General features: G+C 33.1%; 4 protein-coding genes, 1 long non-coding RNA gene and 32 other non-coding genes across 44 annotated transcripts; 8 read left to right on the top strand and 29 right to left on the bottom strand.

The window, feature by feature from the left end:
- The first annotated feature begins 45,054 nt into the window (after positions 1-45,054).
- Positions 45,055-45,127, top strand: TRNAK-CUU (transfer RNA lysine (anticodon CUU)). Its single transcript has one exon. It is a non-coding gene; the product is annotated as a tRNA-Lys (tRNA).
- Positions 45,128-48,475: 3,348 nt separating this feature from the next.
- On the top strand, positions 48,476-48,549 carry TRNAI-AAU (transfer RNA isoleucine (anticodon AAU)). Its single transcript has one exon. It is a non-coding gene; the product is annotated as a tRNA-Ile (tRNA).
- A 178-nt stretch (positions 48,550-48,727) lies between these two features.
- TRNAI-AAU (transfer RNA isoleucine (anticodon AAU)) lies at positions 48,728-48,801 on the bottom strand. The gene has a single exon. It is a non-coding gene; the product is annotated as a tRNA-Ile (tRNA).
- Positions 48,802-49,015: 214 nt separating this feature from the next.
- On the bottom strand, positions 49,016-49,089 carry TRNAI-AAU (transfer RNA isoleucine (anticodon AAU)). The gene has a single exon. It is a non-coding gene; the product is annotated as a tRNA-Ile (tRNA).
- Positions 49,090-52,208: 3,119 nt separating this feature from the next.
- On the bottom strand, positions 52,209-52,281 carry TRNAK-CUU (transfer RNA lysine (anticodon CUU)). Its single transcript has one exon. It is a non-coding gene; the product is annotated as a tRNA-Lys (tRNA).
- Positions 52,282-52,791: 510 nt separating this feature from the next.
- Positions 52,792-52,864, bottom strand: TRNAK-CUU (transfer RNA lysine (anticodon CUU)). Its single transcript has one exon. It is a non-coding gene; the product is annotated as a tRNA-Lys (tRNA).
- A 1,320-nt stretch (positions 52,865-54,184) lies between these two features.
- Positions 54,185-54,257, bottom strand: TRNAK-CUU (transfer RNA lysine (anticodon CUU)). Its single transcript has one exon. It is a non-coding gene; the product is annotated as a tRNA-Lys (tRNA).
- Positions 54,258-54,892: 635 nt separating this feature from the next.
- Positions 54,893-54,966, bottom strand: TRNAI-AAU (transfer RNA isoleucine (anticodon AAU)). The gene has a single exon. It is a non-coding gene; the product is annotated as a tRNA-Ile (tRNA).
- A 72-nt stretch (positions 54,967-55,038) lies between these two features.
- Positions 55,039-55,111, bottom strand: TRNAK-CUU (transfer RNA lysine (anticodon CUU)). Its single transcript has one exon. It is a non-coding gene; the product is annotated as a tRNA-Lys (tRNA).
- Positions 55,112-56,133: 1,022 nt separating this feature from the next.
- On the bottom strand, positions 56,134-56,207 carry TRNAI-AAU (transfer RNA isoleucine (anticodon AAU)). The gene has a single exon. It is a non-coding gene; the product is annotated as a tRNA-Ile (tRNA).
- A 239-nt stretch (positions 56,208-56,446) lies between these two features.
- TRNAK-CUU (transfer RNA lysine (anticodon CUU)) lies at positions 56,447-56,519 on the bottom strand. The gene has a single exon. It is a non-coding gene; the product is annotated as a tRNA-Lys (tRNA).
- A 344-nt stretch (positions 56,520-56,863) lies between these two features.
- Positions 56,864-56,937, bottom strand: TRNAI-AAU (transfer RNA isoleucine (anticodon AAU)). Its single transcript has one exon. It is a non-coding gene; the product is annotated as a tRNA-Ile (tRNA).
- A 77-nt stretch (positions 56,938-57,014) lies between these two features.
- TRNAK-CUU (transfer RNA lysine (anticodon CUU)) lies at positions 57,015-57,087 on the bottom strand. Its single transcript has one exon. It is a non-coding gene; the product is annotated as a tRNA-Lys (tRNA).
- Positions 57,088-57,821: 734 nt separating this feature from the next.
- TRNAI-AAU (transfer RNA isoleucine (anticodon AAU)) lies at positions 57,822-57,895 on the bottom strand. The gene has a single exon. It is a non-coding gene; the product is annotated as a tRNA-Ile (tRNA).
- Positions 57,896-57,976: 81 nt separating this feature from the next.
- TRNAK-CUU (transfer RNA lysine (anticodon CUU)) lies at positions 57,977-58,049 on the bottom strand. Its single transcript has one exon. It is a non-coding gene; the product is annotated as a tRNA-Lys (tRNA).
- Positions 58,050-58,330: 281 nt separating this feature from the next.
- On the bottom strand, positions 58,331-58,404 carry TRNAI-AAU (transfer RNA isoleucine (anticodon AAU)). The gene has a single exon. It is a non-coding gene; the product is annotated as a tRNA-Ile (tRNA).
- A 3,024-nt stretch (positions 58,405-61,428) lies between these two features.
- TRNAK-CUU (transfer RNA lysine (anticodon CUU)) lies at positions 61,429-61,501 on the bottom strand. Its single transcript has one exon. It is a non-coding gene; the product is annotated as a tRNA-Lys (tRNA).
- A 1,029-nt stretch (positions 61,502-62,530) lies between these two features.
- TRNAI-AAU (transfer RNA isoleucine (anticodon AAU)) lies at positions 62,531-62,604 on the bottom strand. Its single transcript has one exon. It is a non-coding gene; the product is annotated as a tRNA-Ile (tRNA).
- Positions 62,605-62,930: 326 nt separating this feature from the next.
- Positions 62,931-63,004, bottom strand: TRNAI-AAU (transfer RNA isoleucine (anticodon AAU)). The gene has a single exon. It is a non-coding gene; the product is annotated as a tRNA-Ile (tRNA).
- A 321-nt stretch (positions 63,005-63,325) lies between these two features.
- Positions 63,326-63,399, bottom strand: TRNAI-AAU (transfer RNA isoleucine (anticodon AAU)). The gene has a single exon. It is a non-coding gene; the product is annotated as a tRNA-Ile (tRNA).
- Positions 63,400-63,474: 75 nt separating this feature from the next.
- TRNAK-CUU (transfer RNA lysine (anticodon CUU)) lies at positions 63,475-63,547 on the bottom strand. The gene has a single exon. It is a non-coding gene; the product is annotated as a tRNA-Lys (tRNA).
- Positions 63,548-63,925: 378 nt separating this feature from the next.
- Positions 63,926-63,999, bottom strand: TRNAI-AAU (transfer RNA isoleucine (anticodon AAU)). Its single transcript has one exon. It is a non-coding gene; the product is annotated as a tRNA-Ile (tRNA).
- A 1,167-nt stretch (positions 64,000-65,166) lies between these two features.
- TRNAK-CUU (transfer RNA lysine (anticodon CUU)) lies at positions 65,167-65,239 on the bottom strand. The gene has a single exon. It is a non-coding gene; the product is annotated as a tRNA-Lys (tRNA).
- Positions 65,240-66,165: 926 nt separating this feature from the next.
- On the bottom strand, positions 66,166-66,238 carry TRNAK-CUU (transfer RNA lysine (anticodon CUU)). Its single transcript has one exon. It is a non-coding gene; the product is annotated as a tRNA-Lys (tRNA).
- A 3,103-nt stretch (positions 66,239-69,341) lies between these two features.
- On the bottom strand, positions 69,342-69,415 carry TRNAI-AAU (transfer RNA isoleucine (anticodon AAU)). Its single transcript has one exon. It is a non-coding gene; the product is annotated as a tRNA-Ile (tRNA).
- A 4,340-nt stretch (positions 69,416-73,755) lies between these two features.
- On the bottom strand, positions 73,756-79,013 carry LOC142230392 (uncharacterized). 2 transcript variants are annotated; one of them, XM_075301040.1, is made up of 4 exons: positions 78,400-79,012; positions 78,182-78,338; positions 73,869-74,665; positions 73,756-73,812 (listed from the first exon to the last, which is right to left on the bottom strand). In XM_075301040.1, exons 1-3 carry the CDS (start codon positions 78,626-78,628, stop codon positions 73,873-73,875), a joined length of 1,179 nt encoding a protein of 392 aa, XP_075157155.1. In that variant the 5' UTR covers positions 78,629-79,012; the 3' UTR covers positions 73,756-73,812; positions 73,869-73,872. The 2 variants fall into 2 exon arrangements, with proteins under 2 accessions (XP_075157155.1, XP_075157154.1); XM_075301039.1 differs by having other exon boundaries at positions 73,756-74,665; positions 78,400-79,013.
- An 825-nt stretch (positions 79,014-79,838) lies between these two features.
- Positions 79,839-89,829, top strand: LOC142228267 (uncharacterized). Of its 4 annotated transcripts, none has more exons than XM_075298654.1 (4): positions 79,839-79,976; positions 81,159-81,266; positions 87,897-88,056; positions 88,114-89,829. In XM_075298654.1, the coding sequence occupies exons 1-4, from the start codon at positions 79,950-79,952 to the stop codon at positions 88,224-88,226; spliced, it is 408 nt and encodes a 135-aa protein (XP_075154769.1). In that variant the 5' UTR covers positions 79,839-79,949; the 3' UTR covers positions 88,227-89,829. The 4 variants fall into 4 exon arrangements, with proteins under 4 accessions (XP_075154769.1, XP_075154770.1, XP_075154768.1 ...); XM_075298655.1 differs by having other exon boundaries at positions 79,960-79,980; XM_075298653.1 differs by having other exon boundaries at positions 79,960-80,043.
- LOC142228266 (uncharacterized) lies at positions 81,888-84,556 on the bottom strand. Of its 4 annotated transcripts, none has more exons than XM_075298650.1 (4): positions 84,082-84,556; positions 82,984-84,020; positions 82,743-82,916; positions 81,888-82,689 (listed from the first exon to the last, which is right to left on the bottom strand). In XM_075298650.1, exons 1-2 carry the CDS (start codon positions 84,197-84,199, stop codon positions 83,152-83,154), a joined length of 987 nt encoding a protein of 328 aa, XP_075154765.1. In that variant the 5' UTR covers positions 84,200-84,556; the 3' UTR covers positions 81,888-82,689; positions 82,743-82,916; positions 82,984-83,151. The 4 variants fall into 4 exon arrangements, with proteins under 4 accessions (XP_075154765.1, XP_075154767.1, XP_075154766.1 ...); XM_075298652.1 differs by having other exon boundaries at positions 81,888-82,916; positions 84,082-84,164; positions 84,237-84,556; XM_075298651.1 differs by having other exon boundaries at positions 81,888-82,916; positions 84,082-84,164; positions 84,263-84,281.
- A 2,677-nt stretch (positions 89,830-92,506) lies between the features above and the next one.
- Positions 92,507-92,580, top strand: TRNAI-AAU (transfer RNA isoleucine (anticodon AAU)). Its single transcript has one exon. It is a non-coding gene; the product is annotated as a tRNA-Ile (tRNA).
- A 91-nt stretch (positions 92,581-92,671) lies between these two features.
- Positions 92,672-92,743, top strand: TRNAM-CAU (transfer RNA methionine (anticodon CAU)). Its single transcript has one exon. It is a non-coding gene; the product is annotated as a tRNA-Met (tRNA).
- A 338-nt stretch (positions 92,744-93,081) lies between these two features.
- Positions 93,082-93,155, top strand: TRNAI-AAU (transfer RNA isoleucine (anticodon AAU)). The gene has a single exon. It is a non-coding gene; the product is annotated as a tRNA-Ile (tRNA).
- Positions 93,156-93,603: 448 nt separating this feature from the next.
- LOC142230525 (uncharacterized) lies at positions 93,604-94,155 on the top strand. The gene is made up of 3 exons (XR_012720724.1): positions 93,604-93,877; positions 93,942-94,046; positions 94,112-94,155. It is a non-coding gene; the product is annotated as an uncharacterized LOC142230525 (long non-coding RNA).
- A 1,057-nt stretch (positions 94,156-95,212) lies between these two features.
- Positions 95,213-95,284, top strand: TRNAM-CAU (transfer RNA methionine (anticodon CAU)). Its single transcript has one exon. It is a non-coding gene; the product is annotated as a tRNA-Met (tRNA).
- Positions 95,285-95,454: 170 nt separating this feature from the next.
- TRNAM-CAU (transfer RNA methionine (anticodon CAU)) lies at positions 95,455-95,526 on the bottom strand. The gene has a single exon. It is a non-coding gene; the product is annotated as a tRNA-Met (tRNA).
- Positions 95,527-95,706: 180 nt separating this feature from the next.
- TRNAI-AAU (transfer RNA isoleucine (anticodon AAU)) lies at positions 95,707-95,780 on the bottom strand. Its single transcript has one exon. It is a non-coding gene; the product is annotated as a tRNA-Ile (tRNA).
- Positions 95,781-96,282: 502 nt separating this feature from the next.
- TRNAM-CAU (transfer RNA methionine (anticodon CAU)) lies at positions 96,283-96,354 on the bottom strand. The gene has a single exon. It is a non-coding gene; the product is annotated as a tRNA-Met (tRNA).
- An 18,785-nt stretch (positions 96,355-115,139) lies between these two features.
- On the bottom strand, positions 115,140-125,365 carry LOC142229841 (LIRP-like). Its single transcript, XM_075300423.1, has 3 exons — positions 125,119-125,365; positions 115,846-116,077; positions 115,140-115,768 (listed from the first exon to the last, which is right to left on the bottom strand). The coding sequence occupies exons 2-3, from the start codon at positions 116,075-116,077 to the stop codon at positions 115,614-115,616; spliced, it is 387 nt and encodes a 128-aa protein (XP_075156538.1). The 5' UTR covers positions 125,119-125,365; the 3' UTR covers positions 115,140-115,613.
- Positions 125,366-144,179: the final 18,814 nt, after the last annotated feature.

The following is a 144,179-nucleotide window of genomic DNA, read 5'->3' as shown; positions in this document are numbered from 1 at the left end:
TATAGAAAATTTTGTTAAAATTCTATTTCTATAGAAAATTTTGTCAAAATTTTATTTATATAGAAATTTTTTGTCAAAATTTTATTTCTATAGAAAATTTTTTCAAAATTTTATTTCCATAAAAAATTTTGTCAAAATTTTATTTCTATAGAAAATTGTGTCAATATTTTATTTCTATAGCAAATTTTGTCACAATTTTATGTCTATAGAAAATTTTGTCAAAATTTTATTTCTATAGCAAATTTTGTCACAATTTTATTTCTATAGAAAATATTGTTAAAATTTTATTTCTATAGAAAATTGGGTCAAAATTTTATTTCTATAGAAAATTGGGGCAAAATTTTATTTCTATAGAAAATTTTTTGTCAAAATTTTATTTCTATAGAAAATTTTGTCAAATTTTATTTCTATAAAAAATTTTGTCAAAATGTTATTTCTATAGAAATTTTTGTCAAAATTCTATTTCTATAGAAAATTTTGTCACAATTTTATTTCTATAGAAAATTTAGTAAAAATTTTAGTTCTATAGAAAATTTTGTCAAAACTTTATTTCTATAGCAAATTTTGTCAACAGTTTATTTCTATAGAAAATTTTGTCGAAATTTTATTTCTATAGAAATTTTTTGTCAAAATTTTATTTCTATACAAAATTTTGTCAAAATTTTAGTTCTATAGAAAAGTTTGTCAAAATTTTATTTCTATATAAATGGTGTCAACATTTTCTTTCTATAGAAAATTTTGTCAAAATTTTATTTTTATAGAAAATTTTGTCAAAATTTTATTTCTATAGAAAATTTTGTCAAAATTTTATTTCTACAGAAAATTTTGTAAAAATTTTATTTCTATATAAATGGTGTCAACATTTTCTTTCTATAGAAAATGTTGTCAAAATTTTATTTTTATAGAAAATTTTGTCAAAATTTTATTTCTATAGAAAATTTGGCAACAGTTTATTTCTCTAGAAAATTTTCTCAAAATGATATTTCTATAGAAATTTTTTTGTCAAAATTTTATTTCTATAGAAAATTTTGTCAAAATTTTATTTCCATAGAAATTTTCGTCAAAATTTTATTTCTATAGAAAATTTTGTAAATATGATATATCTATAGAAAATTTTATCAAAAATTTTATTCTTTAAAAAATTTTGTTCAAAATTTATTTCTATAAAAAATTTTGTCAAAATGTTATTTTATAGATATTTTTTGTCAAAATTTTATTGTTTTGTCAAAATTGTATTTCTATATTTTTTAAAAAAAATTTTTCAAAATTTTATTTGTATAGAAAATTTTGTCAAAATTCTATTTCTATAGAAAATTTTGGCACCATTTTATTTCTATAGAAAATTTTGTCAAAACTTTATTTCTATAGCAAATTTTGTCAAAATTTTATTTCTATTTTGTCAAAATTTTATTTCTTTTTTTTCTCAATTTTTTTTTTTCTATAGAAAATTTTGTCAATCTAATCTACCATTTTTGGGGGAATTCTACGAACTATGACAACCGTGATTGGGAATGGGTTCCTGTTTACACAACCATCAAAACCAACCATGTGTGAAAACTACCTATGTTCTTTGGTGGGAGTACATTTGAGCATTTTTATATAAACGTGGTGATAATGCCATTGTCGATAGAGAATCGGTTTATCAGACTCGATAAACTCATTGTGGATTCTTGCATGTGTGTGTATGTTTGGCTGCGTAGGTGGGATATTGTCTCGTCGTTTTATTCTGAGGTCGATATGCTCATCTCTCTCACACACACACACTCGTACATGCAGCGCATTTCAGTGTTGCCAGGTAATTTTTGATTCTTCCCCCCAAATCTTAAGAAAAAAAACCCCCTAAATTGGTCTAGACTTTTTTCAAAAACCCCCAAAAAATTAAAGAATTTTAATAAGTCAAAAAGGTGTCCCAAATTTCGTTAAAAAATCCTGCAGTGATACACTTTACAAATTAAATTTAACACAAATATATATACTGAAGGATTTTTTTCTGAAGAACAAAATTTCTTTTGAAGTAAATAAAAATCAGTAGATAACATCATTATACCACTTTTCACAAATTCGGTTTTTTTTTGTCTAAAATTTCGTTCCTGAGGAAAGTAATTTTTCTATGGGTATAATAATAAAATATATATCAATATAAAGAACAGACAAAACAATATAATTCAATGTATAAATCTTTCAAATCAAATTAATGAAAACAACGGCTTATAAAATATAAATAATAGAAATAAAAAATAAACAAAAATTAAAGTTCAGTAAATATATACATTATTCGCCACAATTGTAGGCGTGAAATTATGAGACCAATAATTTAATGTTACAATACCATTTCTTAATTTGTTTTTAATTGCATCAACTATTAAAAATGCCCTTTCAACAGATGCGTTTAAAACAGAATGTCATTGATTAACATACTTGCTTGTATTTAAGAACATGGGTTGACTTCCCTCATTTTTTTCAAAATTCATGCCAGAATTGTTCTAAATTTTGTTGAGAATTGCTCCACTTTATAGGGTCTAAAATAATTTTTTACCCCCAAAAATCCCCCCAAATAAATGTTACTCCTAAAAATCCCCCTAAACGTGTAAAAAACCCCTAAATTTGGGGGAAAACCCCCCAACCTGGCAACACTGGCGCATTTAGACAATTTTGGGCATTGGTGATGACACACAAGCAACGAGGACAAATTCTAACCATTGACCTTAAACCGGGGCCAGACAGCAGAGTTCATTGTCGACTAGTGTGTTATGTTCATGCTCCAAATGTCCTAACCAATAAAAAGACCAATGTCATAGCGGAACATTGTAGAGATTTCAGATTTTGTTCGTATAAAGAATGTAGATATATATGTGTGTGAGAGAGGGTAAATTGCAAAGAGTAGGTTTTGCGTGTGTGGCCTAGAGGTATTATGTTTTGGTCATGAAAGAATGATTCTATTTTACTTCGCAAATTTGTTACAGATTTTTGTTGTAGTTCGTCTGCATTTGATTGTGCAATTTTCTTGTTTTTGCTACAAAGAGTAGGTGTCCATGGTCAATTTTGTACCTTGAACTTGTTAGATGGGAGGCCATCCAACATGAATGGTATCGACTGAAGTTCAACGATCTATAGCAAATTCTTATTTTCTTTCAAGGATATTTATGATACCCTAAAGGCGTGGTATTGCTAGCATACAACATTTGTGTATCATACTGTATTAATTACAGGTGCTGATAGATGGAAGCAGGTAAGGAAAATTTTTTATATTTTTCAAATATATGGTGGAGATGTTTTTAAAGGGTTTCAATACAAATTTAAAATGTCCATAAATTTGTTTAGTTTTGAATATCTTCACAGACCAAGGATACATTGCTTTTTATAACCTCAACCATAGGGAGGGACTCAGACCCCACATTGAAAAAATATTGTTTTGAGGCCAAATATTTCATGTTCTTAATAGACGAATGCGAATGTGCTTAGCATAGTAGACGCATTTCTCTGATATAAAGTTTCTTTCCTTATCCAAAAGTCGATAAACTTGAATGAAGTCGTTTTGTACTTATAGTTAATGATTAGACTTAAAACTAGGTATAGTTACATGAACGATAATGTTGTTTGACTAAGATCGAAAATTTCTTCAAAATTAATGAACTCGTTTTTAAATTTGTTGACTTTTTGTATCTTGACTACAAAGCAAAAAAGCGTTCAAAAATAGGAAACTTTTTTCAATAATTTATTCTAAAGACGTTTTTTACTTGAAACTTGCTATAATTTCTACTTGAAATCGCGCCTGAATTTGGGAATTTAAGTTGCCACTAAGACGTCTTTAAAGGGCTTTCATAGCACATGAAGAAAAAAGCTGGAGGAACGAATAAATTAAAATTTGTTTCGTAGACTCAAGTGCACAAAACTCAAATTTAAAAGATAATTCTGTCCTTACTTCAATTCTCCGCTTCTTTGGCTCGGAATCAATACCAAAATCATTTGTGTAAGGACAAAATCTTTGGAACAGGGCATATTTTTTTTCAGTGCATAATGTATATACATTCTTGGCCGTGGTCAAATTCTGAGTCGATCTATCTATGTCCATCCTTCCGTCTTGCAACTTTGAATACGTAGTTGATGATTGATGTAGGTGGGATGCAAATGGGTCATATCGGACCACATTTAGGTAGAACCCCCATCTCATCCGATCCTTTTAAAATTTGGTACGTAATGTTAGTATATGAAAAGATTGGTCCATATCGGTCTATAATTATAGATATATTTGACCTTAGGTATAGCAAATCAAATGGCGCCCGAGCAGGGACAAAGTTCCGAATCGCACTGCGGAAAATCTACAACAACCGCCACCGAGGGAGAACCGAGTCCAATTTTTGACATCTCTCTGAATTACGAATTATTCTTCCAGATCTTTGTCGAAATTGTGGAATGACGATCGATGGCCATACTGCCGAGTACCTAAGAAAGCAGCTTGCTGTAGTTAAAACAAGTATATACGGCCGTAAGTTCGGCCAGGCCGAATCTTATGTACCCTCCACCATGGATTGCGTAGGAACTTCTACTAAAGGCTGTCATCCACAATCGAATTACTTGGGTTGCGATAACACTTGCCGATGGCAAGGTATCGTAAAACTTTTTAACACTGTCTTCTAAATTGTAAGTTAGCCCATACGGGGTATATATTAAACAAAAAAAGGCCGATTAAATACGTATATAATCTAGTTTGACAAAATTTTCTATAGAAATAAAATTTTGACAAAATTTTCTATAGAAATGAAACCTTGACAAAATTTTCTATAGAAATAAAATTTTGACAAAATTTTTTATAGAAATAAAAATTTGACAAAATTTTCTATAGAAATAAAAACTTGACAAAATTTTCTATAGAAATAAAATGTTGACAAAATTTTCTATGGAAGTAAAATGTTGACAAAATTTTCTATAGCAATACAATTTTGACAAAAATTTCTATAGAAATAAAATGTTGACAAAATTTTGTATAGAAATGAAATTTTGACAAAATTTTGTATAGAAATAAAATGTTGACAAAATTAAAATAATAAATAAATAAATTTTTTACAAAATTTTCTATAGAAATAAAATTTTGACAAACATTTCTATAGAAATAAACTTTTGATAAAATTTTCTATAGAAATGAAATTTTAACAAAACTTTCTATAGTAATAAAATTTGACAAAATTTTCTATGGAAATAAAGTTTTGGTAGATTACAAAATTTTCTATAGAAATAAAATTTTGACAAAATTTTCTATGGAAATAAAATTTTGACAAACATTTGTATAGAAATAAACTTTTGACAAAACTTTCTATAGAAATGAAATTTTGACAAAACTTTCTATAGTAATAAAATTTGACAAAATTTCCTATGGAAATAAAGTTTTGGTAGATTGTTTTTGGCGATATGGACCAATTTTTATGTAATAAGTCATCGGCTATATATAACTAAAGACCGATATGGACCAATATTTACATGGCTGTTAGAGGCCATATATTGACAAAATGTACCAAATTTCAACCGTATCGGATGACTTTTGCTCCTCCAAGAGGTTCCGGACGTCAAATCTGGGGACGGTTTATATGGGAACTATATATAATTATGGACCGATATGGACCAATTTTTGCATGGTTGTTAGAGACCATATACTAGCACCATGTACCAAATTTCAACTGGATCGGATGAATTTTGCTCTTCCAAGAGGCTCCGGAGGTCAAATCTGGGGATCGGTTTATATGGGGGCTATATATAATTATGGACCGATATGGACCAATTTTTGCATGGTTATTAGAGGCCGTAAACTAACATCAGGTACCAAATTTCAACCGGATCGGATGAATTTTGCCCCTCCAAGAGGCTCCGGAGGTCAAATCTGGGGATCGGTTTATATGGGGGCTATATATAATTATGAACCGATATGGACCAATTTTTGCATGGTTGTTAAAAACCGTATACTAAGACCACGTACTAAATTTAAACCGGATCGGATGAATTTTGCTCCTCCAAGAGGCTCCGGTGGTCAAATCTGGGGATCGGTTTATATGGGAGCTATATATAATTATGGACCGATATGGACCAATTTTTGCATGGTTGTTAGAGGCCGTATACTAACATCAGGTACCAAATTTCAACCGGATCGGATGAATTTTGCCCCTCCAAAAGTCTCCGGAGGTCAAATCTGGGGATCGGTTTATATGGGGGCTATATATATTTATGGACCGATATGGACCAATTTTTGCATGGTTGTTAGAGACCGTATACTAAGACCACGTACCAAATTTCAACCGGATCGGATGAATTTTGCTGCTCCGGGAGGCTCCCCAAGCCAAATTTGGGGATCGGTTTATATGGGGGGCTATACGTAAACGTGGTCCGATATGGCCCATTTTCAATACCATCCGACCTACATCAATAACAACTACTTGTGCCAAGTTTCAAGTCGATAGCTTGTTTCGTTCGGAAGTTAGCGTGATTTCCACAGACGGACGGACAGCCGGACAGACGGACGGACGGACAGACGGACAGACGGACGGACGGACATGCTTAGATCGACTCAGAATTTCACCACGACCCAGAATATATATACTTTATGGGGTCTTAGAGCAATATTTCGATGTGTTACAAACGGAATGACAAAGTTAATATACCCCCATCCTATGGTGGAGGGTATAAAAAGGACAACAAAGTCGTCGGAAAATTTTCTTCGCGATCTTGAGAATGAATTAAGAATTATTATTCGTCCAGATCTATGTCGAAATTGTGGAATGACCATCGATGGCTGTACTGCCGAGTACCTAAGAAAGCAACTACCTGTAGTTAAAAAAAGGGCAACAAAGTCGTCGGAAAATTTTCTTCGTGATCTTGAGAATGAATTAAGAGCTGAGGGAAAGACCGTCGTCACCACTGCATCATTGAAATCTTTCGGCAGACCAAGGCCATGCGATAATCCGCACTGTGAAATTATATCCACAGTCCAAAAATGGACCTCAAGTTTTACGGCCACAGAGACTTTTACGAATTGAAAATTTGAAGTTGAAATTTGATACGTGATGTTAGTTTATGGACGTAGCGGTTGATGCGTTCAGAATGCATGATTCGGAGATACATCATTCAGAGTGGCAAAAGTGATTCGATTTCCATTGATTGAAACACATGCAAGTATCTAGATCTTAATGGTGAATAATTTCAAAAACACTAAAGCATTTTTTATACCCTCCACCAAAGGATGGGGGTATATTAACTTTGTCAATCCGTTTGTAACACATCGAAATATTGCTCTAAGACCCCATAAAGTATATACATTCTGGGTCGTGGTGAAATTCTGAGTCGATCAAAGCATGTCCGTCCGTCTGTTGAAATCACGCTAACTTCCGAACGAAACAAGCTATCGACTTGAAACTTGGCACAAGTAGTTGTTATTGAGATAGGTTGGATGGTATTGCAATATTGCCATATCGGTACACTTTTACGTATAGCCCCCATATAAACGGACTCCCAAATTTGGCTTGCGGAGATTCTAAGAGAAGCCAATTTCATCCGATCCGTTTGAAATTTGGTACATGGTGTCAGCATATGATCTCTAACAACCATGCAAAAAGTGGTCCACATCGGTCCATAATTATATATAGCCCCCATATAAACCGATCCCCTGATTTGGCTTGCGGAGTCTCTAAAAGAAGCAAATTTTATCCGATCGGGCTGAAATTTGGTACATGGTGTAAGTATATGGTCTCTAACAGCTATGCAAAAATTGGTCCACATCGGTCAATAATTATATACAGCCCCCATATAAACCGATCACCAGATTTGACCTCCGGAGCCCCTAGGAAGAGCAAAATTCAACCGATTCGGTTGAAATTTGGTACGTGATGTTAGTATATGGTATCCAACAACCATGCAGCAATTGGTTCATGTCAGATTTTAGCGTGTGTACATAACAGAGATGGAAGTTTCCAAAACACTTAACTTTTTTCTGTTTATACCGCGCTTTTTGTGCCAGGCTAAGAAGTTTCCGAACTGCCCTCGTATATATGGGAGTTATATCTAAATTTGATCCGATTTCTTCCAAATTCAATAGCTTTCGTCCTTGTGCCCAAAAAAACATTCCCCCATGTTCTGGTTTACGAATCCGCAAAACGCAATATTTTGAATTGTCAATAACTCCTCAGCCGATACATCTTTAGACATGAAATTAATTACAAATTAAATTTCTTATCGATAGGAAGAGTTTGTGAAAATTTCGTATAATATATTGTAGTGGTTCGGAAAATAAAGATTGAGAAAAATGTTGCGTTTTGCGAATTGGTAAACCAGAACAGAGGGGATTGTACCCAATTTCATGAAAATCGGTTAATAATTGCGACCGGAATCCTGTGAACAACAAATACATGGACGGACGGACGGACGGACACCCAAGCACTAGATTGACTCACGAGATGATTCTGAGTTGATCGGTATATATTTTATGGGGTCTCAAATCAATATTTCTCGTAGGCACATTTTATGCAGATCAAAGTTATTATATCCTGACCACTATGTGGTTTACGGTATGAAAATTGAGATACTATCTGACTTAAATTCAATTTTTATTTGAAGTTCTTTAGGGTATAAATATGAAACAAGTATATACGGCCGTAAGTTCGATTGCATAGAAACTTGTACTAAAGACTGTCATCCATAATCGAATTACTTGGGTTTTGACAAAATTTTCTCTAGCAATAAAATTTTACATAATTTTATATAGAAATAAAATTTTGACAAAATTTTCCATAGCAATAAAATTTGATATAATTTCATATAGAAATAAAATTTTGACAAAATTTTCTATACAAATAAAATCTTGACAAAATCTTGTATAATAATAAAATTTAGACAAAATTTTTTATAGTAATAACATTTTGACAAAATTTTCTATAGAAATAAAATTTTTACAAAATTTTCTATAGTAATAAAATTTTGACAAAATTTTCTATAGTAATAACATTTTGACAAAATTTTCTGTAGAAATAAAATTTTGGTAGATTATTTTTGGGGATCGACTATATATAACTATATGGACCGATATGGACCAATTTTGGCATGGTTGTTAGCGGTCATATACAAGCGCAATGTACCAAATTTCACCACGTACAAAATTTCAACCGGGTCGGATGAACTTTGCTCCTCCAAGAGGCTCCGCAAGCCAAATCTGGGGATGGGTTTATATGGTAGCTATATATGATTATGGACCGATGTGGACCAATTTTGGCATGGTTGCGAGAGACCATATACTAGCACCATGTACCAAATTTCAACCGGATCGGATGAATTTTGCTCCTCCAAGAGGCTCCGCAAGCCAAATCTGAGCGTCGGTTTATATGGGGGCTATACGTAAAAATGGTCCGATATGGCCTATTTGCAATACCATCCGACCGACATCAATAACAAGTTGATAGCTTATTTCGTTCGGAAGTTAGCGTGATTTCAACAGACGGACGGACGGAAATGCTTATATAGACTGAGAATTTCACCACGACCCAGAATATATATACTTTTTAGAGCCATATTTGGATGTGTTACAAAGTTACATACAATACAGTTAATATACCCCCCATTGTATTGTGGAGGGTATAAAAAACTCGACATAAAAATAGTTGAATTAAAGGAACTTCCTGTATAGTTAAAATAAAGAACATCTTTGGGAGGACATTTTTAGAAGTTCTTTTACTGTTGTTAGCAGGGTAGTCTACTCTACCATAGCAATCTATTCGAATTGATTTATTAAGTGGCGACTTTGCATTGTAAAGGGTCAGTTAACTTTAATAGTTTGGAAGGAACATTTTCATCCGCCGCCGAAGCAGTAATCAATAATGCCATACACCCAAGATTCATGAACTTGAATGAAATTTTACTTCATTTATTCTGGTTGATGGAAATATTCACCAAAGAGATTAATAGCGACGCGTCGTGGTTCGTGCTCATTGAACCTTATCGTCTTTTGCCTATAAACCTTCAAAGCACAAAGTTGTTGTACAACCATCAAATCAACTCCCTGCTAAAACAATTTATGGAAAAGCTCTTCAATGTTTATTTGGGAAAAAGGCAAATGTCCTATGACGTTGTATTAGACGAAATTTGAAGTCGTTGACATGTCATTCTTCTTTTTTTGTTTTTGTAAAATGTTGCCATAATCAGCCGGTATTCGCCAAGGTCGTTTGCCTTGAACTTAGTTTTGGCGATGGCATTGAACTGCATTAAAGATGGTAACCTCAAATAGGGCCCTTGTAGAAGACAGAGCAAAGGAGAGAAAGAGAGCTTATTCACAGTAAAGTATTTGTGTGTCATATTGTTCTCTCCTGGATTCTTAACTAAAAAATACACCCACAGCACAACTCTTCGTTTCAATATACACGCACCCTCACTCACACACACACACTCATTCTAACTTTGTCATATTCACCTCCTTTTATTTACTTATAAAAGACTTTTGAGAGCTTCTTTTTCTACTGTTTACACAATATCGGTATGGGAAAATCTTTCTGGAAGGATTACAGCATGAAAATTTCAATGGTAAAGGCATTGAACTTTTTGTTTCGTATCCAAGTAAATAAAAGACGTTCCTAAGGAAGATATTGGAGGTCAGGGAGTCTGTATTTTTCGTTTGTTTATGGCATGTTCACATGAAATTCTAACCAAATCAAAGGCAAACAAAAAAGAATAGTCATAGGAATGCTGATCGAAAATAAAATTTTGTTGTTTGCGTGAATGAGAACCGGAACTTTTGGCTATACAGAGTGGCATGTCAGACGAATTATGGCTTTCAAAAGGCCGACCAAGCTATCATACGTTACCTGAAAGTGAATCTGCGGTATTTTGGTCCATTCACAGTGACGACAATGATCGAATCTTTGGTATTTTTAGTTGCAACCTTACTCTCTAAAATGCCCCAAATGCAAAAGTCCAATGGATTGAGATCCGTAGATTTTGGCGGTCGTGGTGCGGTATAACATCACCATAAGACTGTGATGTGGGTATAATAAGTAACAATGTCCGTCTGTCTGTCTGCTGTACTTGATGACATGGAAGCCACAATTCTGATGCAATTTTCATGAAATTGGAAATCTGGATGTATTTTAGTTCCATAAAAAGCGGTGCTAAATTTTGTATATATGGTTCCATGTTTTGATATATCCCTCATATAGACCGATCTCAAGATTAAAATTTAAATTTTAGAAGTACTTTAGACTCGTATGGAAAAGTTTGGTATATATCGTTGCATGGTTTGATATAGCCCCCATATATATACCGCTCCCCCGATTTGACACCTTGAGGGCATAATCTTCCTCCGATGTGCTTGAAATTTGAAATCTAGAGGTAATTTAGGTTCATAAAGAGCTGTGCCAAATTAATCACACGTATGCAACTACATCGAAAGAATTCGAATTCGAATTACGAAACATTCTTCATTCGTGAATTCTTAATTAAAACTACGAAATTTTCATTCGTTTTCGTAAATTTTACGAAGAACATTATACGAAATACGAAATATCTACGAAATATTCTACATTAACTTTTCTTCGTAAAAAGTACGAAACATTTTCTTTGAAATAACGAAGTAGTTTCAATGAAGATGTGAAATTTTCGTTCGCGACATAAAATTGTCTTTGATAATGTGCATAAGCTTAGGAAGGCCTCTGGGGAGGGGGCTTAGACCCCCCAGAAAAATGTTAGCCCCCCCCCCGCGGAATTTGAAAACCTATTTACGATTTTACATTTTTATAAAAATTAAACAAGTATATACAACCGCACAAAGTTCCGCTAAAGACTTTCATGCAGAATCGAATTACTTTGGTTGTGATGAATGTAATATAAAATTGTCAAAGAACGAATGTCCACCGTTTCAACAGCCGTTGCAATGAATTTGCATCACTTCTTAAGGTGTGATCCGAATTCAGCACAGAAAAAAATTTCACGAAAATTTTTCCAATTAAAATTCTAATTGAGTTTTAAAAAATATTCAATTAAAAATTTAATTGATTCAAAAAATTTTTTAATTGAAACAAAAATCAACCACAAAAATAATAGTATCAATTAATTTTTTAATTGGATCAATTAACTTTTTAATTGACCTTCAATTAATTTTTTAATTGATACTATCATTTCGGCGATTGAAGACATTTCAATTAAAAATTAATTGGATCAATTAATTTCGTGACTGAATTAGAAAAAAACATTTTTTGTGTGAGTGTTTTGAATGTGAATTAAAAAATTTTGTTATATTTTCCCAAATAAATAATTATTATATTTTTTATGATTTTTAATGCATTCTAACGCTTGTTTGAAACGTTTTCCCTCGAATATTTTCAAAAATTTTCCAATTGAAAATTGTTGATAAAAACGAGCTCGAGGTCTTTATGATTTATTTTTATTTATTCAATATTTCGTCTTTTCATTGAAAGACTTTACTAATGCAACAGACACCGTCGTTAACTATTTACTCTACAGTTGGTGTATTATTTTTGTTCTTTTCAAAAATTTTCCCGATGAAGTCTTTCAATATTGAATAAATAAAAATTAATCATACAGACCTCGAGTTCGTTTTCATCAACAATTTTCAATTGGAAAATCTATACACAGGTCGAATATAATACAAACGTCCACAATATATTTTCAAAAATTCTATAAAAATTTCTATAATTTGAATAATTTGTGTAATTTTTCTTACTTTATTTTAAACTATTTGAAAAAAGAAAACAAAACAAGTACATACGGCCGTAAGTTCGGCCAGGCCGAATCTTATGTACCCTCCACCATGGATTGCGTAGAAACTTCTACGAAAGACTGTCATCCACAATCGAATTACTTGGGTTGTGGTATCTTAAAACTTCTTAACATCGTTTTCTAAATTGTGAGTTAGTCCATACGTGGTAGAGAGCCAGAATTGAAATATTGGGGTTGCTTATATGGGGGCTGTATACAATTATGAACTTGATATGGACCAATTTTTGTGTGATTGGGTATCGATTTATCTGAAGGCCATATATCACTATAGATCGACATGGACCTAGTTAGGCATGGTTGTTAACGACCATATACTAGCACAATGTACCAAATTTCAACCCACTCGGATGAAATTTGCTCCTCCATGCATGATTGTTGGATACCATATACTAACATCACGCACCAAATTTCAACCGAATGGGAAGAATTTTGCTCTTCCAAGGGGCTCTGGAGGTCAAATCTGGGGATCGGTTTATATGGGGGCTATATACAATTATATACCGATTTCGATCAATTTTTGCATGGGAGTTTGAGGCCATATATTAACACCACGTACCAAATTTCAACTGAATCAGATGAATTTTGGTCTTCCAAGAGGCTCCGGAGGTCAAATCTGGTGATCGGTTTACATGGGAGCTATATATAATTATGGACCGATGTGTACCAATTTTTGCATGGTTGTTAGAGACCATTTACTATCACCATGTACCAAATTTCAGCCGGATCGGATGAAATTTGCTTCTCTTAGCGGCCTCGCAAGCCACATCGGGGGATCGGTTTATATGGGGACTATATATAATTATGGACTGATGTGGACCAATTTTAGCATGGTTGTTAGAGACCAAATACTTACACCATGTACCAAATTTAACCGGATCGTATGAAATTTGCTTCTCTTAGAGGCCTCGCAAGCCAAATCGGGGGATCGGTTTATATGGGGGCTATATATAATTATTGACCGATGTGGACCAATTTTTGCATGGTTGTTAGAGACCATATACTAACACCATGTACCAAATTTCAGCTGGATAGGATGAAATGTGCTTCTCTTAGAGGCCTCGCAAGCCAAATCGGGGGATCGGTTTATGTGGGGGCTATATATAATAATGGACCGATATGGACCAATTTTTGCACGGTTGTTAGAGACCAGATACTTACACCATTTACCAAATTTCAGCCTGATCGGATGAAATTTGTTTCTTGTAGAGCAATCGCAAGCCAAATTTGGGGGTCCGTTTATATGGGGGCTATACGTAAAAGTGGACCGATATGAACCAATTTTTGCATGGTTGTTAGAGACCATATACTAACACCATGTACCAAATTTCAGCCGGATCGGATGAAATTTGCTTCTCTTAGAGCAATCGCAAGCCAAATTTGTGGGTCCGTTTATATGGGGGCTATACGTAAAAGTGGATCGATATGGCCCAATTGCAATACCATCCGACCTACATCAATAACAGCTACTTGAGACAAGTTTCAAGTCGATAGCTTGTTTCGTTCCGAAGTTAGCGTGATTTCAACAGACGGACGGACATGCTCAGATCGACTCAGAATTTCACCACGACCCAGAATATATATACTTTATGGGGTCTTAGAGCAATATTTCGATGTGTTACAAACGGAATGACAAAGTTAATATACCCTTGTAAATATAAAAAGAAAACAAAAAGTTACGCATTAAAGTATGAAAAAAAATGAAGTAAAAAACTTCTTTGTGAGGACATTTTTGGAAGTGCTTTTAAAGTTGTGTCTTTAGAACAACTACTTTTAGTTGCTTTATTATAAATTAATTGTCGAATTATTTTGGTGTATATTTTGTTATTCATTTTTATGAAATAAAACATTAATTGAACCTATAAGTTCAGTCTATAAATTTATAGCTAGGGGGGCTACAGCCCCCCCTAGGAAAATTGTCTAGCTACGCTAATGATAATGTGCTGGAGTGGATTTTTTTAAATCAATTTTGTAATGCAAGTCTATGCTACTTCTCATTTGGGTGACAGAATGCTATGAATAAAAGTGAAGACACCAAACTAAAAATTATTCAAAAACTTAAGATTTAAAGTAGTGATGACATTTTTCAAACTTGTTACTACAACCAAATACACTTTGGACTATAATTTTTTCCTAAAAGTTCATTTTTCCCCCACTGCCTATGTAAATTTCAAGAAAACTTAAGAATTTTTGTTTGTTTTTTTTTGCAGTTTTAGAGGAGGACCTCCTCCCCGACCAAATATCCAATTTGATGTAGCGTATCTTTTGTAAAAATGTCAAGCAAATTATAAGCCTAAAGGGGCGGACTCTCTTCCGTCCAAATATCACAAAATCAGGTATCAATTATTAATATCGTAACCTCTCCCCAGTCCTCTGTAAATTTCAAGTAACTCGGTAAAGTTTAATTGTTTCTCTGTATGTACTTAAGAGAAGCGGATGTCTCCCTATGTCTTTCTAAATATTTTTATTAAAAAATCAGGATCCTGATATAAATTTCATAACCTCACCCATTTTTTCCGTAAAATTTCAGTCGGGGGAGTTTAGTTTTGTTTTCACTGTACTTTAAAAAAAAAGTCGGACAAAGGGGTGGTCCCCCTCCCCGACCAAATATCGAAAAATAATGTAGCGGATTTTTGTCTAGATGCCAATCCCAACATTCAATGAAAATTTCAAGCAAATAGCATAATTTTGTTCCAAGTTTCAAAAAGTAGAGCAAGGGGGAGGTCCCCTCCCCGTCCACATATGAAATCATACCCCATATTTTTTCCATAACCTCACCGCATGTTCTCTGTAAATCTCAGATAATTTAGAGAATTTTAGTTTTTTCACTGCACTTTAAAAAAAGTTGAACAAAGGGGAGGTCCCCCTCCGCCACCAAATATCGAAATATAAAGTAGCGGATCTTTGTCTAGATGCCAACCCCAACATTTAATGACAATTTCAAGCAAATCGGTCAATTTTGGTCCAATTTTCAAAAAGTCCGACAAATGGGAGGTCCCCCTCCGTGACCAGGTTTCACCACATGAACGCCCCCTAAGATCTCTGAAAGTTTCAAGTAAATCGGTTCAGCCGCTTCGGAGCCAACTCGGAACATACAAACAAACAAACATAGATAGAATTTTATATATATAGAATTTTCCACAACAAAACCATTTAAAAAAGACTTAACAAATATAAGCGAGCCTTTTATCGCTATGAGACTTTTTTTGTGAGATTTTTTTTCTGCAAATGCGACTTTTTTTGTGACTTTTTCAAAATTTCCAACGGTAAAACTGGGTCATCCGCCGTATAGACGAATGACTTCTTTTTATTCCCGTATGTAAAAAAAAATGCGAGAACAACGTTTTACGACATCTGAAAAAGCATTGATGCGTTCAGAATGTATGTTTTGGAGATGCCTGAATCAGAGTGGCAAAAGTGCTTTGACAAATGGTTCAAACGCATTCAAAAGTGTATAGATCTTAATGAGGAATATTTTTGCAATAATTAATATTTGTTTTTGTTCTATAATTCCGAAAGTGGCAACCCTAGTATGTATGTCATAATTTCATAGCATTAATTTTCAGTATGTGTCATTTGTCCGGCAGTTTTTTGTTTGGTCTCAATATGCCAAGTTTTTTTGCCCAGAATACAGCTGCTCCAAAGGTAACCAAGAAAAGGGTAGTTGTTAACGATGGACTTCTTCGGTTGATCAGCATATTTCAATCTTTTTCAGAATAAATTCTTAAAGCCTTAAAACTCCCGATAATACAGCTTCCCCAAAAATAAAATGGAATTAAACTTTAAGGAAGACATTAAAATCACAGCGCATGAAGGAATAAAATTTAAAACCAAAATGATAATGGCAAATCGAAAATGAAGGGGAATTCAAGATTATGTATTCATTTAAAATCAGCAAATCGTTCTATTGAAGCAGGGCACTCTCACAAGTTAGCAAGTAGATTTTGCTGTAATGAAATACAATAAACTCTATGCCAGAATACACCAACTACTCTACAGAACTTTTAAATCCTTGCCATAGTTTGTTGATATCCTTTCCATTTTCTTTTGGCTACCTTCTCCCCATCCGCTATAGCACACCCGGTATCCATTGACTACAACCACACGATTATCCTTGGTAATAGAAGAGAATGGTAACCATAAACCACTACAACTACAGATGCTGTTCCTATTGCCCATGGTGATGGTGCTGCTGCTTCTCTTTGGATGTTGAATTAAACTTAAATTCACTTCGACTATAAAACCCCAAATATTCGATGTTGAATATTCCATAGAAAATGCCTGATTTTCTACAACTCAGCACATTTGGAATAAACAATACTGCGATTGTTTACTGGGGACCGGGAAAGGGGTTAGCTTTCCTTCCCCATGGCAATAGTTTTGGAGATGTTAATTTGAAAGGGGAGAAAATGTTTTACAAATTTGTTAGCTTTAGAATTTTTCTTGGTAGACCACAACAATAGCTTCGAATGTGAAAGCGAAAATGCTAAACGAGGAGCAATTTAGAAATGTTGGAATATTTTCATTAATTCGAGAGAATCTTCACAAATTGTATGGCTGTTTTAAAACTGGGAAATCATTTGTTAAATGAAAATATCACATTTACTTCCAAGTAAATTTGTAAGGAATATTTTACGTTAACAAACTCCACTATATCCTTCACAAAATATTTCGAAGTAATCGGCCAGCACTTAACTTTAAGAGAGAGTTCCCCCATGGAAGAGTTTTATGTATTGTGTATTTAAATATATATGACTATTATTTGATAAACAATTTAATAAAATATGAATTCGGAAATTCAGAGTAAAATTGTACCGTCACTGGGTAACGCATTGTTGTATTTTAAATCAGAGAACCTTACAAACAAAAAATTGAGCACAAAAAATTTCAATGTCGGGCACAAGGAAGATACTTCTCACGCAAATAAAACGGTAATTACTTTTTTAAAATTTGGAAAGAAAGAGCTTTCCCTCCCGGGCAAATGATTTCTACACATAATTTTCTCAAAATTTTAAATTCTACACTGAAAAAAAAGTTAACCCACCAGGAAGAAAACTTTCGGTTAATTTTAGAAAATTTTGAATATTTGTAGAAATTTTTAACTAAACAGTATTACAAACGTTGGCATCACGCCGATGTCATAAAAATAAGTAAATATTTTTCGACAAATTCAAGAAAATTTATTAGACAAAACTAAGTTTTTTCACTTGTTAAAGAAAATTTTGTAGTTTGAAGGAAAAACTTGGAGTTCAAAATTGCAAGAATGTCTTTAGTGACATACGAAGTTCATGATGGACGCCTTTTTGGTAAAATTTACAAATTTAAAGAAAATTTACAAATTTAAAGAAAACACGAATTTAGTTAATCTTTATGCTTCATTTGAGTATATTTTTTTCCTCGGTTTTAGTGAATTTAACTAACGTAAACAAAAAATTATTAGAGTAAACGAAACTTTCTCCACACATAATAATTCCATGAACCAAAATAAAGTTAAATTGGCTTTAGTGAAATAGAGAGTTCATTTTTTTTTTTGAGTGTATAGAAAATTTTGTCAAAATTATATTCCTATAGAAAATTTTGCCAAAATTTTATTTCTTCAGAAAATTTTGTCATAATTTTAATTCTATAGAGAATTTTGTCATAATTTTATTTTAATATAAAATTTTGTCAAAATTTTATTTCTATAGAAAATTTTGTCAAAATTGTATTTCTATAGAAAATTTTGCCAAAATTTTATATAATTTTAATTTACTTTAATTTTTAATTTTATTTCTACAGAAAATTTTGCCAAATTTTTTTCAATAGAAAATTTTGTAAATTTTTTTCTGTGGAAAATTTTGTCAAATTTTTTTGCACTATAAAAATTTTTCTCAAAAAAAATTATTTCTATAGAAAATTTTGTCAAAATTTTAGTTTATGGAAAATTCTGACAGAATTTTATTCTTATTTATTTATTTTACAAAATTTTATTGCTATAGAAATTTTGTCAATATTTTATTTTTAAAGAAAATGTTGTTAACATTTTATTTCTATAGAAATTTTTGTCAAAATTTTATTTCTATAAACAATTTTGTCAAAATTGTATTTCTATAGAAATTTTTGTCAAAATCTTATTTCTATAGAAAATTTATTTATTTCTATAGAAAAATTTGCCAAATTTTTCTCAATAGAATATTTTGTCAATTTTTTTCTATGGAAAATTTTGCCAAATTTTTTTACTATAAAAATTTTCCTCAAAAAAAAGTTATTTCTATAGAAAATTTTGTCAAAATTTTATTTCTGTAGAAAATTTTGTCAAAATGTTTTTCTATAGAAAATGTTTTTTCTATAAAATGTTTTTAGTTCTATAGAAAATTCTGACAGTATTTTATACTTATTTATTTATTTCACAAAATTTTATTGCTATAGAAAATTTTGCCAATATTTTATTTCTAAAGAAAATTTTGTGAACATTTTATTTCTATAGAAAATTTTGACAAAATTTTATTTCTATATAAATTTTTGTCAAAATCTTATTTCGATAGAAAATTTTGTCAAAATTTATTTGTTTCTATAGAAAATTTTGTCAAAATTTATTTATTTCTATAGAAAATTTTGCCAAACTTTTTTCAATAGAAAATTTTGTAATTTTTTTTATGCAAAATTTTGTCAAATTTTTTTACTATAAAATAAATTTGACAAACATTATTTTCCTCTGTTGGTTAAGCTACACTTGTAGTTTAGCCAATGCATGGTTTTAAGCAGCAATAAAAACAAAAACAATGCTTAAAGAACAAAACCAACAATAACAAAACAAAAAGAATAAAAAATTTTCTCAAAAAAATTTATTTCTATAGAAAATTTTGTCAAAATTTTATTTCCGTAGAAAATTTTGTCAAAACCTTATTTCTATAGAACATATTTGTCAAAATTTCATTCTATAGAAAATTTTGTCGAAATTTTATTTCTATGGAAAATTTTGTAACAATTTTATTACAATAGAATATTTTATCAAAATTATATTTCTATAGAAAATATTGTCAAAATTTTATTTCTATAGAAAATTTTCTCAAAATTTTGAATTCTATAGAAAATTTGGTCAAAATTTCATTCTATAGAAAATTTTGTCGAAATTTTATTTTTATGGAAAATTTTGTCGAAATTTTATTTCTATGGAAAATTTTGTAAAAATATTGTCAAAATTTTATTTCTATAGAAAATTTTCTCAAAATTTTGAATTCTATAGAAAATTTTGTCAAACTTTTACATCTATACAAGGTTTATCAAAATTATATTCGTATAGAAAATTTTGTCAAAATTTTATTTTTATAGAAAAATTTGGTCAAAATTTTAGTCCTATAGAAAATTTTGTAAAAAAATTATTTCTATGGAAAATTTTCTCAAAATTTTAGTTCTATAGAAAATTTTGTCAAGATTTTGAATTCTATAGAAAATGTCAAAATTTTTAATTCTATAGAAAATTTTGTCAAAATTATATTTCTATAGAAAATTTTGTCAATTTTTTTTCTATAGAAAATTTTATTTCTATACAAAATTTTGTCAAAATTTTATATCTATGGAAAATTTTGTCAAAATTTTATTTATATAGAAAATTTTGTCAAGATTTTGAGATTTTTAATTCTATAGAAAATTTTGTGAAAATTATATTTATATAGAAAAATTTTGTAATTTTTTTTTTCTATGGAAAATTTTTTCAAATTTTTTTCTTATAAAAAAAAATTTATTTCTAAAGAAAATTTTGTCCAAATTTTATTCCTATAGAAAATTTTTTCAAAATTTTATATCTATAGAAATTTTGCCAACATTTTATTTCTATAGAAACTTTTGTCAAAATTTTATATAATTTTAATTTACTTAAATTTTTATTTTAATTTTGTCAAAATTTTATTTCTATAGAAAATTTTGTCAAAATTTTATATCTATAAAAGAGTTTATCAAAATTATATTCCTATAGAAAATTTTATCAACATTTTAGTCCTATAGAAAATTTTGACAAAATTTTATTTCTATAGAAAATTTTGTAAAAAATTTATTTCTATGGAAAATTTTGTCAATCTTTTTTCTATAGAAAATTTTATGTCTATACAAAATTTTGTCAAAATTTCATTTCTATAGAAAATTTTGTCTACATTTTATTTCTATAGAATATTTTGTCAAGATTTTGAATTCTATAAAAAATTTTGTTAAAATTTTTAATTCTGTTGTTTTTGATTTCAGCTTAAAACCATGCATTGACTAAACTATTAGTGTAGCTTAACCAACAGAGGAAAAGAATGTTTGTCAAACTTAGTTGGGCAAAGCCCTATAGACTGCAAGATGGTTGGATGTACAGCTGAAATCAAAAACAACAACAATGATTAAAGAAAGAAACCAACAATAACAACAATAACAAAATAAAACGAATGAGAATTTTTAATTCTGTAGAAAATTTTGTTTAAATTATATTTCTATAGAAAATTTTGTCAATTTTTTGTTCTATGCAAAATTTTGTCAATTTTTTTTTTCTTTCTCGAAAAAAATTATTTCTATAGAAAATTTTGTCCAAATTTTATTCGTATAGAAAATTTTTTCCAAATTTTATATCTATAACAATTTTGGCAACATTTTATTTGTATAGAAACTGTAAAAATTTTATATAATTTTAATTTACTTAAATTTTTATTTTAATTTAATTTTATTTCTATAGAAAATTTTGTCAAAATTTTATTTCTATAGACAATTTTGTCAAATTTGTTTTTCTGTAGAAAATTTTGTCAAAATTTTATTTCTATAGAAAATTTTGTCAAAATTTTATTCTATAGAAAATTTTGTCAAAATTTTATTTCAATAGAAATTTTTGTCATAATTTTATTTCAGTAGAACATTTTGTCAACATTTTATTTCTATAGAAAATTTTATCAAAATTTTATTTCAATAGAAAATTTTATTCCTATGGAAAATTTTGTAAAAATTTTATTTCTATAGAAAATTTTGTCCAAATTTTATTTCTATAGAAAATTTTGTCAACATTTTATTTCCATAGAAAATTTGTCAAAATTTTATTTCAATAGAAAATTTTGTCAAAATTTTATTTCAATAGAAAATTTTGTCAAAATTTTATTTCTTTGGAAATTTTGTCAACATTTTGATTTCTTTGGAAATTTTTGTCTTCTAAATATTAAATTTCAAAGATTTTCAAATAAATGTAGATAAAATTTATGTTACGCTAGTTAAAAGCTAAACTAACAAAAGTTTTTTTCACAACACTATATAATACACTGATATGAATGCGTTTAATTGTTGAATTTTATTTATTAGAAAGTGTGTCATGTTTTGTGACACTTTCTTAAAATGATTGTGACACGTTTTATGGCTCGTGACAATTTTTGGGGCACTTTCGAGAAATTCTCAACGGTAACGCTGGTTGGAAGATAGGTTAGGTTATGTGACAGCCCGATGTATCAGGCTCACTTAGACTATTCAGTCCATTGTGATACCACAGTGGTGAACTTCTCTCTTATCACTGAGTGCTGCCCGATTCCATGTTAAGCTCAATGACAAGGGACCTCCTTTTTATAGCCGAGTTCGAACGGAGTTCCACATTCCAGTGAAACCACTTAGAGAAGCTTTGAAACCCTCAGAAATGTCACCAGGATTATTGAGGTGGGATAATCCACCGCTGAAAAACTTTTTGGTGTTCGGTCGTAGCAGGAATCGAACCCACGACCTTGTGTATGCAAGGCGGGCATGCTAACCATTGCACCACGGTGGCTCCCTGATTGGAAGATAACATTGAAGAATTTATTCGTGAGATACAGGACGACGTGTTGCAAAATTTGACTAAGGAAATGGAATATTTGAGGTGCAACCTCAAATATTTTATTAGGTGTATTTTTGTTTTAATTTGTATATTTTCCTCTTTGTTATGATATTAAATTTTATATTTTAATCTTTCATAAACGTTTTTCTACCAAAATTTTAATTCCAATCTCTGCTTTAACCACATTATCAAATTATTTACGATATAGTCTTCCCCTGTGGGCAAATTTGTATTGTATCTGATACGTACTACAAACTTTCCCTACTTTTCTAGTAATCCAACAACTCTTCATTATATTATTCTTTTATTTTTTTGTGAAATAAGACTCCCTTCATATTCGATTAATTAGACAGCATATACAACCACAATGTATTGTAGTTAAGTTTTACACCACCATCACCTTTAAATGCATCCAACTAAGCAATCAACATTAAGAAAATTGCTTTTATCATAGCATTTTCAATGAGTTAGGATAAAAAATATCCTTCCCGTTGACTCTCTGTTTATCATGAAAATATAGGTTGATACAAAAAAAATGGAAAGTACCAAAGAGTTGCTTCGCTGAAACTGGACAATGTAACTGGACTTCTGGTATCAGCGCATATAGTCCCCCTATGCTTTTGTCTTCCATGTTGGCTGAGAATATCGAAGACATGTGGTTCGTAAAGAACGCCAAGAACATTCCTGTACCAATAGCTATCTATTCAACTATTCTGACAACTTTATGAATCTCATTCATTAGAAAATCTAAGATAATTTGCAAAACATTACAAAAACCAATCCTTTTCTACCATTGAAAACTTTTACCTAAACTCTTGACCATTTACAAAGGATATTCCCAGTACAAGACACACACAAGTATCCTTTTATTTAAGTTTTGTTTTTCCATCAAAGGATGTATGCAGTGGCTTCCTTTTTTTTTCTATAGTCCTGTTCAATTAAAAGTTTATTAATTTACTTAACGATTTGTTGTGTTATTAAGTCCTTCATTTCATTTTCTGGAAATATAGATGTTCAGTCAGTCCCACGAATCAGATGTCCTTACTATTGTTTGTGTGTTGACTCAGATACACTTGAATGCTGGTAATAAAAGTGAAGAAGTTAAAGTTGAAAAGGTAAAGAGGAAATTCTTGAAAAATTCAATTCTATTCACTGCAGAAATTTTCTTTTTGATTTCCTTGTCCCGTCCTTATGAAACATTACAGACACACTGATATTATTAGTATTTCTCTATGATCAAGAACCTATAATGTGAGCAGAATATTTCCATGTGTTCCAACCACTACCAAGAAATCTACCAAAATTTTAAGAAAATATTACCACAAATCTACCAAATTTTAAAAAATATATTTTGAAGTTATTGACCAAATTTTTGTGGTTAGTATAAAAACATTTTTTTCTTCGAAAGAAATATTCTACTAATTTGCTTTAGAAATTTACTTCAATATTTGCAATATCACATTTTTTTTATCTCTCCTATTAGCAAACAATTTTTGAAGGTATAAAAAATTTTGTGAAAATTGTATTTCTATCGATTTTTTTTTTCAAAATTGTAGTTCTATCCATTTTTTTTTTCAAAATTTTATTTTTATTTCTATAGAAAATTTTGTGAAAATTTTATTTCTATCGAAATTTTTTGTCAAAATTTTAGTTCTATCGAATTTTTTTTTCACAATTTTATTTGTATAGAAAGTTTTGTCAAAGTTTTATTTCTATCAAAAATTTTGCCAAATTTTATTTTTATAGAAAATTTTGCCAACTTTTATTTGTATAGCAAATTTGGTGACAATTATATTTCTATAGAAAATTTATTAAAATATTAAATATTATTATTATTAAATTTTTTCTCACAATTTTATTTCTATTGAAAATTTTGCCACAATTTTATTTCGATAGAAAATGTTGCCTAAATTTTATTTCCATAGAAAATTTTGCCAAAATTTTATTTCTCTAGGGTATTCTCTTTGAGGGTATAAAAAATTTTGTGAAAGTTTTATTTCTATCGATTTTTGTTGTTTTTTTTTTCAAAATTGTAGTTCTATCCGTTTTTTTTCAAAATTTTATTTGTATCGAAAATTTTGTAAAATTTTTATTTCTATCATAAATTTTCTCAAAATTTTATTTATAACGAAAATTTAGTGAAAATTTTATTTCTGTAGAATTTTTTTTTTCAAAATTTTAGTTCCCTATTTTTTTTTTTTTTTTTAATTTCATTTGTATAGAAAATTTTGTCCAAGATTTATTTCTATAGAAAATTTTGTCAAAATTTTATTTCCATAGCAAATTTTGTCAAAATAGGAAAAGAGATATGTTTGTTTCGAATTTATTTCGGCGTAAGCCGGCTATCATACAAAACCTTTTTTCGGAAGGTTCAAGTGTGGTTCATTGTTGGGTGTAATGAACTGCCTGAATTTATTCTGATAATTGGTTGATAGTTTTGCTGCAAGTAGAGGATGCTGATGAGAATGTGGTAATACCGAAACGTGCGTCCATCCAACCATCTTGCAGTTTATAGGGCTTTGCCCAAATAACTTTGACAAACATTCTTTTCCTCTGTTGGTTAAGCTACACTTGTAGTTTAGTCAATGTATGGTTTTAAGCTGAAATAAAAAAAAAAACAAGTAAGGAAAGTCTAAAGTCGGGCGGGGCCGACTATATTATACCCTGCACCACTCGGTAGATCTAAATTTTCGATACCATATCACATCCGTCAAATGTGTTGGGGGCTATATATATACATATACATATACATTTAAATGTCACGCGATCTGGACAGAATTTGATAGACTTCTACAAAATCTATAGACTCAAAATTTAAGTCGGCTAATGCACTAGGGTGGAACACAATGTTAGTAAAAAAATATGGGTAACATTTAAATCTGAAGCAATTTTAAAGAAACTTCGCCAAAATGTATTTATGATTTATCGCTCAATATATATGTAATAGAAGTTTATGAAAATTTGAGTCATTTTTAAAGCTTTTCGATTAAGCAGTGGCGATTTTACAAGGGAAATGTTGGTATTTTGACCATTTTTGTCGAAATCTGAAAAACATATATATGGGAGCTATATCTAAATCTGAATCGATTTCAACCAAATTTGGCACGCATAGCTACAATGCTAATTCTACTCCCTGTGCAAAATTTCGACTAAATCGGAGTTAAAAATTGGCCTCTGTGGTCATATGAGTTTAAATCGGGCGAAAGCTATATATGGAAGATATATCAAAATCTGAACCGATTTCAACCAAATTTGGCACGCATAGCTACAATGCTAATTCTACTCCCTGTGCAAAATTTCAACTAAATCGGAGCAAAAAATTTGCCTCTGTGGTCATATGAGTGTAAATCGGGCGAAAGCTATATATGGGAGCTATATCTAAATCTGAACCGATTTCAACCAAATTTGGCACGCATAGCTACAATGCTAATTCTACTCCCTGTGCAAAATTTCAACTAAATCGGAGTTAAAAATTGGCCTCTGTGGTCATATGAGTGTAAATCGGGCGAACGATATATATGGGACCTATATCTAAATCTGAACCGATTTCAATAAAATTTGGCACACTAGATTACACTACTAATTGAACTCCTAGTGCAAAATTTCAACCAAATTGGGGTAATACTCAGGCTTCTAGGGCCGTATAAGTGCATATCGGACTTATAATACCCTGTTCCACAGTGTGGCGCAGGGTATAAAAACAACAACAACAATGCTTAAAGAACAAAAGCGACAATAACAAAACAAAACGAATGGAAAATTTTATTTCTATAGCAAGTTTTGTCAAAATTTTATTTCTATCGAAATTTTTTGTCAAAATTTTAGTTCTATCGAAATTTTTTTTCACAATTTTATTTGTATAGAAAATTTTGTCAATTTTTTTTTTTTTTTTTATAGAAAATTTTGTTAAAATTTTATTCCTATAAAAAATTTTGCTTAAATTTTATTTCTATAGAAAATTTTGCCAACTTTTATTTCTATAGCAAATTTGGTCACAATTTTATTTCTATAGAAAATTATATTAAAATTTTATTAAATTTTTTTCTCAAAATTTTATTTCTAAAGAAAATTTTGCCAAAATTTTATTTCTATCGAAAATTTTGTCAAAATTTTATTTCCATAGAAAATTGTGGCAAAATTTTATTTCTATAGAAAATTTTCTCACAAATATTTTTATATAGATTTTTTCACAATTTTCTTTCTATAGAAAATTTTCTCACAAATACTTTTATATAGATCTTTTAAAAATTTACTTTCTATCGAAAATTTTCGCAAAATTTGATTTCTATAGAATTTTTTCCAAAATTAGTTTTCTATAGAGTTTTTTTTTTTCAATATTTTGTATCTTTCCTATTAACGAACAATTTTTGAGGGTATAAAAATTTTGTGAAAATTTTATTTCTATAGATTTTTGTTTTTTTTTCAAAATTGTAGTTCTATCCATTTTTTTTTTTTTTTCAAAATTTTATTTGTATCGAACAATTTGTTAAAATTTTATTTCTATCACAAATTTTCTCAAAATTTTATTTATAACGAAAATTTAGTGAAAATTTTATTTCTGTAGAATTTTTTTTCAAAATTTTAGTTCCATATTTTTTTTTTTAAATTTCATTTGTATAGAAAATTTTGCCAAAATTTTATTTCTATCGAAAATTTTGTCAAAATGTTATTTCTATCGAAAATGTTTTCAAAATTTTATTTCTATAGAAAATTTTGTCAAAATTTTATTTCTATCGAAAGTTTTGTCAAAATTTTCTTTCAGTAGAAAAATTTGTCAAATTATAATTTCTATAGGAAATAATCTCCAAATTTTATTACTCAACATTTTATTTCTATAGAAAATTTTGTGAAAATTTTTTGTCAAAATTTTAATTCTATCGACATTTTTTTCACAATTTTATTTGTATAGAAAGTTTTGTCAAAATTTTATTTCTATAAAAAAATTTGCCAAATTTTATTTTTATAGAAAATTTTGCTCAAATTTTATTTCTATAGAAAATTATATTAAAATTTTATTAAATTTTTTTCTCAAAATTTTATTTCTATTGAAAATTTTGCCACAATTTTATTTCTAAAGAAAATTTTCCCTAAATTTTATTTCCATAGAAAATTTTGCCAAAATTTTATTTCTCTAGAAAATTGTGGCAAAATTTTATTTCTATAGAAAATTTTCTCACAAATATTTTTATATAGATTTTTTTCACAATTTTCTTTCTATAGAAAATTTTCTCACAAATATTTTTATATAGATATTTTCAAAATTTTCTTTCTATCGACAATTTTCGCAAAATTTGATTTCTATAGATTTTTTTCCAAAATTAGTTTCCGATAGAGTTTTTTTCAAACTCTTAGTAGCGAAAAATTTTTGAGGGTATAAAAAATTTTGTGAAAATTTTATTTGTATCGATTTTTGTTTTTTTTTTCAAAATTGTAGTTCTATCCATTTTTTTTTCAAAATTTTATTTGTATCGAAAATTTTGTTAAAATTTTATTTCTATTATAACTTTACTCAAAATTTTATTTATAATGAACATTTAAAGAACATTTTATTTCTGTAGAAATTTTTTTCAAAATTTTAGTTCCATATTTTTTTTTTTTAAATTTCATTTGTATAGAAAATGTTGTCAAAATTTCATTTCTATCGACAATTTTGTCAAAATTATATTTCCATAGAAAATTTTGCCAAAATTTTATTTCTATAGAAAATTTTGTCAAAATTTTATTTCTATACAAAGTTTAGTCAACATTTTATTTCAGTAGCAAAATTTGTCAAATTATAATTTCTATAGGAAATGTTCTCAAAATTTTATTATTAGTTCTATCGAAATTTTTTTCCACAATTTTATTTGTATGGAAGTTTTGTCAAAATTTTATTTCTATCAAAAATTTTGCTTTAATTTTATTTCTATAGAAAATGTTGCCAACTTTTATTTCTACAGAAAATTTGGTCACAATTTTGTTTCTATAGAAAATTTTATTAAATTGTTTTCTCAAAATTTTATTTCACAATTTTATTTCTATAGAAAATTTTGCCTAAATTTTATTTCCAAAGAAAATTTTGCCAAAATTTTTTTCTCTAGAAAATTGTGGCAAAATTTTATTTCTATAGAAAATTTTCTCACAAATATTTTTATATAGATTTTTTCACAATTTTCTTTATATAGAAAATTTTCTCACAAATATTTTTATATAGATCTTTTCAAAATTTTCTATCTATCGAAAATTTTCTCAAAATTTGATTTCTATAGAATTTTTTCCAAAATTAGTTTTCCATAGAGTATTTTTCAATATTTTATTTCTACCGAAAATTTTCTCAACATTTTATTTCTATAGAAAATTACAGTATCTCTTCGTTGGAGAGGAATATTTTGCAAAATCTCCCAAAACTTCAAGAATTCTACTAAAAATATTGACACAATTTTATTTCTATAGAAAATTTCCTCACTTTTGTATCGAAAATTTTGTTAGAATTTTATATCTATAGTAAATTTAGTCAAAATTTTATTTATAACGAACATTTTGTGAACATTTTATTTCTATCGAAATTTTTTGTCAAAATTTTATTCTATCGAAAAATTTTTTTCACAATTTCATTTGTGTAGAAAGTTTTGTCAAAATTTTATTTCTATAAAAAATTTTGCCAAATTTTAATTATATAGAAAAATTTGCTAAATTTTTTTTTAGAAAATTTTCTCAAAATTTTATTGCTATAGAAAATTTCCTCAATTTTTAATTTCTATAGAACATTTGTCAAACTTTTATTCCTACAGAAAATTTTGTCAAAATTTTATTTCTATAGAAAATTTTGTCAAAATTTTCTTTCTGTAGAACATTTTCTCAAAATGTTATTTCTATAGAAAATTTTCTCAAAATGTTATTTCTATAGAAAATTAAAGTACCTCTTCGTTGGAGAGGAAAATCTTCCAAAACTTCAAGAATTCTACCAATCTACCAAACAGTAAAAAATCTACTGTGGGAACCGTGATTACTACCCCAACATTTGATGGTTGGTAAAGAAAATCCCAAAATATCATGTGGTCCATGTTCCGAAACTTGACAAAAATTTGGAAAAGCATGAAAATCGCAAGATACGACATTACCAACATCATCCTGCGTATATCCTTTTCCAAACAAACATGTAGGGTCTTTGGGGCGACTTATTCAGTAATGAAATTCTTAATCGTCTTAATAAATCATGACTTGACACATGTATGATGGCAAACATTTAAACTTTGTACAAGAGTCGTCTTTGGTAGATGGTAATAAAATACACGCGTAAAACGCACACATACACAAAGACCCGAACTTAAAAGATAAATCCAGCGGAGAAATTGGGTTGGGTATGGCTGGATTACAACATTGATAAAGAAAGGAATTGGAACCGTGCAAAATTGATATTCTATTGGAGAATGTTTGACGTTAATACTGAGAATGTAGTATAAAAGACTATCTACACAGAATATCACAATGGACTGAATAGTCTAAGTGAACCTGAAATTTAATCGGGCTGCCACTTTAACCTAACCTTTAATCATCTACACAGAAAAAAAATTTCGGCAGTTAAACTAACGCTAAATTTAACTTAACTTTATTGGAAAAGAATTTATTTGCTTTTAGTTAAATTTTATTATTTTTATCGAAATTTTCCACAGCTTAATGAAATCTTACTTTTTTTAAGTATGTCTCAAAAATTTTATGAACTAAACGTGAGTATAAAGTTCAATGACCGTACACATAAGTTCAATATGAACTAAAGCAAAAGAAGATTTTCGTACGATTCCCCAAAATAGTAAGAATGAACTACTACTGTATGGTTAAAATGGTCATGATTTGGGGCCAATGATTTTCTTCTTAACTTTTAGTTAATATTTTCTTCTATGGGATGATGTAATTAAAATTTCCTGGCTTTAACAACGCTTTGTGCAAATATCAAAATGTGCAGTAAAATTTAGTTCAATTTTCGTGCGAGGTAGTTCATTCTTCCTATAAACAGTTCACTTTTTTTTTCGGTGTAACTTCACTTTTAGTACACAAATTTTGGACCAAAGATTTTGAAGAATTTTTTGATTTAATGAAATCTAAAATAGATGATTTTTGCTTTGACAACTGACAGCTAATAATATAAAATTTTGACAAAATTTTCTATATAAATAAAATTTTGACAAAATTTTCTATAGAAATAAAATGTTGACAAAATTTTCTATAGAAATAAAATGTTGACAAAATTTTCTATAGAAGTAAAATTTTTACAAAAATTTTCTATAAAAATAAAATATTGAAAAATTTTCTATAAAAATAAAATTTTGAAAAATTTTCTTTAGAAATTAAATTGTGAAAAATTTTCTTTAGAAATAAAATTTGAAAAATTTTCCTTAGAAACAAAATTTAAAAAATTTTCTTTAGAAATAAAATTTGGACAAAATTTTCTATAGAAATAACATTTTCGACAAAATTTTCTATAGAAATAAAATTTTGACAAAATTTTCTATAGAAATAAAATTTTGACAAAATTTTCTATAGAAATAAAATTTTGACAAAATTTTCTATAGAATTAAAATTTTGAAAAACTTTCTATAGAAATAAAATTTTGACAAATTTTTCTATAGAAATAACATTTTGACAAAATATTCTATAGAAATAAAATTTTGACGAAATTTTCTATAGCCAAAAAAAATTAACAAAATATTCTATAGAAAAAAAATATTGACAAAATTTTCTGTAGAAATAAAATTTGGACAAAATTTTCTATAGAAATAAAATTTTGACAAAATTTTCTATAGAAATAAAATTTTGACAAATTTTTCTATAGAAATAAAATTTTGACAAAATTTTCTGTAGATATAAAATTTTGTAAAAATTTTCAGTAGAAATACAATTTCGACAGAATTTTCTATAGAAATAAAAATTTTTACAATATGTTCTATAGAAATAAAATATTGACAAAATTTTCTATAGAAATAAAATTTTGACAAATTTTTCTATAGAAATAAAATTTTGACAAAATATTCTATAGAAATAAAATTTTGACAAAATTTTTTATAGAAAAAAAATATAGACAAAATTTTCTATAGACAAAAAATATTGACAAAATTTTCTATAGAAATAAAATTTTGACAAAATTTTCTGTAGATATAAAATTTTGTAAAAATTTTGTGTAGATATAAAATTTTGTAAAAATTTTCTGTAGAAATAAAATTTTGACAGAATTTGCTATAGAAATAAAATTTTGACAAAATGTTCTATAGAAATAAAATATTGACAAAATAAAATAAAAATAAAATGTTGACAAAATTATTTCTAAATTACTCTGAAGTCTCCTGTGACCGCAATCCGGCTTAAATTCAACAGGTAATGTATATATGGCTCTTAAAATTGACTTCTTGAACTTCCTAGGGCTAATTTAATATTATCACCACGGCACGTGTGCTTTTAAAATAAAATAGTATTTTCATTAAAATAAGGCAATTTTTTGATAAAACAAAGTCTACCATCTTTTTATACTCTCCCCCATAGGATGAGAGTATACTAACATTGTCTTTCCGTTTGTATCGCATCGAAATATTGGTCTCAGACCCCATGATGTATATATCGTGGCGAAATTTTGGGTCAATCAGCCGATGTCCGAAAGTTAAATCGGGGGATCGGTTTATAAGAGAGAATATATAATTATGTACTGATATAACATCGCGTGCCAAATTTCTACCGGACCTGATGAAATTTCTCCTATAGGAAATTTTGTCTAAATTTTATTTCTATAGAAAAGTTTGTCAAACTTTTATTCCATTAAAAAAATTTTGTCAGACTTTTATATCAATAAAAAAAAATTGTAAAAATTTTATTTCTATAGAAAATTTTTTCAAAATTTTATTTCTGTAGAAAATGTTGTCAAAAATTTATTTCTATAGAAAATGTTGTCAAAATTTTATTTCTACAGAAAACTTTGTCAAAATTTTATTTCTATAGAAAATTTTGTCAACATTTTATTTCTATAGAAAATTTTGTCAAAATTTTATTTCTATAGAAAATTTTGTCAAAATTTTATTTCTATAGAAAATTTTGTCAAAATTTTATTCTAAGAAAATTTTGTCAAAATTTAATTTCTATAGAAAAGTTTGTCAAAATTTTATTTCTATAGAAGATTTTGTAAATATTTTATTTCTACAGAAAATTTTTTTAAAAATTTTATTTCTAAGAAAATTTTGCCAAATTTAATTTCTATAGAAAATTTTGTCAAAATTTTATTTCTATAGAAATGTTGTCAAAATATTATTTCTATAGAAAATTTTGTCAAAATTTTATTTCTATAGAAAATTTTGTCAAAATTTTATTTCTAAGAAAATTTTGGGAAAATTTTATTTCTAAGAAAATTTTGCCATAATTAATTTCTATAGAAAATTTTGTCAAAATGTTATTTCTATAGAAATGTTGTCAAAATATTATTTCTATAGAAAATTTTGTCAAAATTTTATTTCTATAGAAAATTTTGTCATAATTTTATTTCTAAGAAAATTTTGTGAAAATTTTATTTCTATAGAAAATTTTGTCAAAATTTTATTTCTACAGAAAAATTTTTCAAAATTTTATTTCTATAGAAAATTTTGTCAAAATTTTATTTCTATAGAAAATTTTGTCAAAATTTTATTTCTATAGAAAATTTTGTCAAAATTTTATTTCTATAAAAAATCTTTTCAAAATTTTATTTCTATAGAAAATTTTGTCAAAATTTTATTTCTATAGAAAATGTTGTCAAAATTTTATTTCTACAGAAAACTTTGTCAAAATTTTATTTCTATAGAAAATTTTGTCAAAATTTTATTTCTATAGAAAATTTTGTCAAAATTTTATTTCTATAGAAAATTGTATCAAAATTTTATTTCTATATAAAATCTTTTCAAAATTTTATTTCTATAGAAAATTTTGTCAAAATTTTATTTCTTTAGAAAATTTTGTCAAAATTTTATTTCTATAGAAAATTTTGTCAAAATTTTATTTCTACAGAAAATTTTGTCAAAATTTTATTTCTATAGAAAATTTTGTCAAAATTGTAATTCTAAGAAAATTTTGTCAAAATTGTAATTCTATAGAAAATTTTGTCAAAATGTTATTTCTATAAAAAAATTTGTCAAAAAATTTTTTTCTGTAGACAAATTTCTCAAAATTTTATTTCTACAGAAAATTTTGTCAATTTTTTTTTCTATAGAATATTTCGTCAAAATTTTATTTCTATAGAAATCCAAAGATTTTGTCCTTCCCTTATTATTTAGCTTCTTTAAGAGAGATACAGGTTTTAGGGAGTTACTGTATTTGGGTCTAGACTCTATAAAATTAAAATTAGGATACAGACCTGATCTATCAAATTTTCGTTTTCATATTAACAAAGTTATTCAAGTACAAATGAATTTCAGTTTAAAGTCAAAAATATTTTCTTAATTTCAAAAAATCGGTAAACCAAAAATATAAAATCCCTAATATAAGACTTAGCCTATATTTGAAGCTTCTTTATCTTTAGTTCTAAGATTCAATATCTCAGTTAATTTAAAGGTTATTTTTATACCCTTCACCACTACTGTGGTACAGGGTATAATAAGTTTGTGCATTTGTTACATACAAGAAGGAAACGTCTGAGACCCATCGTTTAGTATACCGATCGTCTTAGAATCAAATTCTGAGTCGATTTAGCGATGTCCGTCTGTCTGTCTGTCTGTCCGTCTGTCTGTCCGTCTGTCTGTCTGTTGATGTATTTTTGTGTGCAAAGTACAGCTCGCAGTTTTAGTCCGATTGTCCTAAAATTTGGTATAGGGTCCTGTTTCGGCTCAAAGACGATCCCTATTGATTTTGGAAAAAATCGGTTCAGATTTAGATATAGCTGCCATATATATTTTTCACCGATCTGGTCATAATTGGCGTGTATATCAACCGATCTTCCTCAAATTCCGTACATCCGAATATTTTATGAGTCTCGAAAAACTTGCAAAATATCAGCCAAATCGGTTCAGATTTAGATATAGCTCCCATATATAGCTTTCGCCCGATTTACACTCATTTGCCCACAGAGGCCAATTTTTTGCTCCGATTTAGTTGAAATTTTGCACAGGGAGTAGAATTAGCATTATAGCTATGCTTGTCAAATTTGGTTGAAATCGGTTAAGATTTAGATATAGCTCCCATATATAGCTTTCGCCCGATTTACACTCAAATGACCACAAAGGCCAATTTTTTCTCCGATTTAGTTGAAATTTTGCACAGGGAGTATAATTAGCATTGTAGCTATACGTGCCAAATTTGGTTGAAATCGGTTCAGATTTAGATATAGCTCCCATATATAGCTTTCGCCCGATTTACACTCATATGACCACAGAGGCCAATTTTTTGCTCCGATTTAGTTGAAATTTTGCACAGGGAGTAGAATTAGCATTGTAGCTATGCGTGCCAAATTTGGTTGAAATCGGTTCAGATTTAGATATAGCTCCCATATATATGTTTTTCTGATTTCGACAAAAATGGTCAAAATACCAACATTTTCCTTGTAAAATCGCCACTGCTTAGTCGAAAAGTTGTATAAATTACTCTAATTTTCCTAAACTTCTAATGCATATATATCGAGCGATAAATCATAAATAAACTTTAGCGAAGTTTTCTTAAAATTGCTCCAGATTTAAATGTTTCCCATATTTATTATTTTTTACTAACATTGTGTTCCACCCTAGTGCATTAGCCGTCTTAAATTTTGAGTCTATAGATTTTGTAGAAGTCTATCAAATTCTGTCCAGATCGAGTGATGTATGTATTTGGGACAAACCTTTATATATAGCCCCAACACATTTGACGGATGTGATATGGTATCGAAAATTTAGATCTACAAAGTGGTGCAGGGTATAATATAGTCGGCCCCGCCCGACTTTAGACTTTCCTTACTTGTTTTAAATCAGTTTTTCTTTACTTTAGGGAAAATTTGCCTTACATCAAAGGCATGCGACTTTGACAGAGGAACCCGAATTTCAAATATTTATGTCATAAACTAAAGAAGCAAATTTTTAAATTAAATATTATAAATTTTCTTTTTAATAAAAATTTCTTTATTTTATAGAAATTTATCCTTAGTATTGTGTAAATTGCGTGACCTAAAATTATGGTTGCAAAATTCTTCATATTAGCTCAATATATTTTTCAGTGTACTTGGGCAAATCAGATATCTTGTTTCGTTCGGAGTTCGCGGAATCGGAAGCGAAGTAAACGTTTTTCGGATGATTCTATACTTTATAGAAATAAGTCTTATGAATCACCGCACTGAAAAAAATATTGTCGTGAGGTCAAAGATTTCGTGTCCTTAAAATACGAATGCAAATTTTGCTTAGTATAGAAGACGCATTTCTCTAATATAAAGTTTTTTCTTTGTCTAAAAGTCGATAAACTTTTCAATGAAGTCGTATTGTCCTTATCATAACATGAAAGAAAAAATTTTTGGGCTAAGGTCAACTTGACTTTAACAATTCAGAAATATTCTTTAAATTTAATGAAATTGTCTTTAAATTAGTTGTCTTTTTGTATCTTGACTACAAAGCAAAAAATCGTTCAAATATTGGACATGTTTTTCAAAACTTTATTTTAAAGAAGTTTTTACTTGAAACATAGCATAATTTCTACTGGAAGTCGAGTCTTAATTTGGAAAATAAAGTTGTCGTTAACTCGTTTTTAAAGGACTTTGATAGCATATGAAGAAAAAAAGATGAGAAAGCGAAAAATTTAAATTTGCTTCCTAGAAGCAAGTACACAAAACCCAAATTTAAAAGAGAATTGTGTCTTAAAAGTAACCTTACTTGTATTCTCCGCTTCTTTGGCTCGGAATCAATACCAAATTTTTTAAAGTAAAGACAAAATCTTTGGAACTGGACATGCCTTTTTTTTTCAATGCGCACTGGGAGTAGCCTAAATTTAACGAAACAAAAATGTTTATAAATACGAGTGATGAATGGGTGGATATGTGTATTTGTATGTCTACGTTTCGCAGATGATATATCACCATAAAACCAAAGTGAACACCAAGAATTTCAAATAAAAATGTTGAATTTCAGGTCTTCATACATGAACTTCAACCTTCTAAGTATAGCATTGACAAACGACTGATAAGCTGTGCCGCATCCTTCATCCTACCACACATTCCCCACAACAATTCATCATAGATTTTATAGTCTCTCTGCTATTGACATATGAACGATTTGATGTCGAAGATGAGTACGCAATTACCCAGTATCAAGACGCAAGCAAGGACGACGACAATGTGGTTGTTTTAGTTGTTGCGAATGATGATGGGATTTGCCATCACATCAGCTGCAAAGTTAAATGAAAAAGGACAAATTCATAAGTGGTTGTGTGGTGTACGCGAGTGTGAGTATCAAATCCATGGACAATTTTCCCACTTGACTGGTCTTGACACATTCTTGGGAAGAGTCTATATCCCTGTACACTGGAAGGATTGCGATATTGTGTATTAGTAGCTAAAATGAACCTTCGTTATTTTTAGGCAGGATATGGGAAATGTCATTATGCCATTTTTTGACATACCATTTCAATACAGACACTATGGGATGAAATTGTCACAAAGCCAAGGAGAAATTAATTTCCTTGTTAATGCCTTTGGACAGGCCTCAAACGGAGTCACATTTAGATCTAATTGGTTTAAAAAAAAATTAAGGCCACTAGACTACACTAAAAAAAAAATATTTACGTAATATTAAAGATTACGCGACCTAAATTTTAGGATGCGCAATTTACAAATTACTAAGGAAAAAATTTCTTTAAAATAATGAAATTTAAATTAATATAAAGTTTATAATCTTTGCTTCAAAAAAAATTAATTAAATTTAGGACACAGATTTTGGAAATTTGCGTCCCTCCGTTAAAGTCGTATATCTTTGAACTAAGGCCAATTTTTCTTAAAGTAAAGAAATACATTTTTTATTTAAAGAAATCGTCCTTAAATTAACTGAAATATTGAATCATTAAATTTAAGATAAAAGAGCTTCTTTGGTTTAAGCATGGGACACAGTTTTTGGAAATTTGCGTCCCTCCGTTAAAGTCGTATATCTTTGAACTAAGGCCATTTTTTCTTAAAGTAAAGAAATACATTTTTTATTTAAAGAAATCGTCCTTAAATTAACTGAAATATTGAATAATTAAATTTATGATAAAAGAGCTTCTTTGGAATTAAGAAAACATTTTTACTTTGAGATATCCGATATAATTTGGATTTCTTAAACTGGCATTTGTTTGTACGTGAATTGCTTTATTAATATACCGCGAAAAGAAAATGAAAATTCGATAAATGAGATCTGAGTCCTAATTTTAATTTTATTGGTCCTAGATTTAAAGCAACATAGGTCGCTAAAAAATGTCTTTAAAGAAGCCGCATCTTTGGCTCGGAATCAATACCAAAATCCTTAAGGGAAGGTCAAAATATTTGGATCCAAGTAAACTCAAACTTTGTTTGAGTGTAGGGATACAATATAGACGACTACCGATTTATTGACTTTTTGTAATCTTCAAATTTGACTGTGCGGCTTTTTATACCCTCCACCATAGGATGGGGGTATATTAACTTTGTCATTCCATTTGTAACACATCGAAATATTGCTCTAAGATATATTCTGGGTCGTGGTGAAATTCTGAGTCGATTCTTCCGAACGGAAGAAGCTATCGACTTGAAACTTGGCACAAGTAGTTGTTATTGATGTAGGTCGGATGGTATTGCAAATGGGCCATATCGGTCCACTCTTACGCATAGCCCCCATATAAACGGAGCCCCAAATTTGGCTTGCGAATCCTCTAAGAGAAGCAAATTTCATCCGATTCGGCTGAAATTTCGTACATGGTATTAGTATATGGTCTCCAACAACCATGCCAAAATTGGTCCACATCGGTCCATAATTATATATAGCCCCCATATAAACCGATCCCCAGATTTGGTTTGTGGAGCCTCTAAGAGAAGCAAATTTCATCCGATCTGACTGAAATTTGGTACATGGTGTTAGTATATGGTCTCTAATAACCATGCAAAAATTGGTCAACATCGGTCCATAGTTATATATAGCCTCCATATTTCGTACATGGTGTTAGTATATGGTCTCCAACAACCATGTCAAAATTGGTCCACATCGACCCATAATTATATATAGCCCCCATATAAACCGATCCCCAGATTTGGTTTGTGGAGCCTCTAAGAGAAGCAAATTTCATCCGATCCGACTGAAATTTGGTACATGGTGTTAGTATATGGTCTCTAATAACCATGCAAAAATTGGTCCCCATCGGTCCATAATTATATATAGCCCCCATATAAACCGATTCCCAGATTTGGTTTGTGGAGCCTTTAAGAGAAGCTAATTTCATCCGATCCGACTGAAATGTGGTACATGGTGTTAGTATATGGTCTCTAATAACCATGCAAAAATTGGTCAACATCGGTCCATAGTTATATATAGCCTCCATATAAACCGATCACCAGATTTGACCTCCGGAGCCTCTTGGAAGACCAAAATTCATCTGATTCAGTTCAAATTTGGTACATGGTGTTAATATATGGCCTCAAACACTCATGCAAAAATTGGTCGAAATCGGTCCATAATTATATATAGGCCCCATATAAACCGATCCCCAGATTTGATCTCCGGAGCCCCTTGGAAGAGCAAAATTCATCTGATTCAGTTGAAATTTGGTACGTGATGTTAGTATATTGTATCCAACAACCATGCAGGAATTGGTTCATATCAGTCCATAATTATATATAGGCCCCATATAAACCGATCCCTCGATTTGGCTTGCGGAGCCTCTAAGAGAAGCAAATTTCATCCGATCCGGCTGAAATTTGGTACATGGTGTAAGTATATGGTCTCTAATGACCATGCAAAAATTGGTCAACATCGGTCCATAATTATATATAAACCCCATATAAAGCGATCATCATATTTGACCTCCGGAGCCCCTTGGAAGAGCAAAATTCATCCGATTCGGTTGAAATTTGGTACGTGATGTTAGTATATTGTATCCAACAACCATGGTTCATATCAGTCCATAATTATATATAGCTCCCATATAAACCGATCCCCAGATTTGACCTCCGGTGCCTTATGAGGAAGCAAAATTCATCCGATCTGGTTGAAATTTGGTACGTGGTGGTAGTATATGATATGTAACAACCATGCCAAAAGTGGTCCATATCAGTCCATAATCATATATAGCCCCCATATAAACCGATCCCGAGATTTGGTTTTTGAGCCTCTTGGAGGAGCAAATTTCATCCGAGTCAATTGAAATTTGGTACATTGTGCTAGTATATGGCCGTTAACAACCATGCCTAATTAGGTCCATATCGGTCTATAGTAATATATAGCCCTCAGATAAATCGATCCCCAATCACACAAAAATTGGTCCATATCAAGTTCATAATTGTATATAGCCCCCATATAAGCGACCCCAAATTTCAATTTTGGCTCTCTACGTATCGTGTAAAAAGTCCATATTGATTCGTAATTATTTGTAGACTTACCTATACATAACTTTATTGTCTAATATAACAGGTTGGCTGATAAGTCCCCGGTCTGACACATAGATGGCGTCGCTAGTATTAAATGCATATTATTTTTATATAGTACCAACCTTCAAATGATTCGTGTCAAAATTTGACGTCTGTAAGTCAATTAGTTTGTGATATAGAGCGTCTTTTGTGAAGCAACTTTTGTTATTGTGAAAAAAAGGAATTTCGTGTTTTGATAAAATACTGTTTTCTGAAGGGAAAAAATACGGTGGAAGTAAAAACTTGGCTTGATAATGAGTTTCCGGACTCTGCCCCAGGGAAATCAACAATAATTGATTGGTATGCAAAATTCAAGCGTGGTGAAATGAGCACGGAGGACGGTGAACGCAGTGGACGCCCGTAAGAGGTGGTTACCGAAGAAAACATCAAAAAATCCACAAAATGATTTTGAATGACCGTAAAATGAAGTTGATCGAGATAGTAGAGGCCTTAACGATAGCAAAGGAACGTGTTGGTCATATCATTCATCAATATTTGGATATGCGGGAGCTCTGCGCAAAATGGGTGCCGCGCGAGCTCACATTTGACCAAAAACAACAACGTCTTGATGATTCTGAGCGGTGTTTGCAGCTGTTAACTCGTAATAAATACACCCGAGTTTTTCCGTCGATATGTGACAATGGATAAAACATGGCTCTATCACTACACTCCTGAGTCCAATCGACAGTCGGCTGAGTGGACAGCGACCGGTGAACCGTCTCCGAAGCGTGGAAAGACTCAAAAGTCCGCTGGCAAAGTAATGGCCTCTTTTTTTTGGGATGCGCATGGAATAATTTTTATCGATTATCTTGAGAAGGGAAAAACCATCAACAGTGACTATTAACAGGTTGGCTGATAAGTCCCCGATCTAACAAGGAAAAACACATTTTTTTTTTTTCAAAATTCGTTTTATTGTTCCACATAGTTCCCTTCAAAAGCGATACAACGATTATAACGACCTTTCAATTTTTTGATACCATTTTGGTAGTACTCCTTCGGTTTTGCCTCAAAATAGGCCTCAGTTTCGGCGATCACCTCTTCATTGCAGCAAAAATTTTTTCCCTGCGAGCATCCTTATGAGGTCTGAGAACAAGAAAAAGTCGCTGGGGGCCAGATCTGGAGAATACGGTGGGTGGGGAAGCAATTCGAAGCCCAATTCATGAATTTTTGCCATCGTTCTCAATGACTTGTGGCACGGTGCGTTGTCTTGGTGGAACAACACTTTTTTCTTCTTCGTATGGGGCCGTTTTGCCGCGATTTCGACCTTCAAACGCTTTAATAACGCCATATAATAGTCACTGTTGATGGTTTTTCCCTTCTCAAGATAATCGATAAAAATTATTCCATGCGCATCCCAAAAAAACAGAGGCCATTACTTTGCCAGCGGACTTTTGAGTCTTTCCACGCTTCGGAGACGGTTCACCGGTCGCTGTCCACTCAGTCGACTGTCGATTGGACTCAGGAGTGTAGTGATGGAGCCATGTTTCATCCATTGTCACATATCGACGGAAAAACTCGGGTGTATTACGAGTTAACAGCTGCAAATACCGCTCAGAATCATAAACACGTTGTTGTTTTTGGTCAAATGGGAGCTCGCGCGGCACCCATTTTGCACAGAGCTTCCGCATATCCAAATATTGATGAATGATATGACCAACACGTTCCTTTGATATCTTTAAGGCCTCTGCTATCTCCATCAACTTCATTTTACCGTCATTCAAAATCATTTTGTGGATTTTTTTGATGTTTTCCTCGGTAACCACCTCTTTCGGGCGTCCTCTGCATTCTCCGCCCTCCATGCTCATTTCACCACGCTTGAATTTTGCATACCAATCAATTATTGTTGATTTCCCTGGGACAGAGTCCGGAAACTCATTATCAAGTCAAGTTTTTGCTTCCACCGTATTTTTTCCCTTCAGAAAACAGTATTTGATCAAAACACGAAATTCCTTTTTTTCCCATTTTTTTTTTTCACAATAACAAAAGTTGCTTCACAAAAGACGCTCTATCTCACAAACTAATTGACTTACAGACGTCAAATTTTGACACGAATCATTTGAAGGTTGGTACTATATAAAAATAATATGCATTTAATACTAGCGACGCCATCTATGTGTCAGACCGGGAACTTATCAGCCAACTTGTTATATGGCGTTATTGGAGCGTTTGAAGGTCGAAATCGCGGCAAAACGGCCCCATATCAAGAAGAAAAGTGTTGTTCCACCAAGACAACGCATCGTGCCACAAGTCATTGAGAACCAGCGTTGCCAATTTAGCTTTTTTACCGCTAGATTTGGCTTTTTTTGAAGACGTTTAGCGGGAAAAAATGCATTTAGCTTTTAGCTTTTTTTCTGGCTTTTTTCATGACCCTTTTAGCTATTTTTGGCTTTTTTTATTTTCGACATGTTTCTATTGAAATATGGATAAATCGGCGTTTTTATCTAAGCCTTGCTGCAAGTACAAGGGTTTCCACATATTTCAAAGCTCAGTTGAAACATTAATAATGAGTCCAGCCATTATGCGGGCATTTTTGTAGCAAATACACCTTGTTGTAAAGATTTTCATTATATACATAAAGGTTATCGTAAACTTTAAATCTACTATTACCATACAAATTTGTTAGATAAACTTTCAGTAAATTATTGGGAATATTATCATTTGACTCGTTTATCCTTTTTATGTTATTATAATATTCTAAAGTTATTACGATATTACTAAATTAAAATAGTAGATGTGAATAGCTTTGTGCACTGAAAAAATATTGTCGTCTCCTTAAAATACGAACGCGAATTTTGGTTACAATAGCATTTGTGAATTTCTTTTATATAAACTGTTTTCCTTGTCCAAAAGACGATAAAGTCGTTTTGTCCTTATAATTAAGTGATTCAACTTAAAAATGGGTATGTTTTCATGAAAGAAGGAAGAATAAATGAAATAGTTTTTAAATGTGAGGGGTTTTTGCATCTTAACCACCAACCAAAATAGCGTTCAAAAATAGAAGATGTTTTTCAACACTTTATTTTAAAAACGTATATATACAATAATTTCTACTTGAAGTCGAGTCTGAATTTGGAAATTTAAGTTGGCGTTAGCACGTTTTTAAAGCACTTTGATAGCTCATGAAGAAAAGGAAAATGTTTTTACTGGGAAATGTAAACTATAGGTATTTTCTACAATTTAAATAAAAGTAATGTATTTCGAATTTTTCACAATTTCAAATCCAAACAAAAATTTTATTTAAAAAAATGACAAATCATTTTTTTACCAAATCCAAAGCATGCTTAGATCATTTAATATTTTAAAATAACAAGTAAATAAAATAGAGGTGTTGGGAAGGTAGCTCCCACAAAACGAAGGACTTCCAGGAAAAAATTTGTGATAGTAATCAAAATGTATCGAATACGCAAACAGAGCTAATATGCTTTAGATATTGTTACAGTCTCACAGAAGTGGAATTAAAATGAAAATAGTATGCATTGTAAGTGAAATAAAGCCTTTAAGTTTGTTAAATTTCAATCAAAAATGTGACTTTTGATACAAAAAAAGTTAGCTTTTTTTCTAGCTATTTTTTAGCATTTTTTAGCTATTTTTTTGGGCAAATCTAGCGGTTTTTGGTGAAACAATTCTGGCAACGCTGTTGAGAACTATGGCAAAAATTCATGAATTGGGATTCGAATTGCTTCCCCACCCACCGTATTCACCAGATCTGGCCTCCAGCGACTTTTTCTTGTTCTCAGACTTCAAAAGGATTCTCGCAGGGAAAAAATTTGGCTGCAATGAAGAGGTGATCGCCGAAACTGAGGCCTATTTTGAGGAAAAACCGAAGGAGTACGACCAAAATGGTATCAAAAAATTGGAAGGTGAGTTATAATCGTTGTATCGCTCTCGAAGGGAACTGTGTTGAATAATAAAAACCAATTTTGACAAAAAAATGTGTTTTTCCTTGTTAGACCGGGGACTTATCAGCCAACCTGTTAGGTAGAATCAGGTTGAACTGATTTGCTTGGGAGAAAATTTGTCATCAAACCCCCTAAAATTCTATGTATTATAAAGAAACCCGCTACGACGAAAAGTTTTCAAAGTAAACTATTATATTTGATTCATGGTGGTGGGTATTTAAGATTCTGCCCGGCCGAACTTACTGCTGTATATACTTGTTTTGCGTACGTTAGTTAAATGAACTAAAAACGGAAAACAATTTTACACAAATGCATCACAAAGATTTACTAATTTCGTACTTCTCACAAAATAGTTCAATAGTTTTTTTATAACGTACACGTACCGCGCTTGTAATACAGTTTAGTTAAAATTTTCTAAAAATCATCTAAATTTTCTAAAATTAAACAAAACTTTTCTACCTGGTGGGTTCACTGTTTTTTCAGTGCATTCGATTTCATTTCAACCCATAACTATAGGGCTATTTTAATTCTACATCCAATACGAAACGGTCTAATATATATTCAATTATAAATATGCTTATTCACAACGAATTTCATGTATTGAAATATGCTTCCCCTACCTGGTACAAAGAAAGAAAGCACATGTCTAAATGGGTATCGCTAAACAAAAATATCTGTTGATATGCTCACACTTTGCTACGTCTTACGTATTTAATCAACCCCTCCTCTAGCATACTTGAGAATTGTATTTTTAGAATAGAATTTTTGCTGTTGTTGTTTTTCCACATTCGTTAATCTTACTACTACTACTACTACTACTACTGTTGACCAAACAGAAATAAACAAATATGGGAGGGTATTGAAGAATGCTTGTTAGCACTTAATAGGCAGACAGACTGCTAGTTAGGCACAATATTGTTTACCATCAATAAGGCAATATCACATGTAGTACCCCGCAAATGAAATGTGTAACGACGCCACTGAGTGTTGCTTAGGTCACGAACACTTTGTTAGTTTGACGATCATCATATGCCCGGCTAGCTCAGTCGGTAGAGCATGAGACTCTTAATCTCAGGGTCGTGGGTTCGAGCCCCACGTTGGGCGCAAACAATTTTTTTATTTATTTATTTAAAAAATTTTTATAAGTATTAAATACAATTCAACTTTTAATTTTTTTATTAGTTATTTTCATATTTGATTAATTTAACTTTTAATGGAAATATTATTAGCATATATGAATTAAAATTACTCTAAATTAAATTAAAAGAAAAAGTTTTCAAAAAGGGTAAAATACATTCCTACATTGAACAAAAAGCATGCCCGGTTCCAAAGATTTTGTCTTTATTTTAACAATTTTGGTATTGATTCTGAGCCGAGGAATACAAGTAAGGATACTTGCAAAGGAAGCAAATTTTAATTTTTCGTTTTTTTCAGATTTTTTTCATCATATGCTATCAAATTCCTTTAAGAACGTATTAACGACAACTTTATTTTCCAATTTAAGGCTGCTATGTTTCAAGTAAAAAACGTCTTTAAAATAAAGTGTCGAAAGACATGTCCTACACACAAAGAAAATTTCATTACAAGTCTGCCAACGAAAAATGTTCATTGATATAACGAAACATTTTCATTAATACAATGAAAATATTCGTTAATAGTACGAAACGTTACGTTGATTGGCAGAAAATTCGTTATATTAACGAAAAAGTTCGTTGTATTAACGAATTTTTTTCAATGGCTAACTTTTAACGACACATTTCGTTAATATAACGAAACTTTTTCTATTAGTGTATGTTTGAACGATTTTTTGCTTTGTAGTCAAGATGCAAAAAGGCAACAAATTTAAAGACAATTTCATTAATTTTAAAGAATTTTTCTGAATTATTAAAGTCAAGAAGACCTTACCCCTAAAAATTTTTCTTTCATGTTATGATACCCATTTTTAAGACAAATCATTTAATTATTAGGACAATACGACTTCATTGAAAAATTTATCGACTTTTAGACAAGGAAAAAAACTTTATATTAGAGAAATGTGTCATCTATGCTAAGCAAAATTTGCATTCGTATTTTAAGGAGATGAAATCTTTGGCCTCACGACAATATTTTTTTTTTTCAGTGTAACTGTTATTTCTATGAAATTGATAAATAATGTTGAAAAATCGAAATTTCGACTTTTTTATACTTTTAAAAAACTAAAAACTCAAAAAATCATTTTTTTTCCAATATTTTTTAAAGCCCATAGAGTCGACTTATGGGCTTTAAAAAAAATTCAAATTCAAATTTAAAAAAAAATCGAAAACTGGAAAATGTTATTTTTCCCAATTAAAAAAAAAGACACAAAGGTTAAGGAGTCTACTTTTCCAATTTTTTTTAAAGCCCATAAGTCGACTTTTTCGAATTTAAAAAAAATCGAAAACTCGAAAATGTTATTTTTCCCAATTAAAAAAAAGACACAAAGGTTAAAAAGTCTACTTTTCCAATTTTTTCAACTTTTTTAAGAAATGGAAATCGACGTTTTTTTTTAATTGGAAAAGTCGATTTTTCCACTTTTTAAAAATTTTGAATAGTCGGACTCGTCCCAGTTTCGAAAAAGTCGAATTTTCCAAATTAAAAAAAAAAAATCGAAAACTTGAAGAAAAAATTTGTTCCTCAATTAAAAATAGACAAAGGTCAAAAAGTCGATTTTTCCACTTTTTTCGACTAAAAATTTCAAATCGACTTTTCGATTTTTTTAAAATTAGAAAAAGTCGACTTTTACACTTCTTAAAAATTTTGAATAGTCGACTCGTCCCAGTTTCGAAAAAGTCGAATTTTCCAAATTTTAAAAAAGTCGAAAATTCGAAAATGTTTTTTCCCCAATTAAAAAAAGACAATGATCAAAAAGTCGATTTTTCCACTTTTTTCGACTAAAAATTTCAAATCGACTTTTCGAACTTTTTAAAATTAGAAAAAGTCTACTTTTACCCTTTTTAAACATTTTGAATAGTCCACTCGTCCCAGTTTCGAAAAAGTCGAGTTTTCCACATTTAAAAAAAAGTCGAAAATTCGAAAAGGTTATTTTTCCCAATAAAAAAAAAGACAATGGTCAAAAAGTCGACTTTTTCTAATATTGCAAGTCGACTTTTCGGTCTTTTACTTTTCACTCCAAATTTCTAAAATTTGGAATAGTCGACTCTTCCCAGTTTTGACAAACTCGACTTTTCAAAATTTTCAAAAAAAAGTCGAAAGGTCGCATGATGACTCTTCCACATTTTTAAAAAGTCGTAAAGTTTTGACAAACTCGACTTTTCAAAATTTTCAAAAAAAAAAGTCGAAAGGTCGAATGATGACTCTTCCACATTTTAAAAAGTCGTAAAGTCCACTCTTCTAAAATTTGAAAAATTCGAAAACTCGAAATGTCGACATTTAAAAAAAAAAATGGAAAAGTTGACTTTTCGACTTTTTAAAATTGTGGAAAATTCGACTTTTCCCAGTTTTCAAAAAGTCAACCCAAAGAGTCGAAAAGTCGAATTTTCCAAATTTTCAAAAAGTGGAAAGGTCGAATGATGACTTTTCTACATTTTGACAAAGTTGTAATGTCGACTTTCCAAAATTTTGAAAAAGTCAAAAACTCGAAATGTCAGTCTTTGTACATTTTAAAAACGTCAACCTTTTTGAAACTTGGAAAAATCGTATTTTCCACCTTTTTTAAAATTTTAAAAAGTTGTTTTTTTCCCAGTTGTGAAAAAGTCGACTTTTCCAAAAGAGTCGAAAAGTCACCTTTCAACATTTTAAAAAAGTCTAAAGGTCGTATGACAACTTCTCCACATTTTGACAAAGTCATAAGGTCGACTTTCTTAAAAAAAATCGAAAAGTCAGATTTCCACATTTTAAAAACGTAAAAAAGTCGATATTTCCAAATTACGAAAAAGTCAAAGGGACGATAATTCCACTTTTTCATTGAAATTACAATCCCTATTTGAACACAAACAACTATTTATTTATTTGAACATTTTCATTATTTTTTTACAAATTTTTTGAAAAACTATTTAATTAAAAGAAATTTAAATTATTATTTTTTTATTACTTATTTTCATATTTGAAAATTGAATTTTTCATTGAAAATTTTTTCTTAAGATTAAAATAATTCTAAATTAAATTATTAAAATGGTAAAAAAAAATTCTAAAATTTTTATTCTATGAGATTGATAATTAATATTTATTAAAAAATTAAAATGATTAATTATAATCTTATTGTTATACATATTGGATTGTTATTGTTGTTGTAATATTGTGTTGATTTAATGACGCATCACTGCATTTAACACAGGCAACTTAGATTATTTATAATTAAGTTTATTATTACAGACAGTTGAATTATCAATTCCTTAAATTTAACGCTTCTATATAAAAAAAATTGGTTTAATAGTCTTCGAATTTTAAATGGATTATGGACTCCTCTTGACATGTGGCCCATTAGCTCAGTTGGTTAGAGCGTCGTGCTAATAACGCGAAGGTCGCGGGTTCGATCCCCTCATGGGCCATCCATAAAATTTTTAGTGGACTGTTCCAAAATAGTTTATAATTACTATTACAGAATTTCAAAATGTTAGAAAATAAAAAAATATATATTTATTTGGATATAAATTATTGATGTAGCTGAGACTAAATATTCTGCGGGGCAAAATTTTCTATCTACACCCCCTATAAAAAATACTAATGTGGCCCATGAGGGGATCGAACCCGCGACCTTCGCGTTATTAGCACGACGCTCTAACCAACTGAGCTAATGGGCCCATATTTAATACACCCAAAAACAATATTGCTTGGTAGTGGGTCCACTCCAGGTGCCCATAAAAGTGCCGGAAGAAAATTTTGGGCAACCGTGAGACCATTTCAGAATAGTACTTTACTTTATGCGCAACCCGACTTTCCGGGAGAATGTGTCGCAAAACGTCAATAAAAATGGGACCCTTTCCATATGACACATGTATTCATAAAATAGTTAGATGGCCCATGAGGGGATCGAACCCGCGACCTTCGCGTTATTAGCACGACGCTCTAACCAACTGAGCTAATGGGCCATGGCTCCCAATATTTTAGTTTCCTTTTTAGAAACAATATTAAATTAAGACAAGTACAGTCGAAGCTCTGTTTAACGAATATCCCATTTAACGAAAATCCAATTTAACGAACGTCAAAATTCTTAACATTGAGTATTCTAAATAACGAACAATTGAACAAAATTTACGTTCGATTTAACGAAAAGGCTTTTAATCTTAAGAAAATAAACAACAAAAAATCAGCAATATTTGGCGATTGTGAGAATGGCTTAAGTCCTTAGGAAATGTCCGCAAAGTACGGCATTCCCAAGATATTTAGATTCCATTAAAATGTTTGAAAACACATATTCAATGGCCGGGTAACTGGTAAAGTTAGGTTAGATAGAGTGGCGCAGCTTCGCTACGGGAAATGGATCTACAACAGAACCGGTACTGGACTTCTCCCTGGTGTGAATAGACCAGTCCCAGTTCTGGCCGAAACGTATGGAAGGGACCGGTCACTTCAACACGGGTTTGTCATTGACGGGGATAAATTTACACTGCAGGCCACGGATTGGACTCATTCCAAACTACATGACCTGGGAGAACTTAGTAGGACTAGACAGGTCTTCATGAAACAGTCTGGGACAAACCCTTAGGTACCGGTATTATTTTGATCATCCAAATTGCATCAGAAAGAAAAACTTTTAGACTATGTTGGCCCATAGTTAAATGTCTAGATCAAATAAAATTTTAAAATAAAAAGAGTATAGAAATCAATAAATTATATGAAAATTTAAAAACTACGACAGACTCGAGCACTGGTACTACTCCTGTAATAGGTCCGTTAGTGGCAATATTTCGTGGGATTGCCAGTTGGACAGGTGGTGAATTTGTCTCTTAATAATGAGTGCTACCCGATTCTATATTTAGCTCAATAACAAGGAACCTCCGTCTTATAGCTAAGATAAACTATGAAATACACAAGAATATCAACATCATTAGTGAGAGGGATAAACTACCGCTGAAAAACTTTTTTGGTGCCCGGTCGAAACGGCAATCTAGCGTTGAGAGTACATCTATGCCGGCAGGAGCAGCGGAGTTGTGGTGTATGTAAGACGTTTTAGGAAGATGTTACTATGAACACTACCTATGCCTGGCCATTCTTGAAACCGGGCACTGGAAACAAATTAGGCAATTCGTCTAAGAAGTTAGAGTACAAAATTATGACATGGGTGTATATAGGCCCCCATACGACAGCGAATCTTGGATCCTCTCTTCAATCTAACCTAACATAGATATATCACGTTCATCAGGATTATTTTAAGTATTATTTTTTAAGTGTCTCTGTGCTTTAATTTTTTCAAATGATTATGAATTTTTACTCATCTGGTAAAAAACTACGATTTTCAATAAAAGTTAACATTTAATATTCCCGTTCGATTTAACGAATTTTTCTAAATAACGAAAGGGCCTGACAATATATCGTTCGTTAAACCGAGCTTCGACTGTATATACAGACGTAAGTTCGGCCAGGCCGAATCTTATGTACCCCCCACCATAGATTGCGAAGAAACTTCTACGAAAGACTGTCATCCACAATCGAATTACTTGGGTCGTGGTAACACCAATGGCCAATGGCAAGGTATCTTGAGACTTCTTAACATTGTCTTCTAACTTGTAAGTTAGCCCACATGGGGTTAGTCCAGTTCAGTTTTTGACCGGTATAATTAGACGAGTCTATAATATAATTATGAACCGATATGGATCATTATTGGCGTAATTAGTACCAAATTTTAGTCCGATCAGATGAAATTTACTTACCCTGAGCCTCCTGGGTAGAAGTAAAATCTGGGGATCGGTTTATATGGGGGACTCTATATAATTATGGACCGATATGGGTCAATTTTTGCATGGTGGTTAGAATCTAGAGGTGTGCACGTGAGTAATAGTTTACTCATGCTCACGCACACTCATGACTGAAAAATCATACTCACGCACGATATTTTTTGGTAGAACTCACGCACACTCACGAAAAGAAAATTTGTACTCACGCACACAAACACACGAAAACGTCGTGAACCACGCAAAATACCGTGACTCACGAAAAATATCGAGACTCACGAATAATTTTATGATTAATTTACCTTAACGAAGTGTCTGAAAACATGAGCAATATTAAAATCGAGAGTGTTATTAAACTCTTAACATTCTCTTAAGCGTTTTATGTTGGTGATTCGTGCGTGAGTCGTGAGTCACGCTCACGACAACAGTGTGAGTGTGCGTGATTAAGAAACAAAAATGTCGTGCGTGAGCGTGAGTCACGAAAATAATATCTTCGTTAGTGTGCGTGAGTAACGAATTACACTCACGAAAATATTATGTTCGTGACTCACGCTCACGCACGACATTTTGGTTTGTTAATCACGCTCACGCACACTCACGCTGTTGTCATGAGCGTGACTCACGATTCACGCACGAATCACAAAAATTTTCGTGAGTCACGACAATTTCGTGTCACGTGCACACCTCTATTTGAAGCCATATATTTACAGCACATACCAAATTTCAACCGGATTGAATGAAATTTGTACCTCCAGGTACGAGGTATTATGGACCGATATAGAGGACATATACTAACACCACGTACCAAATTTCAACGGTATGGGATGAAATTTGAGCCTCCAAGAAGTTCCGCAAGCCAAATCTGGGGATCGCTTTACATTGGGGCTATATATAATTATGGTCCAATTTTGAGATGAGTATTGAAGGCAATATACCAAGACTTCGAACCAAATTTCAACCGGATCGGATGAAATTTAATGCTCTAAGAGGCTCCGCAAGCCAAATCTGGGGGTCGGTTTAAATGGTGGCTATACGTAAAAGTGCTCCGATATGGCCCATTTGCAATACCATCCGACCTACATTAATAACAACTACTTGTGACAAGTTTCCAGTCGATAGCTTGTTTCGTTCGGAAGTTAGCGCGATTTTAACAGACGGACGAATGGACGGACTCCGCTAGAACGGCTCTGAATTTCACCACAACCCAGAATATATACACTTTATCGGGTCTTAAACCAATATAGCGAAGTGTTACAAACGGAATGACAAAGCTAATATACACCCTATCCTATGGTGGAGGTTATAAAAAATACTTGCGCCCAACGTGGGGCTCGAACCCACGACCCTGAGATTAAGAGTCTCATGCTCTACCGACTGAGCTAGCCGGGCATCTGGCGAAGTAGAACAACAAATTCGTTGAAATCTTTTGAGTAGATACACTGAAAAAATATATTAATAGAAAAGATAAAATTGTTTAGAAAAAAATATAAAGAGCAGATTGCTCCGTATAAAGATATTTCATTTAGGAGAATGGCTAACATCTTTGTTTTCATTTTTTTCCAAATGTAAGATGTTTGTCTTTGCAGTTTGCTGTGTTTTATTAAAACCGTATTAAAGCACTTGATTTAAAGTCGGATAGCTTCCATAAAATATCTTTATTATTCGAAAAAAAAACTAAGCTTGTTTGTTTGGCGTGGAGCCGAACTTGACTTGTGATTGAGCTTATTATAGGGTCGAGCTACATTCGTTGATAAGAGAGAAGTTCACATCTTATATCCAACATCCAACACATATTTGAAATTTTCGCGATTGTGTTACTTACATATTCGTTCCTTGAAGCAAACTCATACACGTGCTTAAAACTAAATAATTACACGATTGGTCATTGAAAAAATCTAGCGCCCAACGTGGGGCTCGAACCCACGACCCTGAGATTAAGAGTCTCATGCTCTACCGACTGAGCTAGCCGGGCAATATATTTTGGCTAAATTTGTCCCAAAACGAAATTGTTGTAAATCTTTTAAAAGGTCTAACAAAGAAAAACACATTTTTTTGTCAAAATTCGTTTTTATTATTCAACATAGTTCCCTTCAAGAGCGATACAACGATTATAACGACCTTCCAATTTTTGATACCATTTTGGTAGTACTCCTTCGGTTTTTGCCTCAAAAGAGGCCTCAGTTTCGGCGATCACCTCTTCATTGCAGCCAAATTTTTTCCCTGCGAGCATCCTTTTGAGGTCTGAGAACAAGAAAACGTCGCTGGGGGCCAGATCTGGAGAATACGGTGGGTGGGGAAGCAATTCGAAGCCCAATTCATGAATTTTTGCCATCGTTCTCAATGACTTGTGGCACGGTGCGTTGTCTTGGTGGAACAACACGTTTTTCTTCTTCATATGGGACCGTTTTGCCGCGATTTCGACCTTCAAACGCTCCAATAACGCCATATAATAGTCACTGTTGATGGTTTTTCCCTTCTCAAGATAATCGATAAAAATTATTCCATGCGCATCCCAAAAACAGAGGCCATTACTTTGCCAACGGACTTTTGAGTCTTTCCACGCTTCGGAGACGATTCACCGGTCGCTGTCCACTCAGCCGACTATCGATTGGACTCAGGAGTGTAGTGATGGAGCCATGTTTCATCCATTGTCACATATCGACGGAAAAACTCGGGTGTATTACGAGTTAACAACTGCAAACACCGCTCAGAATCATCAACACGTTGTTGTTTTTGGTCAAATGTGAGCTCGCGCGGCACCCATTTTGCATAGAGCTTCCGCATATCGAAATATTGATGAATGATATGACCAACACGTTCCTTTGATATCTTTAAGGCCTCTATTATCTCGATCAACTTCATTTTACGGTCATACAAAATCATTTTGTGGATTTTTTTGATGTTTTCGTCGGTAACCACCTCTTTCGGGCGTCCACTGCGTTCACCGTCCTCCGTGCTCATTTCACCACGCTTGAATTTTGCATACCAATCAATTATTGTCGATTTCCCTGGGGCAGAGTCCGGAAGCCAAGTTTTTGCTTCCACCGTATTTTTTTCCTTCAGACTTACAGACGTCAAAATTTGACACGAATCATTTGAAGGTTGGTACTATATAAAAATAATATGTACTTAATACTAGCGACGCCATCTATGTGTCAGACCGAGGACTTATCAGCCAACCTGTTATTTGAAATTTTCGCAATTGTGTTACTTATATATTCGTTCCTTGAAGCAAACTCATACACGTGCTTAAAACTAAATAATTACACGATTGGTCATTGAAAAAATCTAGCGCCCAACGTGGGGCTCGAACCCACGACCCTGAGATTAAGAGTCTCATGCTCTACCGACTGAGCTAGCCGGGCAATATATTTTGGTTAAATTTGTCCCAAAACGAAATTGTTGTACATCTTGTAAGTGAACATCCCCTACGGGAAATTGGTGCAAATTGCCACTGACGAACCTATCACAGAACTGGTACCGGTGCTCCAATGTTTTAATAGTCGTAATTTATTGATTTCCGTACTCGTTTGATATTAAAATCTTTTTGGATCTATACATTTACTGAAATAATATTATCAAAATAACCTATTGTTCGACATACTTCAAAAGTTTTTTTATTTTGGGTGCGATTCGGATGCCCAAAATGAAACAGATTTCTAAGAGTTTGTCCGCAACTGGTTCCTGAGGACCTGTCTATGAGGTACTCCTGCTAAATTGTCCCAGGGCGTGTCTTTTGGAATGAGTCTAAGACGTGTCCTAAAGTGCAAATTTACTCGATTTGCAGGTCTTCAAATCCTATGAAATCCAGATGCAGTATTTCATACCATACATTCAGATTAAACTCTTTAGTTCAGAAGAGTCAATATGCAAATATTATCCGTTTTGGGGATCACAACCGTCATATCTTCAGCACCTATTAGGACCCCACATTTTAAAGATCGTAATACATTTCCGAATATTTCCCACTATTATTTCACTTGTTTATAAAAACTTTAGTTGGCCCATGAGGGGATCGAACCCGCGACCTTCGCGTTATTAGCACGACGCTCTAACCAACTGAGCTAATGGGCCGTTCTTAATGTCAGATTTTTAGAACATTTTAAAATAATTACAACAAAAGAAATATGTTAAAAAAAATTGTAGCGCCCAACGTGGGGCTCGAACCCACGACCCTGAGATTAAGAGTCTCATGCTCTACCGACTGAGCTAGCCGGGCTATAAATTTGTAAGTGAATGGAGTCAACCAAAAAAACAAACTGAGTTAAAAAACAAATTTGTAGTAAAATTTCTTTATTTTAACCGATAATGTTATTACAATTTATATAAGGTTGGTACTATAAAAACCATTGTTTTTAAGAAAATATTAGTTTAACGGTCATTTTCAATTAGTTTTATTAGGGCCTAGCAGTCAGTTAGCATAAAAAAATCCGTTTTAAATTAACCCTCTAATGCCCCATTTTTGTTTTTTTTTGCCAACTGATTAAATTTTCAATGTTAACGACACGAAAGCAAGAAAACTAAACAAGAAAAATGTATACGATAAAATGCAGTATATGCTGCAAAGTCTCTTGAACAGTTTCAACTAAGTTTTTTTTTTATTTTACCCATTTTTGTTGTCTTAAGGTGTGTTTTACTAAAAGCTTCCTTATTAAATGAAGACCGCCTAAAGGCGGGCTTGGGCATTAGAGGGTTAAGTGCAAAAAAAATTCAGCACCCGATTTCTTAACTGGCGTATGAATATATGGGCAGGATGAATAAAAAGGCCATAGTATGGTTTAAAAGTTCGTTAGCTAACGTAGCACTAACAGAGCTTTATGAGAAAATTGGGATAAGTGCATTAATCTTAAAATTTTAAATACTTGGAGTCTTAAAAAATAGTTTTCATTTTAGAATACTGAAATTCGTCACGTAATGTAACATCCAAGACGATAAAGATCTGTTGCAGGTCATGAAACCATGGGTCCATTTCATTTTATCCTCATGTATGTTAGAATGAACTGCATTTGAATTGAAAATATATGTTATACATATCAGCGGAATGTTGAATATACACCCTATACTTCATTGGCCATCCCATATATTGATTTCAATCCTCTTAACGTAAGGATAGAAAAGACGAAATAATTATTTTCCTCCATGTTAAGTAGACTACAAGTTTCGATACTCTTGATAAATAATCAGGTCAAATTTCCATTTAACTTTGCCATTTTATTACTATATGTTTATAAAAACTTTAATTGGCCCATGAGGGGATCGAACCCGCGACCTTCGCGTTATTAGCACGACGCTCTAACCAACTGAGCTAATGGGCCATATTTAATAATTGTTGTTGAATAGATTTCAAAAACAAATTATTAGAAAACAGAAATTTGTAAAACAATCTAGCGCCCAACGTATGCCTTGAACGACGACCCTGATATTATGAGTGTCACAAATAACTACAAAACAGCAATTGGTAAAATAATCTAGCGCCCAACGTGGGGCTCGAACCCATATTAAATTTCAAAAAGAAATAATTACAAAATAGAAATGGGACAAAAATATATTCTAGCGCCCAACGTGGGGCTCGAACCCACGACCCTGAGATTAAGAGTCTCATGCTCTACCGACTGAGCTAGCCGGGCAACGAATCAGTGGACGGTCGAAGTAATTATAAATAGTAACAGAATATGCAACGAAGAAAATACTTTTTAATTAAAAGAAAAAACATTTCTTTATATTGAGTACAAATGGTAGTCTATAGTTTAGAACACAAAATCATTATATTTCAGATACTATTATTTTGTATTTTATAATACATATAATTAGCAAACCATATATTTTTTGTCTTCCTTGTCTCAAGATCCCAATTTGATCCGATTATACTACAGAATATGAAACTATAAACTAACTGATCTTTATTTATAATTTTCTCTCGTCCGGTTTGAGCCTAATTTTCTCTTATTTCATTATTTATAAAAACTTTAACTGGCCCATGAGGGGATCGAACCCGCGACCTTCGCGTTATTAGCACGACGCTCTAACCAACTGAGCTAATGGGCCATATCTAATATTTGTTTGTGAATAGTTTACAAAAACATTTAATTAAAAAACAGAAATTGGTAAAACCAAAATTCTAGCGCCCAACGTGGGGCTCGAACCCACGACCCTGAGATTAAGAGTCTCATGCTCTACCGACTGAGCTAGCCGGGCATGTGGCAATCTTAGCAACATAGATATTACTGAAAATGGAATGTACTCTCACTGAATTATAAAATAGAACAATTTAATCCTAAGGAACTTTCGAATTCTATGAAGGCATGTCTTTCTATTTATTATATTATGTCCCCTCCTATTTGCGAATTTAATCGGTGAAGATTTTAGGGATAATTTTCCCTCTGAACACACCTAATATTTCTTCATACTTTTTATTATAATCGATTGGTAGACACCTGAACTCCGATTTATTTATGGATTAATAAAAACATTCGTATGGCCCATGAGGGGATCGAACCCGCGACCTTCACGTTATTTGCACGACGCTCTAACCTAATTGGCCATATTTTATAATAGCATTTGAATGGTTTTCAAAAACCAAAAATAACTACGAAACGGAAAAAATCTAGCGCCCAACGTGGGGCTCGACAAACTTTTTTCTTGCTTGTCTCATGACCCTAATTTTTTCCGATCATACAACAATCCAAAATATTGTAGAATATGAAACTGGGGTGTATACAAACAGCGAAATTACTAACTTACCAGTATCGTGGATCATAATGGACTGAATATTTAGTCTAAGTGAGGCTGAAACTTAATCGGGCTGCCACGTTAACCTATCGTGGATAAGAAATACCTTCTAATCGCCCAATATTCTCTCGCCTGGTTTATGTTTGGTTCTATTACATTTTTATATTTTGTTCTATTACATTATTTATAAAAACTTTCATTGGCCCATGAGGGGATCGAACCCGCGACCTTCGCGTTATTAGCACGACGCTCTAACCAACTGAGCTAATGGGCCATATTTAATATTTGTTTGTGAATAGTTTACAAAAACAACTAATTAAAAAAAAAACAGAAATTGGTAAAAACAAAATTCTAGCGCCCAACGTGGGGCTCGAACCCACGACCCTGAGATTAAGAGTCTCATGCTCTACCGACTGAGCTAGCCGGGCATGTGGCAATCTTAGTAATGTAGATACGACTGAAAATGGAATGTACTCTCACTGAATTATAAAACAGAAAAATTTAATCCTAAGGAACTTTCGAATTCTATGAAGGCATGTCTTTCTATTTATTATGGTATGCCTCCCCCATTTACGAATTTAATCGTTGAAGATTTTAGAGGTAATTTTATCTCTGAATACACCTAATATTTCCTCATTTTTATGTTATTATAATCGATTGATAGACACTTGACCTCCGATTTATTTATGGTTTAATAAAAACATCCGTATGGCCCATGAGGGGATCGAACCCGCGACCTTCGCGTTATTAGCACGACGCTCTAACCAACTGAGCTAATGGGCCTACATACAAATATATAATTTGGTATCGTTATCAGAAAAAATCATTACAATGATGATGATAATGATCTAACAGAATAGAAATCATCAAGTAAATGCAATTGCCATATTCAAGAATATGGACACATATTTACGGCTGGAAATTCGGCCGAGACGAAACTAAATGTCCACCGTCATGAATAATAATTGGAAAAACTTTATCGTAGCCTATTCAGATTGTGGATTTATAAGAATCATTTTTATTTGGGTTGCAGAGGGGGCTATATCAAAACCTTGACTAATAAAGGGTGATTCTTTTGAGGTTAGGATTTTCATGCATTAGTATTTGACAGATCACGTGGGATTTCAGACATGGTGTCAAAGAGAAAGATGCTCAGTATGCTTTGACATTTCATCATGAATAGCCGAACGATCTGCCACAACGTCGAATTTTCAGTGAATGGGCCCTAGAAAAGTTGGCAGAAAATCCGCTTTTTTATCGACAAATTTTGTTCAGCGATGAGGCTCATTTCTGGTTGAATGGCTACGTAAATAAGCAAAATTGCCGCATTTGGAGTGAAGAGCAACCAGAAACCGTTCAAGAACTGCCCATGCATCCCGAAAAATGCACTGTTTGGTGTGGTTTGTATGCTGGTGGAATCATTGGACCGTATTTTTTCAAAGATGCTGTTGGACGCAACGTTACGGTGAATGGCGATCGCTATCGTTCGATGCTAACAAACTTTTTGTTGCCAAAAATGGAAGAACTGAACTTGGTTGACATGTGGTTTCAACAAGATGGCGCTACATGCCACACAGCTCGCGATTCTATGGCCATTTTGAGGGAAAACTTCGGAGAACAATTCATCTCAAGAAATGGACCGGTAAGTTGGCCACCAAGATCATGCGATTTGACGCCTTTAGACTATTTTTTGTGGGGCTACGTCAAGTCTAAAGTCTACAGAAATAAGCCAGCAACTATTCCAGCTTTGGAAGACAACATTTCCGAAGAAATTCGGGCTATTCCGGCCGAAATGCTCGAAAAAGTTGCCCAAAATTGGACTTTCCGAATGGACCACCTAAGACGCAGCCGCGGTCAACATTTAAATGAAATTATCTTCAAAAAGTAAATGTCATGGACCAATCTAACGTTTCAAATAAAGAACCGATGAGATTTTGCAAATTTTATGCGTTTTTTTTTTTTTTAAAGTTATCAAGCTCTTAACAAATCACCCTTTATATGGATCGACCTGCTGGCAGATAAAAAAAGGCATTACACCCACGGTTGCCACAGTTGGTAAAATTCTACCACAAATGGTACATTTTTTACTGTAGATTTTTTTGTGTTGTAGTAGATTTTGCTAAACATTCCTCTCCAACTAAGAGGTACTTCAATTTTTTATATAAAAAATATTTATAAAAAAATATTGAGAAACATTTTTAGAAACTTTTCAAAAAAAATTGACAAAATTTATAGAGAAAAAAAATTGAGAAAATTTTCCTTAGAAATAAAATTTTGAGAATTTTTTTATAGAAATAATATTTTGAGAGAATTCTCTATAGCAATAAAATTTTGATAAAATTTTCGATGGAAATAAAATTTTGAATATAATTTTTACAAAATTTCCTATATAGAATTAAAAATTTTGACAAAAATTTCTACAGAAATAACATTTTGATAAAAAGTTCTATAGAAACAAATTTGAGAAAATTTCTGTAGCAAAAAAATTGAGAAAATTTCTGTAGCAAAAAATTTGAGAAAATTTCTACAAATTAAAATTTCGACAAAATTTTTTATAGAAAAATTTTTTTAGAAAATTTTCTTTAAAATTCAAAATTTTTACAATTTTTCTATAGAACTAAAATTTTGAGAAAATTTTCTGTAGTAATAATATTTTGACAAAATTTTCTATAGCAATAAAATTTTGACAAAATTTTCTACAGAAATAAAATTTTGACAACATTTTTTATAGAAATAAAATTTTGATAAAATTTTCTACAGAAATAAAATTTTGACAACATTTTTGATAGATATAAAATTTTGAGAAAATTTTCAATAGAAATAAAATTTTGACAACATTTTCTATAGAAATAAAATTTTGGCAAAATTTTCTACAGAAATTTTGAGAAAATTTTCTATAGAAATAAAATTTTGAGAAAATTTTCTATAGAAATAAAATTTTGAGAAAATTTTCTATAGTAATAATATTTTGAGAAAATTTTCTATAGTAATAAAATTTTGACAAAATTTTCTATAGAAATAAAATTTTGACAACATTTTTTATAGAAATAAAATTTTGATAAAATTTTCTACAGAAATAAAATTTTGACAACATTTTTGATAGATATAAAATTTTAAGAAAATTTTCAATAGAAATAAAAATTTGACAAAATTTTCTATAGAAGTAAAATTTTGAGAAAATTTTCTATAGAAGTAAAATTTTGAGAAAATTTTCTAAAAAAAAAAAAAATTTTGACAACACTTTCTATAGAAAAAAAATTTTGACAACATTTGCTATAGAAATAAAATTTTGACAAAATTTTCTATAGAAATAACATTTTGACAAAATTTTCTAAGAAATAAAATTTTGAGAAAATTTTCTATAGAAATAACATTTTGAGAAAATTTTCTATAGAAATAACATTTTTAGAAAATTTTCTATAGAAATAAAATTTTGAGAAAATTGTCTATAGAAATAACATTTTGAGAAAATTTTTTATAGAAATAAATTTTTCTATAGAAATAAAATTTTGAGAAAATTTTCTATAGAAATAAAATTTTGAGAAAATTTTCTATAGAAATAAAATTTTGAGAAAATGTTCTATAGAAATAAAATTTTGAGAAAATTGTCTATAGAAATAAAATTTTGACAAGAAAAATTTGATCAAACACTTCAAAATAAAATTTTTAAAATTTTAAAATTTTGTTTTTGGTAAATCTTCAAATTTTGGTAGATTTGGGGTATAATCACGAGGAACCGTGATTATACCCCATCCTACCATCCATCCAATAAGACTAACAAAGAATATCAAGAAAAAAAATTATCTGCGCCCAACGTGGGGCTCGAACCCACGACCCTGAGATTAAGAGTCTCATGCTCTACCGACTGAGCTAGCCGGGCATATGTACACTGGATCAGAAGATTGTTTTTCCTCAAGGGATGTTTTCCATGTATCTGCCTTTCAGTTCATAACATATCGAAATTTTATTTTGCTTGCGCATAAACTGGGATATCCACTCTTGATCAGGGGGAAATTACATAGCCAACAAAAAGGAAAACAAATATTTAGAAAATATGGTGACCTATCAGCATGGGCACAGCAATACTACAATATTTTAACTCTCACAGAAAACAAGTAAACTATTTCATATTGTTAAATTAACGACAATTTACTAACTTTTTGGTTTTTTACTATCATCTTCGAAATTATTAAATCTCATAAAAGCAAAATATGAAATCAAATTAAAGAAAAAAAATCATTGCCGACAAATCATTACTAGATCAATGTTGCCAAGCGATTTTAGAACTTTCCCCCGCCTAGTATTAAGAAAAACAACCCTAAATTGTTCTAGTTTTTCGAATAACCCGCCAAAAATTTTTAAGAATGTAAATAGATACAAACTGGTTTTCCAAATTTTGTGAAAAAATTGTGTTGTGATACAGTTCAAAAATTCAATTTAAGAAATAAAACTTTGACAAAATTTTCTATAAATTTAATATTTTTAAAAATGTCTATCAAAGTCCATTGTAAGTTCTCCCTTTTTGTAGAAGTAGTAACTGACAAAACTCAACTGAAATAATAAAACATTTCTTCATACTAAAATTAAAAACATTTGTTCATACTAACCACATAATTTTGATCAAAAGCTTCAAAATAGGATTTTGTTATTTGGTAGATTTTTGGTAAAATTTTCTTAAAAATATTGGTAGATTATTTTTGGCACAAGTTGCAACCGTGATTGTAACTCGTTAAACCAAACCGCGAATCGTCTCATATGGGGGCTATATACCAAAGCCAAACTATTTCGAATCCAAATTCGGAATGCCGGATATAAACATTAAATTATTGGCCTACATGTTTTCGTATTTTCCTAGAGTGTAGCAGCCCATTGCAACCATTGCTCCACTGTGGTCTGACAAAACATTGTGTGGCCCATGAGGGGATCGAACCCGCGACCTTCGCGTTATTAGCACGACGCTCTAACCAACTGAGCTAATGGGCCCCATACTTATTTGAAGTAAAAATAACGTTATTCGTTTTAAATTGTAGTGATAATAAAAACAAAAGAATGGCGCCCAACGTGGAGCTAACATCGAAGACCCTAAATTTAGGAGTCTGATGCGTTACTGACTGTCACCAATCTAGACTCATGAGCTAGTCTATGCCAAACTCCGCGAAAATTGCTATAGTGGGGGGATAACGTTATGAATGCACTATGGACCCACGGTATCGTTCGCAACTTCAAATCAATACTTATCCCTTAAATCAATACTTTTATTTTTATCGGAATAATTTCGATTGTCTGAAACATTTCCACAAAAGTATTTGTGGCCCATGAGGGGATCGAACCCGCGACCTTCGCGTTATTAGCACGACGCTCTAACCAACTGAGCTAATGGGCCCCATACTTATTCGAAGTAAAAATAACGTTATTGGTTTTAAATTGTAGTGATAATAAAAAAAGAATGGCGCCCAACGTGGGGCTAACATCGATGACCCTAAATTTAGGAGTCTCATGCGGTACTGATTGTCACCAATCTAGACCCAAGATCTGGACTATGCCAAACTCCGCGAAAATTGCTATAGTGGGGATAAAGTCATGTATATAATTTGGGCCCAGGGTATCGTTCGCAACTTCAAATCAATACTTATCCCGTAGATCAATACTTTTATTTTTATCGGAATAATTTCGATTGTCTGAAACATTTCCACAAAAGGATTTGTGGCCCATGAGGGGATCGAACCCGCGACCTTCGCGTTATTAGCACGACGCTCTAACCAACTGAGCTAATGGGCCCATAAGAATTAAAGTGCAAAAAACGTTGATCGTTTTAACTTGTGTCTCTGGGAGTGAAAACAAAAAATTGAATAGCGCCCAACGTGGGGCTCGAACCCACGACCCTGAGATTAAGAGTCTCATGCTCTACCGACTGAGCTAGCCGGGCTATATTGTTTTAAAAAAGAAAAGAAAATAGGCTATCAAAGCTAAAAAACAAATAAAATAAAAATGAAGTACTATATACGTGGGTTACCCAGTAAGTTCATGTAGTAAATATACGTTTTTTTGAAAATACGTTTTGCGTATACATATTTCCACCATAAGCGGAAATAGGATCTCCGTGTTTCATTTTATACCCTTACTATTTAACTTATCGGTGGAGGGAATCCGTGGATGTATATTTTCTTCGTAAACTAATCTGTTTTTGTTCCGAAGAAACGGGGCAATACAAGTTTCATTGAAATAATTCCGGTTATATCCTCATCAGGCTTATAGTCCACAAATGTACATTGTCTTGGTATATGCTACACTACAAAACAGTTTGTGGCCCATGAGGGGATCGAACCCGCGACCTTCGCGTTATTAGCACGACGCTCTAACCAACTGAGCTAATGGGCCCATATGAAATCGAGTTCAATAGTATTAGAAGCAGCTTTGCCATAACGAAAAACATTTTTGGACCAACTTTTTTCGAAAATTGGATTAAAATTTCCACCAATGGATCATTTTTCCACATTAACGGAAAAAAACTTGAACTTATCTATAGAAAATGTTTGCAAAATGTTATTTCTATAGAACATTTTTGAAATGTTTTATTTTTACAACATTTTATTTTTATAGAAAATTTTGGTAATAAATTATCCTTATAGAATTTTTTTGCAAAATTTTATTTCTATGGACAATTATTGCAAAATTTTATTCCTATAGAGAATTTTTGCAAGATTTTATTTCTACAGACAAATTTTGCAAAATTTTATTTGTATAGAAATTTATTGCAAAATTTTATTCCAATAGAAAATTTTTGCAAAATTTTTATTACTATAGAAATTTTCGAAAATATTTATTTTTGCAACATTTTATTGTTATAGAAAATTTTGGCTACATTTTATCCCATGGAAAATTTTTGCAAAATTTTATTTCTATAGAAAATTATTGCTAAATTTTTATTGCTATAGAAAATGTTTGCAAGATATTATTTCTCCTGAAAATTATTGCAAAATTTTATTCCTATAGAAAAATTTTGCTAAATTTTTATTGCTATAGAAAATGTTTGCAAGAATTCATTTTTAAAGAAAATTTTTGCAAAATTTTATTCCTATAGAAAATTTTTGCAAAATTTTTATTCCTATAGAAAATTATTGCAAAATTTATATTCCTATAGAAAATTTTGCAAAATTTTATTTCTATAGATAGTTTTGAAAAAATTACCAATGTGATGAAAATGGACCAAAATCGACCAAGCTCCATTTGGTCCAACCATCGGACCAAATTTAAAAATAAAAAATTATTTGGACCAATTTTGGTCAGATCGGACCAAGGTGGCAACCCTGATTAGAAATTAGGCGCAAAATTTTTAAAAAAATTAAAAAAAAATTTAATTTCAAACGCATGCAATTTGTTGTTATCAAGACAAACATCTATTGATATTATAATTAAAAAATCTATCGATATTTTAATTAAAAAATTAATTAATTGCAAATTAATTGAATAAATTATTTTCATGATTCAATCAACGTAATTTTTTGTTTATGGTTACAATAAAATAACATAAAAAAAACTATATTTCGCCCAACGTGGGGCTCGAACCCACGACCCTGAGATTAAGAGTCTCATGCTCTACCGACTGAGCTAGCCGGGCATATAATAAAACAGAAAAATTAAAGGATATATAAAATCGAATAGGTAGTAATCGATCCATGATCTATTAATCAATCGTCTATATCCCTTTAAAAGAATTCTGCTGCCAATGACAAACACCGACCGTTCAGCAGACGATTTTTTACTGTAACAGTAATATATTTACAAATTAGGAAAAACATACTTACAGCTAAAAATCATGTTGTTCCTTGAAATGGGTTGCTGTTTCAAAAGTTTTTTTTTAAGCTCTAAGACAGCGCAGTTTTTATCCGATTTGAAATTGAAAATCTAGAGGTGAATTAGATCCATCAACATGTGTGTCGGATACGGTGTGTATCGGTCCATGTTTTTGTATAGCCCCCATATTGACAGATCTCCCGATTTGACTTCTTAAGCTGCTAGACACAGCAATTTTTTATTCGATTTGCCTGAACTAAATTTGGCTTATATGGGGTTTCTAGTTTGCTATAGCCTCCCATATAGATCTATTTCCCGATTTGGCATCTTGGGCTTCTAGACGCCCCAATTTTTATACGATTTGCTTGAAATTGGAAAATATAAAAGTATTATGGGTGCACAAATCGATGTGTCAAGTGTGGTATATATTAGCCCTTGTTTTGTATAGACCCCACATAGCCTCACCATTGGACTTGACTTCTCTAGACACCACAATTTTTATTCGATTTGTCTGAAATTGGATGACATTTACGTCCATGAATAAATATGTAGAATTTGATTATTATCGGTACCCAGCAAAAAAAAATTCATTTGCATACATATGTATATGATATTTCATTCGCTCAATTTTAATGACATATTTAGATCGACGGAAATCGATATTTAGATGTGTTATAAAAGGAATGACAAACCTATAGGAGTGTATCTTATAGTGGGGGTTTAATTAATTTACTGATCAAAATATATCTTCGCCCAACGTGGGGCTCGAACCCACGACCCTGAGATTAAGAGTCTCATGCTCTACCGACTGAGCTAGCCGGGCATGTTTAATATATTCAATTTTGAAAATTTGTCAGATAGTAAACACATCGTTGTATAAAAATAGAGAATTTTTCAATTTACAAATAATTCTAAGCTTTAGATTAGTACATTTATAAATTATCATATAAATATATCTGTGGTCATCGCATATACTAACATGGGGATAAGATAAGATGGTCTGACTATCCGCGTCATATTGTCTATCTGTTCTGAATTATTAGAAGTAAAAAGATATAGCCATAATTTTTCTGTTTTATAACAATAAATATTGTTCGTTTCATCAGCAAAAATATCTTTGAAATCAGCAACATGTATAGCATTTTACAATATAATTAGCACATGGGTATATACCATCCGCCACTACCATGGTACAGGGTCAGCGTTGCCACAATGAATTTTTATTTTGGACCAGCGTTTTTCCAAAATTGGATCAAAATTCATACCATTTTTCCAAATTAAATTAATATAATTTAAAGGTCAAAGTTTTGTCAAATTTTTATTTCTATTCAAAATGTTTATTTCTATTTATTTCTATAGAAAATTTTGTCAAAATTATTTTTCTATAGAAAATGTTGTCAAAATTTTATTTCTATAGAAAATTTTGTCATAATTTTATTTCTATAGAAAATTTTGTCATAATTTTATTTCTATAGAAAATTTTGTCAAAATGTTATTTTTATAGAAAATTTTGTTAAAAATTTATTTTTATAGGAAATTTTGTAAAAATTTTATTTCTATAAAAAATTTTGTTAAAGTTTTATTTCTATAAAAAATTTCTATAGAAAATTTTGTCAAAATTTCATTTCTATAGAAAATTTTGTCAAAATTTCATTTCTATAGAAAATTTTGTACAAATTTTATTTCTTTAGAAAATTTTGTCAAAATTTTATTTCTGAATGAAATTTTTACAAAATTTTATTTACAAAATTTTATTTCTATAGAAAATTTTGTGAAAATTTTATTTCTATAGAAAATGTTTTGAAAATTTTATTTCTGTAGAAAATTTTGTGAAAATTTTATTTCTGTAAAAAATTTTGTGAAAATTTTATTTCTATAGAAAATTTTGTGAAAATGATATTTCTACAGAAAATTTTGTCAAAATTTTATTTTTGTAGAAAATTTTGTCAAAATTATATTCATAGAACATTTTATATTCTATAGAACATTTTGCCAAAGTTTTATTTCTATAAAAAATTTTGTCAAAATTTTATTTCTATCATAAATTTTGCAAAAGTTTTATTTCTATAAAAAATTTTGTCAAAATTTGATTTCTATAGAAAATTTTGTCAAAATTTGATTTCTATAGAAAATTTTGTCAAAACTTTATTTCTATAGAAAATTTTGTCAAAATTTTATTTCTATAGAAAATTTTATCAAAATTTTATTTCTATAGAAACTTTTGTCAAAATTTTATTTTTATAGAAAAATTTGTCAAAATTTTATTTCTATAGAAACTTTTGTCAAAATTTTATTTCTATAGAAAAATTTGTCATAATTTTATTTCTATAAAAAATTTTGTCAAAGTTTTATTTCTATAAAAACTTTTGTCAAAACTTTATATATGTATAGAAAATTTTGTCAAAATTTTATTTCTATAGAAAACTTTGTCAATATTTTTTTTCTATAGAAAGTTTTGTCAAAATTTTATTTCTATAGAAAATTTTGTCACAATTTTATTTCTATAGAAAATTTTGTCAAAATTTTATTTCTTTAGAAAATTTTATTTGTATAGAAAGATATCGCAAAATATCTAATTATACAATTATTTTTCGAGCTTTATGGACAGATATAGATTAAGGAACATGGTTAATAGAGCCATTGAAAAGAAAACGCCAGATACAAATCTATATAAAGCTCGAAAAATAATAATTGTATAATTAGATATAATGCATTTGGACGTCAATTGCCTGTTTCGGTATCAGGCTAACATGAAATATGATAATGCAAAACTTTATTTCTGAATAAAATTTTTACAAAATTTTCTTCCTATACAAAATTTTTGCATAATTTTGTATATACAAAATGTTTATAAACACATTTTTTTTAAGTTTATTTCTGTACAAAAAAAAATATTGTTAAAATTTTATTTCTACAGACATTTTTGTCAAAATTTTATTTCTACAGAAAAAAGTTTATCAAAATATTATTTCTATAGAAAATTTTGAAAAAATTACCGATTTGACGAAAATAGACCAAGATCATCCGACCATCGGACTGTAACGACCCTCTTCGCTATCTGATCCATTACTTGTGAAAAGTGGCCACCTTCTAGCCCCAGCCGTGCTCAGTATTTAGGGGGGATTTTATTCTCAAGTAATGGATACGGGTACGTTGACGTAAATAAAAATTTAAGGTAGCTCCTTAAATTTTTAATTATGTCAATTACCGACCACCGAGAGAGACCACCCGGAGGGGAGTGACCTCCCGGAGGAGAGTGACCTCCCAAGGCAGTTTTGACCCAACTAAGATCAGGCAAGTGCAGCCACCTCAATTCTTACTTATCAGTGATTGATAGTAAAGTAGCATACTCTGGGAAAACACATGGTAAGGATCGGTCTAATGAATAATGATATTTGTAGATGGTGTCTGAACCCTGAGGCTATGGAAGAGTCATTCCATTTTCTGCGTCAGTGTCCAGCATTATCTTTCCGAAGAAACAAGGTACTAGGCTAGAGTGATCAAAACCAGCGGACAGCAAAATTGTGGAAACTTTTGAATTTCAGAGGCGACGTCGTAACAACTCCAAAAACAAACTACTCCTACATTCTTGAGGTTACTTTTAACAAATTTTTCAGGGATCTATCAGGTCTGAGCAGGATATATAAGGATTCTGCATATGAAATTGTAAGCAGCTTCAAAGTTCATCTTGTTTTAGGAGTCTGACCGCCGGCCATAGCACCGGAGGAAAAAACTTCTAATAGCAGATCTGGACAAGTTCCACCGCTTTTACTAATACTTATTGGGAATTGATAACTGGTAGGTGCCCCATCTGTAACCAAGGGATATATGCCACTCGTCATCTGTTTGCTTGCGATGATGAACCTACTTGGCTCACAACAACAGATCACTCTATGATGCTAATATGAATAATTAAAAAAGTTAGTTGGCCCATGAGGGGATCGAACCCGCGACCTTCGCGTTATTAGCACGACGCTCTAACCAACTGAGCTAATGGGCCTACATTAATATCTACGATCCGCACAAAACAGCTGACCCAAATAGTTTTTTGTTTTGTCTTTACAAAAACAGGCGTTTATTCTAAGTGCAAATATTAAAATAATTTTTATATGATAAACAATCTTATTAAACATAACACAAATTTATATAGTAAGAGAGGTTTCCTTATAGGGCAGCGACAAATATACATAATATTTTTTCGACTACATACATTTGTTATGCCAATACAAAGTAACGATGGCGAAGTGCCATTTTCAGATGATTGAGACTTTGGTATGTTTTAGTGCCAACATTTCTCTCCAAAAGTCCGCAAAAGTCAAACGGATTGATATCCGTAGTGGCCATTGTTCACTAGAAATGAAGCGAGGGAGCTCAGCATACGCGTTGGTGCTGAGTTAGAATGGACATGGTCTGCAGCCGATGAATTTGCCTGCTTGGGGTTTTAATACTATTTTCGTATAATCCGATAATATTTGGCATTTATTTTGATCCCAGTATCGGCGAATTCGAGCGGAGAGCAACTATCGGCCGTTATGGCGGCCCATTACCATCAGCATAGTTTGAGTTCTGGTGGCCTCTTTGGCAAGTAAACCATTTTGTTTGTTCAGAAACTGCTCTATTTGGAATGGGCTCTCATAGGAAAAAACCAAATTCGGCAACATCGGAGAAACCAAATTGGTTCCTTGCAGAATAAATTTTCTTTTGTGCATAAATGGCTTTACTCTACCATATGTCCAGCTCACAAGGTGTTCATGTGACATGAGTCACATGCGCTAGTCTCGCTGATGACAACGTCGTGAGTAAGTCAATTTCTTCGTGAGTGTGTGTAAGCATCGAATTTCGGAAAAATAAGCTCAATAAACTAATCCCGCTCGCAAACATAATAATGCTTGCAATTTTAGTTTTTCTATAGAAATAAAAATTTGACAAAATTTTCTATAGAAATACAATTGTGACAAAATTTTCTATAGAAATAAAATTTGACAAAATTTTCTATAGAAATAAAATTTTCACAAAATTTTCTATAGAAATAAAATTTTCACAAAATTTTCTATAGAAATAAAATTTTGACAAAATTTTTTATAGAAAACAAACCCACAACAAAAACAAAACACGAATGAAGTAAGAGGAAGCACGCTCAAAATAAACCCAGCCAACTGCACTCAAATCGATGATTTGATGGTGGCAAAGGAAAAGAGAAATATTTGTATGAATTTATTTCGGCATAAGCCGGCTATCATAAACCTTTTTTTCGGAAGGTTCAAGTGTGGTTCACCATGGGTTTGGTGAACTGCCTGAATTTATTCTGATAATTGGTTGATAGTTTTGCTGCAAGTAGAGGATGCTGATGAGGAATGTGGTAATTCCGAAACGTGCGTCCATCCAACCATCTTGCAGTCTATAGGGCTTTGCCCAAATAAATTTGACAAACATTCTTTTCCTCTGTTGGTTAAGCTACACTTGTAGTTTAGTCAATGTATGGTTTTAAGCTGCAATAAAAAACAACAACAATGCTTAAAGAACAAAACCAACAATAACAAAACAAAACGAATAAAATTTTCTATAGATATACAATTTTAACAAAATTTTCTTAGAAAAAAAATGTTAACAAAATTTTCTATAGAAATAAAATTTTGACAAAATTGTCTATAGAAATTAAAATTTGGACAAAATTTTCTTAAAAAAATTTGTTGACAAAATTTTCTATACAAATAAAATTTTGACAAAATTTTCTATAGAAATAAAATTTTGACAAAATTTTCTATAGATATAAAATTTTGACAAAATTTTCTATAGAAATAAAATTTTGACAGAATTTTCTATAGAAATAAAATATTGACAAAATTTTCTTAGAAAAAAACTTTTGACAAAATTTGCTATAGAAATAAAGTTTCGAAAAAATATTCTATAGAAATAAATAAAAATATGAAAAAAAAAGTTAATTTTTACAGGTGTTTTTTTGTGATCGCCGTCGGGTTTTCTCTTATATATATTGTATATTGCGACAAGATCGGGGTGAATGTTGACTCGATTTGACGTCTTTTGAGGGTTTTAGCGGCATTTGTGAGAAAAAATTTCGAGTTTGTACATCGTCAATGCCGATAATAATGTAATAAATTCATACGTGTTCAGGGTATAATAAAATTGTTTTGTGTGAGATGGTGAATAGCACAACTAGGTGTCCTCGAGTCCAAGTTTAATATATGGATCGATTCAGAATCATCCGTTGAGTCGATCTAGCCCTGGCAGTCCGTCCGTCTGGTCATATCTCTGTCCGTATGTCGTTGTTATCTATTTGCATTTTTGTTCATACGACAGAGGTCGCAAGTTTTATCCGATTTTCATGAAATTTGGCTTAGAGTAGTCTTTGTTGGACAAAGATGAACGCTATTAGATTTTGGAAAAAATCAGATGACATTTTGTGTCGCCAAATTTGCATGCAAAAAAGACACTATTATCGGCAAATATTAATCGATTTTATTGTAATTTGCCGCATATTTATTACACATTCTTGTTTTATTTCTTCTTCTTTGTTCGTGTTATTTGTTGTTTTATGCAAAAAGTGTTGCCATCTATCATAATCATATGAAAAAAAAAATGTAATTTTTTACAGGTGTTTTTTTGTGATCGCCGTCGGGTTTTTTATTATATATATTGTATATTGCGACAAGATCGGGGTGAATGTTGACCCGATTTGACGTCTTTTGAGGGTTTTAGCGGCATTTGTGAGAAATAAAATTTTGACAAAATTGTCTACAGAAATAAAATTTTGACAAAATTTTCTATAGAAATAAAATTTTTACAAAATTTTCTAAGAAAAAAATTTTGACAAAATTTTCTAAGAAAAAAATTTTGACAAAATTTTCTATAGAAATAAAATTTGACAAAATTTTCTATAGAAATAAAATTTTCACAAAATTTTCTATAGAAATAAAATTTTGACAAAATTTTTTATAGAAATAAAATTTTGACAGAATTTTCTATAGAAATAATATTTTGACAAAATTTCGATAGAAATAAAATGTTGACAAAATTTTCTATAGAAATAAAATTTTGACAAAATATTCTATAGAGATAAAATTTTAACAAAATTTTCTATAGAAATAAAAGTTTGACAAAATTTTCTATATAGAAATAAAATTTTCACAAAATTTTCTATTGAAATAAAATTTTGGCAAAATTGTCTATAGAAATAGAATTTTGACACAATTTCCTATAGAAATAAATCCCCACAAAAATCCCCAAATTTATGGAAATTCCCCACAAAATCCCCAAGTCAGAAATTTCGTCCCCATTCACGAAAAAATATCCCCAATTTGGGCAAAAATCCCCAATAGTAGCAACACTGGCTGTCAGATAGCAACCTAAATTTGGTTGCAATACATATCACTTATGACGATGCGGAGGAAAATGTACCTATTAATGGATACCTTTGGGACTTGGCAAATTACCAAATAAGCAGAACATAATTGTTTGCAAAGTATAGTCGACAGCTTTTGGATTTAGGATTCCTAGCAGTATTCTGAATTGGCAACCTTTTATGGAAAATGCTATAATTCGGGCGAAAGGATAATTAGGGATAAAATAGTGTAACTGTACGATTGCATCTTTTCACCGAAACGAAATCGAAATTAAATGAGCTTCAGACTGACACTAAACACTTCAAAATGTTTTAAAAAGGTGTTGACTCTTTGGATTTAGGGTCCTTAAGAGCATTTTGAATTAGAAAGCTTTTTTGGATGGTGCTATATTTTGACCGAAAGGATAATTACGGCCCTAGGGTTACACTTTTTCCACCGAAACGAAATCGACTTAAGTGAGCTTCGGAATGACACTATAACTCCACCAAAAAAAAATTTTTTTAATTGAAATTTAATTTCGATAATTTATTGTATACAGATTTATGGATTCCACGTCTAGAGAACCTACAAATTGCGATTTATTAGGTCCTGGTGAATTAGGGCTCCTTTCAATCCTTTAGTTTGAGTGTAAAATATGTTGGACATTTTTAATCTAATTTATAGTTTATTGGAGTAGTCCCAAATCAGTGAATCAAATCGATGGTAGAGGCCATAGGAGTAGGGTCAAAACTTCACTTCACATTTTTGACAAAATTTTATATATGGACATAGCCATATATAGACATAGATATATCCCAGACCCACTATGTCACTCTTCTCCTGACCATAACAACACAAAGGCTCTTATAATCTGTTTACTTATGATGCAAATCTATATGCATTTTCATAGAACATCTCTTAAGCTTTTTTGCCATAGTAACTTAAAATGGTTATATCGCTTTACATAAACATTAATGGGACGGCAGAATATATCTTGGAATTGTTGTTTATGTTTATATGTAGTTTTGAAGCTTATAGAATTGAATTATCCACAAAACTAAAATTTTGAATAAAATAATAATAAAAGATAAATTAATTAATAATGAACATTACCATGCTAATTTAAAGCTTCTGCTATAAGAGAAGCTATTTTCGCCTTCACTGATATTTTCTTATGTACAGGTATTTGTTTGAAATCGGGAACTAAAGATAGGAAAAACATTCGATCCAAATCATTCGGATCATTGTCTGTGTGGTTCGCTTGAAGTTGACGGTGTTGCATATCGATAAGTAAATCCAAAAGTTTACGTTGAATATCCATTGAAAAATTCTGTTCTTTGTTATTTTGGTCATTTTGGATAGCTTCATTTTCGGGACATTGTTTATTCCTAAATGTCATAGATTCTTCGTGATTTTTGTTATTGCAAAGAGATTTCTTTTCAATACACAAACGTTTTGAAGGTGGTGTCTTTTCCCAGTCATCATTTGTAGAACAATTTTCATTAGTATGGAGTAAAGTTATTGGGGTTAATGCTGATGGTGGTGGTGATGAAGATATTGACAGAATTGTTTCGGCATTTTCTATATCTTGGTCAATGGTTGGAATTCTCGAATTTCTTAATTCTGGTTTTGTATTTCTGGTGCTGCTAAAATCTGCAGATTTCGTGTGATTTATTATATATTCATCTTCATTATCATCACCAGTGTGAAAATCCACATCATCGTCTATGATTTCATAGGGCTCCTCTTTTACATATTCACTTATAAGAAATCTTTCATTTTGTATATTAACACTGGTTTGTGACTGTTGACTTTCTGTTGCAGTAGTTTTAGTATCCTCAGTAATTCTGTCCATTGACGAATACAAGCCATTAGAATTTAATCGTTTCAGTCCAAGCTCAGATGCGAACCTTGTTAGAAAATAGATTTGAGAGATATTTTTAAATTAATTTTATACCAAAAATATTGGACACCAAAATGAAGTGATTTTTTTTTTAAATACAACAGATAGCTACGACTCCTAATCTTGCGATAGATTAAAATAAATTGCAGACAAAAAAAAACAAATTCCCAGCCTTTTACAACAATAGCAATGTGAAAAATTGTTAAAATCACAAGCTTAGCGCTAAGATTAAAAGAAGCTCAAAAACTAGCCACTACGATTCGGTGCCCTGTCAGGACTATGCGCCGTATGACCCATCGACTCGATCTTTTGAGTGCTCAAAAATGCTGTTATGCTGAAGCCCCTAGGAATTTATGTATGAAAAAATAGGGAGAATGAAGGACAACAAAATTTTAGGGATTAGACAAATAAGCTTCAATATTTTTTTGAGCGAGATAAACCTTTAAATTGCTGCAAATAACACAAATATCTTTCGTATGTCACAACGTTCTGAGTACATATAACTTCGAAGATGTCAAACTTTACGATAGAGCCGTATAGTATAGTCGTATTCTTGGCAAGTTTTACGAGACTTCTGGAATATTAGCACGCTTAAAATTGCAATTTCAACGTCAATTCTCGCCTGATAGGTGACAAATATATATGGCAGCTATATCTATATCAGGACCTATAGTTTTGACTATCGATATGGGATGTCTGAAAGCCAATAGACAACTGGACTTAAATTTCGAGCAATACTTTGAACACATTAACAGACAGACGGACTTTACCCAATCGACTCAGAATTTTATTCTTATTACTATATTATCAGACACTACTGCTCCCTCTTAACATCAAATACCACAGGAGTAGTGAAGGTCATAAAAGTGGAAATTCGATTGCGTTTCCACATAGAGGAACCCAAATCAATTTTTTTTTCGTTTAAAATATGAGAAAAGCTCTCTTTGGATACGTAAGAACAGGGCACCAGTCGAAAGAAAAGCAGTCACTCGAATTCGCAACAATTTTGTTTTTTTTTTGGAAGTTCGTTTCGTTTGTATGGGAATACGACAGCATGCATACTCGAAGGGCAGGTCTGCTGAGACCGTTTTGCATGAGCTAGTCAGCTTTATCGAAAGCTCACTATTTGTCAATGAATACACAGGGGAAAATTCCCACCCACAATCAGAGATGTTATACAGAGAGCACTCCGGATGACGAAAGAGAATGGTCTTGGAGTAAATCCTGCCAAGACAGAATTAGTCATGTACTGCAAAGATGGCAAAACTCCCACGGTTAAGCCCATATCCTTAGGGGGTATTGAAATTCCCTTTGGTGAGTGTGCAAAATACCTTGGCGTTATTCTGGACAGGAAGCTGAACTTTAGGCTTAATATTGAACAAAGGGCGAGGAAAGCCACGGTAGCTTTGTACTCGTGCAAAAAGGCAATAGGAAAAAAGTGGGGACTAAAACAGAAAATTGTGCATTGGCTATACACGGCAGGGGTTAGACCTATAATGCTATATGGTGTTGTAGTCTGGTGGCCGGCACTTCATCAACCGACAGGTTTAGATAAAGTTCAGTGTATGGCGTGCTTGTGTATCTCAGGCGCATTCAGTAAGACAGGAACAGATTCCCTTAATGTCATGCTTCATCTATTTCCTTTAGACATTTTGGCTAAACAGTCAGCTGCAACAACGGCTGTGCGGTTGCGTGAGCTATCGCTGTGGTCGAAAACTTGTACGGCCACAGTTGGGTCCTCAAAATAATGCCAGATGTGCCCAACGTAGTGGATTACACTCTGGCGAAACCACTTTTCGACAAAAAGTTTGAAACACTAATTCCCAACAGTGAGGCGTGGTGTACACAGACCCCGGGGAATAAAAGATATATATTTAGATTTCTACGCTGATGGCTCCAAATTGGATGGACAAGTGGGTTTCGGAGTATATTCTAAAGATCTGGAACTTCGAATAGCGAAAATATTACCTAATCACTGCAGTGTTTTTCAGGCTGAAATATTAGCAATAAAAGAGGTTACGAAGTGGTTGAGAAGTAATGTTCCAAAAATTGTTGGCATTAATATATACTCAGACAATCAACCTGCAATAAAATCCTTGGACTCTGTGTTCCTTTACTCGAAAACGGCCATCGACTGCCGCAAATCTCTCAACGAGATGGCTGAGCAGTACAATATTCACCTAATATGGGTGCCTGACCATAGGAACATACCGGGGAACTGTCAAGCAGATGAGTTAGCAAGGCTAGGAACTACCTTACAATTCCAGGGGAACTAGAATCTGTTGGTATGTCTCTGGCAACCTGCAAGCTCTTACTGCGTGAGAAGGCCGTCATGATGGCAAATGTTGGACCAAACAAATATGGCCCATTTTAACTTGAACCGCACACTAGATATGCTAGTGTTCTCAAGACGTCAGATATCACTTCTGATATCTGCCTATCAGGCAGCGAGATAGGCGAATTGGCAAAAACTATTGGTGCGAAGTATAATGACTATTGTATGAGCTGTCATGATGCGGAGGAAAAGGAATCAATTAAACACTTCTTGTGTGAGTGTCCTGAATTTTGTGTAAGGCGTAAGCAAATTTTAGGGGCATATAGCTTTAGATTACTGGCGGACCTGGAAAACGGTAACTTAATCACTCTGTTAATGTTTTTGGAACAATCTGGTTGGTTTAACAAAAGAAAATAATAGAGAAGGTTCAGTGGTTAAAACTAGAAGTGTCCATATGTAATAGGTTCTTTTAGTTAAATGTGGTATCACAATAGACTGAATAGTCTAAGTGAGCCTGAAACTTAATCGGGCTGCCATTTTAACCTAACCTAACCTAGGAATGTTTTCTCTATTCCCTGTTCCCCTACTCTAAACTAAATCTCCTGGGGAATTTTTCGCTTTTCCTTTATTCTAAAGCAACTTCGAAAATGGGACTTTTCCCTTGGTTGTATTGGCATTAAAAAAGCCAGAAAATGATGACAAATGAAAAATTGTGGCATTTTTTGGGAAAATTCCTCCAAAAAATTCAAGGATGTTGCAAACAAAATACATTTCGCTTCAAAAACCACAAATTAAAAGCATACAATAAAAGATTCGTGGCATGCACCAGGATCGGCGTAGAAAGCTAAAAAGTTGGAATGTGGGCTACTAACACATCTAACAGGTATTTGTATGCAGGCTTATTAAGCCTATAATATTTCTAAAACCTTCAAAAGTAAATCATCCCATTAACTAAGTAGCAACCTCTTCAAATTTTGCATATTTTTCGCTCGTTTTCATTCCCTTCCCCTACTGTTTAGAATAGGATTTTATTCACGGAGAAAATGAATTTCCAGGGAACACATTCCCCAGGCAATATTTCGAATTTTGCTAATTGTATACGTTCGTTTTCTACTCGACAACAAAATATGAAGTGTCTTGATTTGATTTGTAGAGTCTGTTATACAAGACTTCAGAAGATGCTACTTAAGATCTGTCATCAAGATGGATATACATATAAGGTCTTTTATTTTGCTACTATGTACTTACTTTTCACAGTATGGAGTTTTGATGTAGGGTAATATGAATTGCATTTCCTCCCATTGAGTGGTATCCCTTTTGCGGCAATATTCAGTTGTTATCATAAGTTTTGCTTCCTGTGCCACATAATTTCGAACTGATTTCCAACGACGACGCACTAATCCGCCTACATTAAAGAAAGACAATGAGATGTTATATTAAAGATGTTGTTAGCTTATAACACTTACAAATATGCGATTGCAGCGCTGGACTATATTCATCATATTTTGGATATATAGATGTACATATGTTCTTCCAAACCATCGCCTTATAATTTTGATCATGATACTTTTCATGGTCTGTGTCATAAATGCATACGTATTTTTTAACTTCCCTTATTACAGACAAGGAGTCAATACTCCTAGGAATAACTTTATCTTGAAATCTTGTAGGACTGTTCTTGTTATTCGCCATCATTTCTGGACTAGTTGTTGTTGCTTTTGAATGTGGAGTCGTTTCTTTTTGTGTCAAGGATGTATGTATGTAGGATAATTTATTTCAATTCGATCTTATTTATTTATTTTAGATATATTGTCCAGCGTCCGTATATCTCTTCAGGGGATATACAGATATTTAGACACAGTTTTTATATCCTTCTACATATGTTTGTCCAACGTTTGTTTACATTTTCCGTCTGTCATCAAAAAATGTCCTTCAAAGAGAATATGTGGAAGGAGGAAGTTTATTTGTGTGAGAGATTCATTTTTTAGTTTGTAGATGGCGCTGAAGAAGCCGCAAATTTGCATACATATCAAAGAGAATTTAGTGGTAGACAAGCATTTCTTGTCGTTTATTGAGATAGCAAATATAAGCTCCGTTCCAGAACCCGATAATTTTTGATAATTATTACAAATTTTTATTGGAAGCCGTTCGTTTACACTAAAACGCCAGCAAAAGAGACCCGGAAAGAGTAGGGATCTATAGTACAAACCAATAATCGATTTTTCGACTTTTCGATTATTGACTTTTAATTAAAAATCGATTTTCGATTATTTTTACCATTCAAAATTCGAATATTCGATTTTTCGTAATCGAATTTCATGGAAATAATGATTATACAAAATATTCGATTTTATGAAATCTATTGTGTTTTTGCGAGTTGGAGAGAAATGCAAAAATTAGCGTTCTAGTCAAACATGTTAATTTTTTTTAATATATTTTTAAAATGTTAAGTATAAATTTTTTAACATGTACGAATCATTTAAGGAAATTGAAAACACAAGGATTCATTTAAACCAATTTGATATTTAACTTAATCAAATCAATATTTTTATTCTTATTGGTAGTAGAATTCTATAAATAAAAATGAAGAAATATCTCGGTATTTTTCAATTAAATTGAAACCAATGAATACGAAAACAGAAAACACCAAAATCGAGTTTTGGTAGTCAAAATTAAAAATTAGATGAAAATCTAAAATCGATTTTGCGATTGTTTTTAGGTTAATAATCGATTTTGATTTTTTTTAGATTTTCATGCCAAAATTCGAATAATCGATTTTCGATTTATAGATCTCTAGGAGAGAGACTAAATTTGACAGTTATGAGATAGAGAAATTGCAAGTTTTTGCTAGAGATTTTTTTCCAGTAAAATCTTGCAAACCATAGCATACGTTGCCAGCTGGTTATTGATAACAAACAAATTTCAAGGTTTGTTTTCATCGCTATCCTTTTCACGGACGCCCAACAGAAACGTTTGTCAAGATAATTCGCGATAATTCGAAAATTACAAAAACAAAATGTTTACAATCGTAATGGCGACTCATGTATGTATGTTTTCAGCACTGTCATTCCAGTAACTGTTATGTTCCCATTAATGTAATAAAGTATTTGGTTAGTGTTTCGATTTCTTTTATAAACCAAAACCAACTGTAAGTATATTGTGAATATTGAAGTGTTTATTTTATACAAGTATAAGCAAAGAAAGCAATCTGGTGATATTTTAAACTAAAATTACAAAATTTGTGGTGTGCGTGTTCCAAAGAATAAAATTAAAAGAAATATCTTCCAGATGGAATTTACCTTTTCACCGTATTGTGTTCAAAGGTATTTTATTAAGTGCCAATTGTTCATGGAAACAAAAGTTATAAACAGTAAAAGACTAAAAATACAGCTTATAACATGAACTGATACACAACCAATATTTTCCCTTGTTTTATAAGTTAACACAAATTAAAAAGTTTGCATATTTCTTGTTGTTGTTATTTCATCAATTTCATGTAATACGCTTTGGTACATCAGCTTGTAGCCAGATCAAGGAACTCTGTGACTAAGGTGGGTGTGTCCAGAGCGATCTGGCGGTAAGTCGGGTTGGTTTAGCAGGACAAGAGAAAAGAAAACCTGCCAGCGTTCTGGCAGGTTTTTATGTTATTCCACTGCGTATCACTAGTTTGCGGTGTCCACACTGGCGCTGTATAGTTTACCACTGACCGGCCAATTGCCTTATAGGTAGCATAGTAAATTCAGTCTCTCTTTTGTTGGAGGTTTGGTCAATGGTGTGGCAGTAAGGACCTAAGGTTAATTTCATTTACATTTGACTTGACCCATAACAAGTTGTAGTAATCACACTTAATACTAGCCATGATAAAATTTAAAAGATATCAGTTTATCATAACATACCTGATCCCTCACCAACCTTTTTTAATAGTCCCATAGAAAAGGACCTATAACCTAAAATTTTGTAAATTAATAGTAATTTTGTTTTACTTAGAGCATGTGTTGAACCCTTTTCGTTTTAAGGCTTTCGTTGTTGTTAATAAAGTCAATAGATGGACAACATTTCTAGTTTTTAAAATGTTTAAAAACCTAAAAACTAACTATATTGCAGTTCTCTAATATAATTAAAATACTCTGAATGCGACTAGCCAACAAAATGTTGGCAAAAATTTTGCTTGCTGTTATAACTTAATTTGAGAAAGTTTTTAACAAATTGTTTTCTTATATTACAGATTAAGTTGTTCGCTTCATCCAAACTAAAGCATATTTTAGCGCAATTTCCTTGTTGTCATAACTTTATTAAAATATTAAATTCGAAAGCCGTTAATTTTACACAATTGGTAAGTACGATGTTTTTCATTTAGATTTTGTAAAGACTTAAGGTGTGTATTAAGGTCGAATTTAGCCGCTAAAAGCAAAAATAAATCTATAAAACAGAATAACATAACTTGTTTTTCAAATTTGATAATAACTTCAAGGTGAATGATATGAGGAAAAATTCATTTAGCGCGATAAAGCGAACTTAATACCGGCCTTTAAGTTGAACATGTTTGTATTCATGTATGTATGTATATATACATACCTATGAATATTGACAGTGGCAGCGAGAAGATATCAAATTTTTTTGCCCAAAATGCAAGAGTTTGGCAAGCATGGCATGTGGTTTAAACAAGACGATATATATATAACAAGACGATATATATATCGTCTTGTTTAAACCACATGTCATGCTTGTTAAGCTCTTGCATTTTGGGTAAAAAAATTGGATATCTTCTCGCTGCCACTGCCAATATTCATAGGTATGTCCTGGCATTTGTAGCTTTTGCAATATGTCTGGTATTGTTTTCACTCCAAAATCGAAAATTTACATGTTCGTTGACGAAAAATGAGCTTTGTGCTGAACACAAATTTGAACTTCCTTACTTACTTTAATGAAGGTCGACATATAAAAAGTTAGTAAATTAATTTTCCATTTATACAGATATATTAAAAAATGATAAGTTTCATAAAACACGTGAAAATTGTTATTTTGCAAGTTGCGGTAGCTTGGATTACCAAATACTATTTACAAAGTAATACATTAAAGCATCAACATTGGGATTCGTATTTAGGTAAGGTGTGTGTGTAAAGTACATTATATATAATTTAACAGAGATATATCAACTTAAAAAGTATAGAAAATATTAAGTGTATAATTAAGGAAGCATTTCGATTAATAAACGAATAACTAAAATCTATATAACTTAGGGCCAGTTTCTCAATGTCTTGTTATTATTTATGGTGTCGATAAAACAGCTGATCCCATACAAAAATTTTACTAACCGGAGGTCTATCCACCGGTTAAAATTAATCGGAGGATGAGAAACTGGCCATTATTATTATTATTATGCATTAAAGTTCAAGTTTTCAATTCCGCCAAAATTAATCTATCAAAATAAGCAATGAAGAAAGAAACCAACATAAAACTATTCATTAGCCTGGTTGGATCTAATACGTCAATTATATTCGACCAATTATACAATTATATTGTGCCCTTATTTTACTAGGCTATGCCATCAAATGCATACTTGAACAAAGTAAATAAAAATAGGATTTGCGAAAGATTCGAGGCATCCAAAGAGTGAGAGTTACGATGTATGACCGTAGCCGCTGGGGGATTGTTTGTTGCAATTGTTGGCCACATTTGTTAGGCATAACATTCGATTGCTGTTGTATGTGATTAGCATAAATAGTGCGTAATGTAGAATCAATTGAAGTCGTGAACTGTTAAAAGCAAAAAAAATTAGTTTATAAAATCAAAATATTTTTACATTTACTTTTCTAAAGATGGTCTTTCTTTTGCAGTTTTTATGCGTTGAGAACCGTGGCCCGCTTGTGGTGGCTGCTGGTGTTGGACTTTAGCTATAGATGATTCATCTTTATTTTCATTATGAATACGGTTGCGATCATTGGGGGTGTTTTGCAAAATTTGACTGGGACAAGAGCCGGACCTGAAGATGTAACAAAAAGAAAAAATAAAGATTGTAATATTAACTTTATATGGGTAGAGAAAGTTACCTAACATGCACTGGAGTAATTGTTGATGTGAGTTGTTGTGTTCCGCTTTGTGATTGTTGGTGTTGCTGCTGCGTAGGTTTACTTGTGTTTGCTGTGGAATGCTGAAGCAGCCACTATTGCTGCCCCTGGCGAGTTTGATCTTGATTTTATGTGCGTTAAAAAGTTTTTTCAATCCCGCCGAAGCGGATGATGTTGATGTCGATGATGATGATGAGGATGAAATACAACCTGTAGTTGTTGGCTTCTCTTTGAGGGCTTCTTTATCCGTGTTTCCTTTGAAGACAAATTTTGTTGTGGAATGTTTGAATTTCCAGTGCTTGCCCCCATATGATGTGGTGGTAGATCAGGCGGCAATGCTTGGGGAGGTGTTAAATTTGCCAAGGTAAGACGGGCGTTTATATTCTCCAAATCGTGACGCATTGAAGATGAATAATTTGATTGTTGTTGTAGTGTTGGATTACCGCTAAATGTGTGATTACTCATTTGCATATGGCTCGATATGGTGGCACAATTTGCAGGTGGAATTAACTTCCAACTATGCATTAGTTGCTGTTGATCCCTGGCTCTTAAGGGTGTCACATAGTTTCCCGGAAATATTCCACTCACATCTTTCCAATTCTTGCCTTTAAAGCAGCCATCCAAACATCTTTCAGTTACCATATAAACACAACCTTTTTTCAATTCCAATTCATCGTTCTTTCGTGGTTTGTATGGGTACAAAGCCAAATAGCCCCAAGGCAAAGAAGGTGGGATGTTCTGTTGCACACACAAAACATTATGGCGCGGTGTTGATGCCGCAGTGTTTGATGCCTGCTGAGATTGATTTTGTTGCGGCGAAGTGTTTTGACTAATGTTAGCAGCTGATAAATGATGTTGTTGCTCTTGGGCTGCTGTAGTTTGACCTGTAGCCATTGAAGTACTTGGTCCCATTTCGGGTTCAAAGTCATTTGGAACACTTAAGATTTCAGCTGAATGTCGATTTGTGCTTTGCATAATATTTAAGGCACTGCCATTATTTAATAAAGCATTTAGTGAACCTAATGAAAGAAATGGAAGCTTGTTAGATAAAATTTCTTCTAAGCCTTGGTGTCAACTTACCTGTACATAATTGATGGGAAAATTTCCTTCCACACCAACTTTCAATTGACCAACATTTTAACCGCATACATTGGGGAACAGACCTACTTATTAAATTTAACCATCGACAAATTTTCATAACTTTTGCTTCCTCCTTTCTTTCGTAAATATCATACCGAAATCCAAATAAATACTTTCATACATGTTTGAACCAAACATAATCAAATAAGAAGACGTGAAATGGGCATGTTGTTATTCTTTTTTCTCAAGAACCAGAGATTAGCCCCATACATGTTCGATAAGTAGTTACAACTTTTTTTCGGTTTCTCTTTTAAATTTGCATTCGTAACAAAATCTAATTCGCTTATTTTAGCAATTTTTTTAACTTTTAAAAGAACCAAAACACTTTATGAAACATTTTATTAATAATTTAGTGCAATCAACACAGAAATTTTCGGGAACTTTCGAGAAAATAGCAAAATAAAAATTGTCTACATCAAACCAGTAAGTTCGAAGTGCTTCTCCTACAAGTATGGGGCTAATCTCTGGTTCTTGTCACTAACACTATCAAAGCCCAATTCATGTCTTCCTCTTTGATTGTCTTTGGTTTGAACATGAACTCATGCACCTATCGGCAAGAAAGAACAAGCGATATGTACATCTTGGGAAATAGATAATCTTTGGGCAACACCGCCAGTGAAACAAAACACGAAACGTACGTCAGTTGTTTAAATCAACACAGATACTCCAAATGGGATTTGGAGTATGCCTATTTCCCTATAAACACGGGAATTCCAACTCCAAAGGGCTACAACAACAACACAGATGGGTAAAAATCACATTTTAAGGTAAGTACTATGTTCGCTTTTCGCGTTGAAATTTTCGCGGTTACTTTATTAAAACAGTTCAATATAAAGCAGATAAATTAACTCAATTGATGTGCAATTTCTTGTTCCTCTAGATTTCAGCAAGACTTTACAGGAATATGTCTGTTTTCATTTATAATTTTGATTATTTCAGGAAAAGTAATTGCGAAAATAAAGTGATTTTCAACTCGAAAACCGAACATAGTACACACCTTTAAATAGAAACAGTCGTTTTCAACTGACATGTCCACAATTTATTTATTAACGGCAAGATTCTCATCCTCCGATTAATATTTAATCGGAAGATAGACCACTGGTTACTATTTTTTTTTGTATGGGATTTTATCGACACGATAAATAATAATAAGACATTGAGAAACTGGACCTAAGTATTTATTATACCCTCCACCATAGGATGGGGGTACATTAACTTTGTCATTCCGTTTGTAACACATCGAAATATTGCTCTAAGACCTCATAAAGTATATATATTCTGGGTCGAGGTGAAATTCTGAGTCGATCTGATCATGTCCGTCCGTCTGTTGAAATCACGCTAACTTCCGAACGAAACAAGCTATCGACTTGAAACTTGGCACAAGTAGTTGTTATTGATGTAGGTCGGATGTTATTGAAAATGGGCCATATCGCACCACGTTTACGTATAGCCCACATACAAACGGACCCCTAAATTTGGCTTTCGGAGCCTCTACGAGAAGCAAATTTCATCCGATCCGGCTGAAATTTGGTACTTTACTTTTAGTTAATTTTTTCTTCTATGAGAGGATGTAATTTCGTCAATTGCAGTTAAAAAGTACAACCGGCCATTAAAATTTCCGGGTTTTAAAACGCTTTGTGGAAATTTCAAAAAGTGGAGTAAAATTTAGTTCAATTTTCGTGCGAGGTAGTTCATTCTTCCTATAAAACAGCTCACTTTTTTTCTGTGTAGTAAATTTTGTCAATATGTTATTTCTATAGAAAATTTTGTCAAAATGTTATTTCTATAGAAAATTTTGTCAACACTTTATTTCTATAACAAATTTTATCAAAATTTTATTTCTATAGAAAATTTTGTCAAAATTGTATTTCTATAGACAATTTTATGAACATTTTTTTTTATAGAGAATTTTGTAAAAATTTCATTGCTATCGAAAATTTTGTCAAAATTTTATTTCAATAGAAAATTGTTTCAAACTGAATTATAAACGTATGTAATCGGCCTTTTTTGTTTACCGCGGTTGGCCTAACTCACAATTTAGACGACGGTTCGATTGTGGATGGCAGTCTTTAGTACAAGTTTCTATGCAATCCATGGTGGAGGGTACATAAGATTCCTGACCGAACTTTCGGCCGTACATACTTGTTTGTTATGGAATTTAATTTAAATTTTGCATTTTAAACTCCAATTTCTTCTTCGAAATATGACATTTTCTAAAACAAAAGAAAACACAGTGTTAAGGTGAGTATTAAGTTTGAGTTGAGCCACTGAAATCGGTTACTTTTCTCTAATATTACATTGTATTTACTGATTCGTTTTCGATTTTAGCGGCTAAACTCGAACTTAAACTCGAAAATGTTGGTATTTTGACCCTTTTTACCTAAATCAGAAAAACATATATGTACATGGAAGCTATATCTAAATCCAAACCGATTTCAGTCAAATTTGGCACACATAGTTACAAAGCTAATTCTACTCCCTGTGCAAAAATTCAAATTAATCGGAGAAAAAAAATTGTCTCTGTTGTCATATGACTGCAAATCGTGTGAAAGCTATATATGGGAGCTATATCTAAATCTGAACCGATTTCAATAAAATTTAGCACACTTGACTTAACTATTAATTGTACTCCTAGTGCAAAATTTCAACCAAATTGCGGTAAAACTCTGGCTTCTAGGTCCGTATAAATGCATATCGGGCGAAAGATATATATGGGAGCTATATCTAAATCTGAACCGATTTCAATCAAATTTTGCACTCGTGACTATACTACCAATTGTACTCCTAGTGCAAATTTCAACCAAATTGGGGTAAAACACTGCCTTTAATGGCCGTATAAGTTCATATGGGACGAAAGATATATATGGGAGTTATATCTAACTCTGAACCGATTTAAAAAAAAAATTGGCACACTAGACTATACTACCAATTGTACTCCTAGTGCAAAATTTCAGCCAAATTGGGGTAAAACTCTGGCTTCTAAGCCGCATAAGTTCATATCGGACGAAATATATATATGAGAGTTATATCTAAATCTGAACCGATTTCAAAAAAAAATTGGCACACTAGACTATACTACCAATTGTACTCCTAGTGCAAAATTTCAACCAAATTGGGGTGAAACTCTGTCTTCTAAGCCGCATAAGTTCATATCGGACGAAATATATATATGGGAGCTATATCTAAATCTGAACCGATTTCAATAAAATTTTGCACATTTCACTATACTACCGATTGTACTCCTAGTGCAAAATTTCAACCAAATTGGGGTAAAACTCTGGCTTCTAGGGCCGTATAGGTGCATATCGGGCGAAATATATATATGGGAGCTATATCTAAATCTGAACCGATTCCTTCCAAAATCAATAGGGTTCTATTCTGACCAAAAACACATACTTGTGCCAAATTTGAAGTCGATTGGGCTTAAACTGCGACCTAATCCTTTGATTACAAAAATGTGTTCACGGATAGACGGACATGGCTATATCGACTCAGAAGCCCACCCTAAGCATTTTTGTCAACGACGCCATGTGTCTATCTCGTCTCCTTCTGGGTGTTGCAAACATATGCACTAACTTATAATACCCTGTTCCACAGTGTGGCGCAGGGTATAAAAATTTAAATTTGTTTAATCATATCATGTGGAATTGCTAAAATATTTTAGTAAAACTTTTCTACTATAAACCTACATTCTCTTTTTAGGTGTAGTTTTTGTAGCGATAATATTAATTTATTTAATATTTATGCATTTTCAGAAAAATTTAATACAACGTGTTGGGGGAAGTGATATGCCTTCCTTTATGCGAGCCGCAATTAAATCTGTGATAAGCGACAAACTAGCAGTAAATCTAACATGGCGTGGAACGCCAACTAAACCAAGTATACAAAATTTCGTTTCATTCAAAATAATTAAAGGTTTGTTGATTACTCTTTTTACTTAAAAACGTACTAATGTTTTGCTTTCTTACTTAGATATCTGCAACTTAAAATATACACATTGTACAATCACGGACATCAACAGAGTATGTCAGCAGCATGTTCTTCATGCGAGAGATCGCTTAATTAGCCGTAAAAACAAAAATTAAAGCAAATTTTTCAAAACGTCAAATCATGGTCCATTTCGATTCGTATCAATACAACGATAAATTCGTTTTTAAAAATTATATACATTTCAATAAAAATCTCATTATCATATTATATGCTACAGCCTTAACGTGAGTATTAAGTTCGAGTTTAGTTAGCCGTTCTGCCATTAGCCATTTTGTCAAATGACTTTTCTTTAATAACCAATTTTAAAGAATATAAACTTTACGAAAAGTTGTTTTGGACTGTTCCCCATCAAGTTATAATAAGATTTGCATCTAATAGTTATAACTTTATTATTTTTTACCGATTTGCTTTTGATTTTAGCGGCTAAACTTGAACTTAATACCCATATTTAGAAGAAATCTAGAAGTACAAATAATATTTAATTTAAGTACTGGTACACCGTTATGTTCAATGTGAGTTTATTCGTATAAATTGCAATAAATCTATTTTTATTCAAATTAATAAAAATCAAAACAATCGTTTTACTTGACCATAACGACTCCTTTTCAATTCCCCTAAAATTCACTTTTTAGACCCTTTTTAAACTCACCTAAACGATCCTTTCTAGCGGACCTTGTCTAACACTTTGAAGGGGCTCCTGTTGGCGTCGTTATAAATTGATTAAAAAAGACACCTAATAATTGCACTCATGCGGAACCTTTTTGTAGTAACTTTTACGTGGAACAACTTCTCAATAGTGACGGCGCTTTTCCGACGAGTTTTTGATATCGTATACGATTGTTTTCGACGTGGTGGAGATTCCCAGAAGTGTCGTCAAATTCCAAAAATGTTGGCAGGGAAAGTGCAATTTCAATATACATGTTCGGCAACTACGATTGGAAGTTAAATATACAGGATTCGTTTTTTGTTTTCAATATTTTAGCAGCTGAAATGTTCAATGTGCAAATAGTTTCTGGATACCGTTCGTGTACTTTTTAGCAACTTTAAACAAAGAGTGTAAAATACACTCTTACTCTCTTGCTAGTTTTTACTGGATATTTTTTACTGGAAAAGTACGCGAACTGACCTATAATAAACATCTAATAAAAAAAATAAAAACAAGCATTCTACAAATGTCTAATATATTATGACAAATTAGAGTGATATGAAATTAGAGTGATATGAAAATGAGAGTGATTCGTACTGAACACTCCATTAAAAATTTAACTTGTTTTATGTGATTATTTTTAAACAGCGGATGCCAACATTTTTTGAATTTGTCGGCGCTTCTGAGAATCCCCACCACGTCGAAAACAGTCGTATACGACATCCAAATCTCGTCGGAAAAGCGCAGTCACTATTGACACGACAAGTTACCACAAAAATGTTTCGCATGAGTGCAATTATTAGGTGACTTTTTTGATAAATTTAGAATGACGCCAATAAGAACCCCTTCAAACTATTAGAAAAAGTGCATATTAAGATAGTTGTAAAATAATCGTTGTGGTCAAGTAAGACACGACTGTTTAGATGTTTATTAATGTCATTAAACATTTATAAATTCTTAGAAATATATAATTTATACGACTATCACATCACATTTAACATAATTTTTTCATTAATAAAAGAATGATGTTGAGTTACATGTTGCAGCGTCTATCAGCCAGTGTTTTTATTCTCGATTGAAGCAGCGTGTCTGGAAGAATATCTGAAAAACTGTTACATTCCATTTGGAAAGTCAAAAACTGTTCACCAATATACCTTTCACAATTTTAAGCGAAATAACTATGTTTTCAGCACTTCATTATCGTTTTTATTTATATAAATTGTAATAAGCAAGTTGCGCTTGGCTTTTCACATTATATCACCAAAAAATCCCTAACTGAAATATTGTTCCCCATGAAAAATCCCCAAAGAAAAAATCATATTATTATAGTATATAAAAATAAAAATTTAATGATAAAAAAGAAAAACAATATTACCAAAAAAAAAAAAAAATGTTCATGGTATTTAAAATGAATTGTGTAAGAGCGGACAGATATATAACCCCAAGTAATAATGGAAGTTGGACTTTCTTTAAATTTGTTACATAAATATCAGGATCACGGTTTAGCCCAACCTAAATAAATTCGTAAAAATTGACGCATAAGCCTTATTGTATTTTGCTTTTACACTTTCTATAACAAATTTAATACAATGTAATTGAAGGTGGAAATATCCCCAAATCTAGACGTTATCCCCAGCCAAATCCCCAAACTAAAAGAAATATTCCCAACCACGAGAATAAATTCCCAGTTTGGGAGAAAAATCCCCTAATCTGACAACACTGGATGAAAAATATTTCTCTCCGTCGACACTGGTCGGTAATATTGTTAGTAAATAATTATAGATTGTGTGTAGCTCTCACTACTTCAGGCATAAATAGTTCGATTTCTTTAACAGTATTTGAATTTATGTCGTCATTTAATCGAGCTCTTTCTGACATATTTCTATTGCATCGTTGGTGTGTAAATATAACCATAGCGATAGGCGAACACTTGTTTACGTATGTTTATTACGGGAAGCACAAAATCCGCGAATACCGTGCCAACAAACTTATTGTATTTGTCGTCTAGGCAAAAATGTTTCGCCTACCGCTTATATCGCTATTGTTATATTTACACACTTAAGTTTCTGTGATATTGAAATGATGTTATGATTTCATCGAGATCAGAATTACATTTGTTGGGATCTTCCCATTGTTAGAATCGAGTTACTAAGGAAATCAATAGACATTTACTAATTTGCAATACCTTCAAAAAATGTAAAAGCGTTGAGTTAGTCGTTCTTTTGCGAACAGATAACGAAGCTCATTGTCATGCTTACAAGTTGTTCCAAGTATTTCATTCATCATGAAAAATAATGCAGTGCCAGATTTTCATAAATTCATATCTTCATGTTTAATAAATAAGTCACGTATAAAAAATTTTTACACAAAGTTTAGTTACTCAATTTGTCATGTATGAAATCTAATGGTAGAATTATATACCATGCGTTCAATGCATCCGATGATTGAAGAGTTGAAATTTCTCTTTGAAATCAAAAGCTCGAACAGTCTGCCGCAAACAGAAAAAATCAACCCTTCCATCAACGCACGGATAGACGCATGGTGAATTTGCATGGAAAATTTGCTTTGGGCTTTTCCCCATCGAGTTATAATAAAATTTGCAACAAATACGTATAATACTATAAACTCGAACTTAATACCCACCTTAAAGGAAAAAAGTTGATGCGGTCACCTCCCAGTTTTGTAGCATATTCGAAGACAATTTCAGAACACCAAAACTTTTTTTTCGTGCACCCTACGACCCCCCGAAAGTGATTGTTAGAATTTTAAAACAGTAGGCTCTTAAATAGTTCTAGCAAAAACACATGCACTTTGCATAACGCAGAAAATGCCGTATTGCAAACAACGAGTATGTATACAAAGGTACCGTTAGAAATTTACAGATAAACAGGTTTTGTGTTCTAAATGCCTTATAAATTAATTTCGTAGATGTGAATAACGATGTGCATGTGGTTTCGATCGGACATCATGACAACACAGCAAAAATTATTTGGTGGTGTTTAGGGTGACCTATTGTCTTTTTAAAATCTATGTAACTTTTTTGTTTATGAATATAAGGAAATACTTCAAAAGCAAAAGTTTCATATTTTGTTAAGATCTTTATAATGGTTATAAGAAATGGGCATCATAGGGGTATACGAAGCTAAATAAAAAAATTTAAAATCAAATTTGACGTCGGAGTCAAAAATGACCAATGCACGAAATAGAGCCCCTGATCAACCACGAACAACGATATGCATTTCTTTTCGATCGGACTTCAAATGTCGACACAGCACAATAAATTGTATTTCAAGGGGGTCGTAGGGTGCACGGAAAAAAGTTTTGGTGTTCTGAAATTGTCTTCGAATATGCTACAAAACTGGGGGTGACCGCATCAACTTTGTTTTGGTTACCCTACCTAGTGTGTAATTCAACCTTAAGGGTTGTTTACACTGAATGAAGACTCAAATATATTTATAAAATATCTTTAAAAGCCACACATTTGTTTTTTTTCGTAAATGACATCCCTAGCTGATACGTAAGCGCCATCTTATTTACCTGTGAATAGACACATGTTATATTAACACTACCGCCACCTATTGATGGTACTATATAACAGTGCAATACAAGTTTGTTTAGATATGGTAGCTCTGTATTCACATATTTTTATACAACTCTCAAAACACCCTTAAAATATACAAACAATTACTCACTGGGTTTTTATAAACACTGACACACGGCTTTCACAACGGCCCATTAGCTCAGTTGGTTAGAGCGTCGTGCTAATAACGCGAAGGTCGCGGGTTCGATCCCCCCATGGGCCACATAATTCTTTTTTGTTATCATTTTTTATTAATATAAAGATCTTAGAAACTCTTGTAGCCAAAACTGTAAACAGTAGGGGTAATGGCAAGAAGCAGAGTGGCGCAGTGGAAGCGTGCTGGGCCCATAACCCAGAGGTCCGAGGATCGAAACCTTGCTCTGCTAATTTCGATTCGTAAGAATTGAAAGTTGGTTTTTTGACAAAGTCAAAATTTGATCATGATAGCAGATTATATCAGAGTATATAAAGCAGTTTCCTTAGGTGGTAGGAAGGAGATGGTGGATATTATTGCGGCAAACACGTAATAAATCTTCCGCTTACTGGCATAACTACGCCATGTAGTCTATTCAAAGTTATTACAAATCCTTAGAATGGGTGATTTACTTAATTTTATTATATTTGTACATAAATATTTAACTTATTGCTATTATTTATGTATTTTTTTTGGAGAAAGTCCCAAAGTTCTATCGGCAATTGACTGAAAAAAACTTTATTTTTATATGGCCCATTAGCTCAGTTGGTTAGAGCGTCGTGCTAATAACGCGAAGGTCGCGGGTTCGATCCCCTCATGGGCCAACATTTGTTTTATTACCTTATAGCTTTTAATATTTTTAGATTTTATTATAATTGAATAAATGGAAACGACACTGAGTTAGGTCGAATTGAAGCGGTATCAGCAGGTATTTGGACCATTAAGCTCATCTTAGAAAATCGTTAACATTTTTGATTTAAATCCAAAATTCGTCTTCTACCTGCAAACATGGTTGCCACTCGTGCCAAAAATAATCTATAAAAATTTGAAGAAAATTTTGCCACAATCTAACAATAAAAAACCTTTTTTGAAGTTTTTGAGCAGATTTTTGTGGTTAGTATGAAAATGTTTTTTCTTCCTAACATTCTAATAGGTTAGGGTAGGTTAGGTGGCAGCCCGATGTATCAGGCTCACTTAGACTATTCCCAATAAACACAGGATGAGCGTTTTTCAAATGCAACAACTTTTCAGTTTGAGGGTAAATATAATTTTTAACATAAATTCAACTTGACTTGAAATAGCTCATCTTCAATACATCTTCAAATTGTTTGCGTATTACTTCCAATTTGCCAAAATGTTGACAAAATCTTTGAAAAGGTGTTGAAGATAATATGAGAAAACTTTGACAAAACACTACCCTAAAATGCAACGAAAAAAACATGTGGTTTTCAATACTTATTTGTGCAACGAAGTTCGTGGTCAATTGCAAGAAATTAAAAAAAAATGGAAAATTTTAGACAAATAACCAAATAGTTTATAAAAATAGGTAAGTGAAAATAAGAAATGAAATAAAACTTTAAGGAAGTCACTAAATGTATATCTCTTTGCAGAAAACTAAAATTATGGATTCTACGTTCTTGAAAACATTAAAAAGCTGGCCGATGAAAAATGGTGGACAATTAACTGGAACTGCTTCAAATAGTTTATAATAATTGGTACGTCAATATGAAAAATTAAATCAACACTTTAGAGAAGTCACTAAATTTAAATCTCTTTGCAGAAAACTAAAATCTTTGGATGCTACATTCTTGCAAACATTAAGAAGCTGACCAATGAAAAATGAGTGGCTTATCGACAAGAAAAAGTTTCCAGAAACATTACAAGTGCAACCAATTAAAATTGTTAAAAACAAAAACTTGTTGAAATCAATAACTTCTGGATGAAAATGTGCATCACATCGTCAGTTTAATTCATATGTTATTATCAGTTTAAAATGGATATTTTGTGAATTCCTTCTGCTGGAAATCAATTCTAACACGCGGTCCAGTACGTTCCTAATTTCAAATTGCCCCCATGTTAATAAATTTTAATGCTGTTTTATGACACCAAAAAGAAGGAAATCGAATTATCAATGAAAAAGTGTTACTAATAATGTTTAAGATATTTAAAGTTTTGTTGTTTGTTTTTTTTTTTTTTGTTCTTATTTGTTGATATGTTTAATAAGATTATTATTTATCAATTGGTATTGTAGTGTATTATGCAGTGTAGTGTATTATTATATATTTTATTTTGATGAAAATGAATAAATTATACAGAATTCATAGAATTTTGGCTTTGACTTTCAATTTGAAGTGGGGATATCATTCATACAAATTTAGGTTGAAAAGTATTTGCAACGATGTTAATTTTGAATTTGACTCGCTTCGAAAATTGTTTGACAAATTATTGAGTAGCGATGCATTTCAATTTGAGGATAACACTTGAGATATTATTGCTAATGTGTTGAATTTCACTGTTGAGGGTAATGTCTGTTTTTTGTTGAGAACGCGATTTTCTCAACAATTTCTCAACTTGAATATTACCCTAATCCTTTGAAAAAATGTTTGAAAAATTGTTGAAATTTAGCATTTTTCAAACGTTTGTGTTTATTGGGTTCAGTCCATTGTGATACCACATTGGTGAACTTCTCTCTTATCACTGAGTGCTGCCCGATTCCATGTTAAGCCCTATGACAAGGGACTTCCTTTTTATAGCCGAGTCCTGATATAGGAAATAACTGAAATGGTATGCAATGGATTTTTAAGTAACCATAGTTTGAGTGTCACCCAAATATGCTAAAATGTATACAGAGGCATGGTTAAGTTGGTAGAACCTAATATGAAGCAGAGTGGCGCAGTGGAAGCGTGCTGGGCCCATAACCCAGAGGTCCGAGGATCGAAACCTTGCTCTGCTATGTTTTTTTTATGATCCAAACACACACACAGCAAAGAAATGGCCGATAAAGTTTATTTCGTTCAAATTTAATCAACGTTTTTTTTTCACTGTGATATAACAAATGAAATTTATTATGTTCTTTCCCTTCCATGCAAACAAAAATATTGGACTGTTAGTCCTTGACACAGTTAGCAGAGCAAGGTTTCGATCCTCGGACCTCTGGGTTATGGGCCCAGCACGCTTCCACTGCGCCACTCTGCTTTTTTCATCACGTTACCCAGAAAATTAAAAAAGAATTTGCAAAACCAAGTTATCTTTAAATTTCATATGCGTTTCATGAAGTCTGGGATAGTTAAGGCTTAATTTATTCATCAAACTTCTTAATTTTAATAACCCTCATAAAATATTCTCTTTGAAAATTAAAAAAAAAAACATATGTTTTGGCCCATGGGGGGATCGAACCCGCGGCCTTCGCGTTATTAGCACGACGCTCTAACCAACTGAGCTAATGGGCCAGTTATCGACACCGTGCTAGAAATGTACCACACAATTTTATAGTGAAGAAGAATTATTGGAAAATATACTTTATAAAATAAAAATATAATTTAAAATAAGATTTCTACTATTTATTATTATTATATATTTTTTATTTTTTTATGGCGTCTTGAAAATAAAAACTCATTGAATCTGAAGACTCAACACTTCTAGCAGAGCAAGGTTTCGGTCCTCGGACCTCTGGGTTATGGGCCCAGCACGCTTCCACTGCGCCACTCTGCTGTTTGCATATACGCTGACAAATACGTCATTGGTGTTACTATACACTCAGCTAAATTAAAATAAGTACGTAATTAGTTTCCTCATTTGAATACGAATCACGTATTAGTTTTTTTTTGTCTTAAAAACAACTGGTTTTAGTTATTGAATGGAATAAAAAAGGAGATTTATTTTATTGTGAAATAATTAAAAATAAAAATCAAACTCAGGTTTTGGATATTTCTATCACATTACCAATTAATTTAGCAGAGCAAGGTTTCGATCCTCGGACCTCTGGGTTATGGGCCCAGCACGCTTCCACTGCGCCACTCTGCTTTTTGAAATCGGTGTGCCATCGAGATTAACAATTTGTGAGCAACTTTCCGAGTAGTCCTTTAATTCTACAATTGTATTTATTACAATAAATAATTTAAATAATTATTTTCATTCTAATACAACTTTAGATAAAAGTTGGGTTATTTTCATATACACTCGTGTGATGATTCTGGTTGACTTTTCATAAAAAAAACAAGAAATTAACATATATCCAATAATCAAATCAATTGTCTATTTTTTCTATGTTTCTATTTTCTGAAGTCTTTCATATAAAAATTAAGCGAGTTAAGCTCCTTTTCGGTACACTAAAAAAATGTGAACTCTCTATTTCACTAAAGCCAATTTAACTTTATTTTAGTTCATGGAATTATTATGTTTGGAGAACGTTTCCTTTACTCTAATCATTTACGTTTACGTACGTTAGTTAAATGAACTAAAAAACAGAAAAATAAAATTATTCACAAATTAAGCATACAGATTTTCTAAATTCGCATTTCTCGCAAAATAGTTCATTATTTCTTTAAATTTGTAAATTTTATTACAAATGCGTCCATCATGAACTTCGGATGTCACTAAAAACATTCTTGCAATTTTGAACGCCATTTTTTTTTTTCATCAAACTACAAAAATTTTTTTTTACCAATTGAAAAAATTAATTATGTCTAATAAATTTTCTTGAATTTGTCGAAAAACATTTACTTATTTTTGTGATATCGGCATGATGCCTGCGTTTGCAATGCTGTTTAGTTAAATTTTTCTAATATTTCTAAAATTAACTAAAAATTTTCTTCCTGGTGGGTTCACTGTTTTTTTAGTGTATAGAACGCATAGTTTAGGAGATATGAACAAAAGAATTTTTTCATATAAAAATTTCAATTTATTTTTGGATTTGGATAGAATTTTGAGGGATGATCACGAATTAAGCTTCTTTTAGCTCCAAAACGCATAGTTTAGTGAATATGACTAATAGAATTTAATTTTGTCATATAAAAATTTCGAATTAAGCTCCCTTTTGGTCTAGGATGCATTGTTTAGGAGATATGAGGAAAAAAAAGGTTTTCATATAAAAATTTCCATTTTTTCAGGATTTGGATGGAATTTTTATACCCTTCACCACTACTGTGGTACAGGGTATAATAAGTTTGTGCATTTGTATGTAACGCCAAGAAGGAGTAATCATAGACCAACCTTTTAATATACGGATCGGCTTAGAATTAAATTCTGAGTCGATTTAGCGATGTCCGTCTGTCTGTCTGTTGATGTATTTTTGTGTGCAAAGTACAGCTCGCAGTTTTAGTCCGATTGTCCTAAAATTTGGTATAGGGTCCTCTTTCGGCTCAAAGACGATCCCTATTGATTTTGGAAAAAATCGGTTCAGATTTAGATATAGCTGCCATATATATTTTTCACCGATCTGGTCATAATTGGCGTGTATATCAACCGATCTTCCTCAAATTCCGTACATCCGAATATTTTATGAGTCTCGAAAAACTTGCAAAATATCAGCCTAATCGGTTCAGATTTAGATATAGCTCCCATATATAGCTTTCGCCCGATTTACACTCAATTGCACACAGAGGCCAATTTTGTGCTCCGATTTAGTTGAAATTTTGCATAAGGAGTAGAATTAGCATTGTAACTATGCGTGCCAAATTTGGTTGACATCGGTTCAGATTTAGATATAGCTCCCATATATATGTTTTTCTGATTTCGACAAAAATGGTCAAAATACCAACATTTTCCTTGTTAAATCGCCACTGCTTAGTCGAAAAGTTGTAAAAATGACTCTAATTTTCCTAAACTTCTAATACATATATATCGAGCGATAAATCATAAATAAACTTTTGCGAAGTTTCCTTAAAATTGCTTCAGATTTAAATGTTTCCCATATTTATACCCTTCACCACTACTGTTTTTTTACTAACATTGTGTTCCACCCTAGTGCATTAGCCGACATAAATTTTGAGTCTATAGATTTTGTAGAAGTCTATCAAATTCTGTCCAGATCGAGTGATATTTAAATGTATGTATTTGGGACAAACCTTTATATATAGCCCCCAACACGTTTGACGAATGTGATATGGTATCGAAAATTTAGATCTACACGCACAGAAAAACCATGTTTGGACATGGTTGCCGCATCCATTTAATGTTTATCAAGAGCATGTAATTGTCGCGAAAACCATGTATTTTGTCTTTGTAAAAATAGTTTTCGAGCGGAGAAAAATGTATGGTGGCAATAAGCATTTGAATGGTTCTCAAATACCGCAAACATGTTCTATCATTTAAATGATAGAGTTTGAGACCATTAAATGGTCGGGAAAATCATGTACCTGACCATTCAATTTTTTTACTTTTTTACAGTGAAAAAAGTATTTTTATAGGTTAAGTATAGATATGTCTAGAACCATTACATGACCATAAAGACCATTTACATTTTTTCGTGACCATTTAATTTTTGAACTTTTTTGCAGCGAAAAGAATTTTATAAAAACATTTAGCAGGTACACACGATTTTCATTTTGCGCGTCAGTCATGTGTTAATTTTTTCTTGGAATGGACGGAAAATACGGATTTACTGTGTTTTGTGCTAATTTATTTATTCAGAAATGGGACGTGGTTTTATGTGAACACAAAAAAGGAAAGTGTAATTGAAAAAATGTACCTGTTTTTTGTTCTGCATTTTGCTATATGGATCATTTATTTGTATGTGCAGTTACATGATGTCTGCGTTTGTACATTTGATGGGCACGATGTAAATATGGAATAATTACTTATTGTTGAAATTGAAAAAAAGAGTGTGTAAAAATATATGATGTTTGCTTGAACGGCATTATAAATACAAATAAACAATGAATTGGTTTATAAATAAATAAAAACAAACAAATAAATGTAATTTTGTGTTTTCTTTTCTCAAGTGGCGTCCTTTTTTCGACGATGAAAAAAGTTTTTTCATAAAGATCAAAACATTTTAGGTTGTGACCATGTTCTTTTAACTAGGAGAAACCCTGAGTCGATATAGCCATGTCCGTCTATCTATGAAGACATTTTTGTAATCAAAGTCTAGGTCGAAATTTTAGTCCAATTGACTTCAAATTTGGTACATGATTCTGGTTTAGGTCAGATAGAACCCTATTGATTTTGAAAATCGGTGCAGATTTAGATATAGCTTCCATATATGTATAGAAGCCAGAGTTTTACCCTGATTTGCTTGAAATTTTGCACAACTAACTAGGCTTGCCAAATTTTATTGAAATCGGTTGAGATTTAGATATAGCTCCCATATATATTGTTACGTTTTTATATTTAGGCGTTTTTAATTACCCGACAACTAAAACACAGTTCCTTTAAATAACGACAATCTACAATTTATTTACTATGACTTCACACTTTACAATTCGTTCACACTGAAGTTATTCGTTTGACGCTTTAATTAAGACTGACTCGTTAGCAGCATGCGAGCGCTTTTATATATGACGGTGTGGCAATACGAGAACATTCTGGTAGCACTACAATATTCTGGCAACGCCAGAACATTCTTAGACAATGCTAGAGGGATCTACGACCATTAAGTTATTCGTCTGGTGGCTGCCAAACACATACACACTCACATAGATATATGCTCGCATTACTACAACAACAATGACAATAGACAATGAGATGAAATGAGAATGCAGAATAACAAAGCAAAGGGGTTGCTATTCTATGAGAGAGTAAGAACTAACATTTCGGTAAGCAAACAAAAGAACATAAAAGAAATTCAGGAAAATACTAGAAAATGAATAGATGATTCCAACAAGTGATAGCAAAATTTTATCGTTACAATTTGAAATTTTAAATTAACGGAAACTAATTTAAATAAACTTATATCTATAATTATCAAATTCGTAACACTGCCTCCCGCTTAAGCCTGTTCGTCCCGAACAGGCACAGAACCTGTTCCGTAAGGAGCCAATCGTTCCAGATGTACAACTTTCATCTTTGATCTAGGGCTGTCGTCCTTCTGAATCCGGTATACAACATCATTGATCTTCTTGATGACTTTGTATGGGCCTTCCCACTGTGTTTGCAGTTTAGGACACAATCCTTTCTTTCGTTGCGGGTTAAACAGCAGAACCAATTCTTCTTCTTGGAAGCCCTCAGTATTTACAGCACGATCGTATCTCGCCTTCATTCTGTTGCTGACCATTTTTATTTTGTTGCGCACTGATTCGTGAACTTCACCGAAAGTGTTTGGGATGTCGTTTCTGTTTTTTTCCATGGCGAGCACATTAGGTTTAGCGCCGAATATCAGATCTCCAGGCAACTTCAACTCAGTTCCGAATAGAACATTGGCCGGTGTTCGAGAGGTGGAATCATGAATGGCAGATCTATACGACAGCAAAAACTTTGGTATATGCTCGTCCCAGTCCCTCTGGCCGTTGTCCACTACTTTTCGAAGATGTTCCTCCAGAGTGCGATTAAACCTTTCTACCATGCCATCGGATTGTGGATGTAATGGTGTAGTCCTCGTTTTCTTGATACCAAGGGATTCACACATCTCTTTGAATATGGCCGATTCAAAATTTCTTCCCTGGTCTGAGTGAATCTCGGACGGCACACCGTAGCGACATATCCAGTTTTTGTTGACAACATCCACAATCGTTTTTGCCTCTTGGTTTGGAATTGCATACACCTCCGGCCATTTGCTGAAGTAATCCATGACCACAAGGATATAACGGTTTCCAGAATCACTTACTGGGAAAGGGCCTGCCACGTCCATTGCTATTCTTTCAAACGGGGCTCCTGGTCTATATTCTTGCATAGGACCTCGACTTTTCCTTGTTGGACCTTTCGCCTTCATGCACTTCTCGCAATTGGCTACCCATTCAGCAATTGATTTCTGGCATCCAACCCAGTAGAATCGTTGCTTCACTTTCTCGGCTGTTTTGGTTATTCCCAGATGACCTCCACTGGGACCATTATGGAACTCCGCCAAAACTTCTCTTATTTTGGAATCCGGCACGATGATCAAATTTCGGCTGCTCTTGCCATCTTCGCTTTCCCATTTACGTTGCAGGGATCCATTGACTAGAACTAAACTATCCCATTGAGCCCAGTATGCTTTCATAAGTGGACTTTCGGCTGCGATGTCTTTCTTGCTGGGTTTCTTGTTCTCTTCCTTTGCCGAAATAATTTTGTTCAAAATGGGATCTTTACGCTGTTCTGTTGGCCAGTCCACCCCAGATTCGATGTGTAACAGCCGAATATCAACAATCTCCTCCTTATGTTCAGCTTTCGAGCAGTGCTTGCATTCTATACTGCAAGGTCGACGTGACAAAGCGTCAGCGTTACCGTGTTTTCCACCTTTTCTATGCTCGATACTGAAATCATAGCTTTGGAGCCTCTCGATCCAACGTGCCAGTTGAGCTTCCGGATTCTTGAATTGGAGCAACCATCGTAGAGCTGAGTGATCAGTCCTGAGCAAGAAGTGTTGTACATACAAATATTTATGATAATGTTTTACACCCTCTATGACGGCTAGCAGCTCTCGTCGCGTTACACAGTAGTTCTTTTCGGGCTTGGACAACGTTCGGCTGAAATATCCGATGACCTTCTCCTTGCCGTCTATCTGTTGGGATAGCACACCTCCAATACCATGCGCGCTAGCATCTGTATCCAAAACAAATTTTTCGCCCGGAATAGGATACGCTAGAACAGGAGCTGAACATAAAAGTTCTTTTAAATGTTGGAATGAATCCTCCTGTTCGTCGCTCCACTGGAACTTCTGACCTTTTTGCGTCAATTTATGGAGACTAGCGGCGATGCTGGCGAAGTTTGGGACGAATCGTCGGTAATATGTACATAACCCAAGGAAACTTCTTAATTCGTGGAGATTTCGGGGTCGTGGCCAATCTCTGACAGCTTGGATTTTGTCTTCATCGGTGGATATGCCCTCTGCAGTCACATGATGACCCAGGTATTTCACTTCCCGCTGGAAAAGGGAGCATTTCTTTGCGTTAAGGCGTAGACCAGCGGCTGACAATTGCTGGATAACGTCTTTCAAGTTCTTAAGGTGCTCGTCGTCCAAGTATATCAAGCACGACTTCCAGTGCAACCCCTTCAGTACCCGCTCCATCAATCTTTCGAAGGTAGCCGGAGCGTTGCAGAGCCCGAACGGCATTACATTGAATTGCCAGAGACCGCCATTAACGCCAAAAGCCGTCTTTTCCTTGTCTTTCTCGGCGATCTCTACTTGCCAATATCCACTCTGCAAATCAAGCGTAGAAAACCATGTTGTTCCGGCTAGTGTGTCCAACGTGTCGTCAATGCGTGGAAGCGGATAACTGTCCTTTTTGGTGACATCATTCAGTTTTCTGTAGTCCACGCAGAATCGGGTACTTCCATCTTTCTTTTTGACCAGCACAACTGGGGAACACCAAGGACTTGATGATGGCTCGATCATTCCACTCTCCGCCATTTCCTTTATGAGCTTTTGAACTTCGTCTCTTTTTGCCAGGGGAACACTTCGTGGTGCCTGTTTTATGGGCCTTTCTTCTGCGGTTTTAATTTCATGTTTCACTACAGATGTTCTTCCTTGATTTCCCTTTTCAGAAGCAAAAGCAGAGGCGTTTTTCCGCAGCAATTGCTTGGCTTTATTTCTCTCTGACGGCGATAGATGACGTGTCCAAGCCTCAAAATACCCTTCTAGATGTTTTCTCACTGCTCCATGTGTCTTTGATGAGTTGCCTTCCAAATTGACTATTGCCTCGGCTGGTGTACATTTTCCAATATCAGAAAATTTTGCAATTTGCTCATGATTGTCAGACATGTTCAAGACACGAACTGGTATTAGTCTCTCTTCGTTCGTTGTTACCAGGGCATTTGCTATCAAGATGTTGTTGCTTTTGTTTTCTGCTGGTTCAACAACCCACAATTGGCCGACTTCACAATCTCCATTCATAGAAACCCATATAATTGCTTCGGCATTCGGTGGTATAGACTCTGACTGGCTCGTTGTCAAACGTCTGACAGGTGTATTCTCGTCGTATCCCACGTTTACCGTTATTTCGGCATCGCACCATGTCATTACACGACGCTTCATATCCAGATTGAGGCCAAAAGCAATCATGAAATCCGCTCCAATTATAACTTCGTCTACTATATCGGCCACAATGAAATCATAAGTAACGGATTTGTTAGCAATAGTTAATTTTACGGTGACCTTTCCATATACGGTTGCGGGTTCCCCTGTAGCCGTGCGTAGCTTGACTCCAATCAGTGGTGTAACTTTTCCTTTTACTAAATCAGATCTAATGATAGACTTTGATGCACCAGTATCCAACGTCAAAGTACGCTTGTCGCCATTAATAACACCCGCAATAGTTAAATTGTTATTTTTCTGTTGAACTATTGCTATGGAGATGGTGGGGCCAACGTCTGTGGGAGCCAGCTCTTGCCCCGCTGAACTAGCTCGATTTAGTTTAAAGGTGACTCACTTGACTGTGGGGTCACCTTCTTATGGCTATTGTTTAATGGAGATGGTGATGTGGACCTTGACCGTTTGCGTCGTGCTTTGCATTCTCGAGCTAGATGTCCCGGCTTATCACAGTTATAGCATTTGATCCGGGATTTATTTGCCTCTTGCTTCATTTCTTGCATTGCCTGCTTCATGGCCTCTTTCATCGACTCAATAACGGACTTTGATTCATCACACTCTGTCTCTACTTTACGTACCTTGTGAATTTGAGGCCGCGCTAGCAATCTCGCAGTCTCCTGTGCAAGTGCGAATGTTACTGTTTCAGCGAATGTAGCCTTTTGTGACGCATATGTTGCACATTTTATATCTGGGTCTCGAATTCCATTGACGAAGGTTTCAATCTTGATGCGGTCCACAAGAGGATGACTCTCACCTGGGTATGTCAAAAGCACTAGCCGCTCAACTTCTGTTGCGAAATCTTGTAGGGTTTCATTCGATTTCTGGATTCTTCCTCTCAATTCCATTCTGAAGATGTCCTGCTTGTGCTCTCCACCATACTTGCGTTGAAGTGCCGCTATTACTTCATTATAGTTATTTCTAGAAGCAGCGGGAATGCTTTGTATCACATCAGCAGCATTGCCCTTTAATGCCAATAGAAGTTCAATTGCTTTATCATCGTCATTCCACAAATTTCTACAAGCAACCATTTCGAATTGGAATTTGAAGACATCAAATGACGTTGAGCCATCGAAAACAGGAGTTTTGATTTTTGAGCCCTCGATGACGCGCACTGGACCACCTTTAATTTCCAGCTCTGACATTTTTTTCTCGATGTGCAGAAACTTCTCATCATGAACCATAATTTTCTCATCCACGGAAAGAACTTTCTTATCCAATTCCACAATTTGATTTTCTATATGGTCCACACGTTTCTCCATGCCTTCAGAAATTTGTTGTAATTTTTCGTTGAGAATTCTAGAATTTTCGTCGAATTTTTCTTCCAATTTTCTAGAACTTGCTTCCATTTTTCTAGAATTTTCTTCCATTTTTCTAGAATTCTCATCCATGATTTTTCTAGAGTTTTCTTCCATCATTTTGCTCAAAACATTGAGCATTGATGTGTAATCCACAACACTCGAAGCCACAGATGGAGTTTCTACACTGCTTGTATTGACGAGTATTGATTCATCAATGTCTTCCTTATAATCAAACTCATGCGTCGCAATGTCCATATTACGCCGTTCAAACTCTTCCAGTAGACGATTTTGAAGCTGGGCCTTATTGCCTGTTGTCGGCAGCTCCAGTTTGCTCAATTCCTTTTTTAAGTCTTCCACACGAAGCTCATTAAACTTCATTGTAGATTTTTTTTCGTTATTTCACTTCCGACACCAATTGTTACGTTTTTATATTTAGGCGTTTTTAATTACCCGACAACTAAAACACAGTTCCTTTAAATAACGACAATCTACAATTTATTTACTATGACTTCACACTTTACAATTCGTTCACACTGAAGTTATTCGTTTGACGCTTTAATTAAGACTGACTCGTTAGCAGCATGCGAGCGCTTTTATATATGACGGTGTGGCAATACGAGAACATTCTGGTAGCACTACAATATTCTGGCAACGCCAGAACATTCTTAGACAATGCTAGAGGGATCTACGACCATTAAGTTATTCGTCTGGTGGCTGCCAAACACATACACACTCACATAGATATATGCTCGCATTACTACAACAACAATGACAATAGACAATGAGATGAAATGAGAATGCAGAATAACAAAGCAAAGGGGTTGCTATTCTATGAGAGAGTAAGAACTAACATTTCGGTAAGCAAACAAAAGAACATAAAAGAAATTCAGGAAAATACTAGAAAATGAATAGATGATTCCAACAAGTGATAGCAAAATTTTATCGTTACAATTTGAAATTTTAAATTAACGGAAACTAATTTAAATAAACTTATATCTATAATTATCAAATTCGTAACAATATCTTTCGCCCCGATTTACACTTATATAACCACAGAGGCTAAAGTTTTACTCCGATTTACTTGAAACTTTGCACAGGAAATAGACTTAAGCTTCTGGATATTCATGCCAATTTTGGTTGAAATCAGTTCAGCTTTAGATATAGCTCCCATATATATCTTTCGTCAGATTTTCCCTCATATGACCACAGAGGTCAAAATTGTAATCCGATTTACGTGAAATTTTGCACAGGAAGTGGAATTAACATAGTATCTATGTACGTTAATTTTGGTTGAAATCGGCTCAGATTTAGATATAGCTTCCATGTATTAGTTTTTCCGATTTGGGGAAAAATGCCAAAAATATCCACTGCTAAGTCGAACACTTTTAACATGACTCCAAGTTTCCTATACTTACGAGTATAATATATATATCTGTCGATCGATAAATCATAAATACATTTTTGCGAATTTGCTTCAAAATTGGTTCTGATATATGTGTTTTCCCATATTTTTATACCCACCATCAAGAATGGTGACGGGGGTATAATAAGTTAGTCATTCCGTTCGTAACACATCGAAATATTGATTTCCGACTATGTAAAGTATATATATTCTTGATCAGGGAGAAATTCTAAGACGATATAACCATGTCCGCCTATATCTCTGGCTGTCTGTCTGTTGTAATCACGATACAGTCTTCAATAATTAAGCTATCGTGATGAAATTTTGTACAAACTCGTCGTTTGTCTACAGGTAGGTCAAGTTCGAAGATGGGCTACATCGGTCCAGGTTTTGATATAGTCCCCATACACTCATAGAAAAAATCATGCACGGCGTGCTCATTTCAAAACGATTCGTTCATGAAAGTGAATCAACACACATGTGGTGTCAAACTGTGAACAGGCGGTGTCAATCTGACAACGATAAAATGACACCATGCGTTGTCAAAACAACAACCAGCGTTCATGATCTGACAACGTTATGGTTACGACTTTATAAACAAAATTAAAAAAAAAACTTCCGCTAGCGTGACTCGAACCTGTGTTTCCTGCACCATACGCGTTAACAGTCGCCTTAGCACATTGCCCCACCGAGGGAGTTGCCATAATAACGTCTAACGATTATTTTAAGACTTTTCATGGCCAAAGAAAAACGAATGCCCTTCATGAAATTGTGAACGCCCGTGGACGAAATTGTGAACATTCCGTTTTGATTTTTTGTGAACGTTTCCGTTTCATTTTGTCACCGTCCGTTCACGGCTATGGAACGTAATTTTTTCTATTAGCGTATAAGCTGATTTGGGGTCTTTGGCTTCTAGAAACCGCAGTGTTTTCCAATTGGCCTGAAATTAGAAATCTAGAGGTATTTTAGGACCATAAAGAGGTATGCCAAAAATGGTGAGTATCGTTCCATGTTTTGATATAGCTACCATATCGACCGATCTCCCGATTTTATTTCTTGGGCTTATAGAAACCGTACTTTTTATCCAATTTGCCTCAAATTGGAAACCTAGAGATTTTAGGACCAAACAAGTATATACGGCTGTAAGTTCGGCCAGGCCGAATCTTATGTACCCTCCACCATGGATTGCGTAGAAACTTCTACGAAAGACTGTCATCCACAAATTTCAACTCACATAGTTGTTAAATATCATATACTACCAACACGTACCAAATTTCAACCAGATCGGATGAATTTTGCTTCTCCAAAAGGCACCGGAGGTCAAATCTGGGATCGGTTTATATGGGAGCTATATATTATTATGGACTGATAAGAACCAATTCCTGCATGGTTGTTGGACACCCTATACTAACATCACGTACCGAATTTCAACCGAATGGGAAGAATTTTGCTCTTCCAAGGTGCTCCGGAGGTCAAATATGGGGATCGGTTTATGTGGGGCCTATATATAATTATGGACCGATATCGACCAATTTTTGCATGGGTGTTTGAGGCCATATATTAACATAACGTACCAAATTTCAACTGATCAGATAAATGTTGGTCTTCCAAGAGGCTCCGGAGGTCAAATCTGGTGGTCGGTTTATATGGGGGCTATATATAATTATGGACCGATGTGGACCAATTTTTGCATGGTTGTTAGAGACCATATACTAACACCATGTACCAAATTTCAGCCGGATCGGATGAAATTTGCTTCTCTTAGAGGCCTCGCAAGCCAAATTTAGGGGTCCGTTTATATGGGGGCTATACGTAAAAGTGAACCGATATGGCCCATTTACAATACCATCCGACCTACATCAATAACAACTACTTGTGCCAAGTTTCAAGTCGATAGCTTGTTTCGTTCGGAAGTCAGCGTGATTTCAACATACGGACGGACGGAAGGACGGATATGCTCAGATCGACTCAGAATTTCACCACGACCCAGAATATATATACTTTATGGGGTCTTAGAGCAATATTTCGATGTGTTACAAACGGAATGACAAAGTTAATATACCCCCCATTCTATGGTGGAGGGTATAAAAAAGGTTTGCTGAAAATAGTGAGCATCGGTCAATGTTTTAGTAGTCGATATGGAGGCTATATATAGCCCCCATATCGACCGATCTCCCGATTTTACTTTTTGGGTGTGTAAGAAATGATTTCATTGTTTTGGGATTCTAGAAACCGTAGTTTTTATCCAATTTGCTTGAAATTTTAAATCTAGAAGTATTTTAGGACCATAAAGAGGTGTGCCGAAAACAGTGAATATCGGTCCATATTTTAGTATAGGATATAGGATTTAGTTTTTATCGGTTCATTTAGTAAGGCCTCCATATAGGCCGATTTCACTTCTTGAGTGTATGTAAGGCGCACTGATCATGATAATTGCTTGAATCTGAATGTAAAATTTCCAGATTTTACTTTCTCGTAATCATTTATATAATTGGAGTAGAAATCTACAGATTTTAGATTTCAAATCAAGGCGTTATTTCATCATTTTCTAGCACATATACCAGAGATATTTATGATTCCTCTAAAACTCAAACAAAAAATGGTTCTTATAAATCCAGATTCTGATCTAGTCTTCATAGGTAAAATCTATACATTTATCTTCGGGAAGCGTACTGGTAGAACTGCTCTGCTTGGGAGAGTATCTGTCATCAAACTTCCCTGAAATTTGAAAGGAAACTTAATATTTGATTCATGGTGGTGGATATATAAGATTCGGCCCGGCCGAACTTTCTACTGTAAATACTTGTTATACCCTGCGCCACACTGTGGAACAGGATATTATAAGTTAGTGCATATGTTTGCAACACCCAGAAGGAGACGAGATAGACACATAGTGTCCTTGGCAAAAATGCTCAGGGTGGGCTTTTGAGTCGATGTAGCGATGTCCGTCTGTCCGTGAACACATTTTTGTAATAAAAACCTAGGTCGCAGGTTTAGTCCAATCGACTTCAAATTTGGCACAAGTATGTGTTTTGGCTCAGAATAGAACCCTATTGGTTTTGGAAGAAATCGGTTCAGATTTAGATATAGCTCCCATATATATCGATCGCCCGATATGGACTTATTTGGCCCCAGAAGCCAGAGTTTTACCCTAATTAACTTGAGTCGATATAACCATGTCCGTCTGTCTGTAAACACATTTTTGTGATCAAAGTCTAGGTCGCAATTTAAGTCCAATCGCCTTCAAATTTGGCACATGTTCCTAATTTGGGTCAGAATAGAACCCTATTGATTTTGGAAGAAATCGGTTCAGATTTAGATATAGCTCCCATATATATCTTTCACCCCATATGTACTAATATGGACCCAGCAGCCAGAGTTTTATACCGATTTGCTTGAAATTTTGTACAAACATAACACTTAGTCGTATAGTCGAGTATGCAAAATTTGATTGAAATCGGTTCAGATTTAGATATAGCTCCCATATATATCTTTCGTCCGATATGGACTAATATGGTCCTAAAAGCCAGAGTTTTGGCCCAATTTGGTTGAAATTTTGCACAGCGAGTAGATTTAGCATTGTAGCTATGTGTGCCAAATTTGGTTGCAATCGATTCAGATTTAGATATAGCTCCATATATATATCTTTCGCCCGATATGCACTTATATGGACCCAGAAGCCAGAGTTTTATCCCGATTAGCTTGAAATTTTGCACAAGGAGTACAATTGGTAGTATAGTCATGTGTGCCAAATTTGATTGAAATCGGTTCAGATTTAGATATATCTCCCATATATAGCTTTCGCCGGATTTACACTCATATGACCACAGAGGCCAATTTTTTGCGCCGATTTAGTTGAAATTTTGCACAGGGAGTAGAATTAGCATTGTAGCTATGCGTGCCAAATTTGGTTGAAATCGGTTCAGATTTAGATATACCTCCCATATATAGCTTTCGCCCGATTTACACTCATTTGACCACAGAGGCCAATTTTTAACTCCGATTTAGTTGAAATTTTGCACAGGGAGTAAAATTAGCATTGTAGCTATGCACGCCAAATTTGGTGGAAATCGGTTCAGATTTAGATATAGCTCCCATATATATGTTTTTCTGATTTCGACAAAAATGGTCAAAATACCAACATTTTCCTTGTAAAATCGTCACTGCTTAGTCGAAAAGTGGTAAAAATGACTCTAGTTTTCTAAACTTCTAATACATGTATATCGAGCGATAAATCATAAATAAACTTTTGCGAAGTTTCCTTAAAATTGCTTCAGATTTAAATGTTTCCCATATTTGTTTACTAACATTGTGTTCCAACCTAGTGCATTAGCCGACTTAAATTTTGACTCTATAGATTTTGTAGAAGTCTATCAAATTCTGTCCAGATCGAGTGATATTTAAATGTATGTATTTGGGACAAACCTTTATACACCCAGAAAAAAGTGCCTTCGAAACTAAAGGAAAAAATTTTCATCAATATAGTTTATCCATTTTATTTCCATCAAGGTAAATTTTTGTGAAAAATAATAAAATTTACTCGTTTCAGTAAAAAATCCTAAACTGTAAGCAGTTAGGAATAGTTCATTAACTAGAATAAGGCATGGAATTTTACTCATACTATTTTCTTCGCTGGGTATAAGAATTTACTACTGACAAAGAAAATTTTATTCACCGATAACAAAGCATTTGTAAAAATAAACAAAAACCGAACTAAAACCAAGTTTCCTCAAAATTAGTAAAATTTCTTATAAAATGATAATTGCGACTTCCTTTATAATAGAAAGTTTTTCATACATACGAACAACACTTGGCATAGAAAAATATTTTAGTTCATTCGTACTAAGAAATATATATAAGAAATATAGGAAATTTTCCTAAATTTCTATTGTCTACCTGTAATCGATACCTGTCATCGTAATCGATGTGTTTGCGCGTGGGTGTAATCGATATGTTTGCGCGTCGGTTGTTTTTTCTAGTTGGAATCGCGTTGTTTTGGTATACGGAGAGATTGTTAAAAAATAATATGGTAAAATAATATAATAAATAACAAATAAAATATATAAAATATTTGTTATTTTAAATTAGTGAGAACAAGTACATACGGCCGCAAGTTCGGCCAGGCCGAATCTTATGTACCCACCACCATGGATTGCGTAGAAACTTCTACGAAAGACTGTGATTTAGTCCATACATGGTATATATTAGACAAAAAAGTTATGTATAGTTAAGTCTACAAATAATTACGAATCGATATGGACTTTTTGTACGTAGAGAGCCAGAATTGAAATATGGGGGTCGCTTATATGGGGGCTGTATACAATTATGAACATGATATGGACCAATTTTTGTGTGATTGGGGATCGATTTATCTGAGGGCCATATATAACTATAGACCGATATGGACCTAGTTAGGCATGGTTGTTAACGACCATATACTAGCACAATGTACCAAATTTCAACTCACTCGGATGAAATTTGCTCCTCCAAGAGGTTCCAAAACCAAATCTCGGGATCGGTTTATATGGGGCTATGTACGATTATGGACTGATATGGACCACTTTTGGCATGGTTGGTAAATATATACTACCACCACGTACCAAATTTCAAGCAGATCGGATGAATTTTGCTTCTCCAAAAGGCACCGGAGGTCAAATCTGGGGATCGGTTTATATGGGAGCTATATATAATTATGGACTGATAGGAACCAATTCCTGCATGGTTGTTGGATACCATATACTAACATCACGTACCAAATTTCAACCGAATGGCAAGAATTTTGCTCTTCCAAGGGGCTCTGGAGGTCAAATCTGGGGATCGGTTTATATGGGGCCTATATATAATTATGGACCGATATCGACCAATTTTTGCATGGGAGTTTGAGGCCATATATTAACACCACATACCAAATTTCAACTGAATCAGATGAATTTTGGTCTTCCAAGAGGTTCCGGATGTCAAATCTGGTGATCGGTTTATATGGGGGCTATATATAATTATGAACCGATGTGGACCAATTTTTGCATGGTTGTTATAGACCATATACTAACATCACGTACAAAATTTCAGCCGGATCGGATGAAATTTGCTTCTCTTAGCGGCCTCGCAAGCCAAATCGGGGGATCGGTTTATATGGGGGCTATATATAATTATGGACCGATGTCGACCAATTTTTGCATGGTTGTTAGAGACCATATACTAACACCATGTACCAAATTTCAGCCGGATCCGATGAAATTTGCTTCTCTTAGAGGCCTCGCAAGCCAAATCGGGGGATCGGTTTATATGGGGGCTATATATAATTATGGACCGATGTGGACCAATTTTTGCATGGTTGTTAGAGACCATATATTGACACCACGTACCAAATTTCAGCCGGATCGGATGAAATTTGCTTCTCTTAGGGGCCTCGCAATCCAAATCGGGGGATCGGTTTATATGGGGGCTATATATAATTATGGACCGATGTGGACCAATTTTTGCATGGTTGTTGGAAACCATATACTAACACCATGTACCAAATTTCAGCCGGATCGGATGAAATTTGCTTCTCTTAGAGGCCTCGAAAGCCAAATTTTGGGGTCCGTTTATATGGGGACTATACGTAAAAGTGGACCGATATGGCCCCCCATCCTATGGTGGTGGGTATAAAAATTTTCGTTTTTAAAAATAAATCTATCAATGTTCGTGATAGTGTATAAAGGAAGAAAACACCAGCAGAATAACAACCCTTTCATTTGTCTTCATTTTGGAATCTTCAATTATCAGGTAATATTCAGTGACGCTAACCTTTTGGAACAAAAATGTTTTATGATTTTTTATATTTGTAGGTATTGAAATTGTAAAAGGAGGACAAAATCGTTAGGCAGCAACTTATTAAAAGTGAAAAGTACAAGAAGAAGAAAAAGTGCGTTTTACAGTTGATAATATCACACGGAAATTGGAAATAGTGGAATAATAAACTAATATTTCAAAGAGATTCGATGCTGTTGATTCTTAATAAATATATTCAATATATTAATAAAACATGTCTTTTATTGAAGATAAAGTTTCTTATAGAAATAAATAAAATTGTATTTAAAAACGAAGGTAAGCAGTTCTAATTATGAAGTAAAAGTTTTACCACAAATGTGTAAGATTTGTCCAAATGAATGAAAAAATTTCAATAAAATCATTCCATATATGAATTCAAATTAGTTAAATTTTTTCATTCTGTAGTATAGTGGTACATAAATATAGGAAAATGTTAACTAATATATGGAATACATTATTCCTAATTTCTACGAAAATCACATCGTTCAAACAAATAAAAATGGCTTTGGCGCTATACGAAGTTCAACTTTCTTCACAATGAGTTCATTTTAACTTAAAGAAGGGGTCACTTTTTTCTGGGTGTATATATGCCCAACACATTTGACGGATGTGATATGGTATCGAAAATTTAGATCTACAAAGTGGTGCAGGGTATAATATAGTCGGCCCCGCCCGATTTTAGACTTTCCTTACTTGTTTTTTACTAACATTGTGTTCCACCCTAGTGCCGACTTAAATTTTGAGTCTATAGATTTTGTAGAAGTCTATCAAATTCTGTCCAGATCGAGTGATATTAAAATGTATGTCTTTGGGACAAATCGTTATATATAGCGCCCAACACATTTGACGGATGTGATATGGTATCGAAAATTTAGATCCAAAAGTCGATAAACTTTTCAATGAAGTCGTATTGTCCTAATAATTAGGTGAGTTGACTTAAAAATGGGTATCATAACATGAAAGAAACATTTTTTGGGGTAAGGTTAACTTGACTTTAGAAATTCAGAAGAATTTTTTAAAATTAATGAAATTGTCTTTAAATTTGTTGCCTTTTTGCATCTTGACTACAAAGCAAAAAATCGTTCAAAAATAGGACATGTTTTTCAACACTTTATTTTAAAGACGTTTTTTACTTGATAAATAGCATACTTACTACTGGTAGTCGAGCCTTACAGCCTATTTCTGATATCCGAACGAAAACAATTGCGAACGAACGGCAGTCACTCACTTTCGTCTAGATTTGGGTTTCTCTAACTTCCTTTCGTTCGTTCGCATGGCTTACGTTACTGTCAAATGCTAGCATTACCAGATCTCCATTATTTCAATTTCCTGAAAAAGGCCCATACATTTTAAAAATGATTTTCCATAAAATTCAATCTGGCATCGCCGTTCATTTGGCAAACATTTCCCGCTTTTGATATTTGGTTTAGCTCAATAATTTTTTTTTTAACAAATTAGCCCGCGTAGAGAGATAAGAATTTGTATTTCCATATTTCTACAATAATTACAGTTCAGTTGTCCTTTTAATAAGTGTTTAAAGTTGTCGTTAATTCGTTTTTAAAGGACTTTGATAGCATATGAAGAAAAATAGCTAAAAAATCGAAAAATTAAAATTTGCTTCCTAGAAGCAAATACACAAAACCCAAATTTAAAAGAGAATTGTGTCTTAAAAGTATCCTTACTTGTATTCTCCTCTTCTTTGGCTCGGAATCAATACCAACATTTTTAAAATAAAGACAAAATCTTTGGAACCGGGCATGCTATTTTTTTCAGTGTACAAATTCTTATATATAGGTATTTTACAAAGGTTTATGGTAAAATATGTCGTAAATGTATATCAAATACCTTACAGTTTACGGCAGAACATCTCTGGTCATGATAGAACCATCGCTTCAATGGTTGATATACAGTCTTCACTGTCACGATACCCACATTACTTCTCAGTTACATGGGTTTATTACAACATATCTTATTTGAATAATTTTTTATTTAATTTGTCATTTACAATAGTCCACTATTGTGATTGAAAGAAATTTACAGCATAGCAAATCATTGCTCTAGTTCAAGAGCTTTATCCAGTTCTAAACAAAAAAAAAAAAAAAAACAACCGCCCAACAAAAATCAAACTCCATCATTCCGACAAGATTTTCGTTCAAATTTTTATTCATTTCATTTTTTATAAAAACGCTTTTTTTATAATAAAAATTTGCTAACAACATTTTACTAAAAAAAGGTATTACACACAAATACGACAAAAAAAATAGCAAGACAAATGACGACGGACAGAGACAACCTAAAATGTTAGAAAATTAACAAACACAAAGATTACATAGAACTTAAATACTTTCTAAAAAATATATATATAACTTAAATTTAAACAGCCTAAATGAACTGTGTTGTGATTAGGGTCGTCTTATGGGATGTGAAAAAATAAATGATGTGAATCTATAGTGAATGCCTATGGGAATCTTATAATGATAATGACAATAGATTCTTATAATGGAGTTCTTCTCATCGAATACAAATGAGAGAAATGAGTGATTTAAGCAATCCGTAAATGCTTCGTCTTGCGAATGCGAACAAAGACTATGAGAATAATCGATTGGAATTAATCCGCACAATATGACTGCAGTTCTGCATAGCCACAAGGATGACGGCAACACTCATGTACTGGTCCACCCAATGAGGGTCTGTATATGACATCGTCATCCGGTACCAAACGTCTCAAAAGGCTGGCCCTATTTTGATTGCCAAAACTTTCGGCTGCATTCAGAAGAGAAGAGGAGAGAAATATAATTTAATTTTCTTTCAAACTGAATTTGTAGTTTTCGCATACTCACGATAGACATTTGAGAGGGAATTGTAACGACCATTACATATCGCTCGTATGGCTTCAAATAACGATGAACTGCAGTAGCGCTGGTGCGGTACGTTTCGCGCATGCGCTGTAAGCGGTTGTGTGTGGGCAGGTGTTGGCAGGGATATTATCACAATAAAGCCTATGACTAAAAGGAGTGTGCTTGTCGTTAAGTTCAACACACTTTGGGATATTTTGAATTGGGAAAACGTCATCTGTAACAAAAGTAAAAAAAAATACGAAATTTAGAATTATTTATGTATTTATTCATTATTAAGTTACAATTAAAATAAATAACTTAAAAAAGCTTGATGGCTATGACAACTAAGGTCTTAAGCTCACGAAAATTAGATTATTTTAATAGGGAATATTAAAAAAAAACTACATGGAAAAATATGGGACCCTAGTAAAAGTACAATAAGTTTTATGGCTTATTTTTCTCCAATTCCCAGAACATCTCACACTCCGGTTGGTTGAATATTAGCAGGATTTTGTCTTGGTCAGAAGCATTATCACCAGATAGGGTCTTTCAAAAACTGCGACGTATTTGATATACATTTACGACGTATTTCAATATATGTACGTCGAAGACGTCGTAAACGTATGTAAAACAATTGTATTTAATTCCTTTCTCAGACTAGTCATTTATCAATAAAAAAATTTGCCAAAAGAATTAAACACAATTGTTTTACATACGTTTACGACGTCTTCGACGTATAGTAAAATATTTTCTTAACCCTGGACAGTCATACTTCGTCAAAATGACGACGCGTAATTTCATTTTCTATTTAAAATGCATTTTAGTCGATTGGGAAATAATAAATTTACGTTATGATAATTCAACCATTTTATGAATTTTTGTTTTATACTAATTAAAAAGAAATTGAATAAGAAAATAAACTCAATTTTGGTTCTCATTTTTGCTTACGATGTAAATTATAGCATCTTGAAATAAGTCGTAGCCAAAATGGCTAAGGATGACGTTAGTAAAAAATAAGGATGACTTTCCAGGGTTAAAAGAAACAAAACATGTTCAGAACCGACTTTATTGAAACCTACAAAGGCAAATCTACTTGGCATTTGACATTTCACGTTGTCATATAAACTTCTTATGTTCGACCTGGTTTCAAGAATTTGAATTCAAAAGTTTTTCAAGTGTATGTTTCTAAAGGGTGGTTAAATTGTAAGGGCCGATGTTGAATGTGAACCACACCTAAACGCCAAGTTTTTTTTTCCGAATTTTATTTGACAGAATTGCCGCATTTGGGCGAATGAGAATCCAAGAGGGATTGTCGAAAAACCAATGCACCCACAAAGAGTGACTGTTTGGTGCGGTTTATGGGCTGGCGCCATCATCGGGCCGTATTTTTTCCAAAATGAGGCCGGTCAGGCAGTTACTGTGAATGGTGTTCGCTACCGTGAGATGATAACGAACTTTTTATGGCCCGAATTGGAAGATATGGATGTGGACGATATGTGGTTTCAGCAGGACGGTGCCATTTGCAACACAGCTAACGAAACAATGGCTCTTTTGCGCAACAAATCCAATGGCCGTGTTATCTCACTTAATGGCGATGTCAATTGGCCGCCAAGATCATGTGATTTGACACCGTTGGACTTTTTTCTTTGGGGTTATTTGAAAGAAAAGGTGTACGTCGATAAGCCAGCAACAATTCAAGAACTAAAGGATGAGATAATTCGGCACATTAACGGCATAGAACCTCCATTATGCCTCAGCGTCATAGAGAATTTGGACCATCGGATGAAGGTGTGCCACCGAAGTCGCGGCGCCCATTTGGCCGATATTTTGTTCCATACATAATTGAGTAATACCAATATATCATAATAAAATAAAATTACAATAATTTCCTAAATAGTTTGTGTTTTATTCAAAATCAACGTCGGCCCTTGATATTTTAACCACCCTTTATTATAAAAAAATTAAAAATTTTTTTTATGAGAAAAGTTTGAAATTATTAATATTAAAAAATTTACAAATTTGTAAATATGTACGAATATGGAAAAAAAAATAATTTAAAATAGAATTTAAGAATGCTGTGAGGGTTTTTGTATTTACTACTTTTTTACATTTAAAACACACTCAACAAATGTTTAGTTGGATCAAAAGATTTTGACCTTCCGTTAAGGATTTTTGTATTGATTCCGAGCCAAAGATTCGACTTCTTTAAAATAAAGACATTTTATGCGACCTATGTGGCTTAAAATTAAATTGGGGCACAGAACTCATTTTTTCGAAATTTCATTCTCTTTTCGCACGTACAAACAAATGACACTTTAAAAATCCAAATTATAGCGGATACTTCAAAGTAAAATCTGTTTTCTAATTAAAATAAAAAAAAAACTTTAAATCACAAAAAAAAAATAAGTTTTGGATTTAATCACGAAATTAATTAATGAGCCCGAAGACGTCTGTGGGGAATAGTTGGCCCGAAGGTATCTGCGTAGAACAGTAGACTCGAAGGTCTCAGTGGGGAACAGTAGGCCCGAAGATCTAGGTGGGGAATAGTAGGCCCGAAGATCTCTGTGGGGAATAATTGCCTCGAAGGTCTTTGTGGGGAAAGATAAGCTTCAAAGTCTCTTTGGGGAACAGTTAGCCCCAAGGTACCTGTAAGAAATAGTAGGCTCGAAGACCTCAGTAGGTCCGAAGGTCTCTGCGCAGAACAGTAGGTTCGAAGGTCTCAATGGGGAATAATAAGCAAGAACAGAGTTGATCAGTAGGCCTGAATGTTTCTGTGGCCTGAATGTGAAATATTAGTATCAATCACAAAACTCAATTAAAAAACAAGTAAGGGAAGTCTAAAGTCGGGCGGGGCCGACTATATTATACCCTGCACCACTTTGTAGACCTAAATTTTCGATACCATATCACATCCGTTAAATGTGTTGGGTGCTATATATAAAGGTTTGTCCCAAATACATACATTTAAATATCACTCGATCTGGACAGAATTTGATAGAATTCTACAAAATCTATAGACTCAAAATTTAAGTCGGCTAATGCACTAGGGTGGAACGCAATGTTAGTAAAAAAATATGGGAAACATTTAAATCTGAAGCAATTTTAAGGAAACTTCGCAAAAGTTTATTTATGATTTATCGTTCGATATATATGTATTAGAAGTTTAGGAAAATTAGAGTCATTTTTACAACTTTTCGACTAAGCAGTGGCGATTTTACAAGGAAAATGTTGATATTTTGACCATTTTTGTCGAAATCAGAAAAACATATATATGGGAGCTATATCTAAATCTGAACCGATTTCAACCAAATTTGGCACGCATAGTTACAATGCTAAATCTACTCCCTGTGCAAAATTTCACGTAAATCGGAGCAAAAAATTGGCTTCTGTGGTCATATGAGTGTAAATCGGGCGAAAGCTATATATGGGAGCTATATCTAAATCTGAACCGATTTCAACCAAATTTGGCACGCATAGCTACAATGCTAATTCTACTCCCTGTGCAAAATTTCAATTAAATCGGAGTAAAAGATTGGTCACTGTGGGGCCATTTCAACCAAATTTGGCACGCATAGTTACAATGCTAAATCTACTCCCTGTGCAAAATTTCACGTAAATCGGAGCAAAAAATACGTTCTGTGGTCATATGAGTGTAAATCGGGCGAAAGCTATATATGGGAGCTATATCTAAATCTGAACCGATTTCAATAAAATTTGGTACACTTGACTACACTACTAATTGTACTCCTAGTGCAAAATTTCAACCAAATTGGGGTAAAACTCTGGCTTCTGGGACCGTATTAGTCCATATCGGGCGAAAGATATATATGCGATACAATATCGCATCCGTCAAATGTGTTGGGGGCTATATATAAAGGTTTGTCCCAAATACATACATTTAAATATCACTCGATCTGGACAGAATTTGATAGACTTCTACAAAATCTATACACTCAAAATTTAAGTCGGCTAATGCACTAGGGTGGAACACAATGTTAGTAAAAAATATGGGAAACATTTAAATCTTAAGCAATTTTAAGGAAACTTCGCAAAAGTTTATTTATGATTTATTGCTTGATATATATGTATTAGAAGTGTAGGAAAATTAGAGTCATTTTTACAACTTTTCGACTAAGCAGTGGCGATTTTACAAGGAAAATGTTGGTATTTTGACCATTTTTGTCGAAATAAACATATATATGGGAGCTATATCTAAATCTGAACCGATTTCAACCAAATTTGGCACGCATAGCTACAATGCTAATTCTACTCCCTGTGCAAAATTTCAACTAAATCGGAGTTAAAAATTGGCCTCTGTGGTCATATGAGTGTAAATCGGGCGAAAGCTATATATGGGAGCTATATCTAAATCTGAACCGATTTCAACCAAATTTGGCACGCATAGCTACAATGCTAATTCTACTCCCTGTGCAAAATTTCAATTAAATCGGAGTAAAAGATTGGTCACTGTGGTCATATGGGTGTAAATCGGGCGAACGATATATATGGGAGCTATATCTAAATCTGAACCGATTTCAATAAAATTTGGCACACTTGACTAAACTACCAATTGTACTCCTAGTGCAAAATTTCAACCAAATTGGGGTAAAACTCTGGCTTCTGGGATCGTATTAGTCCATATCGGGCGAAAGATATATATGGGAGCTATATCTAAATCTGAACCGATTTCACACTTGACTATAGTACTAATTGTTCTTCTTGTGCAAAATTTTAAGCAAATTAGGGTAAAACTCTGGCTTCTGGGGCCATATAAGTCCATATCGGGCGAAATATATATATGGGGGCTATGTCTAAATCTGAACCGATTTCCTCCAAAATCAATAGGGTTCTATTCTGAGCCAAAACACATACTTGTGCCAAATTTGAAGTCGATTGGACTAAAACTGCGACCTAGACTTTGATTAAAAAAATGTGTTCACGGACAGACGGACATGGCTATATCGACTCTGGAGCCCACATTGAGCATTTTTGCCAAAGGCACCATGTGTCTATCTCGTCTCCTTCTGGGTGTTGCAAACATATGCACTAACTTATAATACCCTGTTTCACAGTGTGGCGCAGGGTATAATTATAAAGACTAAGCGCTTTACTTTGTTGCATTACATATCAGACATCCTGTATATATGTAAATCTGGCTCCATATTATATTATTATCAACATCCATGAAGTTTTGTTGATTTAGTTCGTAAACCGTCAATTGTTTGTTTTGACTACAATAACAAAAAAATTTCATTATCAACGAAATATGTATAGTGAAACAATTTATGAACAAAATGCTATTTTTAAAAATAGTACTCGTTATCAAATTGTTTTGTGGTATTTTATTTTTGGTTCACGGAAATAGTTTAGTTTTTTTTTGTATTTTTATTCAGCTATACAGTTTATTGACAATAAATTATTTTAGGTTTGAATAATCACAAAAATATATAATTAAATTATGTTGTTTACTCTTAATGTAAGTTGAGGGTCGCTGTTGCTTGGAGCCCTTGTTTGTTTTGCTACCTTGTATATGTTCCATTATTAAAAATAATTTTTAGGTCAAATCTTGAAATAATTTTTAAACTATATTGTTATAAAAAATACAACCATTGCACTATGCCATACATTATTGACTAACTGCATGGATATTTTTATACGTTATGCCAAGTTCAATACCGTTAGGCACGATGAAAATAACATGGTGGTATTCTACAATCAGCTGAACTCACAAAAAACGTAAATTGGATCCAATGATTTCACATTTTGATCTCGATCTCAATATTTTACTTCTTTGAACAAAGAAAAAATCGAAATTCGATTTATTTACACAATGTTTAACAGGTGAATGTTGGAACAGAATTAATACTAAAGAAAATTTAATGAAACATTCCATACATTGTAACGGTAATTATTAAATGGGTCAAAGTAATATCTAAAGAGAGAGAGAGAGAGAAAAAAATGGGAGAAATAGCGAGATTAAGACTCTTAATCCACATTAACACCTGTTCTCAATTATCTTGAGCTTACTCTCATAATTTAACAGAGTAAGATCAAGATAATTGAGAGCAAGTGATAGTGTGGGGTGAGGAGTAAAGGCTTTGGGAAATTGGGGTAGTAAGAAATGAATATAAAACAAAATCAAATTGATAGTTCTAGTATGAAACAAAAGGTAATAAAATAAGACATTATGTGAAAAATGATAAATGTAAATGGAACGTCAAATTATTTTGAAAAGAAAATGTTCCGAACAGAGTAGTCTCGTAACTCGCGTTCTGAGTGCAATGGTGCTAAGTCCTGTTGGAATATCCAGGGACTGCGGCCGAAATATTTGTCTGCGTGGGGCTTCAATACTGCGGTGTGGATTTTGATCAAATTTTGCGTTCAATTTTAGGATCATTTCTGATGTTTACTGAAAAAATATTGCCGTGAGGCCAAAGATTTCTTGTCATTAAAATACGAATGCGAATTTTGCTTAGCATAGAAGATTCTTTTCTCTGATAAATAGTTTTTTACCTTGTCAAAAAGTCGTTTTGTCCTTATATTTAAGTGATTTGGCTTAAAAATGTGTATTTTTGCATGAAAGAAAGATTTTTGTTTGACTAAGGTCAACTTGGCTTTAATAACTCAGAAAAATTCTTCAAAAGTAATGAAATCAACTTCAACTTTGGTGACTTTTGGATATTCTGATTACAAAGTAAACAAGTGATCGAAAATAGGATATGGTTGCAACAGTTTTTTTACTTGAGTCATAGCATAATTCAAGTCGACCTGAATTTGGACCGTTGAGATGTTGTTAACACGGTTTTAAAGGGCTTTGAAGAAAAAAACTGATAAACAAATAAATTCAAATGTTTTCGTGTTTCCTTGTACAAGTACGCTAAACTCAAATTGGAAAGAGAATTGTGTCCTAAAGCTATCCTTACTTCAATTCTCCGCTTCTATGGTTCGGAATCAATACCAAAATCATTAGTTTAAAGACAAAATCTTTGGAACCGCACAAACTTGTTTTCAGAGCTGTTACCGTTTTTTTCCCCTTTTTTGGATGCGATGTAATGGTACCACCTTGCATACAAAGCCTTATCTAAGTGGTATCACCGCAATATGAAATTCCGTTCGAACTTGGCTATAAAAAGGAGGTCCCTTGTCATTGAGCTAAACAAAGAGACGGTTAAACGTATAGTCCGAGTTATTTATAAGAGAGAATTTCACAACTTGTGGTATCACAATTAACAGAATAGACACCGCAAAAAAAAAAAAAAATATTGACCTAATATTAAAAATTATGCAACACACAATGTTCACAATATTAAGAGCAAATTTCATTAAAATAAAGAAAATGTGATTGAAAGAGAGTTCATAATCTTATTTTCATTTGCAAGTTGCGTCCCACCGTTAGATTCATAAGCCTTTGAGGTAAGGTAACATTTAAAATTTTTAATTTTAAATTAAAGAAAAATAAAGAAAGTATAAAAAAAGCAAAATAAAGAAATAATCTTTAATTTAATTTAAATATTTAGATTTTTTTCCTAGAAGGTTGAGAAACGGATTTCTACCAAATATACTTGGGATCTCTGGACTATTCTTGGGAAATTTGAAAAATGTCAAGTACGATTTGGGACACAAATTTTGCAAATGTGCGCCCCTCCGTTAAAGTCGTATGTCTTTGAACTAAGGAAAAATTTCCTTAAAGTAAAGAAACACATTTTTCATTTAAATAAATCGTCCTTAAATTAACTTAATTTAACTTAAATTAATGAATCTTTAGATTTAAGATCAAAACGCTTCAAATATAGGCTAAGACTTATTTTGAGGATTTAGCATCTTTGGTTTAAAGTTGTTTTTTTTTTTTTTTTTGAATTAAGAAAATATTTTTAGTCGTTATCCGTTATAATTTAGATTTTTAAACTGGCATTTGTTTGTACGTGAATAGCTTTAATAATATACCGCGAAAATAGAATGAAAATTCGATAAATGAGATCTGTATCCTAATTTTAATTTTGTTGATTCTACATTTAAAGCCATATAGGTCGCTAAAAAGTCTTTATTTTAAAGGAGCCGCATCTTTGGCTTAGAATAAATGACAAACTCCTTGAGGCAAGGTCAAAATCTTTTGATCTAAGTAAACTTGTTTTGAGTGTACTTTCGTTGGGACTACACTGAAAAAACAGTGAACCTACCAGGAAGAAAACTTTTGGTTAATTTTAGAAAATTTTGAATATTTTTAGAAAATTTTGAACTAAACAGTATTACAAACGCTGATGGCGATGTCACAAAAATTCACCGAAAAAAAGTGAACTGTTTTATAGGAAGAATGAACTACCTCGCACGAAAATTGAACTAAATTTTACTACAAATTTTGAGATTTCCACAAAGCGTTGTTTAATGCCCTGCTGCACTTTTTAACTGCAGTTCACGAAATTTCATGATCTAATAGAAGAAAAAATTAACTTAAAGTAAAGAAGAAAATCATTGGCGCCAAATCATGACCATTTTAACCATACAGTAGTTCATTCTTACTATTTTTGGGAATCGAACGAAAATTTTCATTTGTATTAGTTCATATTGAACTTATGTGTGCGGTCATTGAACTTTATACTCACGTGTAGTTCATAAAATTTTTGGGACATACTTGAAAAAAAGTAAGATTTCATTAAGCTGTGGAAAATTTCGATAACAATAGTAACATTTAACTACAAGCAAATAATTTTTTTCCCAATAAAAATAAGTTAAATTTAGCGTTAGTTTAACTACGGAAATTTTTTTCTGTGTAAGTAAATATTTTTCGACAAATTCAAGAAAATTTATTAAACAAAATTAGACATAATTTTGTTTTCAATTGTTAAAGAAAATTTTGTAGTTTGAAGGAAAAATTTGGAGTTAAAAAATGCAAGACTGTCTTTAGTGACATACGTTCATGATGGACGCATTTTTGCGTTAAATTGGCTTTAGCGAAATAGAGAGTTCACTTTTTTTAAGTGTATAAAGCACAAAAATATTGTTGTTTCAGCAAGCAATGACTGATTTCTCAGAAGACCTTTTTGCACTTCTTTCTTTTATATGTGATTGAATAATAGGAAAAAAAACTTCGCTATATTAAAGTAATGAGCCATTAAGTCAACGAAACAAATTCGTAAACATAACGAATTTTGTCAATATTATAAAAGTTATTTTAAACAACGAAAGTTTTGCATTGCCGTAACGAAAATTTTTCATTATATCAATGCAACCATATCATTAGATCTAATGAATTTTTGTTTGTGTATAGACCGTACTTACGTTTCTGGTTTTCGTTTTCGTACTGAATAATCCTTGTAAATTTTAAGATGCGACTTTTGTTCATTATATAGATGCAGGAAGGTGTGTAGCAATTTCTGTCTTTTATTTTATGTGTATATATTTGTTTTTTTTTTTAACTTTAACAATTCTTGGAATGTTGTTAAGTTAATTCGAATTTGTTAAGATTGTTGCTTTTATTTTTTAGAAATCACTTTTTCGTTAAGGAACTTTTAGTTTTTTTTCTTCTAATTTTTTTTTAGAACTCGCTGAAGGATTTTATTTTCATAGAGTTTCGAGTTTTTAATTCGACCGTTTTTTTTGTTTTTAGTTAAGATTTAAATCACATTATTATTTTCCAAAAAATAAAGAAAATTTTTATCACAAATATAATGAAATCACAATATTTTGGTTTTCTTAAGAAGGTTTTTTTATTTCTTCAAATAAGGCCAGAATTTGACCATTTATCACTTTTAGATTTGGAGGATTTGTTGTTTTCTATTTGTTTTTGATTTTGTGAATGACTTTTGTGTTAAGCAAATTTTGCGATGTTTTATTAATAGGTATTTGGAGCTCTCGAATATGCTTGTATTGTTCTGATAGTGCTATAACGAGTTGTGCTGAGTGCGAGCAATCCACTGATTCGCATCGAGCTCCGCATAGCTCTGGTTTGATGAAACGTTTGCATTGAGCGTGGAAACCTTTGGGTGGCAGGCTGTCGTTTGGCAGCGTCTCCGTTGTTGTTGTGTGTCTGTATGAAAGTGCGTAGAGTTTGTTTTGTTTGGGTGCCGTTGTTGGTGTTGCTGCTGCTGCTGCTTACTCTCGTTGTATGATTATGTTTGTCGCTAACGCCATCATTGTGTTTAAACATTCGACTTGTGTTCCTATTACAATGATCAATCGTTTGTTCCCTTGCATGTATGCTCTCTCTCTCTTTGCTTTTAATTGATTTGGGTGGATAGCTGACTGGCTGGCTGGCTGTCTGTGGGTTGTTTTTGTGGGTCTATGGCTATTTTTAACTTAGTCTGTTTTGTTTATTTTTATCGTCATTTGTTTACGACACTTGTTGCTGCTGCTGATTGTTGATGTTGTTTTTGTGTTGTCAACGCTATTGTAAAATGTGGCCACGGCCGCTATGCTGTTGTTGTTGCTGATAACTTGTTATTGTATGTAAACAAGCAAGCAAGCATTTAGTTGGGGCAAGCAATTCTCTTGAGTCTGGTAGATAGAGCAAAGCAAGTTAATTGAATAGAGACTGAATGACTATCTAGGTGCAACAAACATTGTTTTGGTTTTTGGAATACTCCAAAAATAGATACATAAATATCTTGATAAGCCACCGTCGAATGAGTGTCACACTTTAAGACAAAACAGGCTATGCCAACTTATTGTCGTGCTATCATAAATCTATTGTGGGCTGCAAACACTTTGGAATTTTCCATTTAGTTTTGTGTATGAGTGGGCCACGAAATGTTGTTTACTATTTTATCAAGTCCACACGCTTAGACTATTTTTAGTTTGATGTCACTCACAATCACTTCCTGTCAGATTATTAGCCAATGGATTTATTTTAATTAAAAAAAAATATGTATGTATTTTTTTATGTACTTTTGTAACTTGTTATAATTTTAGTTAATTTCAAGAACTTGTTTAATAGAGTTTGTTTTTTTATAATTTATCCGCTTTGCAAATTCTTTATAACCGCCTCCGTTCACAGCCGTCAAGTTAAAGAAGATTCATTTGCAAATATTTGTGTACTTAAACCCACCATCTCAGCTCTGGCAGATGTCGAGAATCATATCTCTCATTTCATTGGCCAGTGCCCCTTAAAGAAATCAGTGATTGTTTATTTACGTATAAATTGAATGATGATGTTGCACTACACTGAAGAAAAAAAATTGTTAATACGATTTTTGTTGAATTTAAATAAAAAAAAATTAATTACAACATGGATTGATTAGAGTATTCTAAGAAGCATTTATCAGAAAATCCATTTTTTTTAAACAGGCCTTCGGATCGACGACATCATTGATGTTGTTGTTGTTGTGACAGTTTTTAATGTAGTTTCATCCATTTTGTTCTATGCTTATGTAGTTCAATTAGTAGCCAGTTCAAGGAACTCTGCGACAAGGATGGGGTGTGTCCAGAGTGGTCTGGTGGTGAGACGGGTAGGCTTAGCGAAAAGATGACGAGTGTCATGTGGCCCTTGAGTACAGATGGGACATACGTCAGCTTCGCTGCTATCAATCACTGATAAGTAGGAATTGAGGCGGCTGCACTTGCCTGATCTTAGTTGAGCCCAAACTACCTTGGACTGCCTAGGGAGGTCTCTCTCCTCCGATGCTATGGCAGGTGGTCGGACTCCGAGGACAGGATTAACCTTGTAGCGTCTCACCGCTTCAGCTACAGTATCCTCATGAATCCTGTTCAGACATGCCTGATATGCTGCCTGATCTAGAGGCTCTCTTTTATAACACTGGATCTAGCGCTCTAGAATGTGAAGATCAACCCTTACATTCCTGGGTGGAGGTTGTCTATCCACAAGATGGTGATTAGGATGACTGCTTCGATAGCAACCCAAGAGGTACTGTTTTGGCAACATGTAATTGTGTCGAGGCACTGGGATGATCTTGGTCTCCGCATAAAGGTGATCCAGCGGTGTACTGCGGAGACATCCTGTTTCAGTTCTAAGGGCAGCGTTCTGTATGTTATTCCATTGCGTGTCGCTCGTTTAAGGTGTCCACACAGGCGCTGCATAGTTTACCACTGACCGGCCAAGTGCCTTATATGTAGTAAACAAGGTTTCTTTGTCCGCACCCCAAGTGCTGCCGGCAAGCAACTTGAGGTCCTTGTTTCTACCGTGGAGCTTATCAAAAATTGCAGTGACATGGGCGGACGACTTAAAGAGGCTGTCGAATGTGACCCCGAGTATCTTGGGGTAATTTGTGGTCTGAATATTCGTCGTCGACTCTGACATTCAACTACCTGCGTACTTCCGCCATCCATGTAGTGAATAGTGTGGCTGAGAATTTAGTGGGAAATATCCTCAAATTTCTTGCAGTGAAATAACTGATAAGATCAGCGAAGTAGACGTTCAATCGATCGAATATGTCATCAATAATGGTCCCGGACGCCATGATTGAACAGTCGTCTGCATATGGTACAATCTCGACGCCGTCAGGAGGGGTTGGAATCGAGGACAGGTAGAGATTAAACAGTGCCGGAGATATCACCCCACCCGGGGAACTCCCTGTTTAAATCCTAGTGGTTTTGACTTCCTGGCGTCCGCATAGATAATTCAGAACCCAACGCTTGGTTCCTGCCGGTGGGGACGTATTCTCGATGTTCTCGAATAGTGTGGCATGATTGACCGTATTGAATGTCTTCGATAGGTCAAGCGCCACGAGGACCGTCCTGTGACACGGCTTGGGCGGATTGAGTCCCATATTAATGTGTGCTGAAATGGCATGTAAGGCTGTCATCGTACTATGTACCTTACGGAATCCATGTTGATGGTGGGCAGCTGGAAAATTATCCACAAGGCTGGGGATGAGTACTGCCTCAAGTGTCTTAGCTACTGGCGAGAGAAGAGATATCGGTCTGTATGATTCACCTTTACTCGAATCTTTGCCTGGCTTCAGTATTGGAATCACCCTACCCATCTTCAAGACATCGGGTATAATGAGTGTTTCCAAGGACAAATTGAGGAGTCTGGTCAGGTACTCAACTCACAGTATTCCCAGATGCTTCAGCATTAGCGTTGAAATTCCGTCGGGGCCCAGCGCCTTGGATGGTTTTGCGCTGTTGATGACATTAGTAACTTCGGCTGAGTCAAATTGTGGTGTGTCATCGGCTCGAAGTCAACGTATACGACGAGTGGCTCTCCTTTGCGCTCTATCACTCTCGGGATGTTCAACAAACTGTCGGTTGAAAAATCTGGCGCATCTCTTCGGATCAGTCACCTTCATATCATTGATACTGCAGTTTATTGATGTGATCGATTATCGATTTTTTGCTTAATGCTTAACGTTCAAAATTATAAGTTTATCCGGACGGAATTTCTGTAAAGAATCTTAATCTTTGTAAAGAATCTTACATTGTGGCCAATCGCTAAAAATTGTCGGCGATGACTAAACAATCGATAAATGTGTTATCGATGACATTAACAAGCATCAGCATAGATTATACCACTGAACATAACTTATAGTGTGGCCAACATCTGGAATATGTCTCGAAATATTGGACACGGATATTATCGTCCGGATAAACTTATAGCAGATCGCCGACAATTCTTAGCGATTGACCACACCGTAAGGTTCTTTACAAATACAGACATTCAGTCCGGATAAACTTATGCCCATATTCATAATAATTTACTGACAATTTATCGAAGGAATTTGTATGGTAATAGTAGGTTTAAAGTTTACGTTAACTTTTATGAATATGGGGGTTAGAATTTTGTACGGATAAACTTATTGTCTGAATAGCACATCCGACAAATAAGTCTTTATACTTGGAATATTTTTCATTTTTTTTTTTCAGTGTGATCCATTTCATTGATTTCATTATCAAAATGATCAATTTCAACTTCTGGATTTTAAAATAGGAAACATTCTGCCGACTTGGTGCATTTATTTTAATTTTCCTTCACGCTGATAATAAACAAGAGCGAGTTAATGCTATTTAGAGTTTCGGAAGAGTTCTTCCCGTTTTTATGATAAGTATATATATGTTCGATAATACAGGGTAATAAAAATGAACCATTACCAAGATCACACTTCTACATCTCTCAAAATAGAAATTATCTCTATATATATTTTTTGTCTTCAATCACGAAATTAATTGATCCCAATATTTTTATACCCACCACCATGGAATGGTGATGGGGGTATAATAAGTTTGTCATTCCGTTTGCAACACATCGAAATATCGATTTCTTGATCAGGGAGAAGTTCTAAGACGATATAACCATGTCCGTCTGTCTGTTGTAATCACGCTACAGCTTCCAATAATGGCGCTATCGTCCTGCAATTTGGCATAGTTGCAGGTAGGTCAAGTTTGAAGATGGACTATAATGGTCCAGGTTTTCCAATAGCTCCCATATAGACCAGTCTCCGAATTTTGCTTCTTGGGCTTCTAGAAACTGTATTTATTATCCGATTTTTCAAATTGAAAATCTAGAGGTATTTTAGGACCATAAAGAGTTGTACCGAAAATGGTACCCATCGATCCATATTTTGCTATAGCCCCCATATGGATCGATCTCCAGAATTTACTTCTTGGGCTTCTAGAATCCGTAGTTTTTATAAAATATGCCTGAAATTATAAATCTTGAGGTATTTTAGGACCATAAAGAGTTGTGCCGAAAATGGTGCCCATCGGTCTATAGCTATAGCCCCCATATGGACCAATCTCCCGAATTTACTTCTTGGCTTCTAGAATCCGTAGTTTTTATCCAATTTGCCTGAAATTAGAAATCTAGAGGTATTAGTAGGACCACAAGTAGGTCAACCACATAAGGTGTGTATCGACCCATGTTCTGGTATAGCCTCCATATAGACCGATCTCCCGATTTCACTCCTTTGGCTTCTATAAACCGTAGTTTTTATCCGATTTGCCGAAAATTTAAATATACTGATATTTTAGACCCTCAAAAATCTGTATCGCATTTATTTTTTATCGGTCCATTTGGTGAGGCATCTACTTAGACCGATTTAACATCTTGAGGGTACAGCAGGCGCACTGATCTTGAAAATTGAGTGAAACTCAAAGTAAATTTTCCAAATTTTACTCCTCGTAATAATCATTTAGATGCCAATAAAAAGATTTTAGATTTCAAATCAAGGCGTTATTTCTTCTTTTACACCAGATGTTTATGATTTCTCTAAAACTCAAACAAAATTGGTTCTTATAAATCCAGAATCTGATACAGTCTTCATAGGTAGAATCTTTAAATTCATCTTCCGGAAGTGTACTGGTTGAAATGATCTGCTTGGGAGAATATCTGTTATCAAACCAAATTGTATATATATTGAAGTAACCCGCTACGGCGCAAAATTGATAATATCAATCTCCGACATCAATTAAAAACTTAATTTATCCAATTAAAAATTTAATTAGTACTATTAATGTCTATGATTGATGTTTTTTTCAATTACAAAATTTGTTGAAACAATTAAATTTTTAATTGAAATTAGAATTCAATTAAAATTTTATTTGAAATAAGTATATACGGCCCTAAGTTCGGCCAGGCCGAGGGTACATAAGCTTCGGCCATAGATTGCTTAGAAACTTCTACTGAAGACTGTCATCCACAATCGAATTACTTGGGTTGCGGTAACACTTGCCGATGGCAAGGTATCTTAAAACTTCCTACCACCGTAATATATACCACATAGTCCATACGTGGTATATATTAAACTAAAAAGGCCGATTAAATACGTATATAATTAAGTTTAAAGTTTCTATAGAAATAAAATTTTGACATTTTCTATAGAAGTAAAATTTGGAAAAAATTTTCTATAAAAATAAAATTTGGAAATAATTTTCTATAGAAATAAAATTTTGACAAAATTTTCTATAGAAATAAAATTTTGACAAAGTTTTCTATAAAAATAAAATTTTGACAAAATTTTCTATAGAAATAAAATTTGGAAAAAATTTTCTATAGAAATAAAATTTTGACAAAATTTTCTATAGAAATAACATTTTGACAATGTTTTCTATAAAAATAAAATTTTGGTAGATTATTTTTGGCTCGAGTGGCAACCATGATTATGAACCGATATGGACCAATTTTGGTGTGATTGGGGATCGGCTATATATAACTATAGACCGATACGGACCAATTTGGGCATGGTTATTAGCGTCCTTATATTAACACCACGTTGCAAATTTCAACCGTACCGGATGAATTTTGCTCTTCCAAGAGGCTCCGGAGATCAAATCTGGGGAACGGTTTATATGGGGGCTATATATAATTATGGACCGATATGGACCAATTCTTGCATGGTTGTTAGAGACCATATACCACGTACCAAATTTCAGCCGGATCGGATGAAATTTGCTTCTCTTAGAGGCTCCGCAAGCCAAATCGGGGGATCGGTTTATATGGGGCCTATATATAATTATGGACCGATATGGACCAATTCTTGCATGGTTGTTAGAGACCATATACTAACACCACGTACCAAATTTCAACCGGATCGGATGAATTTTGCTCCTCTAAGAGGCTCCGGAGGTCAAATCTGGGGATTGGCTTATATGGGGGCTATATATAATTATGGACCGATATGGACCAATTTTGGCATGGTTGTTAGAGACAATATACTAACACCACGTACCAAATTTCAATCGGATCGGATGACTTTTGCTCCTCTAAGAGGCTCCGGAGGTCAAATCTGGGGATCGGTTTATATGGGGGCTATATATAATTATGGGCCGATGTGGACCAATTTTTGCATGGTTATTAGAGAATATATACCAACACCATGTACCAAATTTCAGCCGGATCGGATGAAATTTTCTTCTCTTAGAGGCTCCGGAGGTCAAATCTGGGGATCGATTTATATGGGGGCTATATATAATTATGGGCCGATGTGACCAATTTTTGCATGGTTATTAGAGAATATATACCAACACCATGTACCAAATTTCAGCCGGATCGGATGAAATTTGCTTCTCTTAGAGGCTCCGCAAGCCAAATCGGGGGATAAGTTTATATGGGGGCTATATGTAATTATGAACCGATATGGACCAATTTCTGCATGGTTGTTAGAGACCATATACTAACATCATGTGCCAAATTTCAGCCGGATCGGATGAAATTTGCTTCTCTTAGAGCAATCGCAAGCCAAATTTGGGGTCCGTTTATATGGGGGCTATACGTAAAAGTGGACCGGTATGGACCAATTTTTGCATGGTTGTTAGAGACTATATACTAACACCATGTACCAAATTTCAGCCGGATTGGATGAAATTTGCTTCTCTTAGAGCAATCGCAAGCCAAATTTGGGGGTACGTTTATATGGGGGCCATACGTAAAAGTGGACCGATATGGCCCATTTGCAATACCATCCGACCTACATCAATAACAACTACTTGTGCCAAGTTTCAAGTCGATAGCTTGTTTCGTTCGGAAGTTAGCGTGATTTCAACAGACGGACGGACGGACATGCTCAGATCGACTCAGAATTTCACCACGACCCAGAATATATATATTTTATGGGGTCTTAGAGCAATATTTCGATGTGTTATAAACGGAATGACAAAGTTAATATACCCCCCATCCTATGGTGGAGGGTATAAAAATATGGGAAACATTTAAATCTGAAGCAATTTTAAGGAAACTTCGCAAAAGTTTTTTTTTATGATTTATCGCTCGATATATTTGTATTCGAAGTTAGTTAAAATAAGAGTCATTTTTACAACTTTTCGACTAAGCAGTGGCGATTTTACAAGGAAAATGTTGGTATTTCGACCATTTTTGGCGAAATCAGGAAAGCATATATATGGGAGCTATATCTAAATCTGAACCGATTTCAACCGAATTTGGCGCGCATAGCTACAATGCTAATTATACTCCCTGTGCAAAATTTCAACTAAATCGGAGCAAAAAATTGGCCTCTGTGGTCATATGAGTGTAAATCGGGCGAAAGCTATATATTGGAGCTATATCTAAATCTGAATCGATTTCTACCAAATTTGGCGCGCATAGCTACAATGCTAATTCTACTCCCTGTGCAAAATTTCAATTAAATCGGAGTAAAAGATTGGCCACTGTGGTCATATGAGTGTAAATCGGGCGAACGATATATATGGGAGCTATATCTAAATATGAACCGATTTCAATAAAATTTGGCACACTTGACTACACTACTAATTGTACTCCTAGTGCAAAATTTCAACCAATTGGGGTAAAACTCTGGCTTCTGGGGCCGTATTAGTCCATATCGGGCGATAGATATATATGGGAGCTATATCTAAATCTGAAGAGATTTCAATAAAATTTGTCACACTTGACTATAGTACTAATTGTTCTTCTTTTGCAAAATTTTAAGCAAATTAGGGTAAAACTCTGGCTTCTGGGGCCATATAAGTCCATATCGGGCGAAATATATATATATATATATATATATATATATATATATATATATATATATATATATATATATATATATATATATATATATATATATATATATATATATATATATATATATATATATATATATATATGGGAGCTATATCTAAATCTAAACCGATTTCTTCCAAAATCAAGAGGGTTCTATTCTGAGCCAAAATACATACTTGTGCCAAATTTGAAGTCGATTGGACTAAAACTGCGACCTAGGCTTTGATTACAAAAACGTGTTCACGGACAGACGGACATGGCTATATCGACTCAGGAGCCCAGCATTTTTGCCAAAGACACCATGTGTCTATCTCGTCTCCTTCTGGGTATTGCAAACATATGAACTAACTTATAATACCCTGTTCCACAGTGTGGCGCAGGGTATAAAAATATTGGCGACATTTTTTTTTTTGTGTGTAAAAGGGGTCCGATATGGCCCATTGTAATACCATCCGACCTACACCAATAACCATCCGACCTACGCCAAGTTTCAAGTGGATAGCTTGTTTCGTTCTGAAGTTAACGTGATATCAACTGTTGGACGGACATTGCTAGATTGACTCAGAATTTTACTACGATCCGGAAAATATATATACTTTATGGGTTCTGAGAGCAATATTTCGATGTGTTACATAGGGAATGGTGGTGTGTATAAAAAGTAACGGCGCAAATTAGCGTTTTTTTGGCGTGAAGCAGTGATAACAATTTTTCCGCTTGTACTTATATCTGAATTAGTGCACTTTTTCAAATGGTTTGTGAGGTCAATAAATACGATGATGATTCTCAGTAATTTCTCTTCAGTGAACTGAAATTTGTTTCTGCTTTTCAAATTATTATTATTATTGTATTATTATTTTTCTTATTCAAAAAGGCTATCGACCTGCCATTGAAAGTCTCTCGAATTTATTCGCCATAGAATAAACACCACGATGACCGTGATACCTGAACACAAATATTTTGAAGAAAAGGAACGAAATACAAATAAATCCACACAAATAACCTTTTTTTTTGAGTTCTGGTGAATGATTTCTGCACAAAAATATTCTACAATAAGGCAAAAAATTCAACGATCATCGCAATAATCCATGACTTTGGACTCTGATAAACTTAAAGTTCAAAATAATATCAACTTTGGAATAAATCACATTGATGTTCCAATGAAATCTCAACATTAGGTCACGACTGAAAGAAGTAACATAAAAGATTAACCAAAAGAAACGTTTCATTTCGCTATTTTGATTACTCAAAAACTAGTATTTGAAAAGAAAAGATTTTTTCTTTGATAATTTTTTGTTTTTATAAAATTTTTATGGGACGGAGAAAATCACTTCCGACACATTCAAAGATTTTGTATATATATGAACGTTATAATCTTTGTTCGTTTTTTTGGAGGGGCATTTTGAGAATAACAAACAAACAAACTGATAAGGAAAGTATATATGAGACCTCATGGGAATTTATGAAACAACCTTTAAATAATGAAAAACAAAAACAACAACAAAAAAAACAATTACTGAATTTTATTTAAATGAAGAAAGAGCAGCATAATACAATAAATCATAATCGCCTGTGCAATAATAAAATAACAAATATTGTCAAATTTCAAAATATGCTCAAAGCCTTATCAAAAACTACATGCGTACGTATTATTCGTATTGAATCCTTAAGTGTATATGGGGTATTCCACGATTTGTTATACCCTCCACCATAGGATGGGGGTATATTTACTTTGTCATTCCGTTTGTAACACATCGAAATATTGCTATAAGACCATATAAAGTATAACAGGTTGGCTGATAAGTCCCCGGTCTGACACATAGATGGCGTCGCTAGTATTAAATGCATATTATTTTTATATAGTACCAACCTTCAAATGATTCGTCTCAAAATTTGATGTCTGTAAGTCAATTAGTTTGTGAGATAGAGCGTCTTTTGTGAAGCAACTTTTGTTATTGTGAAAAAAAATGGAAAAAAGGAATTTCGTGTTTTGATAAAATACTGTTTTCTGAAGGGAAGAATACGGTGGAAGCAAAAACTTGGCTTGATAATGAGTTTCCGGACTCTGTCCCAGGGAAATCAACAATAATTGATGGGTATGTAAAATTCAAGCGTGGTGAAATGAGCACGGAGGACGGGGAACGCAGTGGACGCCCGAAAGAGGTGGTTACCGACGAAAACATTAAAAAAAAAATCCACAAAATGATTTTGAATGACCGTAAAATGAAGTTGATCGAGATAGCAGAGGCCTTAAAGATATCAAAGGAACGTGTTGGTCATATCATTCATCAATATTTGGATATGCGGAAGCTCTGTGCAAAATGGGTGCCGCGCGAGCTTACATTTGACCAAAAACAACAACGTGTTGATGATAGGTTAGGTTAGGTTAGGTTATGTGGCAGCCCGATGTATCAGGCTCACTTAGACTATTCAGTCCATTGTGATACCACATTGGTGAACTTCTCTCTTATCACTGAGTGCTGCCCGATTCTATGTTAAGCTCAATGATAATGACGTGTTGATGATTCTGAGGGGTGTTTGCAGCTGCTAACTCGTAATACACCCGAGTTTTTCCGTCGATATGTGACAATGGATGAAACATGGCTCCATCACTACACTCCTGACTCCATTCGACAGTCGGCTGAGTGGACAGCGACCGCTGAACCGTCTTCGAAGCGTGGAAAGACCCAAAAGTCCGCTGGCAAAGTAATGGCCTCTGTTTTTTGGGATGCGCATGGAATCATTTTTATCGATTATCTTGAGAAGGGAAAAACCATCAACAGTGACTATTAAATGACGTTATTGGAGCGTTTGAAGGTCGAAATCGCGGCAAAACGGCCCCATATGAAGAAGAAGAAAGTGTTGTTCCACCAAGACAACACACCGTGCCACAAGTCATTGAGAACGATGGCAAAAATTCATGAATTGGGCTTCGAATTACTTCCCCACCCACCGTATTCTCCAGATCTGGCCCCCAGCGACTTTTTCTTGTTCTCAGACCTCAAAAGGATGCTTGCAGGGAAACATGTGGCTACAATGAAGAGGTGATCGCCGAAACGGAGGCCTATTTTTGAGGCAAAACCGAAGGAGTACTACCAAAATGGTATCAAAAAATTGGAAGGTCGTTATAATCGTTGTATCGCTCTTGAAGGGAACTATGTTGAATAATAAAAACGAATTTTGACAAAAAAAAGTTTTTTTCTTTGTTAGACCAGGGAACTTATCAGACAACCTTTTATATATTCTGGGTCGTGGTGAAATTCTGAGTCGATCTAAGCATGACCGTCCATCCGTATGTTGAAATCTCGCTAACTTCCAAACGAAACAAGTAATCGACTTGAAACTTCGCAAAAGTAGTTATTATTGATGTTCACTTTTACTTTTACGTATGGCCCCCATATAAATCGATCCCCAGATTTGGCTTGCGGAGCCTCTAAGAGAAGCAATCCGATCCGGCTGAATTTTGGCACATGGTGTTAGTATATGGTCTCTAACAACCTTGCAAAAATTGGTCAACATTAGTTCATAATTATATATATCGGAAATCATGTATCTGATTTCGGCAAACAGGTTATATTTGACGAGAAAATAAAATTTTAGTGACAAACATGTTACATGGTCACCGTACAAAAATAACATTTTGCTCTTGAAACCTATTGAAAATCTATTGAAATCTTTGTGCATTGCGCCAAAAATTCCCTTTAAGAAATGTACTTGACTACGCAGAAAAAAATTTCACGCATATTTTTCCAATTAAAACCTTAATTGAGTTTTAAAAATATTCAATTAAAAATTTAATTGATTCAACAAATTTTTTAATTGAAACATAAATCAATCACACAAATTAATAGTATCAATTAATTTTTTAATTGGATCAATTAATTTTTTAATTGACTGTCAATTAATTTTTTAATTGATACTATCATTTCTGTGATTGAAGACATTTCAATTAAAAAATTAATTGGATCAATTAATTTCGTGATTGAATCAGAAAAAAATTTTTTTGTGTGTAGTTTTACCTGTATTGGGGATATTTTTTTGTGGATGGGGACGACAAATTTTGATTTGGGATCTTGGATTTTAAATCCCATAAAATATATACCGATCGACTCAGAATCACCTCCTGAGTAGGGACCTATAAATCGAAAATCGAGTAATCGAATTTTGGCATGAAAATCTAAAATAATCAAAATCAATTACAAACCTAAAAATAATCGCAAAATCGATTTTCGATTTTTAACTATTTTTTAATTTTGACTATTAAAAATCGATTTTAATGTTTTATTCATTGGTTTCAATTGAATAGAAATGTACCTAGATGTAGAGAAACTAGCACATATTTCTTAATTGTTATTTATAGAATTCTATTACCAATAAGAATAAAAATTGTGATTTGATTAAATAAAATATCAAATTGGTGGAAACGAATCCTTTGTGTTTTCAATTTCCTTGAACTTATAGGGGTAATTATTTTTGGGAAATAATGATAAATGATTCGTAAATGTTAAAAATTTAATGTTGAACATTTTAAAAATATATTAAACAAATTTAAAAAAAAATTAACATGTTTGACTGGAATACTAATTTTTGACATTTCTCTCTAAGTATTGTTGATAACACTAAAATAAAATCTTCACAAAATTTTTTATAGAAATAAAATTTTGAAAAAAATTTCTATAGAATTAAAATCTTGACAAAATTTTGTATAGAAATAAAATCTTGACAAAATTTTGTATAGTAATAAAATTTTGACAACATTTTCTATAGTAATAAAATGTTGGTACATTATTTTTGGGGATCGGCTATATATAACTATAGACCGATATGGACCAATTTTGGCATGGTTGTTAGCGGTCATATACTAGCGCAATGTACCAAATTTCACCATCGACCAAATTTCAACCGGGTCGGATGAATTTTTTTTTCCTCCAATAGCTCCGGAGGTCAAATCTGGGGATCGGACATGCTTAGATCGACTCAGAATTTCACTACGGCCCAGAATATATATACTTTATGGGGTCTTAGAGCAATATTTCGATGCGTTATAAACGGAATGACAAAGTTAATTCCGGTGGAGGGTATAAAAAGACAAATAGATTTCATAAAATCGAATATTTTGTATAATCATTATTTCTATGAAATTCGAATATGAAAATCGAATATTCGAATTTTGATTTATCAAACTAATCGAACATCGATTTTTAGTTAAAAGTCGAAAAATCGATTATTGGTTTATAACAGGTTGGCTGATAAGTCCCCTGTCTAACAAAGAAAAACACTTTTTTGTCAAAATTCGTTTTTATTATTCCCTTCAAGAGCGATACAACGATTATAACGACCTTCCAATTTTTTGATACCATTTTGGTAGTACTCCTTCGGTTTTGCCTCAAAATAGGCCTCAGTTTCGGCGATCACCTCTTCATTGCAGCCAAATCTTTTCCCTGCGAGCATCCTTTTGTGGTCTGAGAACAAGAAAAAGTCGCTGGGGGCCGATCTGGAGAATACGGTGGGTGGGGAAGCAATTCGAAGCCCAATTCATGAATTTTTGCCATCGTTCTCAATGACTTGTGGCACTGTGCGTTGTCTGGGTGGAACAACACTTTTTTCTTCTTCATATAGGGCCGTTTTGCCGCGATTTCGACCTTCAAACGCTCCAATAACGCCATATAATAGTCACTGTTGATGGGTTTTCCCTTTTCAAGACAATCGATAAAAATTATTCCATGCGCATCCCAAAAAACAGAGGCCATTACTTTGCCAGCGGACTTTTAAGTCTTTCCACGCTTCGGAGACGGTTCACCGGTCGCTGTCCACTCAGCCGACTGTCGATTGGAGTCAGGAGTGTAGTGAGGGAGCCATGTTTCATCCATTGTCACATATCGACGCAAAAACTCGGGTGTATTACGAGTTAACAGCTGCAAACACCGCTCAGAATCATCAACACGTTTTTGTTTTTGGTCAAATGTGAGCTCGCGCGGCACCCATTTTGCACAGAGCTTCCGCATATCCAAATATTGATGAATGATATGACCAACACGTTACTTTGATATCTTTAAGGCCTCTACTATCTCGGTCGAATTCATTTTACGGTCATTCAAAATCATTTTGTGGATTTTGTTGATGTTTTCGTCGGTAACCACCTCTTTCGGGCGTCCACTGCGTTCACCGCCCTCCGTGCTCATTTCACCACGCTTGAATTTTGCATACCAATTAATTATTGTTTATTTCCCTGGGGCAGAGTCCGGAAACTCATTATCAAGCCAAGTTTTTGCTTCCACCGTATTTTTTCCCTTCAGAAAACAGTATTTTATCAAAACACGAAATTCCTTTTTTCCATTTTTTTCACAATAACAAAAGTTGCTTCACAGAAGACGCTCTATCTCACAAACTAATGGACTTACAGACGTCAAATTTTGACACGAATCATTTGAAGGTTGGTACTATATAAAAATAATACGCATTTAATACTAGCGACGCCATCTATGTGTCAGACCGGGGACTTATCAGCCTACCTGTTACTATAGATCCCTACTCCTGAGTAGAGATGTGCACGTGAGTAATATTTTACTCACGGTTGCGCACACTCACGACGGAAAAAATCTTACTCACGCACGATATTGTTTGATAGGTTTCATGTTCACACACACTCAAGGAAAGAAAATTTGTACCCACCCACACATTCGTCTCTCTTTTAACTTTCACTGTAAATCTTGAATAATTTAAGCATCCTTACATTGATCAATAATGGCCACCTTGTGACCTTAATATTCGATCCATTCGAGCATACATTTTATAAGTTTGTCAACTTTTGTTCGTTACTGTCATTTTGTGTACTGAAATAGATTTATATGCAAAATTAAATTAATGACTTTTGCAACACGAACAAACAGCAATTCCTTGCTAGGTTGACGAACCATAAAATCCATTGATCTCTTTCATTGTTTACTTGTCATAAATCTATTTTCTCACTTTTTCTTATCAAAGCAAAAAGAAAGGAAATCTATAGGCTGTGTATTGATTTCCTTAGCCAAAATAACATTGGTGATAATTTTCTGCTGTCTCGAACACTACCCCCAGAGTGCATTAATCTTTCATCCATTGTTTACACCAATGGATATACTTTAGTTGGCCAAACTACAGTGGCTTTTGCATAAGTACATGGAATTGATCAGGTTCCTTACAAAAACACTCGAACAATATTCCCAGGCCGAATCTTATGTATCCTCCACCATGGATTGCGTAGGAAATTCTACTAAAGCAACAGCTACTTATAGCAAGTATATTAAACATAAACCTACAACAGGCCAGATAACTACGCATATGAGAGGAGTCTATAAATAATTATGAACTGATATGAACCAACTCTTGTATGGTAATTGGTGGGCCAAATTCAATCGTATCAGATGAAATTTTATCCCTCATGGGGATTCCGAAGTGCAATCTTTTGGGGGTTAGGTTAGGTGTTAGCCCGATGTATCAGGCTCACTTAGACTATTCAGTTCATTGTTATACCACATTGGTGAACTTCTCTCTTATCACTGAGTGCTGCCCGATTCCATGTTGAGCTCAATGACAAGGGACCTCCTTTTTATAGCCGAGTCCGAACGTCGTTCCACATTACAGTGAAACCACTTAGAGAAGCTTTGAAACCTTCAGATATGTCACCAGCATTCCTGATGTGGGATAATCCAACGCTGAAAAACTTGTTGGTATTCGGTCGAAGCAGGAAACGAACCCACGACTTTGTGTATGCAAGGCGGGTATGCTAACCATTGCACCACGGTGGCTCCCCCAACCCCTAGGTTTATATGGTTAACTTAGTTTAGGTTATAGTGGATGACACCAAATCCGTAGAAAGGAAAAATGGTGTCCACTTAGACCATGTTGGTCCATTGTGATTCCTCATGTTTTTTTCTTTCCTCTTCGACATCTATCTTCCTCTGCCAGGGTCGGTCACATCTCCTTTGCGTTCTTGAATACGGTTCTCTAGGTCTTCCATCCAGAAGCTTTGATAGTATATCCGAGTATATCCTTTAAATTACGGTCCCGTACCTTAGTAATATTCTGAAGGAAAAAGGAACCCATTATCTTGTTTTTTCTAAAAGATAATGCTGGACACTGGCACAGAAAGTGATAAGAGTCTTCTGAGGCTCCGGCTCTGGCACAGAAAGTGATAAGAGTCTTCCTTACCATATGCTTCCAAAGTGTTGTATCCTGTTATGATGCCTATTAACGGCCTCAAATTCTCTCTATTAGTCGCTATTAGAAATTCTGAAATTCTACTACTCTTGTCGTTCCATATCAGTTTGGTCTGCTCGCAACCCACAGAGAAAGTCCATTGTTTCTTCCACAGATCATTATATTTGACGTTGACCCTGTATGTATATAAAGATAGCGGGGGAAAAAACGTTCGTGAAAATGTTATCAATGCCGCGTTGGAGCCACCGTGGTGCAATGTTTAGCATGCCAGCCTTGCATACACAAGGTCGTGGGTTCGATTCCTGCTTCGACCGAACACCAAAAAGTTTTTCAGCGGTGCCTTATCCCACCTCAGTAATGCTGGTGACATTTCGGAGTGTTTCAAAGCTTCTCTAAGTGGTTTCACTGCAATGTGGAACGCCGTTCGGACTCGCCTATAAAAAGGAGGTCCGTTGTCTTTGAGCTTAACATGGAATCGTGCAGCAGTCAGTGATAAGAGATAAGTTCACCACTGTGGTATCACAATGGACTGAATAGTCTAAGTGAGCTTGATATATCGGGCTGCCACCTAACCTAATCTAACCTATCAATGCCGCGTGCACCTTCCTTGTGCAGCACATTTGCCTCCTCATTGCCTCTTATTCCATAATGTCTAGGTACTTAGCATAGAGTTATATTATGCTGTTCAGCGAGAACTCTGAGTTCTCTACGACAGCGGTTGGCCACCTTCGACGTTATGTTCGTCTTATCTAAGGCCTTCATTGCTGCCTGACTGAAAGATGCTACATGCCCCCGCTTGAAAGATGCTACATGCGTTTTCAATTCCATATGACTCCCTGATTCCTAGCTCCTCGCAGTAGATACCACTGCCTGTGCCTTCAGCCATTTTCGATTCGTCCGTATAAATGTTCAGATCTCCAAAAAGTATACGCTTTTCCTCCCAGTCGTCTATACTTGGAATAATCAATCTTAGCTTGCCCTCATATACAGGTTGAGTCGCCATATTGTCGGTTTATATGGGAGCTATATAATTTTGGACCGATGTGGATAAACTGTTGTATGATTGTGTAAAGGTGTATACTAACATCACGTATCCAATTTTAACCGGATCGGATGTAATTTGCTTTTCCAATACGCCTCGGGGGTTAAATCATCGGTTCATCGGGATCGGATTTTGTGGGGGCTATATGGTAAAAAAATAAAACTGCAATGATTCGTCAAGGTCAAGTACCAAAAGGTATTTGATTTTCCACCATAAAAAATGATTTGCTGCGCTTTCACGTGGGTGAGAAGTATCCACATTTTGAAGATTTCAAAATAATCTTGCATTATATAACCGACCGCACTTACGATTATTTCAGAATACAATTAAAAGTGCGATGTGCGATTAAAATCCATAAACAGATGGATTTTCCATTGATTGTAAACAAAGTCACATTTGTAACCTTATCGAATACTAGTTGTTTACATTCAAGATTAAAACCAGATTAAATTCTGCGAGATTTACCATTCAGGGGAAATCCCATATGTCGCATTTTATAAAAAACGTTATAAAAATTAGACAAATACTATATAACAGACATGAAAGTTTTAGATCATCAGAATAAGAACCGTAAACAAATGAAGCCTAAAAAAACATAAGGGATAAGTGGCGATACAGTTTGCAACGTAGTCTGTTTTTATTTCTACACACTCCAAATTTTTTAACTCGTCTGAAACGAATTTTTACTCCAGA

The sequence above is a fragment of the Haematobia irritans genome, chromosome 3, assembly GCF_050003625.1.
Source record: "Haematobia irritans isolate KBUSLIRL chromosome 3, ASM5000362v1, whole genome shotgun sequence".
NCBI classification, from domain to species: domain Eukaryota; kingdom Metazoa; phylum Arthropoda; class Insecta; order Diptera; family Muscidae; genus Haematobia; species Haematobia irritans.
Note: the sequence above shows the minus strand (reverse complement) of the source record. Positions and strands in the feature narration are given on the sequence as shown.

Bases quoted from the DNA above. Each gene is read 5' to 3' on its own strand.
- LOC142228267 (XM_075298653.1), top strand. From the start codon at position 79,975: ATGTATGTATGTTTTCAGCACTGTCATTCCAGTAACTGTTATGTTCCC. The intron at 80,044-81,158 runs GTTAGTGTTTCG...CTTATATTACAG, and splicing joins TTAATGTAATAAAGTATTTG to ATTAAGTTGTTCGCTTCATC. The intron at 88,057-88,113 runs GTTTGTTGATTA...TTTCTTACTTAG, and splicing joins TTCATTCAAAATAATTAAAG to ATATCTGCAACTTAAAATAT.
- LOC142229841 (XM_075300423.1), bottom strand. From the start codon at position 116,077: ATGACGTTTTCCCAATTCAAAATATCCCAAAGTGTGTTGAACTTAACG. The intron at 115,769-115,845 runs GTGAGTATGCGA...TTCTGAATGCAG, and splicing joins TTCCCTCTCAAATGTCTATC to CCGAAAGTTTTGGCAATCAA.
- LOC142230392 (XM_075301039.1), bottom strand. From the start codon at position 78,628: ATGATGGCGAATAACAAGAACAGTCCTACAAGATTTCAAGATAAAGTT. The intron at 78,339-78,399 runs GTAAGTGTTATA...TCTTTAATGTAG, and splicing joins AGCGCTGCAATCGCATATTT to GCGGATTAGTGCGTCGTCGT. The intron at 74,666-78,181 runs GTAAGTACATAG...TTTTCTAACAAG, and splicing joins AAAACTCCATACTGTGAAAA to GTTCGCATCTGAGCTTGGAC.
- LOC142228266 (XM_075298648.1), bottom strand. From the start codon at position 84,199: ATGAAAATTTGTCGATGGTTAAATTTAATAAGTAGGTCTGTTCCCCAA. The intron at 84,021-84,081 runs GTAAGTTGACAC...TTCTTTCATTAG, and splicing joins TTCCCATCAATTATGTACAG to GTTCACTAAATGCTTTATTA.